General features: G+C 47.2%; 1 protein-coding gene and 1 pseudogene across 3 annotated transcripts; both read right to left on the reverse strand.

The window, feature by feature from the left end:
* Positions 1–2,652: 2,652 nt before the first annotated feature.
* On the reverse strand, positions 2,653–84,371 carry Tgfa (transforming growth factor alpha). Of its 3 annotated transcripts, XM_085840418.1 has the most exons (6): positions 84,035–84,369; positions 49,703–49,756; positions 15,107–15,227; positions 8,438–8,587; positions 7,035–7,144; positions 2,653–6,553 (listed from the first exon to the last, which is right to left on the reverse strand). In XM_085840418.1, exons 1-6 carry the CDS (start codon positions 84,072–84,074, stop codon positions 6,546–6,548), a joined length of 483 nt encoding a protein of 160 aa, XP_085696544.1. In that variant the 5' UTR covers positions 84,075–84,369; the 3' UTR covers positions 2,653–6,545. The 3 variants fall into 3 exon arrangements, with proteins under 3 accessions (XP_085696544.1, XP_085696543.1, XP_085696545.1); XM_085840417.1 differs by lacking the exon at positions 2,653–6,553 and having other exon boundaries at positions 7,024–7,144; positions 84,035–84,371; XM_085840419.1 differs by lacking the exon at positions 2,653–6,553 and having other exon boundaries at positions 7,024–7,144; positions 15,107–15,224; positions 84,035–84,370.
* A 49,231-nt stretch (positions 84,372–133,602) lies between these two features.
* On the reverse strand, positions 133,603–135,968 carry LOC110295682 (protein aurora borealis pseudogene; annotated as a pseudogene).
* Between the last annotated feature and the right edge of the window lie 8,211 nt (positions 135,969–144,179).

Raw genomic sequence — 144,179 nt, forward strand, 5'->3', positions numbered from 1 at the left:
GTGTGCATGTGTGTATCTGTGTGTGTCTATGTATGTGTGTGTATGTGCATGTGTGTATCTGTAAGTATGTGTGTCCATGTATGTATGTGCATTGTGTCTCTGGGTGTGTTCGTGTATGTATGTATATGTATATGTGCACACACGTGAATGTGTATATCTGTAAGTAGTTATGTTCATGTATGTATGTATGTATGTATGTAACATGCATATACATGTATGTTCATGTGTATATCTATAAGTATGTGAGTGAGATTCCAGATATGTAAGCCAGCTTCATGTGGGTTCACAGTATTTGAACTTGTGCTTTCCCCAAGTGTGACAGTGCTTCACCTGCTGAGTCATCTTTCCAGTCCCTTAACCACATTAACATGTGAAATGCTGACACCATCATCTGTTTAATGTGGCTGTACCAGTCCCAGGCTCTCTGGAATTTTCCTGACACTCTTCCACCATGCCTTCTGTCATCCTAAAGGTCACCAGAGGCCAGGAGCTCGAGTGGGACCACATATTCTGGCATTTAGGATCACGTTTAGGTTTTTATTCTAAGAACCAGGCTGTGCACATGGAGACTGTTCTAGCTCTGCTTTCTAAGCTAAACTGGTGGGAAGTGAGCAGATGTGCAAGAACAAGAACAAGCAGCAAGGCCCCCAAGTGGCAAGGTGAGGAGAAGCAGGGCAGGATGCTCACCCAGGACTTGGCCTCTGGGTCCCCTTCTTGACAGGCAGCAGAAGTCCCACACCCAGCCTGGGGGCTGTGCACAATGCAGGGGGAAGGACACTCTATTTCAGTGTTCTGGTGTCTTCCTGAGATGACACCCATGTTCCCACAATCCTGCTCTGCCATGCGCTATGTGCTAGTGGTGCAGGCTCTTAGTGCCCCAGCTTCCCTCTCTCCTAGGGTTTCCTGCAGGACTCAAGACAGAAGACCCAAGTACTTTCAGGGAATCTGCATCCCCGGGTATAAAATGTTCACCAGGCCCAGGGTTCTTGCAAAGAGGCCATATCCTGCTTCCTCCTCAGCACCAAAACTCAATTTATTTTTATGCCCAAGAATAAAATTTCTGTAAAGCTGTCGTCCATTTGTGCATAGCATTGAACACAAACCAGTGGTCTTCCTCGTAGGAGCATCCATTTTTCTTCAAGGTAATCAAGAAAGCAGCATCTGGGACCTACACAGGGATCTCCATCGCTCTGTCTCTCACTGAAAAGTGCTTGAACCAACTCTTTGATTCCTGATCCCTGGCTGTGAGCTACTGAACCCTACATATGATGCCCATGTACTGGAGAGACATAGAGATGGTTTGCTAAAGACTTACAGGGACTGGGTGGACAGTTCTAGAAGCATTCCTTGCAGTTGGAGACCAGCAGTAGGTCCCAAGGGCTGGGGCACATGAGAGACAGGCCTGTGTACCCTTTCTACAAGGCTGTGCGGAGAAGATCCAGAGATGTAGCCTTGACATTTGGGTTGCTATGCATTATAACTCTGCTGGCTAGTTTTAACTTTAACTCAACACAACGTAGAATCACTTGGGAAGAGAGTCCCAGTGAGGACTTGTCTAGATCAGGCTGGCCTGTGGCATGTCTGTAGGGGTCTGTCCTGTTTGTTCCTTGAGACGAGAAGACTCATTCACCCTGAATGTGGGTGCCACCAGGGTTGGGCCCTGAACAGTGGGGGAGTGAAGAAAGGTCTCTGTAGTTTTGGGTATCCTGGAATCCAGAGGCTTGCTATGTAGACCAGGATGGCCTTGAACTCATTAAGTTCTTTCTGCCTCTGCCTCTGAGAGTTGGGATTAGCGATGTGAGCCACTATCACCCGGCTCCTCTCTGCTCTTGACTGTGGACGTGATGTGACACGTTGCTCCAGGTCCTTGCTTTGACATCCCTTAGCAATGGTGGTGACCTGGAAGCTGAGCAAGCCCTTTTCTCCCCTAAGCTGCATTTTTATCAGTTGTGTTTTTTATCACAACAGGATGGAAGCTAGAACAAACCCCACAGGGTAATTGAATGCCATTGCTCTGCAGTACTCTGTAAAGCTTTTCCTAAGAACAGCCTCACACAGAACCTTCCTGGAGTCCAACAGCACAGCCGTTCTCAGCCTGGAGGATGTTAGCAGGGAGCTTCGGAAGGCTGAGCAGCAGGGCAGGACCCCTGGAATTTAGTAGACTGTTTCCCAAGCTCTGCATTCCTAACAGTTCTAAGAAATATTAATATATAGCACACACAGCCATCCACACTGTCTGTCTACCTTCACATCTCATGTTTCTATGAATGCTGTCAGGAAATAACCCAGAGGCATTTTCACATGCTGTTAGGACTCCCAGCAGACTGGATCCTCTCAGCACAGGATGAAATGATAGTTGTCCTCCAGGTCGTAGAAAGAACTTCATTAAGGCAGACAGGGGTCAAGTACAGTCAGTCAGGTTTAAGATCCCCACAAAAATCATCTAGAGTTCAAGGAATGGCTTCATGCTTATGATTGTCTACTGTTCTTTCAAAAGACCTGAGTTAGTTTCCCAGGACTCATGTAAGGCTGCTCACAGCCTCTTGTAACACTAGAGTCAGGGGATCCAATGCCCTTTTCTGGCTATTGACAGTAACTGCACTCAGGCACACAAACTCCCATATATAGACACACATGATTGAATACACATAATTAAGAATAAAAATAAATCTGATAAAAAATTGGCTTTCCCCCCCTCATTCACATTTGCAGAGAAAATTTTGTTCCAGCCACATTAAAGAAAAACTTCAGTCTTGAGATTTAGGAAAAAAAAAAAGAGTTCATTCCTTCATCCTTCCAAACAAGGTACAATACAACTGAGTAACAATACACACTCTGAAAAACACAACAGCATCTTATATTTCTCACTACTCTTTAAGTATAATTCAGATATTAAGGAAGAAAGCTTCTAATCACATTAATACATTACAGAAAACCAAAATTAACTTACCACATAAAATAAATTAAAACTTTACATTAACCTTCAGTGCATCATATACAGAAGTCAGAAAGATGAGCTCTAAAAACAGCGTCAGGCTCCTTATAATAAACGTATTACACTGCGGAGAGGAGTTACTTTCCAGTTGTGTGTGTGTACATGCACACATGTGTGCGTGCAACACTGTGCCTTTGAGATAGATCAATGGCTTCAGGGAATACATCTGACACCAGAACATTAGAAAACAAACATAAGCCAGGTATGGAGGTACACACCTGTACTCCAGTAGGCTGAGGCAGGGGAATCATGGGTTCAAGGTTGGCCTGGGCTATAGAGTAAAACCCTGTGTGAAACATGTGTTGTCTGGGGTGGCCTCCCTTTGGCCTTGGGAGAGAGACAAGTTTATTACTCATTACAGGACTGGGGCCTGTAGGCAGTGTCAGAGTGTTGCTGGTCTATCCAGTGCCTCATAGGCACTAGGAAACCCGGCCTGGGGACTTGACGGGACCAACCTCACCAACTAGGACTCAGGGACATAGTCACTTCCCTCACCAGTGCAGGTGGGTAGGTACCAACCATGCCTCCTTCTCCCCTTTTGGTGGGGGGAGAAAAGGGATGTTGGGATTATTGTTCCCACCTTTTTCTGGGGCACACGGCAAACTGACTCATGGTTTGGTTCTGTGTATGTCCACCTGGAATCTATCTTTCATTTCAGACTGGGTCTCCAATTGTGCTTTTCCGTGGAGAAAACATGTCCCATGGTGTGTTTAAAGTTATAGCTAGAGGTGTAGAGGTCTTTCTAGAATTAATTTTTATTTTAAAAACTTAGACTTTGTGTGTACTCATGTGTGTGTGTGTGTGTGTGTGTGTGTGTGTGTGTACAAGCATGCCCCTGCGTGTGTGCTGTGTATATGTAGAAATCAGAAGACATCCTGGGCAAGCCGGTTCTCTCCTTCCACCAGATGGGGTCCCAGGGGATTGAATTCAGGTTGTTGGGGATTTTGGTAAGTGCCATTGCTAACTGAGCTGTCTCAATGTCTCTAGAATTAATTTCAGCTCATTTAATGGGAATGGTCATAGTCCCCTGAGTCACTGAATCAACTGTACTGCCCTCTGACCTGCCTGGCTGCTAAGAGTGCTCCTGATTCAGTAGCTGTACTAAATATCAAGAGAGGGCCAGTGTGAGCTGACAGGAGGGCGCTGGTACAGCTAACTAGGCCCATCTGTGCTCTGACACGGCACAGGAGAAGGTATACAGCGTTTGTCTGACTGACTTCCAAAATCAAAGTCACCAAAGCAGCAGGGCTGTCATACGTCGGGGCAGGGACAATGTCCAACCGGACTTGTCTCAACCTAGTCTCAGCCTCTGACTCTGCAAAGGGTAGACTGATGGGAAGGCACTTCTGGGAGGTGTTTGAGCCAGCTGCATCTGTGTACAGGCACTGGGATGGTACTGGCTGCTGCGACTGGCTGGACCTGAGAACCGGAACGTTCGGACACTAAAGCTGAGGTCCTCCCGAGATCCTCTGCCTTCACCATCGTGTGCTCGTGCTAAGCTTTTACCACCTCTGCTTAGTCTTGGATGATAATATCTTCAGGATGGGATATTAAGTGAGGAAGTTCCCATTGATATTTTGATATCAGTTAAAACTCTTTAAAAGAAGTCAGACATCCAGGAGCCTCCAGCAGACCAGAAAAGACCTGTTATCAGAAGCTAACAGTGTGAACTAAACTAAAACAAGCCCCACATCTCCTCCATTTGTGTTGCTCCCTTCCCTCCTGTGAGCCAGTACTTCAGGCAGGGTCTACTGAGAGCACTGGGGGCCAATAGAGGGCTGAAGTCCAGTGAGGTTGATTGGTGTCTGAGCAGCAGGCTACACTTGGCCTTGACCCACTTGTATGACCCAAGGAAAGCAAACTTAACCTATTTTCTTTAGTAATTAAAAAGTGCTGGGCGTGGTGGTGCACATCTGTAAGCCCAGCTCCCAGGAGGATCTTAACTTAAAGGTCAACCTGGGCTATACAGCAAGACCTTGTCTCACAAAACAAAATAAAGCATCAAACCAAAATAATAACAAAAATGACAACTTCTGCCTGGAGCTGTGTCAGCTAAGTAGTTAGAGGACAGCATTGAACAGTTTCAGTTTCTCCTTTTGGGGCTTTCAGGCCTTGTGAACAAAGGGTACCAGGGTTAAGACCTGGGCAGATCAATGCCTAGATCATATGAGAGGAGAAAAATTCATAAAGGTGGACTGGAGAAGAACGAGGAACAGGCAGAACCTTCTGATAGAAGCTTCAAACCAACTCGGCATGCCAAATACCCCTTTCCTCATGCCTGACTCCGGAGGCCCTGAAGGGCGGAGCGGGGCAGACTTTTCCCTTCTGAGTTGGAGAATGGTCTCTTTAATATGCAACTGAATGTATTCTGGCTCCTGACAGTCCCAAGCAGCCCAGGAACAAGGGTGGGCTCAATGGGTCAGAGCATCCTTGGGTGCTCAGGGAACACATTTCCTTCCCCAGAGAGGGGTGGAGAGGCTTGGTAGCGATTTTGTTAATAATGCCAACATTATTAAAGGGGAAACAAAACAAAACAGTGGGCTATTTTTCTTAATGCTTGAAAATAAATAGGAAAGGCAAATTTCTCCTTCTAAAAATAAGCAAAAGCCAATAAAGGACTGGTCCCCTTCATGGATTTGGCTCACAGCTCACTGCTGATGCTGGAGCTGGGCTCACGAGGATGCTAATCCACTTAATCAAGGGTTGGGGTGTGCGTCCTTCCTAGGTGCCGACACAGGCTCTTTTGTCCTCTTGTCCCCACAAGGGGGACTCTCTCTGCCACTGGCCTTGCTAAGTTTGCTACAGCATGTATCCAGGAACTTTCTTGCCTGAATGGGCACAGCCTTGGGATAGCAGGTTGGTTCCCAGCAGGATGCACATCTGAATTCTGTCTCTACGGCCCCGGAGGCTCCCCTCCCTGCAGCCTTACTTTATCAAAGTGGCTGGACATTTCTATTTGGTGTAACTTCATGGCCAGCCACTCATGCATCGCTAACATGGACGCCTGACAGTGACATAAAGAGATTACAAATAAAACCACGTTATCCATCTAATAAATAAGACACGCATCCTGACGACAGCCTGAGGAGATGTCAGGATGCATGGGAAGCCATGGTGTCTTCAAAGAACAATAGACGTTTCCCCTTGTCCATTTTGTACACCAACCATGGAGTCTTGGGGGTGGTGGGTAGATGGCCCATAGAGAAGAAACAGTCTGGAAGCCATGGCTGGCAGGGGACACCAGCCCCAGCTCATTCTCAGTGTGGGTTAGCAAGAAGGCCAGCCCTTTGAGGTTCGTGTTCAACTTGTCTTTAAAATGTGGTCTACTGGCCTCTTCTCTAGGTGTACTGAGTGAGCCCAGCAGGCAGCTTTATCACACAGTTTTGAAGACTCTCAAAGGAAAGAAGCCTGCCCAGGCAGTTGTGCACTGAGGGGGAAGGTCTCCCAGCATGTCCCATGGGCCTGGGCACTGCCAGGGGTGTTGTCCCAAGACGCCTTTCCTTGGTTGGGCTGTCATAGGCCGCCTGGCCAAATTCCTCCTCTGGGATCTTCAGACCACTGGCAGACAAGAAAAAAACAGGATAAGTAATGTGGGCCTGAGCCATGCTGGGGAGACAAGCTTGGGACAGAGATCTGAGGCAAGATCATAATGTCACTGGCTTCTCTGAGCCAGTTCCAGGTCAGCTTCATGGGGGTCAGCTTCCGAAACTTTGCTTTCAGTGAGTTACATAGTATGTGTGTGCGTATGTGTGTGCGTGCGTGTGTGTGTGTGTGTGTGTGTGTGTGTGTGTGTGTTTCAGTGGCTGAGAAATATAAGCTATAGTAGAAAGGAGGTTGGGGCGATATTTCTGTCAGGAGGACTGCAGTCCAACCAGATTGGTGGCCAGTTGCCATTTAAGGAGTGGCAGGGAAAACAGTCCCTCATGCCACCCAGCTGCTGTTTTGTCTTAGCACCTCTGTGCCAACTCGGAAAATGGTGGCCATTCTCTCCAGTCAGTAGTCCCTCCCCTGGAAGGAAAGGGTTGAAGCTACCCTGTACCTGTCTCAGAGTGGCAGCAAGCAGTCCTTCCCTTCAGGAGGGCGCTGGGCTTCTCATGTCTGCAGACGAGGGCACGGCACCACTCACAGTGTTTGCGGAGCTGACAGCAGCTGGAAAAAGAAGGAGCAGGCTGAGATACACCTGCCTGGCAGGAGAGCCCAGCTGGTAGCCCTGGGCACTCACTCAGGCTTGCAAAGCATCAGCCACCTCAGGACACTGGTGACCTGGACAGATCCTCACCAGCCACACAGTACCTGTTGGCAGTCAGCGCTATTGTTACAGTTCTGCTCTAGACTCCCCAGGTCACCTGGCTCCAGATCCCCTGGCTAGCTGAGGGGACAAGTCAGTCACATAGCTGCTTGCTGTCTCTATAAAGGGCCAGCTGAGAAGTTCTGCCAGTGTAGCAATGGCCTTACAGCAGACACAAGGACTAGGACAGCTGACCCTGGGGCTGGAGGCTATCATACTTCAGGAGGTGGCCCTTCATCCAGGAGTGTCACTGGGCTTGTGCCTCAGATGTCCCAACAGAAGCAGCTCAGCAGAAAAGTGCCTCTTATTGCTCTGTGTGCAATCTGGTCAGCCTTGAAGAACAAAAACCTGGCGTTGCCTTCACACCCGGCCTCACTGAAACAGCCTTTGTGCGATCTACAGTCCCAGCCTTGAGCAAACTGTGCTCCCAGCCTGCCTTTAACTCACTCAATGTGCTCTGTGCAGATTCAAACTAGGGAAACTCCTCTGAGCCCTTTGACTCAGATTTAACCATCCCCAGGAGTAAGTCTGGCTTGGCATCAGCTGCTGGGAATACAGCATTGTATTTCCAGGCGCTCTGGTTGTACCATGGAGGCCAGCTATGGGCAAGCTAATAGAATATGATACTCCTGTAGTCTCCCTTGACCTGGGGCTCAGCTCAGCTTCCCAGAGGATGTGATCTGGAGGATGAGAGGGTGGTGGGAGGAGAGAGAGGGAGGGCAGTGTGGGGGGCGATGACAGCATCGGCACCTCCATTGTAACTTTAGAATTTGTCAAGTGCTTTCTGCAAGGAGGAAGCACTTTTGCTGTGGTCCCAAGGGGGCTGGCAGCCATTTCTAGCTCTCTTTAGAGTGCCTGCTCAGATCATATGTTTTCAGAAGATTCTGGGTTCGAGGGCAGTAGTGGGACATGCCTTCGATTCGACATGACTTCTAGAAGAGCTCAGAACCACTGCTAACAACCACCCCGTGCTCCAGTATTCACACAGCTTGCCTGACACTGTGTGGGGAGATAGAAAATGTCCTTGCAGCTCAGCTGACACCACTCTCGAGTCACAACGGCAAGCTGATGGCCCTTTAGTGTGGCCATACTTCAGATGCCCCTGGCAGAGCAGGCAGGTGGGGGACATGAACTCGTGGATGACAGATACTCACTGGATCAGCACACAGGTGATAATGAGGACAGCCAGGGCCACAATGGAGACCACCACCAGGGCAGTGATGGCTTGCTTCTTCTGGCTGGCAGCCACCACAGCCAGGAGGTCTGCATGCTCACAGCGAACACCCACGTACCCAGAGTGGCAGCTGTGGGAGAAAGGAGTGTTAGCCCGCCCTTGACCGAGGACTCCTTACCCAAGGCTGAGTTAGAAGGATGTGGGGCATTGGACAAGCCCCAAAAGGCCGAGGCATCCTTTGTGATTGGAGACACAGGTGTGGTGTAGTGAGTCTACTCTCCTACCGAGGTGCTGCTTGCTGAGGGGAGAGGAAGCTGATCCCCTGCTTTGCCAAGGGCACACTTGTGATCACTGTCCTTGTGCTAACCCTCGAGTGCTAATGGCAGCACTGATGACAAGTTATCTTTACTCTGTGTGTGTATGTGTGTATGTGTGCGCGTGCGCTCACACGGGTGCATGGGTGTATGCACATCTGGGAAGGCCAGAAGTCAATGTTGAGTCTCTTTATGTATCACTTTCTGTCTTATTTTGGAGACAATGTTTCTTGCTGTATCTGGAGTTTACCTAAATGGCAAGGCTGGCTGGCCCCAAGCATCCTTCTGCCTCCTCAGTTACGGGGTTATATAGATTGCTACCCACAGGGGAGTCCACCCTCTCAGAGGATAAGGGGAGAAGCAGTAGGGAGAGGAGGGACTGGGTCAAGGGAGAACCGGGAGGAGGGACAGTAATTGGATATAAAGTGATTAAATAAATCAATTAATGGAAGGAAAAAAAAGGGGGCTCCAAAGAACAAAGACCACAAAAAGGATCTGGGCACCTGCCACTGTGACAGGCTGGCTCCACAGCCATTTCAGGTGGAGTCCCCGAGTCCTCTCAGCTCCCAGAGAGGCTCATGAAGCTACAGGAGAAACAGGCTATGTTCTCTCAGATTATGGCATTTGTCCAGGGCTAAGCGTCAGCATTTGTGTGATGCAGGGACAGGTGGTGCAGGGGTTCAAGGTTAGTGGCAACCAGAAGATGCTGAACATTTCTATAGAAGCTACAGATACAAGGGCACACAGCCTCCCTGGACCCATGCAGAGGTGGTTTGTAGTTGAAACTCAGGTACTTGAGTTAGTTTTATTGTTGTTTTGTTTCTGAGACAGGGTCTGGCTATGTAGCCTTGGCTAGCTCAAACTCATGATCCTCCTGCCTCAGCTTCTGAATGTCTGGATGACTGCAGCATACCACCAAGCTTGGCTGCTTGTTCTTTGGTTGGGGTTCTCTGATGTTTGGTGTGTTCTCTCATTTAATCTTGTCATGAAAAAGTCAAGTCACCTGCTGTCCCTACACCCACTCCCTTTGGGACTTGAAGAACATTTGTACTGAGTCCACGTCTGGGATCTGGCTCCCTCACCTTTGCCAGGCTGGTAGGCTTACTATGGTTTAGCCTTTTATCTTGAGAGACTAAAAGAGATGAGAGCTAAAGTTGATCATGGTGTAAATGGCTCATGTCCTTGGGAAATAAGAAAGCCAGGTCGGGAAAACAGGGAAATAAGAGAATGTCTGTCGGTCAGGCCGTCTATACCAACTCTCCTGGCTCAGTGCTGTGGGGGTGCAGACAGGTTCTGTCTAACTAAACAAACAAACCTGAGGGGAAGCAGAGAGGAGACCCAGCTCGCTGGGTAGACACCAGTCTTTCCCCCCGAGGGCAGTTGGGGAATGGCAACAGTACAACAGAACCCAGGGCCGGTTGGGGATCAGCTGTTGGCTTGGGCCACACAGGGTCTGAGTTGTTCATATCTAGACAATTGAGACAGGTTCTCTCAGCTCATCCTCATGTCCTGACTCTGGGCCCAGATGTCCCTACCTCCCAGATGCTACCTGAGTTATGGGTACCCTTTCTGTGACATTTGACATCTCCTCAATGCAGGGTCTTAATCTACTCCTTTAACATCCTGCCAGTTTGAGTGGTCTACATGGTCCCTACTAGCCCTGGGGTAGATGTATGCAAGGGTAGCCACACACAGGTGCTTGGGCATCTCAAGTCTAGCATCTCTCACCTGAAACACAATTCCTTACTCTCCTGACACTACGCCCACAGACCACATTCTCCAAAAACTACATGCATTCTACATTCATCCATACACCAGCCTGTCTACTTTCCCATGGCTCACTCACTCAGTGCCTCCCAGACCCCATCCATCACCGGACATCTGCAGCTCCACCAGTGTCCACCCTCTCTCCTCAGTCTCCTTGCTCCTGGGGGCTAGCCTTGACCTACAAGATGCCCTGCTTCTTATCAGTCCTCATGAGTGGGATGAAGATAAAAAGTGACAGCTTGTCTTCTCTTTAATTCCCAATCTTCTAATATTAGACTTAATTATGCTGATTATTTTAAGCACAAGTCACACAAGGAGGGAGGAGTGTCACCTCACCTGGCCACAGATGAGTCACACCTTCACCCTGATGCCGCTTCTACCTCTGGCAGGCAGGTAAAAGGGAAATGCACGTGTGCGTGTATGCATGCATAATTGTCTAAAATTCATTACATAAATGGAAGAAACTGTAAAACAGTTTAAAAAAGAAACAAACAATAAAAAAAACTGAATTAAAAAAAAAACCCAAATCAACAATCACAGTTTGCTGGACTGAGGATGTAGCTCAGAGCAACAGTGTTGCCTAGCATTCACAAAGCCCCAGGTTCGATTCCTAGCAACACACATAAGAAAAGCAGAAAGCAAAAACCCTCTGCCCACCCACCTTAAATGGAGCACATTGATTTCTGTACCTCAGTGTCCTCAAGCTCTTTCCATCCTAATGGTGCCTGGTGCGCTACGCTAACCAAGGCTGGACAGTATCTCTGTACTCAATGATACTCTGTTTGTATTTCAAATTATATCCTCAGGACAGGAGCTCAAAGGTACACCACTTGGCACAGGCTCTGTAGCTAAATTGGCCTGTGTTCAAAGCCCTTTCTTCACTTCCTGTCTATGTAACTTTGAGCCAGTAACTGCTCTTTACCACATACTCCGCATCTTGAAAATGCGGTGGAAGTAAAAGCCGCCTCACAGTCAAGAGCAAGAAAGGAGTCCTGTGCTTACGAGTAAGCAGTGCTCAACACAAAGGCAGGCTATGTCTCTGTTAAATATGAAATTAGACAGCAGGGGATGGGTTGGGGAGAGGGCTCAGTTGCAAAGGGCTTGCCTTGCAGTATGAGTATCTGAGGCCGAGGACCAGAGTGAAACTGTCTCTGATGACATTTTGTATCAGTTTGTGCTTAACACGCATCACCCCACGGGGCTGGGCTGGGAGCAGACTCCCTGGACCCGTGGAATGAGAACTGAGCTCACCTGAATCAAGAACCAGATTCAGGGCTGGGTGTGGTTCAGTGGCAGAGAGCACTCGTTTAGCCCTGGGTTCCATTCCCAGGTCTGAAATAACAAAAAGAACTGGATCCACCCCATTCTACTATCTTTCCCATGGGGCTGGGAAGCCAGGGCCTCCTCTTAAGCTCAGAGAGAAGGGCCTCTTGGGACATCTTCTAGAGTTTTTCAGTGATGACAACAGAACTCACCCCCTGCCACCTCCGGGTTTTCTGAGCTTAAAATGCCTGAACGTGGACCTGAAGACCAAACCCTATTAATTAAGTCACGTTGCATGTGTCCAGAGGCACAGCAGCAATCCCTTTAGAGTCCTCACTTGATGTACTGGTCCCTTCAGCTGCACACAGAGAAATGAAACTGAGGTTGAATGGGGCCAGGTCACATCTATGGGCCACTCAGGTCTGTCTGACCCCAGATCCCAAGAGACCCCCACTGTACGCTTTGGGTGGAGGTGGGACAGGACAAAACCAAGGTACAATTCTCTCCAGTCCTGCCATGGAGGTAATGTCACACTACACCCACGCTAGCATGACTTCCTTGCTCCCCCACTCGTGTTCTGAGGCTGGTGGAGATTGCCTGTGGGGGTTCCTATGCTGAGAACAAATCCCCCATCTGGCTCTGACCTCTGTGGCTGTAGGGCTGCCTGCCTGTGCCGGAATGGCGCTCACAGTCTGCTCTCTCTAGGTGTCTGGCTGTTCAGACTCCCTGGCATGGATTGTGGCTAAGCCCCCTGGCCAGGGCATCAGAGAATGTTTTCTTTGAGTGACAGAGATGTGTTTCTCTGGGTTGCTGGCAGAGTCTTCAGTCACCAGGAACATTCAAGACAGGTGGGAAACAGTATCCTGTGGTTCCCCATATTGCTCACCTGAGTGGACTCTGCCTCCTTCTGTCAGCAGACCCACCACTTGGCTATGCCACCTTGGTACAAGGGCAACCTCTGACTTTATATCTCTGGAGTTTTCTCTTTCCTGCATCTCTTCCTGCCATGATGTTGAACAACAGCGAGATTTCTACGACGTTCAGATGAACAGTCCTGGGCTTGTCTGAGACAAGCCAATTTTGAGGATAATTTTCGAGATGTCTAACTGGTGTGGTTTTTTTTTTTTTTTTTTTTTTTTTATTCCCTAGTTTTAGAGTATAAAAATGTTGCTTTAGATTTCCTGGGAACCCAATGACCTTATTCTTCTTGGAGTGTGTACTAAGAAGCAGTGCCCGCCTCTGCACCACATTCTCAGCTTGCCGGGGCTTCTTTACGAGTCCCTGGCAGATGGGGCCCTACCTCAGGTATGTCAGTTTTATTGACCAGAATGTTGCCTGTGTCAGCTCCTCCAAGCTGGGAAGTTCTTTAAGTGCAGGGACAGAATGTCCTGGCTTTCCCTGCAGAGACTCGGAGTTTCTGGTCTGGTGGGAATTTGGTAGCTAGAACATTCTTCAGGTTACTATAAATATAAAGAAGGCGTAAGGTGTGGTCCCGTCTCCCAGAGCTGATGCATCAGAAGGGGTAGAGAAGCAAACCTTACCAGGTTCTCCAGGCCAGACAACATGCCTCGTTCAGAGACACTGGCTCTGTGACCCCAGAGTGCAGAGGCGAGGGCCCAGCCCCCACAGCCCGCACAGTCTCTGATGCTAAAAGGGTCCTCTGAGGACTCACTCACAACACTCGGGGGGGTCATATCAATGACGAGAGGGAACCAGTGGGTGACTGTAAGCGGGTAGCAATGCCGTGGACATTCTACTTTGGTGTCAAGCTATTCGGGGAGAAGGTTGGAGTCAGAGAGCTGGCGAGGACAGCCCTGGCTGGATAGTGTGCACGCACGGGGGACAGGCCAGCACTATGTCTTCTGTTGAGCCAAGAGAAACTGAGCACCTGTTGGGAAGTGTGAAGCCCAACTTCCAAGATGCACACAAGGTCTTAGGGTCACCAGAGAAGAACACACAGTGTCATCTGTCACATTAACATGCCTACAGGCTAAATGCTGCCCCTGGGCCCCCAAGATCCAGTAGGGAAACCGAGAGAAGGAGGTGGTTGCTGTTTCCCATGGCCTCTGCTTTCCCAGGTTGGCGGAGTGTTCTATTCTCTGCCCTTGGCCCTACAGAAGGCTTGTGAAGAGTCAGTAGACTGGTCCTGACCTTTCTCTCAGGGAGGGTTCACCCGCCAGAGGAAAATGCCCAAACTATCCTGGGAAACAGGAAGCTTGATGACTTGAGGTGAATTCTATGACAGATCCATTCACATAAGTTCATTTTGTCACAGTCACAACATCTGCAAACATCTCTTTGTGAACTTCCATGGCTCCCATTGCCCAGAGGATAGAGGCTCCCTCTCAGTGGACCCTACTCTCCAGTTGCATCTCCTGCCTACCTGCTGTGGGTTCTGACTTGCCGCAACCCTTGGCATCGGGGACTGGACACCTTTCTGCTTGTCCACTGGGTCAGACCCACATTCGCTTGTGGCTTTCCTTCAGGGCCTTTCTTCTCTACCTCCACTGACCAAGGCAATTACCACTGGCTCTCTTTTTATTTATGTGTTCATGTGTGCATGCAAGTGCGTGTGAGGGTGTGTGCATATGCGTCCATGTGGAGGTCATAGGATGACCTTGAGTGCTGGTCTTGGCCTCTAGCCTGTTTGAGCCAGGTCTTTCTTGTTTGTTGTTGCATACACCAGGCTAGCTGGACACTGAACTTCTGGCAATTCTCCTGTCTCTGACCCCATCTCCTGGTAGAGGTGCACTGGACTACAGACATGTGCCTGACTGCATTGACTATTTATGTGGATCTGAACTCAGGTCATCAGGCTGTGGGGCGAGTGCCTTACCCTCTGAACTATCTTCCCAGCCCTGTGGTTGGCTCGTGTCTCATGTGTTAGGGAGGTTCAGTGCCCTCATGGCACTCACTTGGCAGTGCTTTGTGAGGCACCAGAGAGTTGGAGGCCACCATGGTGTGACATGACCCTTTGCATGTCCTTCCAGCTATTTCTCAGGCTGGATACAAAGTGCCAGGTGCATGGAAACTTCTTTATAGAGGTTCAGGTACCCAGGTCAATGTTTTCCTCTAAGAACTCTAAGTAGAAACCTAAACTCTAGTCAGTTTGCTATTAGAAACAGATCCCAGCTCAAGCGTCCCGGGACTCCTTTTGTACCCTGGACATCTGGTTGACAGTTCTCATCCTTCAACTTGCTCAGCCCTCTGGGTCTCAGATCAGTAGCCAGCCACACAGAAGCAAACACTCTTTTAATCGGGTACCTGACCACCCCCTTCCTCCCCTAAGACGAGGGGATACTTACACACATGCTGGCTTCTCTTCCTGCACCAAAAAACGGCAGGTTCCATGGAAGCAGTACTGAGTGTGGGAATCTGGGCACTTGTTGAAGTGAGACACCACTGCAGCCGCCACGGGTGAGTCTGCTGGGGCAAAGAGACATCATCAGACCTGGCACAGCTCACACCTAGGAGGAATTTCTGCCCTCACCTGATGCCTTCTGCAAAACTCACGTCCTAATGCCCAGCCAGGGCTCAGAGTCTTCATTAAGCAGTCTGTATATTTTTCTAAGATAACAAAATAATTTCTCCAAAGGCTTTGGTATAATTCAAAGATAGCTAGTTAGATTCATTTGCAAAGTGGCACACACCTGAAATCCCAGCACTCGGAAGGTAGAGGCAGAAGGGTCAAGAGTTCGAGGCCAACCTAGTCCATATGTAGAGTTTGAGGTCAGTTGGATCTCATTATCTTCAACCCTCAAAAGAGGCCAAGGAACAGCTCAGTAGGCAAAGCTGTGCAAAGATGAGGACCTGAGCTTGGACTCCAGCACCCGCATAAAGAGACATCACAGTAAGGATTGCAACTCCAGCATTCTAGCTCCTGGGGGACCACTATACTGCTGAAGGCAGAGCTCTATGCCTTGTAACAGAATAAACAAAGATGCTCAATGGATAAACATACTGACACACGTGTAGGATGGACTCAACATTCTGCGTTCAGAGTCTTTGAAGGAGTCATTGTAAGCAAAGGCAGATAACCTCCTCAATGACATCCCAAAGATGCCTGCCAGTGCCCCATCTCTTGTGCCATCACACAGCCCAAAAGCTGGGGTCCACACCATGAAGAAACTCCACGTGACACCCAAAGGTTTGTCTCTCTGTCCCTGGAGCATAGGGTGAGAATGAGAAGCCTGCTACTTCTGGTTCTCTGGTTTCTGAGCCTCAAGTAGTCTAGGCTGGCCTAGAATTCACTGTGTAGCTCAGGCTAGTCTTGAACTCTTGATCCTCCTGCCTCCACCCCCACCAAGTGTTGGGTTATAGGAGTGTGACGCCGCTCCTGGTTTATTCAGTATTGGGACTGAAACCAGGCCAGCACTCTACAACTCTGCCTCATCCCAGCCCACTTCTGGTCCTTCATACAGCCCACTATCTTCCTGCTACTTATAATAAATGCTTCCAGTCCTTTCTGCTGCCCTTCTCTGGGCTAAGAGAAGAAAGGATGAAGGAAGAGGAATGGCAATGCATGCTACAACACCTAAATGGTAGCTAAAAATAAGACAACCCTCTGCTTTAATGACAGTGATACATATTAACGACAGTGATACATATTAACGACAGTGATACATATTAACGACAGTGATACATACACTTTTGAAACTTTACTAGAAGCTTTGTTAAGCTTTTCTGAATTGCAAAGGTCGTTCATTGAAACGACTGACATAGAATAGAATCCACCTTCGAGAATAAAGCACATCTTAATCCTCAACTCATCGAGAGCCATAAAAACACAGCACACACCGATGACATACTTGTGAACTTACATTCCTGTTCTAAAAATCAAGGGTGAATCACATTGCAACCAGGAAACTGCCCTTGCCTGGGACCCAGGGCGCAGCCGTCGAAGCACAGAGCTGGTAAGTTTACGAGGAGACTCCAAGTTCCCCATATCTTCCCCCAAGATTGGACCTTTCAACTTCTTTTTCTCTTTTTATTCTTTTAAATGAAAAGATGTGTGCATTGTGCGTGCGCGTGTGACTGCAAATGCTGCCAAGTGAACTTGGACAAGCATTACTGCATCTAAACTACTGAGTTCTATCTCCAGATCTTTCTCCTCGCTTAAAGGTGTCATTATGTAGCCCAGGCTGCCCCAATTTCATATCAGTTCTCCTACTTTAGCTGAGGGCTCGAATTATAGGTATGTACCATATGTTTGTCCTTTTTCCCTTGCCCCTCCCTTCTCTTTCTAAAAACTCAATAAAATATCAAGAGACATAAGGAAAGCTTAAGGAAATACAGCCAGGTAGAAAAGGTGGGTGAAGGGTAGGGTACTGGGTAACACCTAGAGAAGGGCTGGCCCTTGGAGGGCAGGCCAGGCCCAGTCTCCTGCCCAGGGCCACCTTGTACAGGCAGCATGTCTGATGAGCTGTGGGGCTGATAGGAAAAGCAAATGGTCTGATTAGGGAGCAGTCCGGCACCAGACACTTGTAGGCAGCTGGAGTTTCACAACTGCTCAGTTCCTGTCGTTGTGAAGTTGATGAGAGGCCCCTCCATCCTGGAGACCCGACACCCATCTTGTGGACATCACTGCTCTCTGGGGAAACTATGAAGGAGAGACCACAGACCCACTAATGGGGCCCAGAGCCCAGCCCAGCTCACAGAAAGTGTCTGGAATAGTAATCAGGGGATGAGGAAATCCCTGCTTCAATCCCCGGGTTCGGGTGTGTGTCAGAAGTCTGGGCAGACACCATCTGCAGGGGCTCTGAGAGTTGAGGTTGGGAGCTCCAGGGTTGCAGCAGTCACACCCCTGAGCAGTCTTGAGGAAGAGCCCTAATTGGCCTGTGTGTCTAGCTAGTTGATGGGGGCCTACAAGACGGTGACTCTTCTCTGTTCCCCAGATGTCGTGTTTGCCAGTTGTAAAGCTGACGTCATTTATAGCCCTTCCATCACTTCCGCAAGTAGCTCAAGTAACTTTCCAATAGTTTCAACATGACATCTAGCAGGATTTTCCAGCCATGGGTAGCAGTTCAGAGGCAACAATGGCAGAGCTGACTACAGCCAGGGAGAGGCAGACGCCAGGGCTAGACAAGTATCTCACCATGAGGCCAAGCTGGAGGCCCTAGGGTTGAGGAGGCTGGGTTCAGGATAGCAGGCCTGGTTATAGGGCTGAGAGGGGAATCATCTGACTCTACATATGTGCTGTGGTACCCACTCCCCATACACACCCACATAATAGATAGATGATAGATGACAGATAGATAGATAGATGGATAGATAAAGCAAGCAACCAACCTACCAACCAATTAAACCAATAAATGTAAATGTAAAAGGTAACTGTGCTTCCCACAACAGGACCCCAGGACACAGATGTTCTAGATCTTTCAGCAGTCTTTTCCTGTCCTGACTGATTTCCACCCTGCTTGGATTTGTCATTTCCCATGTAAACCGACTTTGGGGCACCCACCAGGCCCTATCCTCTAATTTAAGAGAAAGGGTTCTTCATTATTCTGCCAAACCTTGCACTACTGTGGATCCTGTGACTAGTCTTTCAGATCCAGGAACTAGACATGCAGACAGCACATGGCTAGAAGGTGCTAGAACTAAATGCTTAGCTTGTTCTTCTCTGACGTTGAGCAGAGGAAGAGCTGTGGGAAGTGAGGGTGCCACCGAAGTCTGAGATGGCAGAAGCTGAGAGGCACATGACTGAGGTCAGTACGTCCTCGGCAGCATCGGGGAAGGGACTGCTTAAGAGACGCAGCTCCTAGCAGAGGTGACACTTTGAGGAGGAATGAGAGGAAGCTCTGCTCTTTGAAAGAGGAGGAACTGAGCATGGCAACTTTTCATTCCCACAGGGAAGCACTGGCCAGAACCATACACAGGAGATTTTAGGCACATGGGCAAAGGCCCACTGAGGAGTAGCTAGGCTGGGCTGCGGGCCCGCCCATGACCTGTGATCTGCCTGCCACTCTGCCCCTGAGCAACATGGCACTCATGCCCAGGAAACCTGGGAGCCTCTAGGTCAGGGCAAGGCTCAGGCAGAGCTGAAATGGTTTCTGCAACTTGAAATTAAATCTCTGGGAGTAACACAGGGAACACAGGGGCCAGTTTGATTTCCTCTGCTCATTTCTTGCTCCAGACAACAACCAAGAGATATGATTGAGCCAGGTTTAAAGATAGGTACCACCTTCTACCCTACAGAGACACCGACTACTGACAGTCCAAAGTTGTGTTAGGAAATCAGACTCTTGGGGAGTCCAGCACCATCACTATCACTGGGGATCCCACAACCCAAGGGGTCCTGCTGTGCCCCCTTTAAAGTCAAAGGCAGAGTCAGCATCAGGTTTGAAGCTTCTCTTTCTCTCAAGAAGACAGTCTGAGTACAGACATGTCTTGCCAGGAACCCACTGCAGCCGAGGGAACTGAGCTTACAGTTTTTATCCAGTTGGATTTTCCGAGGCGTGATGGTGATAGCTAACATTATTAACATGAGCCACCGTTGGACTGTCTGACTGCAGGTGTCACACTCAGCATGATGGGAGGCCGCTGCTGCTCTGTCTGCCGCATGAAGGAACTTAAGCAGAGGGCTGTGACAATGGCTCAAAGCTGCTCACTCAGTAAATGGCAGAGCTGGAACCTAAACTTACAGGTGGCCACTCTGGCCCTTCCTCTGACACCTGACCACCACTTCAGGGTGTGGTCATGTGAGTAGAGGGGCAGGAAATCTCTAATGGGCACTATCACACCCAGATGACTCATTTGGAGAGAAATCTGGGATTATCAAAACATTTCAGGAGCATTTTAGGATGAAAGGAGCTGAGATTCCCAAGGAAAATGGCTTAAATTGGTAAAGAAAATTTAGGAACCTAAAATGTCACTGAGTTAATTTGAAGTTTAGGATGGAATCGACTTCTGTGTCCCACTAGATGTCACAGTATGTAGATTTCAGGGGTCACCTACCTGCACCCAAGTATTGCTGGGGCCCTTACTTCCCTTGGAGCTGGGAAGGCCAGCCCCCTTCTAGCCTGCATTCTCTATTATGAACTCCGGGGATAGAAGAGGGCAGACAGCTGTTATTGCTCCTGAGACCCTGGGTTCAGCCTACGGATTGTTCTTTTTGTCTACACCAAAGCCCTGGTAATTTTAAGGGGGGGAAAAAAAAGGCAGGCTATGGTTTTGCTTTGAAGACAGATGCCAAATGTCCCCCAGCCCAGCATTCAATCATTTGATCTCAAACAGAAGGACCATTGCTTTCATATCTTCAAGCCAGAAAGCCTTTATTCTAATGTCATGTTCTTGGGTGTCAGTCGGCGTTCTGAAAAACGCTTCTCCCCCAATTTTCATTCATGCAGTCAATGAGGGGGATACCTGTACCGAGTTCTCAGAATCAGAATAGAGTGGGCTCTGCGAGCCACAGGTGAGCCCTGCCAGCTGGGGAATTCTGCCCCAGCTTTGTTGAAAGAAGAGTCCCGTTAGAGCCTGGGGCTACCTGCCTTTGCCAGCTCTGTGAGTCTCTATTCTCTTTATAAATAGCAAGATTGTTAGGTAGAGTGGTTGGCAGGAAACCCTCAATCAGCCCTAAGGAAAAAAGGTTCTCCTCTGCTAAGTCTTTGAACCCTAATCCCTTCAAATCTTCTGGATCGAGGATTATAAACACTACAGAGATGGTTGTTTTTCTAGAATATTTTGTGTCCTCAGAACTTTTGGGGATGGTACCCAAGGCCTTGTTCATTTGAAGCAAACGCTCTACCACCGAGCCACACCCTCTGTCCTCAGAACTTCCAACAGACATCTTATTTAGGCAACGTATACACAAAGTCTCCGTGGGTAGATGATGTGCCTAATTCTGAATGGGGGGACTGAGGCTCCCAGAGGTGTGAACTTGAGGTAAACTCAAAAGCCTTAGAAAACACAGGAGTAAGCCATGCAGTGGTGGTGCATGCCTTTAATGCCACCATTCGAGAGGTAGAGGCAGACGGATCTCTGAGTTTGAGGCCATCCTGGTTTACAGAATGAGTTCTAGGACAGCCAGGACTACATGGAGAAACCCTGTCTCAGAAGACATCATCATCATCATCATCATCATCATCATCATCAGTAACAACATCACAGGAGTAGAGGCTGCAGAGATGGCTCAGTGGGTAAAGGTACTTGCTACTAAAACTGATCACCAGTGTTCAATCCCCACAGGTGGAAGGAGACAAGCTGTCCTCTGATCTTCACACACGTCCCATGGCACATGTATACACAGACACAGACATAATATAAATACACTCCTAAAAAAACTATAGGAGGAAGGCCAGGCACAGTGATGCAACTGAGTAACACACTTGAGAGGCTGAGGTGGGGTGGTGCACGGGTTTGAGGCTAGCCTGGGATAAAGCGGAAGTCCCTATCTCCGTCTCTACAAAAATGAAACAGCTGTTGCAGGGGGAGAGCCGTTGGTCTCAGACACATGTGGCCTTTGTCATTTCGAGTGTGCCACGGGTCTGGAGGAGCTGCTTTGACAGCTTTTCTGTCAAGATCCTGTCCCAAGAGGAGATGTCTCAATGTTGGGAGGGCACTGTGGATAATTACTTTTTCTTTTATAGTCTTTGTCTTTTTTAAATTTCACAAGATGATTGCTTTAAGAGTTTGAAACAACACTGAAGCTTCAAACTCTGAGGGCTTGGGGTGCAAACTCTGAGGGTTTGGGGGTACACAGCCCGGCTTTATTTTCACTGTTTTAACCACAAGGCCATAGGGTTACAAGACTGGCATGTAGGTGTCTGGATCTGAGATTGAACAAGCAAAACCATGTAATTCCCTTAGTCTCTGCCGACTGGTACCGCCCCCGTCCTTCAGTTTCAGGAGCCTTGGAGACACTGAAACCCAAGCGTGTGATGCTCAAGCCCCCGATGAACTCTGCAGCAGTCAAATGCAACCTCCAAAGGGCCTCTGGTGTGCTTGGGTTGCTCTCAGAGCACTCACAGCACCCAGTGCAGTGGAAATGAGGCATGACTGACGGTGCTGTACCACACCTGACAGGGCGTAATGACAGGGGGTCTTATGGGCTCAGCGCACCATGGCAGTGGGAGCACTCAGCAGTCTCCTCCGATCATGAAGAATCAGGAAGCAGACAGTGCCCCAGAACCAACCAGGGGCTGCATCAGAGTCTTTAAGGCTCTCTCTAGTGACCTACTTCCTCCTGGGAGACACCTCTCAAAGATTCCACAGCCTCCCAAATTACTGCCACCAGCTGAAGAATAAACACTCAAAGCAAGGGCTCATGAGAGGCCTTTTAGATTTAAACCATAACAAGCCCCAACCTGGGAGTTAGAAGGAAGGTTCAGTGACTGATGCCTCCCTTAACACACATGTATGTCACCTTTGGGTCCCATGAGCCTTCCAAAGTGTCTCCCTATTGCCCCTATTGCTCTTCCTCCTAATATAATTTTTTTTTGGGGGGGGCGTCTCACTATATAGTTCTGGCTGACACAAAACACCTTATGTAGTAGACCAGGCAGCCAGGAACTCTCATCAATCATGCCTGCCTTTGCCTCCACGTGCTCGGATTAAAGGCACACACCTAGCATTTGCTATTCATCTCTGTTTGTGTGCACTGTCATCCTCCTGGGAATAGAATCAGTGTGACAAGGGATCCCCTCCTTCTGAGACTTCTGAGATCTTTGCTCAAGCTGCAGCCACTGTAGTTAGCGACCACTGCAAAGGATGAAGTTATTTCTTCATCTTTCTGTCAGTGTTGCCTATCACTCTTCAGATCCTTTTTGCCAAATTTCTTAATTAAAAAAATTTAAAAATTAAATATTTGTCATGCATATCTGTGTGCACACATGGAGGCCAGACGGAGGGTGTCAGATCCCCAGAGCTGGAGTTGCAGGCAGTTGTAAGATGCCTGATGTGGGTGCTGGGAACCGAGTTGAGATCCTCTGGAAGAGCAGTCCGTGCCCGTAAACAGTGAGTTGTCTCTCCAGCCCCTTGACTGAGTCTGTATGTATGGGAATCTTTGCAGGGTCTCCTCTGGGATTTAGGTTGTAGATTTTTGGCTTCTCCACTTTTGACTTTAATTAGCCAGCTATGCCTTTTGCCTATTTTTCTATGGACACACCCTTTCTTGTTGATTTAATAAGCTCTCTTTAAACTACTAAGGATAACAATTCTGTATCCTGTTATGTATATTACAAATAATTTGTGGTTTGTGTCTTCATTTTGTTTATGCAGAAGACACCTTGACCTTGTAATTAGAGGCCGTCCCTTCCCTGAGATTATATAAATATTTACCTGTGTTTCTACCACTGGGTTGTTTACACAAATGTAAACCATCTGTCATTTATTTTAGTGTTCAAAGTGAGCTTTATTATTTCCTAAGTGATCCTTCAGTTACCCCAGCCACTTGTTGACTAACTCATTGTCTCCTTGCTGACTCAAATGGATACCAGCTACCCATCAGGACTCACTTTCTGGTTCCTCAGTCCAGTTCCACTGAGATTCTGTCTGCTCTGATTCCAAACCACTTGCATTCTAACCTGGTAATACCATCTACCATTGACAGCCCCCCCCCCCCCCCCGCCTCACTCCTTATTTCTAAACATAGTTTGAATATTTTCACCTTTTTATTTTCTTCTACATGAATTTTTATGACCCTCCTCGATTTTCACAGGTTTTTGTTTGTTTGTTTGTTTGTTTTTGTTTGTTTGTTTTTTCTGTGAACTGGAGCAACATATTAGGAACAATGGGCTTATTTACAATTTGGACTTTTCTAGCTAGAGCCACAAAGAGCCTTTCCACTTGGTCAGGGCTCAGTTGTGCATTCACGGCAAGGATGCACCACACGGCTGGAGTTATTACTTCCACGCCATGGCCTTGGTCTTGTTAACTATATGGACAGACTCAGCAGATGCCTTCAACAGTCATGACCACTGCAGGGCTGAGCACCAGAGGTTCGCAGGATGGACCATGACTGCTGGGATAACAACTGAAGACCCGGCCTGGTGATGGCTCTGCCACACTCATCCTCCACAATTTTAGCCAAGTCACAGCTTTCCCTGGGTTTGTTTGTATCTTTGTAAAAAAAAAAAAAAAGAGGTAGTAGGTCTATACAGAGGAAGTTCTTTACAGATTAGAGTTTATCAAAAATGAGCTGGTCTGGTGGTGGCTCATTTGGTAGAGGTTGCACATGAAGCCCTGGGTTCCCTCCCCAGTACAGTGTAAACCTAGTGTGGTAGATTGAAGCAAGGGGATCAGAAGTCCAAAGTCAGCCTCAGCTCTACAGTGACTTTGAACCTGGACCAGAGCTACACAAGACTCTGTTCAAGCCTACTTCTTTGTTGCTATGATGAACACCATGATCGAAAGCAACTTGGGAAAGGAAGTGTTTATTTGGCTTATATATCCCAGGTCTCTATTTACCAAGGGAAGTCAAGGCAGGAACTAAAGCAGAGACCACAGAGGAATGCTGCTTACTGGATGCTTCCTCTAGATTGTTCAGCCTGCTTATACAATCCAGGGGTGCCATCACCCACAATGGGTTGGGCCCTTCCCCCATCAACCAATAATCAAGCCATAGGCCAGTCTGATGGAGGCAGTTTCCTAATAGACACTCCCCTTCCCCACGTGACTCTAGTTTGTATCAAGCTGACAAACAACAACTGACCAGCACAGACCCCGTCACAAAAACAAAGATGGCGGGCAGAGCAGTTCCCTATGGCAAAGGCAAAACCCGTAGGCATGCATGGATTAGTGAATGTCCAGGTGGCTGTACAGGAGGGACTGCTTCAGAGACAGATGGGGGCTGGAATGTGGCTCTTGAGGCACAGAAAATGTGGGCTCAGTCTCCCTCTGTAGCAGTGTGTAGGACTAAGAAGGAGAACCGGGAGGCTAATGAGAGCTGTCGTGACCGAAGAACACAAACCGCAGATGACTTTTGACCAGAGAGTGGCTGTGAGGGAAGGCTGGGTTGGAGTAAGTCTTCATAGCTCCTTCCTTCCTCCCTCCATCCCTCCTTTCCTTTCTTCTGTTCTTTCCTTCTTTTGTTGAGACAGTGTCTTCTTATATATATCCCAGACTGGCCGTGAACTCCCTATATAGCCCCAGGTTGGCCCTGAATTCATTTTTGTATCCTTGGGTGGCTTCAAACTTGTGTAATCCTTTCTGCCACAGCCCCACAGAGTGATGGGGTTGCAGGTGTCCTACTCTACGCTGGTTCCTAGTTTGTCCCTTTTAGCAACATCTTTGGCTGCACTTCAACAGCTTCCGCCCACTCAAAGCAGTGAGGGCCTGATACAGAAAGCCCAGGCCAGTCCTGATGGTTCCTTGGCTCATTAACTCAGGGACCTTGGCCTTGATTTATCTCTCTAGGACTTGAGAGGGCAAGGGAGGCAGAGAGTAGGATGGACTTCCCCATTCCAAGAGACAGACCAAGCATGGGCCCTCTGAAAGGAGCAGGGTGTGGGGGACAGAGGTGGTAACTGCCCCCTTCCTCTGGGCCCAGAGGGGGTACCTGAATGGGCTGTGCACAGATCTATGCCAGGAGGCAGGCATGCCCTGGTGCCCAGCACTGCCTGCCTGACCTCAGGAGATGGGACCTGGCTTCACAGCCTAGGGCAGAACTGCCCCGGCAGGTGAGTGTCTGCTCCCACCAGCTGCTGAGGAGAGGTGGGTGTTGGAATGCGGCTCCTCGCAGTCCTGGCCTCACTCTGCCTGGCATTTCACACACCCCTTCCTTAACCTCATTCTCTGTCTGTTTCATTCCTCTTCCCACGCAGTGTTTACTAAAAATCCCTCCTCCACCACTGGAAGCACGAGACTTGGGTTCCCTGGGCCTCCTGGGAAAGTTCCCACAACCTGGCAACCACCAAGTGCAGAACCACACTGTGTGGCCATTCCATCATATCCCACTGCAGGCCAGAAGGCCCCCGGCTTCCACCTTGGAGGGTGCAGACCTTGTCAGGGACAAGAAAGCCGCCAGGCAATGTCAGAGGAATACTGACTCTCCCTCTGAGGCTTACAAATACCTCTTAGGAAGAGAAAAGCAGGACCCATGCCCTGGTGGCTTTGCTATTTGTTTATAGCTGAGGACAGCTGCCAGGGCACAACAAAGAGCCTGCGAGGTGTCTGATGCTTCATGTCTAGCTATGCACTCTCTTGAACAGTGTGGGTCTTGTAGCTTAGACACTTGTCAGAAGTGCAGACTGTCAGGCTGTCCCCTCAACCCAGAACTACGTCCTAACCACTCTAGAAACAGTGCCACATGTGCCACAGTCAGGGATGTGACACCCCCCCCCCCCCAGCCCACTGCTTCTTAGCCTCAGCTACGGGCAGGTTGGAGACATCGAGTTGGAAAAGTACGGGACCTGTGTCCACCCCCATATCCAGGATAATGACCTAATTGTTCTGAGGTGCAGCCAGGACAATAGCTTGTTCCTTGGGGTGTCTACTGTCTAGAGGAGGTTGAGAGCCAATGGCTTAGGACATGTATAAATAGATTAAAACAAACAAACAAACAACAAGAAAACCATAAAGGAGACGTTCCTCCCCAGACTATAAATGGAAGCCCAGAAAGAGGTGTGAACCATTGCGGCAAACCTCACTGAGAACCAACCGAACACATAACAAAGAGCCCATCTGATAGAACTTTACCATATGGTGTCAGTAAACTTATGAAGAGAAAATGAAAATCACTGAAATCTGTTCTTCAGCGTAGCTCAACGATAACATCACCCCCGCCCCCACCACCGCCCTGCCATCATTTCCTTGTGAATACATTTTGAAAAACAACAACTTTTTCACACAACGATTTTCTGGCGTTGGTGAACCGGACCGCTTCTATGTGTAAGTTTTCTAAGCTTGACTTTATTTTCATGTAGTGGCTTTTAGTCTGATAACATGCGGTGTGCTAGGGTTGCCTGGGCCGAGGCGAAGGTCTAGTGTTCGCTCTCAGAACACAGACTTTCCTTTGACGCACAACCTCCTTTACTGTAGTTGGACATCAATCTTGCTAGCTTAGAAAGGAGGTTTTATTTCTGTGCCAAGGGACAGAACTTACAAAAAACACCGATGCCTTTCAGCATCGTGCAGAGTAAATAATCAAGGGTCTGTGAGTCAGTCATCCTTTCTAACTCCAACTCATCAGTGAGCTGTGGACGGACACCCAGGCAGCCTGTCAGCCTCCATCCGCTGGCTTCCCAGGCCTAGGCTTTCTCTGCTTCTGGGGTTTTCCAACAAAGAGTGCATGGATGCAGATGAGTTAGCACGTTGCCTTTGAATTCAAGCCATTCATGAAGCCCGGAGAAGCAAAAGCACTCCAGTGGTATTGAAGTCTCAGCATTGCTTGCTCTACTTTGGAGGCTATCAACCTTAGACTCCCAAATGAAGCCCTGGAGCCTCCCAGGGCCCCCAGCAGAACCCAGTAAGTTCATGGGAAAGGGGAGAAGGAAAGTAGTGAAAACCCGAATGGCCAGTGTGTGTTCCCAACCCCAGCCACACTTCCCAGAGCGGCACAACCCAGAAGTCACCAACTGTACAGATGCAAAAGCACTCACTCTGTTTAAGGTAGCTCCAGCAGTGCCCACCAGGTCCTTTTGCGTTGTTTGTAGTGTGTGTGTGTGTGTGTGTGTGTGTGTGTGTGTGTGCAAGTGTGAAAGGCAAAAGACAGCCCCACTGCTGTTCCTCAGGGGTCATTCACTTTTCTGTGGGGGTCTGGTACTTTCCAAGTAGGTCAGGCTGACTGGTCAGTGAGCCCCAGGGGCCTTCCTGGCATTGTCTTCCTAGGACCTGGCTTACAAGTGTGGGCCACCATGTCTGAGTTGGGAAATTTAAGTATAAAAAAGTGTTCATAGTAGAAGAGAGGGCACAGAAAGATTGTACAGCTTAAAGAACAGGAAGTTTGCAGGGAGATTTTTGCCTCCTAGAAATGTCAGAGAGGCTACATCTGTGAGGTCTCACCAAGATGTCTTTTTTAAAAACATGACCCGAAGAGGACAAGCCCAACAGACATGCTCACACAGAAGGGGGAAGTCTCATGGGACCCTAACCTTAGGCAAAGAACTACAGGCAACTAAAGAATGCTGAGAGCGGGTGGGGCCCCCAAATGGGTTATCCACTGCAAAGAGGTCAGGTCTGAAATCATATCCATACAAGTAACATTATACGCACCAACAAGGTTGAACTTATACATGGTGTTGAGAAGGAGCACTTAAGACTCAAGGAAGAAGCCTGTGTCTTGGGGGGCTTGTATGTGTCCCTGCCACAAGTTTGGCTCAACGCTGCAAAACAGAAGTGCATAGAAGCTAGCCTCAGTCTGGGGGAGGTTGGTACCCACACTCCTGTTGATGGAGTTTCAAGGCAGGGGAAAACAAAGGGATTGAGAGGAGGAGGGAATGGAACAAGACTAGCGACCCAACACAGGGATCTGGGAAAGAGGGAAAGAGTGAGCTGGTATCACGTTGATTCTAGCCGCTCCGCCATCCTACAGGATGCCTTAACAAGTACTTGAACATGACATTTTCTTCTGCACACCTGGCCCAGGTGGGGCCAAGAAGAGAGGATGGTTGGAATGAATGGGCTCTGTGTTGGAATATGGTCAGTTAAGGATGGCTCTGGCATCTTTGCAGCTGAACAGCATGTCCTCTGAGGTCAGGCGTGGATGGGATGAAGTGTCTGGCTGCCTGCGTCAGGCTGCCCTACTTCTTACCATCACCAGACAAGCAGGTATTATCTTCCCATTTCACAGACCAGGAAATGAAGAGGTTGGGCCACTTGTCTAAGGTCACTTTGCTGGTTGGCATGGGAGCTGGTCAGAGCCCAGGGCCCTAGTGAACGCAAGGCCTGGCTTTCCCCGCCTCTTCTCGTGGCTGCTGCCAGGCTTCATTTCTCTTGCTGTTCCTTTAGAGTATGAACCACTCTCGTAGAAAGTGGGGGGTTTTCACATCCCTAGCTAATTTCACACCCTTTCCGCATGCTGGGCTAACAAGCTATCTGTGCGCCCCCCCCTTACTTGCTTCTCAATCACCGTTTGTGCTACGAGTGTGCTCAAAAGACAAAGGTGTCTTTCACGTTATTCCCTCATTAAAACACTTGGCTTTTGTGTGAACGGTGAAAACCATCAGTCATTTGTTCACAGGGGCTCTAAGACTGATTCAGTCCGTTGTTAAGCAGAGTCCTGATCTTGCAGACACAAACTTGAGAACAGTGTATATATATTTATATTTAACAGATTCAAACTCTAATTGTTATGAATACTAATTATTATGACAATTGTGCCTATGCATCCAGGAAAGGCATAAATATAAAAAATAAATATTTTTCATTTTTTTAAATTGAAATATAATTATAACATATTATTGTAGAAAGCTCCAATGTGTCCATATCATTACCTGGCAATGAGTGAGAACTCTTCTTTGCTCCCGAGTGTTTCCTGTGGGCCAGGAAGGACAAGGAGCAAGCAGGACTCACTCCCTCTTCTAGGCAAATGGCTTTGAGAGACCTGGCATGTCTACCGTTTGGGCCTATGATGATGCTAGAGTTTTGAACTTCCCTTTCAAAATGTTTTATTTCATCATTTTAAATTCTGTGTCTGTGTCTCTCTGTGGGTATGTGAGTTCGAGAGCTGGTGCTGGAGCAGCTAGAGGTGCTGGATGCCCTGGAGCTGAAGTCACAGGCAGTTGTGAGCCACCCCACATGGGGGCTGGGAATGGAGTTCAGGTCCTCTGTAAGAGCAGTATTCTCAGTTAAACACTGAGTTATCTCTCCATCCCCGAATCTCAAACTTTTTTTTTTAATATGAATTTGTCTCCTCCCCCTCCTCTTCCTCCTCTTCCTCCTCCTCCTCTTCTTCCTCCTCCTCTTCTTCCTCCTCCTCTTTAAAGATTTATTTATTATTATACATAAGTACACTATAGCCGATTTCAGATGCACCAGAAGAGTCAGATCTCACTATGGGTGGTTGTGTGCCACCATGTGGTTGCTGGGATTTGAACTCAGGACCTTTGGAAGAGCAGTCAGTGTGCTCTTACCTGCTGAACTATCTCACCAGCCTAAGAAGGCTCTTCTAGGAAACATTTCTAGAAAGATCTAGGACCACCATGTGTGACCTGAAGGATCCACACCCAGGGTCAGGTACACCATGGCCTCCATTTGTTAGGGCTCTGGTGGCTCTTACCTGCTATGTCCACCCTCTTTGCCTGCACAGCACTCACGGAAGGAGGATCCGTGAAATATGTCGGCCAGCTGAGCACACACCCCAAAAAGGAAAATGCCTTCAAGATAAATCAGCTAAGATTTCCTCCTCAGCCTCACCCACGCTTATTAGTGACATAACAGCCAGGCACAGACTGGGGTAAACAGCACCCCAGAGCAAGTGGGGAGCCTGAAGTGTGAAGAGAGAGACCTGAAAGGTGATTCCGTCCATCTGCAATGGCTCTAGTCCCTTAAGCCTCTCACCAGGACCACCTAAGATGCACAGAAGGCTCAAGTTCACATTCAGTCTTTGCTCTCTTCCACACTCTCTTCACATTCAGTCTTTCTCTTTCCTCATTTATTATTGCCACGATGACGAAAATTGCAAATTCAATGACTTGAAAACCGCACAGTGTATTGTCTTACAATCCTGGAAGCCACACGGTGACATGAATGTCAAGAGGCTAGAATCAAGCAGGTGTGAGCCACTGCCCAGCCAACTCATTCCACAGCTTTCAGAAGTTGCCGGAGCTCTTCATCCTGAGATGCAATTCTGCTCCTGTTGCATCTTGCACTGAGCCCTCTGCTCTCTTGCTTGCTTATTTTAAGGGTCCTTGAAAAACTACAATCAGACCATCTACCCGAGATAATCCTGCTTCCAAGGTCCTGCAAAGTCCCTTTGGCCACAGAGGTAGCATAGTAATAGTTTCTAGGGGCTGGAGGTAGGCATCTTTGGGACTCAGTCTGTCACACCATGCAAGAGTCCCCTTCTGCCTGCTGTCTGTAATAAGATAGTCTCTACTGTGATGGCCCTTCATTTAAAGACATACTTACTTATTTTTATGTGTATGTGTGTTTTGCCTGCATGTATGTTTAGGCACCATGTATGGGCTTGGTGCTGCCAAGCTTGGAGGTCAGAAGGGGACTTTGGAAGCCCTAAAACTGGAGTTATAGATGGTTGAGCTGCTATGTGGATGATGGGCCCTGAACTCCAGTCCTCTGCAAGAACATCTAGTGCTCTTTTTTTAAAAAAATTATTTTTATTATATTAATTAATTAATTTTTTACTAAGTCCCCTCTGCAACCTCAAGACAACTCTTCTAAAAGGCAAAGCAACAAAAGAGAGACTCAAGTTTTTGAGTGTGGATGATCACAGTCCACACCCAAAAGAATTCAGAAATTCAAACAAATGACTCTGTCTTTCGGAACCACATAAATCTAAGCTGTAATGGGGGAAATCAGAGGTGAGAAATCTGACCCCAAACTCAAAGTAACTTGAAGGGTAAGAGTCTGAGACGCTTGCATCCAGTCGGAGATAAGTCTCTAAACCGCAGCCCCACACAGGCTTTGGTTCTATTCACACACACACACACACACACACACACACACACACACACACACACACACACCACTGCTCTCAGCCTTCTCCAGGGGCTCCAGCACACAGGTTACCTGTTCATTCTCGCAACCCACAGCTATGCCAATCCTTCATGCTGATGCCAGCAGCAGCTAATCCCCTCAGCACTTTGAATTTCCTTATAAGACTATTACCACAATTATTACTGTTTTTGGTGTGTACAGGGTGCACAGGTGCTACATTGACATGTGGAGGGCAGAGAATACCTTAATGAAGAAAGTCTGTTCTCTCCTTCCACCATGTCAGTTGTTGGGGATTGAACTCAGGTAGGCAGCCTTGGCAGCAAGCACTTTCACCTGCTGAGCCATCTTGTTAGCCCCCCATCCCATCCCCTGGCTAGGTCTCAACATAAATGCACCCAATGCTTCCTTCCTCAGGGTAAGTTCTTACAAGTGTGCCGGCGGGAGGGCGGGGCCTCCCTGCAAACCCTGTGCCTAGTGAGTGCTGACAACCTGTTTTCATACACTGTCAGATCTCACACACCAACACCTGTTTCTGACTCTCCCCACTGTGTGCACCAACACTTCCTCACTGGGGTTTCCATTTCTTTGGAGGCTTCAAGCCTGGACATCTGTTTTGTTATTCTTGTCCTGGGAGCTGTTATTTTACAAGATGCCCATTCGAATAATCTGCTCATTCTCTTAAGATTTCCCTTTGCTCTGAGACAGTATTTTATATATTAAGAATATGAATTCTTTTTAGGATTCACGAATGGAGATATTGACTATGTATTTTTTTTCTGTAGTGGTTTCTTTTGTTGCTCATAAAACTATAATTTTTTATAACTGTTTCCCTATATTATTTGCTCTTTACTGGTCTAGTTATTCTTTTCTTTCTCTTTCTTCTCTTCCCTCCCTCCCTCTTGCTTTTCAGTCATATAAATATTCTTTTTTTTCCTTTCTGGTACTGGAGATAAAACTCAGAGCCTCACAAATGTCAGGCAAATGCCCTATTTCCCAGCTCCTAATATCTAGTATATATAATATGTAGTAAATAAATATAACACAATAAAATAAATGTTTTTGTAACAGGTTTTCACACAACCCAAGGTAACGGAGCCTTGATCTGGCACCCACTGGGTGACCTTGAGCTTCTGACCTTATCGCTTCCACCTCCTGAGTGCTGGGGTTGCAGGCGTGCACCTCCACTCTTTGTTTATACAGTGCTGGAGACTGAACCCAGGGCTCTGTGCATTCTAGGCAAGTACTCTACCAACTGAGCTACATTGCCAGCTTCTCATTTGTATTTTCTTAGAGAATTCTTATGCTTCCATCTTTGAAATATTTCAACCTGCTAATATTTATCTTAAAATGTCGTCTAGCTTCCAGACCTAAGTCTGTTTATCTCAGATGCTTATTGTCCTGTATCAGAGTCTCTGTGGCATGAACTGCTGTCTACCTAGAGATGTAAACCACCCCACCACTGTATCCCACGTCAGCTTGCTATGTGTGACCATGTGTATTGAAGAATACCCAGTGTCAGGATGAAGCTCAGAAGTTGCCTCAAAACCATGGTAACCAATTCAAAACATGTAGGATTGGGGGAGGGTGGGTTTCTACCCATGGCATGAAATTCCATTGTGTAACAGCCTTGATCGGCTGCAAAGCTTTGGGCTTGGAATTCCTGAAACTGCTGGACTGGGGAGGTGGCTCAGTCAGGGGTTAACAGAGTTTGCTGCTCTTTGGCTCCCAGCACTCACATGGGGGCTCACAACCACCCGTGACTCCAGATCCAGGAGATCTGATGCCTTTTCTGTACTCACACACACAATAGCCCCACACCCCCACATACACATAAATAAAATATATATCTTTAAAGATGATAACTCACCATGTTGTGTTGTATACATACAAATTTAAGAGTACAACAACAGTATAGAAATAGCTTTAAAACATCCAGGGAAAGACAGCCTTCAAAGACGTTTGAAATATAGATTATGTAGAACACTTGGGAAGAGTTTTTAAAAGGTGTCTTCAGGATCTATTTGTGGAACGCCACAGGTCTTTCCTTTTAAGGTAATTTATGTAGCAAGAACTGTGCTATAGTAGCATGATGCTATAAAATTGTTCTCATTGGTACATTTGCCTTCAAGGGAGGGAAGACCCAGTTACTCTTTCAAAGCCTTCAGGATAAGAGAGAACTGACTAAATGACACTAGGTTCACCTTTAAAGGTAAGAAATAAGATATTTAAAGACACAATGTTCCTTTAAACGTGGAGAGATTTGTATCATCAGATATTCTAATGGACATAATGAAATAGAAATAATTAAAGCATTTTAACACTGGCACAAAAAAAGTTACATCTGTAAGCCAGCATGGAAGATCCCAGAGCAGATCTCGTCACCCATGCAGCAAAGTGATATGGGATAAAGTGGTGTTTCACATCTTCTGAGTCCAGGCTGGTCATGCCACAGTGACTCTGAGATGAGACATTAAGTCCCTGAGAAGGCTGACCATATGCTAACTATGGCAACATCTCCTGCTACTATCTACTACAGAGTAAGTGGCTTAGAAGCATCCTCTCAGAGCACAACCCAGGTAAAGCCGGCACAGTGGCTCACATCTATGACCCCTGAGCTTCAATAGTGAAATGGGAGGCAGACTGGGAGAATACCCGAGGCTTGTAGGCCAGTTAGCCTGGCATGTGCAGCATCAAGTGAAAAGAGACCCTGTCTCTAACAAGGTAAAAGCAAGGACTGACCAACGTTGTCCCTGACCTCCACATGGGCCCTGTAACACACACACAGAGTTGTTTTTTTAATAGGCATTCTGGAGGTCTGAAATCAGCCCTCATGACTACACTAAGCACTTTAACCTACTGAGCCATCTCCTTAGCCTCTGTTCTTCATATTTGGAGTTGTGGCTGTTCTCCTTATGTGCAATTATTTAATTTGTGAAAATGGTAATTTAGCTCCTTTCCAGCCAGGGTTAAAGCCAGTTCATAGCAAGTTACAAATCCTTTATAAAGGCCATTGCATTTATCCACAGTGAGGAAAATTATTAGGTACAAAAAGAAAAATAATTAAAACCAGCTTATTTTAGCATTCACTTTTAGCTCGGCCAATGCTAGAAAGCTGGTATTTTTTTTCTATTTTTTTTTCTGTTTTAAATAATCAAAACCAACTTTACAGGCCATTTCCAGCTTAAAGGACAGAAGACAGAATGTCACAAGGAGGTGTTGGTCACTGCGTCTGAGAACTAGCCTTCTGTACCACACACTAGGCTGGAAAACATGGCAGGTGGAACCTACAGCTAGGGTCAGTGTACTAGGCACAAGTGTACAGGCACTATGTGTAAGTTTTTATAACCTTGATACAAAGTAGGGCCATGTAGGCAGAGAACCTCAACTTAGGAGTGGCCTCCATCAGATGGGCCAATGGCCTTGTCTGTGAGCCAGGGGGACAAGCCAGTAAGCGGCTTCCTCTGCAGTTCCTGCCGTTGCTTCTGCTTGAATTCCTTCCCTGACTTCCCTCAGGGATAGGCTGTGATGGAGACTTGGAAGCCAAAATAGACCCTTTCCTCCCAGTGGAAGTTTGAATGAAAATGACCCCCACAGGTGCACATATTTGCATGCCTAGTCCCTCATTGATGAACTGTCTGGGGAAGGTTAGGAGGCACAGCTTTGTTGAAGTAGTGCCACTAAGGTTTCAAAAACCCAGCCTAGTCCAGCCTTTCTTTGCCTGCATCTGTGGATCAGGAATGTGAAGCTCCCAGCTCTGCTCCAGCGCCATGCCTGTCTGTTTCCCACCGCGATGATCACAGACTAGACCTCTCAACCTCTAATGAAATGCTTTCTTTTTCTAAGAGTTGCCTTGGTCATACTGCCTCTTCACAGCAAGAGGACAGTAACTAGGATACCCCTTCACCCCCAAATTGCTTTGGTTCATGGTGTTTATCACGGCAGCAGATGAGAAACTAGAACACTATAGGTTCCCCTGCAGATGGAATCACCGGAAAGTTTGTATGGGGCTCCCTAGAGCCAGGTGTATCCGTTGGTGAGTGGGCTGTGGGGAAGCAGCCATATGGGATACCTGTGTCAGGTGAACAGGACTCAGGGAAGAGGCTATAGCTCTAGGCTCAGGGGTTGGAGACAGTCTACAGAGAAGGGAAATCAAGGAGAAAAAAAGAGTGTCCCTGATCTCATGCCAGGTCATTACTAAGAGAAATGGAGGGAGCCCAAAAGAACCCCCAGCTACAGCTGAGGTCTGTGCAATGGTATGGGGGATGTCGTCTGTCCTGCTCTGGCTTTGGGGTTGGAAGGACATTTGCCCCACGCAGATGAGCTTCTACTGTTCACCTGCTAGGGTGTGATGGCTGGTGTGTACTTGGTACTATAGGGAGTAGGTCCTTTCACATTCATTGGGTCCTCATGGCCATTGACAGTATAACTAAGGTGCTGTTTGCATCTGAGTCAGGGCTCCAAGGTCTTCACTCTGCCCCACAGTTCTTACTGTGGCTACAGTCTAGACTCCCATGGCAGGGTTAAGACCACCACACTCGTGTTGGCGAATCCACCCCAGACCTATGAATTAGAGTCTCAGTAGTGAAGTAGATCTGACCTATAGTAATCAAAATAAAGATGGCTACTGGGTATATTTATTCATAAGATACTCATTCTAAACTCACTGACCTATAAAATCCACAATCTGTTGTTTATTGCCAATGCTTGGCTTGGACTAGCCACGTATCAAATGCTCCCCAGTGGTATGTGGCTGTCATATGGGTCAGTGTGATTTTCTACACACTGGCCAGAAGGTTTCAGAGGTGCCTCCTTTTGGGAAAGGCACACATTGCATGTGGCCCAAGCAGCAGGGCAGGGGCTGGGGGGCGGGGTTGGGCTCTTTTATTTAAAAAGATAGCATTTTCTGAGCCAGATTTCCATTCTTTTCTTCTTTGGGACAGTATCACTATATGGCTTTAGCTGGCTTGGAGCTTGCTATATAGACCAGGTTGGCCTCGAACTCTCAGGCCTGTTTTTGCCTCCTGGGTGCCACCATGCCTGGCTGGTGCCAGATTCTAAATGATGTCAGTCTTTAAAAAAGAAGGAGGAGGGAGTGTGTCCTTCGGGGAGGGTGTTGTGGTTCATTTAGTAGTTAAGTGCTTGTCTGGCATGCCCAGGGCCCTAGATTTGGTCCCCAGTGCTACACAGCCACATACCATATTCTAAAATACAAAATTACCATATTCTAAAACACAGCGCTCTTCAAGGTTCACCTCATGTTTCACAACTGTCCTGACATGGCTGCCTCATCAGGAGGTTCTGCCAGGAAGCACCCATGACCAGACCCCTGAAAACACACAGGAAGAGGCCACCACTGTACCTGAGGAAGACCTACAGGTCCTGAGGATGGCCACTCATAAAGCTATGCTACTTAAGATTTTAAAAGGTAACCTAACAGACAGGCTTCCAGACTGAGACTCTAAGCCCAGTGCTCTGCTTAGACATTTTTCGACAAGTCAGAGGGACATGGTGAGAAGGTTTGACTCTCTCTCCTGCTGACCCAGAAACTTCCTGCACTGGGCACCCGAGGTGCCCAGCAGTCAGGACACTGCACACATTAAAGTGGAACCAGGAGGACAGTACTTTTATCCCTGCCAACAGACTTTGCAATCTACAGGGTCACCCACATTCCCCAGGTCTCCAGACATGGTGTCGGGTCTCAACGGGATCTACAAGGAAGTTCTGTCAGGAAGCACTTGTGACCAGACCCCTGCAAATACATGGAAATACATCTAAGAGCAAAATCCACCAGAGGACCTGAGCTGGCCTTGGCTGAATGGCAGGGCAGACATATAACTTTGTGATAAGAAAGAAGGTGAATTATTGCTGACTCACATGCTGTCATGGTATTTCCATGTACACATGCTATATCCATTTACTACATACATTGGTGATTACACATACGGTTCTGCTTCAGATGAGTATTTAATTTTATTTTTATTATATTTTTTAATTCATTTATTGTGTGTGTGTTCATGATGCTATGGGATGCATGTGGAGGTCAGGAGACTTTTGGAAGTCAGTTTCTCCTTTCATCACATGGAACTCAGGATTGAACTTAAGTAGTCAGGCTGGGTAGCAAGCACTTTTACCTCGAGCCATCTTACTGGCCCACACGTCTCATTTTTAATGAAACAGAAGATAAAAACAAACAAACCAACAAACCAACAAACCTCTAAGAGAAGAGTTTCTGATCTGTCCTGCACAAGGAAGAGACTAGGAACCAGTAACTGGGTGTGAGTTGTATGTGAGTCTGCCCTTAAATACCATGTGTTGGGATGAGGTGTGTGTGTGTGTGTGTGTGTGTGTGTGTGTGTGTAAGCAGAAGTTAAAATCACAGTGGTAAGTTACCTAGAACCCTGCAACCCATTATCACCTGGGTTTGAGTTCCACATCTCCCACTTTCTAGTGACCTTGGGGACGTTTTAGAACTCCCCCTGTGCCCAAGTTTTGTCAAGTATAAGATGCAGCTGCAAAAACTGCCTCCTCCTCTGAGTTGCAGGAGTTAAGTGATGCCCAACAGACCAATACCCAGCACATAGTAAATACAGTCAGTTCACATTGGGAGTACGTGACTTTAACATGGCCAACCAATACAAGTCTATTGTGATATGTTGTACTCTCAGAGCAGTTTTGGACATTACATATATTGATTTAATAAGATATAATTAATAAAGACTCAGCTACTATTTGTAGGGCTTATGCTTTTGATATTAACTGAGGCAGGAGGATTGCTACAAATTCAAAATCAGCCTAGGCTACATATGGGCTCCAGGCCACTCTGAGCTTTAGAGTAAAACCATATATATGTGTGTGTGTATGTATATATATATGTGTGTATATGTATATATATATATGTGTGTGTGTGTGTGTATACACATACATATATGCATAGGAAATCTATCTCATACATACATAATCTATCTACCTATCTATCTATCTATCTATCTATCTATCTATCTATCTATCTATCTATCTATGGGAGGGGGGTGCTTATTCCAAAACGGTTGGGAAGTTCTACCCAGTGGCCCCTAGTGTCAGGATTCAGGATTCTGCCTTCTCTGTGCTGGCTTTATTTAAGTAGGTGCCAGTTGCAAAGTGCTGAAAAACTGACTTTAATACAAGTTGCCAGACTTTTATAGAGGCGCGTCACAGCCTCTGTATAGTATCGGGAAGATTCATTGGTGGCAGATTTCAGAGTGAAACACATGGCACCTTCCCTTTCTGAGACCTCAAAAACACATTTCTAGATCTTCCAGGCAAGGTGCTTACCATAGTCCAAGCCCCTCAGAGTAGAGATGAGAAAAGGCTCATGGGGAAGGCCAATGAGTGCCAAGGGGAAGGAGGGGAAGATGTTGCTTCTGGCTCCAGGCTGCCATTGCTGCACAAGGCCTCTGCTCTGCCCCATCTCACTCCTTTCCTCCTAGGCTCACAGATTAGCCAAAGGTCACACAGGGTCAGGTGTGTGAGACATCTGGGAATGGGGCCATGACTTCAAGATAAGACACTAGACCTGCAATTCTCGACCTGTGGGTCGTGACCTCTTTGAGGGTTGAATGACCCTTTCACAGAGGTCACCTAAGACCATCTACCTATCAGATAATTACATTATGGTTCATAACTGTGGCAAGATTACAGTTATGAAGTAGCAATGAAAATAATTTTATGGCTGGGGTCACACAACATAAGGAAAGGGTCACAGCATTAGAACCACTGAGGATGAATCTGTGAACTGTAGGCTCTGAGGCTCCACAGCTTAGAAGCTGCTCACTCTGGCTTGAGACCCCAGGAAACGAAGCCACCATCCTTCCTCAAAGTCACCGTGTACTTCCCGTCATCTCAGAGATGACACCTCAATGGGGAGAGGGGGCTTATTGAGGGCTCTAACTCACTGAAAACTCAGTCCTGCCTCATTCTAGAATCTAGCTGAGGAGAAGAAGGACTCTGGGGTTAGAGGACTGATGTTCTCGCTCAAAGCTGAGAACATCTTAGATTTTAGGGGAAGCGCCACTCAGCCCCTGCTTCCCACCAAGCCCTAACAAAGTGACTAAGACCTCAGACTGCAGCTCCGTGAACCACCACGTGGATGGGAACCTTGGTCGACATTTTTGTTCCATGAGATGACTATCATGGCACTGAAGGGTCAGATCCACTGCCCCAGTGCTCAACTCTCAGGGGTAAAATAGCCTCAAAAAGGCAGTCTTGTTTCAGAGGACCTGCTTTTCTAGCAATGACACAAAGCATGGAGAATAGCAGGGGGCAGCAAGAAAGGAGGCGGTGTGTGTGTGTGTGTGTGTGTGTGTGTAGCTTCCAGTGCACAGGGAGGCTACACCACCCTCCTGACATCTTCTAGTTATCCACTGCTTCACAGATGAGAGATGTGCCTGGCACTAGGGATGCAGAAAAACCTTCTACTTTTGTTAAAGGCAAGGTTTCCAGTGTGCAACTCCCCCCACTTGCAAGAAGGTGAGCACTTGGTGGATGGTCCGTGGGAAATGTAAGTGGATAATGTATTTAGTGCGCTCAGCTGTTGCCTCCCTGAGTTTGCAGGTACTCGGAGCATTTACCTTAGCATACCTCTGAGCAAAACCATCTAACAAAGGACTCACTTCATAATGATATGCTGAGGATCTTGGGGTGGGTGAGATGGCTCAGCTGGGAAGGAGCTTATCAGGTGAAGCCTGAGGGTTGAGGTCAACCCCAGGCTCCCATGTAACGTTTATTGTTGAGAACCAACTGTACCAAGTTGTCTTTGGACTTGCACACATGTGCTGTGGCATGCACATCCCCCAACATCATACACATAATAAGTCAAATTCTTAAGAGGTGCTAAGTACTGTGTGTGATTCATTTACTGCTACTGAGCACAAAGATGCCGTAGAGCAAAAGATTAGCAGCAGAACTGTCACGATTAGGAATGCCTGAATTTAGTTTCTGTAAAGAGGGTTGTGACTTGGGAGCTACAGGGCTGCTAAAGTCCTCCCTCAATGACAGGGGGACACTCAACTGGATACCAAGGCCATAGGGAAGGCTGCTGTACCGGGATCAGGACCTGAGGCCAGGCTATCGGGCACAGTGTACAGGGTCTTGAACAATGCTAGTAGAGGATCTCTGGGCTTGGGCTAGCCTTGGTGACCACAGCAGCTGCCGGACACCAAGACACAGGGCGAGACAGGCTCATCTGCTGTAAATGTGCCTGTGTCTGCCCTTTATCTTTGCATCTCATCATATCAATTGCAAATCTGAGGTTCATCTTTCAATTCCACATGGACATCATGTGTGCTTTCCTTTATTATTGTACATTTTATTTCTTCATCAGTAGACTTTCTAAAAACATGTGTGTATCCTTGGAATTTGGGAGGTGGAGGCAGGAAAATCAGGGGTTTAAGGTCATCCTCAACTATATAGTGAGTTTGAGGCCAGCCTGGGCTCCATGAGCACTTGCCTGAAAACAACCAAGATGCTTTCTTTTTGTGACAGAGTCTTTCTATAGATAGCCCAGGCTGGCTTCAAACTCCTGCCTCAGCTTCCAAGCACCAGAATCACAGGCAGGAAACACTCTGCTTGGCTCATTAACAATTAAAAATTAAAACAAAAAAATTTATGTGGTTTTTTATCCATGTTTTGCCTGCATGTATGTTATGTGCACCACATGCATGCAGTGCCCTCAGAGGCCCTGGAACTGAAGTGCCAGGGGTTTGTGAGCTGCCGTGTGTGCACTGGAACTGAACTCTGGTTCTCTGAGGGGCAGCCAGTGCTCTCAACCAGAGTCAGCTCTCCACTTTCTCAACAACACAGTTTTGAAGGCCACCTAGGAGCCCTCTGCCCACCTGTTCTGGAGCTGCTTCCCCATTTTGGACATTTAAAGACTCCTCTTTTCACTCCCATGGGGGAATAACCTAACTTCTCTCTGTTTTTATAGCACAGATTCCCTAGAAGGGCCAAAGTGGGCCACGTGCTCTGCACAATGTTCAAGTTCTTGTTTAACACGTTAACACTAAGCTGCTCTTAAGGACCAGGCTAGGCTACATAGGAAGACCCTGTCACAGTCTGTCAAATCTCAGAAAGGTCACCCTGGCTTCCACACCCATCAGCCGCCATCCCATGACAAGTACAAGAGATGTCCCAAACTCTAGTGTCATTCTCAACACTATGTCAGGTTAATAGAGTAACATCCATGATGTCTGTCTCCTCATGGAAGTGGAAGGTCTTGAGGAGATGGCTTATTTCATCTTATTCTTCCAGATCTCCATCCATCATTGAGGGAAGTCAGGGCAGGAATGCAAACAGGAACACGAAGCAGAGGCAATGGAGGAGCACTGCTGGCTTGCACAGTGGCTCATGCTAAGTTAGCTTCCTTAGCACGCCTACAGACCAACCTAATAAAGACAATTACCTAACTGGGGTTGTTTTCAGGCAATTCTACATTGGGTCCAATAGAGAGTTAGTTACTACTAGGATAATCAGGACATTGAAGACAGCAAGTTACTCAACAAACATCTGCTATATAGAACGATTCCCAGGTCATTTTGGATTTGGGGTGCTGGGCTCCTCTTTGTCAGGTCTAACTATGGAATCTGCCTTCTTCCTCAGCCTTACTGCCTCTGGTCCTTTGCCACCTTCAGGTTTCCTCTTCTGCTTTTGCCAATTAGATTCGTCACTAAGAATCAGACTTCACTAAGGCAGATGTAGAATGGCTGGCCTAGGATGTTCTCATGGAAGACAGAGTAATGGCCCAGCCTGTGCATGACCCCTGGGTGTCTGCATGTGCCCCAGCTGGCCTGTGTTCCTTGGGCCAGCTGGGGCACCTAGTATTTTCCCAGTAGGACTCTGAGGCCAATTTCTTAAGCAGCCACTTTCTGTGTAGGTGGATGGTGGGAGGATGCTGGGGTTTTGTTGTTGTTTTCCTTTTTGTTTGTTTGTAGAACATGGATTCTGCTTTTGACTGGATTGATACTTAAATAGATGCTCTCCTTGGCCATGCCACAGCTACAGCTTGGGGGAGTGGCCAGTTCGATGGGAAATCTGCTAGGCAGCCAGGTGTAGTGAGGTACGGATCAATAAAATGGATCAAAACTGTCCATTTGGGAGCCAAGGCTAAGAGCACCAAGTCCTCCCAGTGTACAAGCGTGGCTTTCTTGAGAGAAGTCTGTCATGATCTGCTCTGGCTCTCTCAGCATTTGGGATGACACAATCATTGCAATTGGCCAGGCACGTTGGCATCATCCTGAAATCCCAGCACTTGAGAAGCAAACACAGAAAGAATCAGGAGTTCAAGGCTAATGTCATCTATATATGAAGTCAAAGGTCAAGGCCAGTGTGGCCTGCACAGGACCCTGTCTCCAAAGACCAAACCAAACCAGACCAAACCAATCACCATCCCTTTTTTTGGCAGGGCCAACACTTAGTTCTCCTTGGGGCTGGATACAATGAATGCCCTCCAGTCTCTGGCAGAGTGTTCTCAGCAATGTGTATAAAATTAATGTAAAACCCTAAAAACAACAATATAATAAGGTGTCCACAGGCCTAGATTCTAAAATCCTATGGACGTTAGCACTTGCCCAGCTTCCCCCCAAGTTGATGGCTGCTCTCCTATCCTAGCTCCACTAAAACCTGCCCTTAGCACACCCAGTGCTAAGCACCGCCTTCCTCTGCTGGCCTCATTGGATCAAGGCCCTCAGCTTGCATAGGCTTAGGCGGTGGTGTCCATAGTTGACAGCCTATTTCTGTTCTTACCAGTTAGCTCAGATGTTTACCAAGTGGCCACTGGGTTGTGCTCAAACCTGTTTACATGAGTTGTACTCATTATTGTATTTGAGTAATTTAATGATGCATTATGTAAATTAATTCACTATCTGCCTGGAAGGAGAGAGCTACTGTTCGTGTGAGTTGAGGGTGTTGGAAAGCTCCGATGAAGATGAGCACATTAAAGCTGATCTGCTGTCAGGTTCCCACGTAGGGGGAATGAGGGACAAAGACAGGAGAATCCTTGAATGTGCATGGGCCAGTTAGCCTGGCATACAGAGGAAAAAAAAGTATAGAGACCCTTTCTCAGACAAGGTGGTGGTCACAGATGGACAACCAAGTCCTTGCCCTGAACACTGAGTGCCTCTATTCCAAGGGAGTCTGAATGCTTTTGAATGTTGTTCATGTCCCTATAAGAGTCACTCAGTAACTCAGAGTTTGAAAAGCCACCAACTTAATCCCTTTCCTTTATCTCACTGATAGGAAATGGAGATGGAGGAGGCTTTATTTGAAAAGCAACAGACTCAGTACAATTTCCTCTGCAAAGCATAACAGGTCGGGAGGGGCCAGGGGATGGCTCACCTGTCCAGCACTTGCCCTGAAAACCTGAAGGATTGAGTTCCCATCCTCAGCACCCATGCAAAAAGCCAGCTGCAGAGACACAAACCTGTAATCCCAGCCATGGGGAGGCAGAGACAGGAGGATTGCTGGTGCTTGCTGTCCAACCGGCCTGACTGTATCAACAAACTCTTGGTTGAGGGAGAGACTTTGTCTCAAAAAATAAGGTGGATGGCTCAGCAATTAAGAGTGCTTCCAGTCTTGCTAAGACCAGGGTTTAAGTTAGGGGTCAGTTTCCAGTACCCACATGGTGACTTCCCAATCATTTGTAACCCTAGTTCCAGGGGATTCGACCCCTTTTCTGGATTCTGCAAACTCCTATACACACAAAGTAAACAAACGTAGGTAGGCACATATACAGAAATGAAGAGAAAAATCTTAGGACCAAAACTAGAAAAAGAAAATAAGGTGGCCAGCCATTGCAGATGACGCCGTATGTCTGTGAGCCTCTAGTCTCAATGTATATGTACAAATACACAAGCACATATACACCTGTACACACACACAAGCATACAAACATGAACATGCACAGGCATGTATCACACATACACACACACACACACACACACACACACACACACACACACACAGCAGGTAAAATGAGGAAGTGGATGGCGAAGGCATGCACACACCTCGGAAGGCAGGAAGACTCATTCCACCCTGCCGCTCCTCCATGCTAACTAAGCACTATGCAACCTTGCACAGGTGTGTGTGTGTGTGTGTGTGTGTGTGTGTGTGTGTGTGTGTGTGGTTTTATTCCGGGCTGGGGCACAGCAGGCCTCTTGTGCGAGAGACAGAGACAGAGATTTGAAACAGGTTAACCATGTACCTGGGTCAAACAAGTGAGCCTTCTAATTTTAGAATGACTTCAGCTTCACGTGTGGGAAAACTGCAGACAAAGGAATCAGGAAGCAGTTTGAAGTTCTGAAAGGCTTTTGTTGAAGGAGGTGAGCAATGAGGAGAGGCCTGGCTGGCCGGCTGGCTCGTGTTCCCTCTGCTTTGTAAACAAGCAGAACCTTCAAAGGCTTTCCCCTCTAGTCTGACCTGCCCTCCTTTCAGTGGAGCCCAGCCCAGATTCTCATCTGAGCAGATTGGAGTCCACAGTCCCCACTGATGCCTGACCTGGGCCCCACCTCCCCACGAAAGTAAGGATGGTGATAAGCCCTACAAAGAATCACGTGGTGACGTTTCTATGTTCATCATTTCTGAAAAGTCTTCCAGATACTAAATTCAACAAGCCAGTAAACACAGGGAGGCCGTATTCCATAGACAGTGACCAGGGCTAAGCATGAGGAATCAGAGGTGTAGACAGTTAATCTGAGGAGTGTGCAGGCAGGTAGGTGCTTGGCTCCCAGGGGCCCAGAGGGGCCCTCACCACACCTTCTTGGACATTACAGTGAGTCTCATGAGAAAAGAACCAGATGAGCAGCCTGGGAATGTGCCATCCTGCTGAGGGCGAGGCAAGCGGCTGCCCGATGGCTTTGCGACTGGGTGCATTCTGTCCTTTTAAAGGGGGGCATTAGAAGTGCCTTTTCAAGATAGGTCAGAGCTTTTTCCTGGGGAGGGTGTAGCTGGTGTTCTAAGCTGTGGGTGCCAACGCCCTCACCTGCCTCCAGCTGATGTTCTCTTTGACTTTTTATAAACAGACAAGGATAAAAGTTTATGTTCCATTGCATACATTAGAAAGATTTTGCTGAAAGGACCCTGATATAGCTGTCTCTTGTGAGGCTATGCCGGGGCCTAGCAAACACAGAAGTGGATGCTCACAGTCAGCTAGTGGATGGATCACAGGGCCCCCAATGGAGGAGCTAGAGAAAGTACCCAAGGAGCTAAAGGGATCTGCAATCCTATGGGTGGAACAACAATATGAACTAACCAGTACCCCCCTGGAGCTCTTGTCTCTAACTGCATATGAATCAGAAAATGGCCTAGTCGGCCATCAGTGGAAAGAGAGGCCCATTGGTCGTGCAAACTTTATATGCCTCATTACAGGGGAACGACAGGGCCAAGAAGTGGGAGTGGGTGGGTGGGGGAGTGTGTGTGGGACTTTTGGGATAGCATTGGAAATGTAAATGAAATAAATACCCAATTAAAAAAAAAGATGACAAAAATGTTACTGTCAGTACTACAGGTGGCTACTCAAGGTCATGAAATTTTTGTCATGGGGACTTACAACAATAAAGATCTGTACTTCAAAAAAAAAAAAAGTTTATGTTCCAAACTTGAGAACATTGATTTCCACTCCCGTGGCAGTTTATGGTCTAAATGACACACACAGTGAGCATTCAGCGACACTCCCAAGAAAGGTTCACAGGCCGGGTAGTCACCTGCCAGGTTGGCCCCTGGAGGGTCAGGAAGAGATGTCTGATCCTTTGTAGGGTTCTAGCAAGCAGAGGGTTAGGATCTGAAGATACAAGAGCAACCTTGAGGTACAGCACCCCTAGAGAATCAAATGCGTCTGTCCTTCTGTATGAAGCAAGAATCCAACTGAACTGAAACCCATGGATGCTCAAGTCCTTCCAGGACAGGGTGTAGATTAAACATGGACAGTACACTCATGTTCCCACACATTTAGTAATGTGTGTGTGTGTGCACATGTGTGCATGGAGGCCCAAAGTTAATATCCTTGTTCTTCACTGTATTGTTGAGTTTGACTCCCACTGCTTCAGCTCGTCTAACTTAACCAGCTTGCCCTAAGCTGTCTTGCCCCCTGCATCCTGGGATTACAGGGAACCCCCATGCCTGTCCATTTCCTACGTGGGTTCGGAGGATATGAACCCTGCTCTTCACAATTGCGCCAAGCCATCTCCCTAGCCCCTCTGTGCATTTAGAACAGACTCTTCATTACTATATACGCCAGCAGTGCATAGATAGTGGCCATACTGTTGATGTTTTGTAAATACTTTGGGGGAGAAAGTTTATACATATTTGCTATGCGTTCCATTTTCCCAGGTATTTCTGACCCGTTTATCCTTTGGCTTTCAGAGGCAGCATCTGTAGATATGGAGGGCCAACTCTGCAGGGCAGTTAGACCACCACTTTCCTACCTGGCTGTGTGCAGGCATCACCAATTGATCCTTGACAACAGTGATTCCTAAAAAGCGTAAAGGCATCTTCAGGATCTCCCTACCAGGCCTCCAAGGCCTCTCCTTGTCCATCAGGACAGCGTGTGGAGATTCTCAGGCTATTGCTCAGTCCAGTCCCACAGATGAGGGAATCTAAGCAGATAGTTGAGGACTAACATGCTCAGGAACTTGGAAAGTCTGAAAGTAAGTGGGCCCCACCACAGGATCCTGGCCTCCTCCCCAAGGCCCATGTTCTTCACTGTCCCACCCAAAGTAAACGCCTGAGAAGCAGTCAATGATGCAACCCAGTTTCCCATACCTCTGGGTTCCTCCACCCTCCGTATTTGGGGATCTAAGGAAAAGGAACAAAATAAGATCTTACCAAGAAAGTTCCAGAGCAACTGTCTGCTCTAATAGCATGCATGTTTCCTCCAATGCTTATAAAAAGCTCAGGGGACAAACCCTGTGCTCCTCTGAGCCTATGTCCCACCCTTGGTTGGCACAGGGAGCCTACAATTTCCTCTCCACAATGCTCTGTGATGCTGGGCCTCACCCTATGAGTGCCAGAGGCCCTTTGCTGCACAGTTGTCATTTGGGGGATTTATCAAAACTGGAGGTAGACCCATGTGCTTCTAGTTCTGGCCAACAGAGTAGAGAGCCATGCCCATTTGCTACTGTCCAGGAATTCCTCTTCTTAACCCCTAATGGAAGTTTCTGGAATTTAGTATATGAGCCCACCAATACCCAGGACATAGAGGGAGGGGAGCTTAGTCACTGAAGTCACTCAGTATATAAATAAATGGATTTTTCAAAAACAGTGTTCACCTGGAAAGAAGTACACATATTGGGCAACATAAAACAAAACAAAACAAAACACTCCATAATAATCGCAAATTAAAACTGAGGGCTGGGGAGACGATGGCCTAGTCAGCAGAGGGCCTGCTGCTCAAGTGCAGGGATCTGAGTTAGATCCCCAGAACCACCTTAGAGAGAAAGCTGTGGCTGAGTGCTTTCAATCCAAGTGCCCAGAGGCAGAGACTATAGGACCTTGTGGGCCAGCTGGTCTAGTCCATTTAAAGTACTCCAAGCCCTGAGAGACCCTCTCTCAAAACAGATGGACAGTGCTTCTAAGGCTGATGTTCAAAGCTGTTACCCAGCTTCTACATGCATGTGAGCACACGTGTGCCTATGCACCCATGAGCCAAACATGCACAGGGACATGGGAGCTGCCCCCACCTTAGGATTTCAGCTCTATGGGGAAGCAGATCTGGGTAGAACAGACTAAGCAGTCCTATTGGTAAAGTCACTTAAAAGAAGAGAAAGTGTGACAGGCAAGCCCAGCTTAGTCACCCAACCTTTGGAGAGTTCACAGTGACACAGTCACCACTGTTTGAACTTGATTGCTGGCCCCTCCCCCCGAGTCCCAGGACCCAGGTTATAAAGTGTGCAAAACCCAAGAGAACCAGTCCCACATCTAACTCATCCACCCAACTGAGAGCAGCCAGAGGCTGGGCAGGTAGCCACCTTGTTCCCAGAGAAGTGGCTTGGTGGCTTCTGTACAACACACAATGTTGTATGCTGCTCTGCCTGCTAACCTGGGCCTCCATGACAGTTTCAGACAGCAGAGCAGGGGACTGAGCAGACTTGGGGGCCTCTGTGTGAGGGAGGTAAACCCTAAATGCTTGCTGATGCTGGGCACATTCCCCGGGGGGAGGGGGGAGATCCAGAAGGGAAAGAGGGAACTGAGGCTTCTGGCAGGGTAGGCACGGCCCTTTTCCTGGCTGAAGAACCAGGTCTGCCAGGAGAGCCTGCAACACTTTAAAGAGACTCAGCCAGAGCCATTCCAGGGCCCCAAGGGAGCAGACTCAAGTGGGATACCCTCAGACCCTGTTTGCCTCAGGAGTGACTCAGTGGCCAGCAGGTCTCCATTCCACCTGGCTGGCCCACCCCCAAGGCCTGCATGCTTCAGGTGCACAGTTTGGTCTAGAAGGGTGCAAGGCAGAGCAGGGCCACGTACACAGCATCTCAGCTCCCCCCTCACCCCCCGCCACCCCACCACCCCGCCCTCCAAGCGGCCTGCTGAGATTTCCATCAGGTACCAGAACAAGTGGCAGCTCCTGCCTGGCCTCATGTCCAAGTTCCCTCATGCCCAGGCTGTGTTGCTATGGCATCTGGTACTTGCCAGATGGCTCAGTGGGTAAGTGCCTGTCATACAACCATGAGTACCTGAACACATGCACACAGTCCTGTCCCAACACACAGCAACGCAGGAATCAAAATCATTAAGACCACCATTACTATGCACAAACAGAGGCCACTGGCTAGGAGCCCAGGAAACAGAATGGGTTTCCCTGGGACACTGAGAAGGTGGGGGCTTTGTCTCCCAACTCTTAGGAGTACAGAGAGAGAGAGAGAGACAGAGAGAGAGAGAGAGACAGAGACAGAGACAGAGAGAGAAACAGAGAGAGAGAGACAGAGACAGAGAGAGACAGAGACAGAGAGAGACAGAGACAGAGACAGAGACAGAGAGAGACACAGAGAGAGATAGATAGAAATAAACCTAACCAAAGGTGCCACTGGGCAAATCTGGCAGGAGCTGCAGAAATCTAGTCATCATCACATAACCTGGTAAAGTATGGACAGCGTCAAGCTCTTCCTGCAGGCCCCATTTCACTTGCTCACACTGGGTGTCTCAACAGGTGAAGACGGCCCCTGCGGTACATATGTACAGCCCCCTCGGGCCATGAAGGCCTTCCACTAGGCTCTCCTCTGCCTGCTCAGAGGAGACAGATAGGGCTCAAGGTCAGAGACATATCCCTGGGAAGGAGCTTTCTAGATGAGAGGCAGGACCCACACCCATCCATACCCAGGGGAGGATAGACTCACCACTCAGGGGGGACGTGCTGTTCTCCAGAGCCTGGCACACAGCTAACAGGATACCTGTGGGGGAAGCAGAGAGGATGGGTTAGTGTCTCCTCAGAAGTGGACGTCCTTGGAGGCCAGGCCCTTTGAAAGGCAAAGACTTCAGGATTTTATGGAGGGGCCACTAGTTGTGTCTGGCTACCTCCTTTGAGGGGCTTGATACAAAGGAAAGCAGAGGGCCCTTGTGCCAAGACCAGGGGAGATATGCTCTGGGAGGGAGCAGAGGGAACGATTAGTGCCTTTCTCTGCCTGTAGTCTCTCCGCCTTTTGTGGTGGTTTCTGTTTGCTGGGTATGTTGTTGCCACCTTTTGGGTGTGAGGGTACAGGTTGGGTACAGCACTCCCATACTCACACAGGGGCCATGTATGACAGTTAGACTTCCCTCTAGCTGAAGCAATGTACTGAGACATAGCTGGGGTCTAGTGAGGAATCTCTGCTTCCCTGAGACCGGCTGTCCCTAGCCTAGGAGGATGGGGACCGCAGAGCATTGCACTGTCACAAACAGATGTACAAGGAGCCTGGCTGAGGACAGATGGCAAGAACTGTCACTGCACTGTTCCCTGAGAGGTCATGGGGAGGTACTCAGGCATATCCAGGCCCCATTAGGTGCTGAGCATGGCAGGGACAATGACCCATGAATGGAAACCCAGTGGTGGCACTAGGCAGGACCCTGGAAACTAAGGCTCCTATTGGTTTCCCTCATGAGACAGACTCTAATATAGTCATGAGAACTCCAAGACAGCACAGTGTCAAACCTATACACAGAGCCTCTCTATGACCTGTAAAGCCACCTCTGCCAACAGGTGACCCATATGTGTCCTCATGTTACAGTGGTGGAAGTTTCTGGAAACAGAGCAGTAAGTTCACATAAAATAGGAAGCTCTTGTGAGTGTTTGAAGGCAGAGATATGCCTTGAGCAGCCCTGCAGAGGAGGCTGGGCCTCAGGCAGACCGTTCTAGAAGGCTGATTCCCTAAGCCACTGCCGAAATCAAGATAGGTCTCGTCTGTCCCTCTACCACGTGATTGCAGAGGGTGCAACAGTGGGCTCCTGTTTCTCAGGAGAAGCGGTTCCTTCCTACAGCCCACATGTTCATAGGAGTCCCCAGACACGTTTCAAAGGGACATCTGTCATGTGGAACCCAGGGTTCTGTTCCTGCCAGAGCCAGAAAACTTGGGGGTTGCGCACTCAGAGCTGTGGGACAGTCACATCCTGACACTGTGGGCACTGACACAAATCACTGTGGGCTGAAGTCAGCCAGTGACCCATAATCAGCCAAAGCTGACATGGAAGGTGCCCGGCATACCTCAGGACAGAGAGTATGACCAGCCTGTCAGCAGCAACTGTTCCCAAACTACCGAGGGATCCTGATGCCACCTCCCTGCCTGAACCCTTTCTGTCAGGGCGAATTGCACAAACCTGGCACCGATCCTGGCCCCACCAGCTTCTGGAGGAAAGACAGGAGATTGCGTGTGTGCTGGGGCCAGTCCCTTGCCTGGCACAAAACTCTTCCATTCCTCTGCTTCTCTCTCACCTGTCAGCTGCCTATTGCCAGGCTCATGAAGGCATTTCAGGAACTAATTAATGGCTACAGAGAACACATGTTCCTCTGAGGAATGAACAACACTTTGCTTTTATTTATGATTCTAGAAAGGGTGACAATAACAGTTCCCTTCTGTACTTCCAATCCCCGTGATGCACTCGTTCCATTCTAGCTGCTGTGGGCCTTGGGACAGGCAGAATGAGGCCGAGCCTCTCGTTTCAGGTGGGGTTCCACCATTCTGCAACTTGCATGGGTTTCTGTATTCTTGCCTTGTCTGGTTCATGACCCTAGATGTAGGTTCCTCCCAGCCCCTCTGCCCTTGGGGATGCCCAGGAAACAGAGGCTTAGAAACATTCAGAAATCTGTTCAAGGTCCTATATTATGATGAGACTTGAGTCTGCCCACTTGCAGTGTTCACGACTCTGTTAAGTGACTGTGCCCTGGCTGGCCTGACACACCATTAGGTGTGTTCCCACCCAGTATGACTCTCCTGGCTTAACCTGTAAACCTAACAGGCCCAGAGGTCTTCCAGAGGCCACAACCTCGTCTCTTGAGGTATTTTTTTCCTTGCCCTCAGTTTCCCCATACGTCAGGCCCGAGGGCTGCTCCATCTGTATGTGCTGGGGAGCCAGCAGCCTCTGCACGTGGCCTGGTATCTGAAGGCCTTCTAGGAACATGGGCCTTGGCAGACATGAGGCTCTGAGAAGCCAAGGGGCCACCACAGAACTGGCTGTCACCACCAGGGCTCAGAAAGATACAGTCTAGGCTCAGACTCAGCAGCAGGAAGGAGCCATTAGTCCCTCTAGGCTGGATGTCAAAGCCACCTGGCACTGGTCCTGAGGATGGGAAGGCAGGCTGTAGGGCCACCCAGCCAGCTCTCCTCCCTCAAGGACAGGCATCCTTTCAAGGCTCTCCTGCCAGGGTCTCATTCTGATGTCTGTCTAAGTAGCTACAAAGTGGGGAAATCCCAACTGCACACTTCAAAAAGCCAAGGAGGCCAGTGTGTAGTGCTGAGGGAAAAGCCACCCACAACGGAAGTGTATCTTTAGGGAAGTCTGGTCTCTGCTTTCAACACACACTGGGACCCAGGCCTCAAGGCAAGGTGAACTCTCCACACTTATAATTACTGCTATTTGCGGCTCAGAAACTATTGGTAGAAACAAGGTTAACCCATGCATTGTGGGGTTGCAGAAGAGGAGCCACGCCCAAACCTATACATGATGGAATTGCAGGAGTGCCATTTTGTAGGTACTCTTGTTCCCCTGGGTCCTAGAGCAGGGGCATTCATACTTCAGCCCCATGCCTGACTGAGATGGACAGTTCTGGACAGGGACCCATGCTGTTCTTTTAGCCCGGGACAGTACTCTCTGACCTCACTGCCCATCACTTGGCAATCACCTCTTCTGGGACATTCAGCTGTAGTGCCCAGTCCCAAGAGAGGCATCTTCAGGCTCCTGGCTGCCCCAGCAGAGGTGAGTATGTCTACCCTGGCCTCTACTGCAGCCTGTGTTCGCGCCTGGGCTCTAACTTCCTCGACCGAATGGCTCAGTGAGAACCTCGCAAGAGCTCCACATCCCTCTTGTGTTTGGACCTCTATGCTTGGCTTCAGAGGGAAGGGCAAGGTTGGGTGAGGTTCTGGGGTCAAAGGAAGATGGGGAGGTGGATCATGATCACGGCAGGCACCTTTGGGTGAAGATGCTCTGGGCTCAAGAGCAGCATAGGGTGGGGGTGGCCAGGAGCTGTGCTGGAGTGGGACAGAAGGATACATGCGCACTTGAGGGTGGCGAGCCTTTTTTCTTCCTCTGTCTCATTTGAGGAACAGAGGAGGAGCCACAGAAGATGTGAATAGCCACCCAGTGGGGCTCGGTAGCTTAGTACAAGGTCACCCAGGCTGCCAGTGGTACAAGAATTCTTGTGAATGGGTGACCCAGATCCTAGGCCCTGCCAACACAGACCAGTAAGCATCTTGCCTTACAAATTCCTGAGTGGAGAAGAGCCTCCCTGTGTCTCCTGGGAAGAGGTGTCAGTTTACACTTGGCCCTGCTCCCAGAGGTACTGTGCACCAGCTCCTCAGAGGAAGCCAGGCAAGGCTGCAGAGGAACCTTAGAGGAACTGGCCAAACAGGACAGAGAGAACTCTGGGGACAGTGAGGCAAGGTGTTTAGAAAGACAAGGGGCCCAAGAATGAGTCACTTAAACAGATGGCCTCATGGGACAGAGGGCTCTTTCTGTAGTCACCCTACCTCCAGAGCAGTCCTCCAACTCACAGGAGGGACCTTGACATCCAGAGAGAGAGAATCTGGTGGGGAACTCACTGGCAAAGGCCAGTGCTGGGTCAGGACGTGGGTCCTGATACAACATGGAATGGGAGTTACGGATGGCTGTGAGCTGCCATGTGGGTGCTAGGAGTGGAACCTGGGACCTCTGGAGGAGCAACAAAGTGCTCTTAACTGCTGAGTCATCTTTCCAGCCTCTTGTTAGTTTGTAGGGACACAGGGCATTTGCCTGGCCTGGAACTCCAGGGAGCCCCAGGAATCTGCCCATCTCTGCCTCTCTATGCTGGGATTTCAAATGCACAACATTGGTGCCGACTTTTTCCCATGGGTTCTGGGGGTCGAACTCAGCTCCTTAGACTTGCAGGGCAACCACCTTAACGATCCAATAATCTTCCCAGCCCAGTCTTTTTTTAAACGTTTGGAATTTTATTTTGGAATATTTGTATGTAGATGTTGAGATATCTTGGGAACAGGAGCAAAGTCACAAATAGAAAATTAATTTGTTTCATATGCATGTCCTGTGAATAGACTCAGTGTCATTTGGCTCAGTAAACTTTAGGCTGCTGGCCTGGTGACTGTGACCCATTCCAGAAGGTCAGATGTGGAATCTTCCCCTTGAGGCCTCACGTGGGCATTGAAAACCTTTCAGGCTTTGAACCCTCAGGTTTTCAGAATAGGGGTGCACAACTTGTATAACGCTTCTGCTCTGGAGGTAAGACGGTGCCAGCATAGAACCAGGCTGTAGCCTCCATCCCACAAGGTCCATATCTGTCTATGTAAAGCCAGGTGTGGTTGTGCCTTCTGGAACTCCAAACTCAGGAAGTAGAAATGAGAGTATCATAGGTTCAAAGCCATCCTCAGCTACACGGGGAATTCAAGGACAGCTCTGCTACTTGTGTCCTTGCCTCAAAAGAAGAAAACAAAACCACCCCTTGCAGACCCCAATCCTTCTCCTCCCCTTTTGGCTAAGGCAAGAAAGACACGCTCAGTAGAATGGGGGAATGGAGGCAGACAGGAGCCCAGAGCCTAGCTTTGTCTAGGGCTGTGTTTTCTTTAGGAAGTCCTCCTCTCCCTCTCTTCCCTTTCCGTCTTCCTCCTTTTCTGCCAGGTAGTTCAGGCGGATCTTGAATCCACAGCAATCCTCCTATCTCAGCCTCCTGAGAGCTAGGATTGGAAGCAGGTCCACCATGCTTCTTTTGTCTAACCTAGGACTCTGTCTTTAAATGGCAGAGCTGTTGGAGGCTGGCTAAGTCTCCCGATTACAGGAAGCTATGAAGACAGAGGGCTGTCTGTCCACCTTCTCGGCCAGCTAGTGAGGACAACTGACTTTGTTTTGACTCCTTCTGAGTAAGTCCTCTGCCTGGAATTAGAGGTCAGTAACTCTGCACATAGTCTCAGCAAGGGGTGCTTTTATGATAATTTTATCTTCCATTTTTACGTGGAATAATACAAACTATCAGGCTCTGGATCAGATATCAAATCAGGGTACTTTCCACTTCTATATCTCCAGCACAGACTCAATGGCTTACCAGTCTATCTGGAAGTCACAACCCATAAGAGCGAGCTTGGGTCCCTCAGCTCACTGTCCTACCAACCACTGGGGTCCCTTAAGCAGCTAATTTCCTATTGGCAAGTCTAAGGCAATATCTTCTGGCGGGCTTCTGGTGACTGTATATCAATGGTCCTCAGCCATCACTTGAAAGCTCAAAGGAATTTTCCACATCATTCTAGGTCTAGGAGTGACTCTAAAGGACAGAGAGGTGGAGAAGAGGCAAAGGGGTTGGGCATCCCAGGGGTTGGGCATCCCAACCTCTGCCGTTTCTGAATTCTGATTTAGGTATACCTAGAGTTTGCCACAGACCTGGGTTCATGCCCTTATCAGTCAGTAACCAGCTTTGAAATTCTTCTGTCAAACAAGAATAGGATCTCCTCAGAGGCCTACAGCAAAGATGAAGTGAGATGGGTACATCGCTTCCTCAGAGCACTGTATGCCTGCCCACTGGCCCTGGCCACCCCTGAGGTTGCCTCTTCATGCACCAGAACTCCCCAGAATCCAGGGGAGTAGGGGCAGTTATCCACTCTATTGTCCCTCAGGACTCCTAGAAGGGAATGCAACAAAGTGGCCTCTTGAGAGCCAGGGTCACATTGCTGAAGCCCACTGGTATGACAGGACACTGACCTTGCTTTTAGGATTTAATAAACAAAAGTTACTGTCTATTTACACCAATGAAATCAAATACCGAGCCAACATCTACATAGTGAGAAAAAGAGGGTCAGACTGGGAGGAAGATGTAAGGCAGCAAGAAGGAGAGGGGGAAAGAAAGAAAAGGAAAGGATGTGGGTCTGGAGATGGCACAGCAGTTAGAGCAGGAACTGTTGTCACAGGCACTGAGTTTGGGTCCCAACACCCACATCATGTTGCTCACAATCTCCTGTAACTCCAGGGAATCCAGAAGCACCTGGGTACCTGAGCTCAGGTGTGTACCCAGACACACACAGTCACAGACACACACTTAAAAATGAAAATAAGTCTTATTTTAAAAAAAAGCCGGGCATGGTGGCTCATGACTTTAATCCTAGCACTTGGAAGGCAGAGGCAGGCGAATTTCTGAGTCCGAGGCCAGCCTGGTCTACAGAATGAGTTCCAGGACAGCCAGGGCTACACAGAGAAACCCTGTCTCGAAAAACCAAAAAAAAAAAAAGCAAGAAATCTGTGATCTCCTCTCTAAATATTCAAGACACTTGGGGCAGTGGCAGTGTCCCCCAACTAGAAAGTCACCAAGACCATCCTAGATGCCTGTCCTGACTCCCGCCCCAAATACCATCTCTAGCCTCACCCTCCAACAGGGCCTGCTCCCCAAGTTACAAGGTCAAAAATAAACTCATGCCCTCCTCCACCTCCTCCTGTTTCGGGGAGGCCTGATGACCAGGTCAGCCCCTCCCTCTACTTTGCAATCCAAGCCAAGCCCTCCTACACAGCCAGCCCCCACAGGGACACTTTATCCATCCCTGGATCCCGGGGCCTCCCCAGTCTAGGCCTCAGTGCCTCTCAGGGAAGTACAGCAGTTGCCAAACCGGTTCTTCTGAGGCCTTCCTGCCTTTGCGCTGGCTGACAGAGTGAGAGAGAGAGAGAGAGAGAGAGAGAGAGAGAGAGAGAGAGAGAGAGAGAGAGCCAGCATTCTGGACCAGATCCTTGCCCAATTTACAGCCCAGGCTGGAGTCCTGAGGAAGATTTAAAACACATAGCCTGAAAAGTCAGGCACGGTGGGGCTGAACCGCGGTCGCGGTCCAGGTGATTGAAGGAGGAGGGTTATCTTCCTTCAAGGTCATCCACTGCTACATTGTGAGTTTGAGGCCAGCCTCTCCCAAAGGAACAACAATGTTCTCCCCTCAAATATCCAAATACACACACACACACACACACACACACACATACACACACCACGCCCCACATACCACACCCACATGCCCCTGCAGCCTCTCTCTAGTGCTTGGACTCCCACTGCCTACCCCAGCTGCAGCCAGGCATCCCAAGGCCCTCACTTAGCATGCTGCTTGGGGGCCTTGCAACTCTGACCTCTGTGGAACTGTTGGGGCCTATTTTCCTTCATTGTAAAAGGCCACAGAATCCATCTCCTGGACAAAGTCATTGTGACACAGGAATTAGGGGATCTGTGAGAAACCTGCCGCTCCGAATGAGCATTTCTTCCCATTTCTTTTATTTTAGAGACAGGGTTCAATTAATAAAGCCCAGACTGCCCTTCAATGTACTATGTAGTCAAGGATGACCTTGGAGGTCCTGCCTCCATCTCCCTAGTGTGGGATCTCAGGCTTGCCCCATCACACTCGACTGCTCTTATCAATAGTTGTTTAGGGCAATGGATTGCGAATTACCCTGATCTCGGTTGCTGTGTACTTTAGAACATCACATTGTGCTTGGAAATGCATGTGACTTGTGTATGCCCATGGGCAGGTAACTCTGTCTCTAAAGTGTTCTCTCACATCTGGGCCCCTCAGTCCCTGTGGAGATCATACCTGACACTCCAAGGCCAGGTGTTTCACCTATGGGAAACAATCATGCCCTTTTCAGCTCCCCATCTATTCTACCTTGAGATTTGTCCATCTGTACCCAGGATGTGGTTGTTTCCTGTATTCACTAGCCCCGTGCTTGGCCTAACATCTGGTACCCACTTTGGTTTGACCGAGTTTCTCTAAGAGGTCTTCCTATTGGAAAGAGAGTTGGAGGTGATAATGGGGAACCTGAGAGGGGGGATCCCAGAAACCCACCCTTCCCCAGAATTTTCTGTTTAGACTCCTCTCTTTCTACATCTCTGGGTTCTTTTATTCAGATTCCAGGGGATATGGATTATACTTGAATTCTTACCATTCATTCATTCATTCATTCATTCAAGTAGTGACTGAGAATCTATTACCATGGCTGAATAGGTGTTGGAGAGACTGGTGACAAAGAGGCCCATCACTTACAACCCACACAGTCCTCTTCCTGTAAGCCACCCTACCACTTCTTAAAAACCACCACAATGGACATTAGAAATGGTCTCTGAGGAGCTAAGACAGAGTGAGGTGATTGCTCTGCCCCAGTGGAGCCAGAGTGCTCCTGCCCCTGTCACCCCATCCCACTGTGCCATATCCATCCATCTGTGCCTGGCTCTCTGACCATTTGTTTAAGCCTAAAACCTTGGGTTGGAGGCATGAAGCTGGCCTGTTGAATGACTAGGCTAAGCAGCCAGAGATAAGAACCTACACTTGGGTAGAAATTCAAGTAGATGTATCTGTTACCTGGAAGTGATAATTTGTGATATAGAAAATCATGACTCAGGTTCTCCTCGAGGGTGGGTTGTGGAACTGGCCTGCCCAGTGACCCTCAACCTGCCCCAGGAAAGTTTTTGTTTCCTCAGTCTTGGCTCTCTGGGACTGCTCCAAGGAGAGCTGAGTATATTCTATGGAAGCCAGTGCAACCAGTGTGTGCTTGGGCTCTTTAAAAAAGGAGGTACCTCGTAGACCTGCTGTCAAAGCATCAGAGGAGCTCCTGCCAGGTCTACTTCGTATTATTTCTTCCCAGGTCCAGGGAAGAAAGGATCTACCTGGTCCAGGTTGCCTAAATACACAAGCTCAATTGTTCCCCACAATGCTCCACCCCATTGTCTAAGCCCATCTAGGTGCTCCCACTTCTTGCCATGTGCTGTCACTCCTGCAGGCAGGGCCTTTGACTTCCCTGAGCTACCGGATGCTCATTAGTGCCAGGGCCAGTGCTAGATCCCACTTGGCTCCTGCGTACAGACCATCTGGGGTTCCCAGTTTCTCTCTCCCTCTCACAGCCCAGACCCTGTTCTCCATAGTCTCAGATTTATTAAAGCTACTCAGTCTTCCCCTGTGTCAAAGGTCAATCAAATGTTTGCAGTGTGCTTTGAGCTGTTTAGAGTTTAGATCCTAATACATGCCTAAAACTGACATCACAGTCCTGGGGTCGGCAGAGTCAACCTGACTGCAAAAAGAGGTGGTGCATTCTGACCGGCTGGAAACCTCCCAAGGTAAATTAAACAGGGAGACACAGCTAATGAGGAAAGTTGGAGAGGTGCTTGCAGGAGACCCACCAGTCCCACTGAGACGCTTCCATTCCTAAAGACACTTGTAAGCCAAGACATATTGCATGCCACAAAGACCCCTGGTCCTTGTCCTGACCTCTCACCCACTCAGCAGCCCAACTCACTCTGCTGCTTGCTGAGGCTTGCCTGCCGAGTACACACACCACATACAGGCCTGACAACATAGCTCTGGCTCAGTCAGTTATTTGCCAGGATACGGAGCTGTGTGTGTGTCCTGGGGCGAGGAAGGCCCTTGGCAAGGCCTATCTACAAGATCTGTGCCATGCCCTTCCCTGCCAGGAGGGAGCCCATCTCTAGATCTCTTCCGCACAGTCAAGCTTATCAAAGACCTGGGATGGGTCCTGAGTCAGGCTTCCTCTTCCTCGGGGGCCTCTCTAGCCACCCCCATCTGAGTTCCTGGAACTGCAAGGCAGCAGTGCTGGCTGGAGTCCCCAGTTGCTGAGTCACCAACAAGATTTCCTAGGGCCGAGCTGGGAAATGGCAAAGGCACTGTACCAAGATGAGTGCTCCAGAAACCAGTGCCAGCTGACTGTTGGTTCAGGCCTTAAGGTGTCTCCGGAAGAGGTCCTAGAAGGATGAAGAATAGCATGGGGGAGTGGGCCAGACATAAGGTAGGGGCTCAAGTGACCAAAGTTATAGTACCAACCATGTAGCCGAAGGCCTTGGAGCCCGAAACAGGCAGAGAACGAGGCAGGATAGAAAGACAGGAAAAATAATAGGGACCTGTGAAGGGAAAGGAGCCCCTTACTCCAGAGCCAGGAGCTTCCGGCCAGGTGAGAAGCACAATGGCCAACATCTACTGGGAAGGTTTAAAACATAAATAAAGTAATAAGCCAGACTTAAGGCCTGAACATGTATGACTTTGGGCAGGGCCTATTACTCTTCTATTTTCTGGGAATCTCAAAAGAGACATTTATTTACAGTGGCGATGGTCTACCTTCCTATAGCCCTGTGATCTAGACTTTTTCTGGTGATAGCCTACCTTTCTATAACCCTGTGATCTAGACTTCCCTTTCTCAAGTGTGATCTTGTCTTCGGGAACCACTGGTGACCTCACTCTGGTTCCTTCGCCATCCTTTGAAGATAACAACTTCAAAACCACCCAAATCCTTCCTATGACTACTGTAAAAAAACAATGAAGGGGGCTGTCTTTCAGAGAAACCCACACACTCATTCTCTGACGTGTTTTATTTTGTGATATGTCTTAACCATATTGCTTTAAAATCTATATTTTGAAATACCTTTAAAAACATCAGTCCTGCTTCATCCTGCCTCACCCAGAAATTCTTTCCATTGCCAAAGCCAAGGATCTGGCTTTACCTGAATTGAAAAATGAAGGGACTCTTTCGGGCTGCTACTGTGACAGTGAAGTTGTTCTTATGTCCTTGCTACTACAGAGAGAGTCCACTTGCTACCAGCAAATCTGGAAGCCATTGCTAGTCTGTGAGGCCCACAGAGATGGTATGAGTCCTTTCCCCACTTGTGTGACCCGCCAGGACATCTCAATCTTCCTGGCCTATGGTGGTCCAAATCATCCTTGGAGCCTAACACTGACCAACACAGTTAGCCTATTGGTAGCCTCGTGCTAGCTGGGCATATTCCCTTCTTGGTGGCTAGCCCACAAGCAGATATCTCACCTGGCCAGGGGCTTAGAAGTTCTCAGGAGTGTGTAAACAGTCCCTGAACTCTGCTCCATTTCCCAAGTGAGTGGTGACAACTCCCCAAGGCTCAGGACACCCAGGCACCACCCTTCGGAAGGAGTTTCTCAGGCCAACACAGATGCAAGTGTAACTTGGCAGGATTAATGTCTGTGCAGTATTAGCCTGGGTATGAAAGCAACTGGGAGGAAGGGATAAAAGCATGGTCATAGAGAGGAAGAGGCAATGCCTAGAAGGTTACCAGCTAGCTCGGTGGATCCATTTAACACTGCAGATGGACAGGGTCCCAAGTGAGAGGCAGGAGTGACCCAGAGGGAAAAGGAAAAGGGCAGGTGAGAAAAGCCCAGGGCTGGAAGGAAGAAGGGTATGCATGTGTGGGTAAGTGTGTGTGTGTGTGTGTGTGTGTGTGTGTGTGTGTGTGTGTCTTGCTGCCTTTTACCAGGACACCCTAACCAGCAACCCCCTCCCCTTCCTGCCAGGGCTTCTTCCCACTGGCAGTGCACCCTTGCATGGTCATCTCAACCCCACAGGGGTTTCATTACTGTACCAATGACAGAGGCCACTCTTGGTACTCAGTGGGTAGGCCAGGGATACTAAATTTCCAAAATGCATGGGGCTTTCCTCCTCTTAGGATACAGTTGGAGCTTCTAGCTAAGATACTCTAGACCCCAAAGGGGAAAATTCCTTCACCCCAGGCCAGTCAGCCCCCAACTGTGCCTGAGCAGTAGCAGCCAACAGGGAGGGGAAAGGAATTGGGGACAGTCACATAGCTGACGAGCCCTTCATCAGAGACTGGAAAATGGTCTTCCAGAGGCTAGACTGGCACTATGGAAAGCCTGCCCTGGAGGGTGTGGGGTGCTCTTATTCCAGCTAGCTCTGATCCCATCCCATGTCCGTCTATCTGCATTTGTTGGTCTGTTTTTATTTGTTTGTTTGTTTGTTTGTTTTTTCCATGAACCAGAGGCATCTCGGTGGAACAGCACAAAACCTGCCTGGATAGTATGGAGGTTGACCTGCCATGAACAAAGGCCATTCTGAAGTGCCGTCCCTCAGCGTCTTGAGGGACAGAGCATTCTGCTCTCCTGGTCCACAGCTTAGCTTGGGGGGCCCTGATGTATTTTCCTCAGGCTACTTGGGTTGTCATGTCTCCAGGTCTCATTGCTGGACCCTGAAGACACTGGTAGGGAGTCGGTTACGCTGCCCACTCAGCTTGGGGACAGACGACCATGTGATTTTTGTTAATGTCAGTTTAGAATATCAAAAAAAAGAAAGAAAGAAAGAAAGAAAGAAAGAAAGAAAGAAAGAAAGAAAAGAAAAGAAGAAAGAAAGAAAGAAAGAAAGAAAGGAGGAAAGAAAGAAAGGAAGAAACCAGAGCTACAGTTAGAATCCTCATGTTTTTGGAAGACATCATGGAAGATGGGGTGGGAGCACCCTGCCTGCCCTCCATCGTCTCCACAGTCACCCCTTCAGCTTCTGTTGGGAAAGAGCAGAGAGAAGGAGGAAAGGAGAATCGAATATTTGCTGCTGGGCTGATTCCAGTCTCACAACAGCAGGGAGCTCATAGCAGCAAGGAGGGAAGGAGACAGGACTCTATGTTGAAACCCCAGAGGAGGGTGCCATGGGACAAGGGTATTGGATCGTCCCTGTTCAGGGCACTATCAAGTCCAGCCTAATGGCCACACCTCATTTCAAAGAAGCTGATGAGGTGAGGGTACTTCAAAAGCTTGGGTAACCATGTCCTGCTAGGGGCTCAAGCCATATGCTACCCTTGCTGTGTATCAAAGAATGGAAAATGCACCTTCCTCAGAGTGTCTATAGATGCTGTCCGTTAATTGCCCAAACCTAGACACCACTAAGTTGTCCTTCACAGGTAAATGATAAATTGTGTTATGCTTACAGAATGGGAATTATGTAGCAATGAATAGGTCTCATTCATGTATACATGTACACACACACACACACACACACACACACACACACACAAATAGATCATGAAGCTACCAAGAGACAGGGGAGAGTCCAAACATCATAAGGTTCCAGAAGTAAAAGAAGCTGTACTGGAAATGGCTGGGAATTCCCTCTGGGAACTAAAGAAGACACAAGTGTGGCGGTCTGAAAAGCGCCATGGTGCCTAAGAAGTTAGGAAAGGGATGGGCAACAGGAGACAGGGTATTTTGAGATCTTGAGCCCATATTGAATGATGCTCTAATGGCAACTGCAATTGTCATTATAAATCTTTCCCAGCCCCTGTTACATATACCACCATGTATAAACCTTAATGTCACCTAGGGACTTATACCTATATTTAATTGTAGTTAACTTGACAGTGTGGTTGTGGCTAGGTGCCTATTGCTCTATCAGAGGACCCAAGTCTGTTTCTCAGCATCCCCATGAGGCAGCTCTAGGGAAACCAGCGCCCTCTTCAGGCCACTGAGGGCCCTGAAGTTGTGTACACACACAAAACTAAAATAGATCGTTAAAGCAGTTTTAGATGAAGACTACTAACTTAGTAGTGACATATCAGCATTGGCATGTCAACTGTAGCAGATAAATCAGCCAATGAGAGGTCCTGGTAGCAGGAACGACAGAGCATGTGGGAGCTCTGGGATTCTTGATCCATTTCTCTTTAAACTCAAAACTGCTCTAAATAATAACCTATTCAGTTATAAACCAGACCAACAAAAACATCTATTTTGATGAAAGGCATTCCCCTGTCCTAATTGCCTAGTTGCTCTAATGTCCTACCTTCAGGCAAAATGTCCCCTTTCCAAGAAGGTTACATCCTGAACAGTTTGGGTTGGGCTTTTCCATGTGTGCAGAGACTCTACTGAGCTTCAGGGGAGATCCACAGGCATCTTGGACCATTGGCTCCCTGACTATGAAGGTGGAGACAGACTAGCCTGAGCTAGGCCTAGATTCCACTTGGCAACCAACAATGAACAGTGAGCAAGGCTTGGCCACCTCCTGTCGGTCCCAGGCCACTTTGGAGCCTGTGTTCAGCAAACTGCTGTTGTGGGGGATCCTGGGCAACACACAATGGCCAGCTTCAGCTGGTGACTCATCTCCACTGGCAAGACCACCTATCCCCACCCTTGATCTTAATCACAGAACGTGTCCAAAGAGAGGAAGGGAACAGAGGAAAACCCCAATCTCTGGGAACAGAGGACACAGAAAAGGCATCAGAGAGGATGGAGAAATAAGGGCAGATCTGTGTGCAAGGAGTCTTTCAGAGAAACCTTCCAGTGTGGAGACTGACAGGTGCAGCCAGGCATCCTAGCAGCCTTGGACACACCAAGATAATCTAGCATTCTGGTCCAGGGCCACAAGTATTGCTCCTACTGCACAGTGGTAGATGCTAGAGACATTCCTTCTTAGGACTTGGCCAATGCTTTTATATTGGTTGTCATCATATCATGACAGGGAACAGTGGCTAGTTATCCTCTTGGTCTTCCAGGTATATAGGAGAGGGGCTCCTGATTGGGTACTACACACAGCCTTCATCACAATATGAACCATAGCCATGGAGACTTTTGCTACCTTCTCTACCCTCTGAGATCCCCAGGGACACCCAGGCCAAGTTCCCTCTGGAAGAAGATACCAGCCCAAAGGCCTTTTGGAAGCTCACCCAGAGTATCATCCTGCAACCTCAGCACCACCAGGGGTTGGCACCCAAGACTCAGATGGGTGCAAATAAGCTCAATTAGCAGCAAACCCACAGACTCAAAAGACTGCACTCTGCTCTGTGTGTCCCTGTGCTAAAGACACTGGCTCAGAAGCAGCCTCTAGGTCCATGGGGGCCAGTGCAGGTCTCTAGTTCCTTCCATCTCCTGTGACATTTTCATATGGAGAGAACTGGACAGACAGCTGTCCCCACTGATGGATTGTTACACGTCTTCAAAGGAAAGGAGTCCTTCCCTCTAGAAATGGTAGAGCCCAGAGTTCTTTCTGGTAAGAGGTCATCCTCCCTAAGTTTGATTTGGTCAGCATTTAATCACAGCAACCAAGAAATAAACAAGAAACACATGAAAGATAAGAAAGCATAAGTAAGAATACTTCCAGGCTTAGGAAATACATTATTTTTCTCATTCTATGAAAAATGGGTCAACATCTTGAGTAATGATACACATAGGTTACATATGTAGAGATACCTCCCTGCTGGATCCCCAGCAGGCATTACTAATCGAGCACAGAATTCCCATCGAATTCAACTATAGCTCCCAGAGCCTTCTAAGCAGTCACTTCCAAGAGATCATAGTTGGCCTAGAAGATGAAACTGTTTCCTGGGTGTGTTAAGGCAATAAGTATCTGTTGCTGTGCTGGTATGGGAGTCAGAGATGGAAGGGGAAGGAAAGAGGAAGATGGAGAAAGCCTCTGGGGTAAATGCTAGCCAATTGTGCAGGATTACCATAAAAGTTGAGCACAGGAACAGAAGGAAAGTCGCTTGTCCCTCAGACAGACTGGATCACCCAGATACCTGTCAATATAACTGCAAACTGGAAGAGGATTCTTCTAACCCCGCCCTGACACAGGAGCTGCTGGGGCCAAATATCGATAGTGATTCATGCAGATTTCCTCATCTCCCCCAAGCAAAGGTTTTTATAGAACGAGATGTTTCAGGAAACTCTTGACATCTCTGAAAATAGCTCCTCAGGTGACAATCAGCAGAGGTGCAATAGCACCTGAGATATTTGTGCACAGAACTGAGACAGTCACGAGAAAGGAGAGCAGCAGCGGTGCTCTGTGCTTTCAAATGATCTTTTTGGAGTCTAAGCATGCTTTTCCACAAAAAAGCAAACAACCTTATCTTCAAGGCCATTTGTCCACTTTTGGTCTCCTCTCAGCTGAGTCAGAGGTCACCATGGCCCCAGAAAGCATCTTTGGCTAGGCTGTTCCCAGCCTCTGTGTGTGTGTGTGTGTGTGTGTGTGTGTATGTGTGATTGGTAACCCCATAGACGAGTGCCAGTCTGGTCAAGATGGGATGAACCACCATTTAGACACCAGTCCCACTCACAAGCACAAGCCATGTCCTCCTTGTGTGAGGAAGTACACACAAGGGAAGACGCACATCACATCATATATGTGGGAAGAGAAATGAGCCCCCACATGACCGCAGTCCAGTTCTCAAGGCTGAGGGTCAGATAAACACTCTGTCCTTGGAGAGTCCTTCTCTATCCTTGGCCTACAGACTATGTCTGGCTGCAGACTGCTCTCTGGCCTCTTGGTCATTCTCCACAGAGGACAAGAGCCAGCAGGGAAGCTGTGTTCTTGGTCTTTCAAGTATCTCAGCTATGAAGCTGGTGGCTTTCCTCTCTGTTGGAAGTGAGGTTTATTTTGTCCTGCCTTCTTCCTGTCTTAGCATTTGCCAACCTCGTGCTGTTTGGGTTCAAAAGTACAGGCTGAAATGACAGAGGGCTTCAAGTAATGGGAACTGTTCTATTCCCAAGAATCAAGCCCCTTCCTCCCTCCAGGAAGATGTACAGGAAGAAGTGACAGGGGAGTGGGTCGTAGAGAAAGTCATAGACCCTAATAAAGACCACAGATGTTGACAGAGATATGGGGCAAACCTGCAGAGATGGAGGCATGGGGGTGACCCCTGCTCTGTTAGAGCAGCATCTTAGAAGGAGCTATTCTCTGTGTGTACAGCCACCAGAGGCTGGTGTCCTCTCCTGACAATGGCTCCTCTTTCCCCGCTGAACCAGCAGAGTGTCCTCTGTCCACAGCCACCAGCAAACCAACTTCTTACCCCTGCAGTAGACACAGCCTACCTTAAGCAAGTGACTATCTTAAAGAGAGATTGTTCTGGAAAATGACTCTCTGGTAAGGTCCTTTAAATATGATATAGATCTTTCCTTTTATGAGACGGAAGGTCTTACTATGTAACCCCAGGTAAGCCTTAAACTCACAGTGCTCCCATCTTGGCCTCCTCAGAATTATAAAATGTTTAGGATTTGAATCTTAAAGGTTTCTTTACTTATTTATTTAACATGTATATGTATGCATGTATGTACATAATTATTGGCATGTTTTTATTATTTTCCTATAGATAAATCTCCAGAAATGGATTACTAGGCCCAAAGATCAATACTTTAAAAAATTAAATTATTTATTTATTTTTTAAATGATTTTTTTTAAATATTTATTTATTTATTTATTATATGTAAGTACACTGTAGCTGTCTTCAGACACTCCAGAAGAGGGAGTCAGATCTCGTTACGGATGGTTGTGAGCCACCATGTGGTTGCTGGGATTTGAACTCCGGACCTTCGGAAGAGCAGTCGGGTGCTCTTACCCACTGAGCCATCTCACCAGCCCAAATTATTTATTTTTATTATTTTAAAATTTGGTGTGTATGTGTGTGTGTGTGTGCATGTGAGTGCACTGCTTGTGGAAGTCAGAAGAGGGCATCAGATCTCCTGCAGCTGGAGTCACAGGGTATTATAAGCCACCTGCCAGGGGTGCCTAGAAATCTGAATATCCACACCTGCTCTTAACCACTGAGCCATCTCTCCCATCCCAAGAATCAAGTTTCTTAAAACCTCCATTTTTTCCCAGGCACTCAGTCACTCACTGTGAAGAGGTCCATCCTCTTCCTGATTTTCCAACGTGTGCTTAAAAGAAACAAAACAAAAACAAAAACAAAAACAAAAAACCCCCAAAGACAAAAACAAAAATCTCTGAGCAGCTTTAACAAACATTTGTAGGGCAGCATGTACATACACAGCCCTGACCTGGATCAGATCCTGCCTCAGATTCTGCCGGTGTCTGTCTACTCGGATATGTAAGGATGTCAAAAGAAAAGAAAGAAAGGAAAGAAAAGGGCTCCAGCTGGACTAGGCTCCCAGGGAGGCATGAGCAGCCCGTGTTCCTTTGTTCTCATTGCTGCTCAAGTCAACAGCAGGGCCTGTGCTTTCACTGGGCACATGGCATCGCTGGGCTTGGGGGTGAAGGGTCTGAAGGAAAGGCAGCCACTAGCAAAGCTGCTAATACTGGCTCTATCTTTAGTGGGACTGTGAAGAACTGCAAGTGTTCATGTGAAGGTGTTAAAGTCGCTTCTGGCTTCCACTATGGTTGACTAAAGGCGTAGGGGTTGGGCAAGGAGAGGGGTAGGGGGTGGGGGTAGGGTGGTGGCGGCAGATTGTATAAGCCGATGAATCCAAGCAAATGTCTTTTGAAAAATTCAGGGTAGAAAGATGAACAGGATCCTACTAACAAATTTACTCCAAGATTCCTCTGCACAATTCACACTTCAAACGGAAACTCAGGTGAGCATCTGTCATCTGAGCCCGAACTCCACACACAAGGAGGAGAAAGCCCCCGCTGTGCTTGTGGATAGTATTATTCACCTGCCTTGAGCAGCAGCAGCCACCCCCAACGCCAAGCCGATAGCCTTTGTAGCTAGCATGGTGACCCACAGGGATGTTCTGCATGGCTGCAAATGCAGGCAATGGCAGTCGGAAAGTCTGACAACACAGACCAAAGTCAGCCAAACAATGGCCTCCCATGATCAACACCTTACATATGGCCAGGGGGTTGACCCTCCACAGGTCCCATGGCAGCTCCTCAGCCCCTACAGTCTTCAGTGCACTCCAGGACAAAGCCTCAGCCTTCATAGCCTTCAGTGTCTAGCACCTCAGCCTGCCTGGCCCTCTGTAACTTGATGCAGACAATGGGAAACAGTGGGTCGGGGACAGGACAGCACACAATAGCTCTTGATCCACATCCTGGTTCTGGCACTTGCTGGTTACAGTAGCTTGAGAAAATTTCCTATTTTGTGTGTGTGTGTGTACGTGTGTACATGTGTGTGTGTGTACGTGTGTACATGTGTGTGTGTACATGCATGTATTTGTGTGTATGAGTGTGTGTATGTATGCGTGTGTGCATGTGTACGTGTGGATGTGTATGCATGTGTGGGTGTGCATGTGTGTGTGCATGCCTCAGTTTCCTCATCTGCGAAATTGGGAGAATTTCCATGTCTCACAGAACTGCTAGGTGGGGCCAGTGGGTTTTGTATAACAGGTAAAGCACTTTGAGGACTTAATGAATGCCAGCCCCCTTCTAAGGGCAGGTTGTTGTCTCCTCAGTACTCTTACAGCACTCCTCTGGACCCAATTCTATACCATATTTCCCTTTGTAAAAGCCCCTGTATTCATATACACTTTTTTTTTTTTTTGCAAGAATCCTCGTGGCTGGAAGCCAGAGCTAGGTCATCGTTCTCTTTGCAATATCACCGAGCTCAGCCCAATACATAGTTATCTGCCAACTGCCTCCCTTGCTTTATGCTGAACAACTTTATGTTTGTGATCATGCCGCTGGCTCTATAATACACTGTGGCTGAAACAGCTATGTTGGATAAATTAAGAACCAAGTGGCACATCACATTGGGTCACAGAAATCACGGAGTCTGCTTGATCACATAGATGCATCCCACCTGGAGGGGAGCGGAGAGAGCGCGTTGCTCCCCTTTAATCCAAAGTCCAGAAAATCCAATTTAGTTGAAAGGGCTATTTTGTTTATTTCCTCTCATCGCACACTATGAGAAAGAGGCTGTTCACAGGAAACCAGGCTCACGTTACATAATGAGTTGAGGTTGTTTTCCTAAGGGTGCGTCTCTCAGCTTTCAAGTGGCTCACTCGTGCAGAACTGGTCCGTTATCCCACAACCTTAGCCTGAATAGAGCCTCAGTCCAGGAAGCTGGAATAAATCATTTTACCCTCTTTTTTCTTTCTTTTTACACAAAGAACATAAAAATATAATAGAGGAGAAGGAGCTAGACTCACTGCCCCCCGCCCCCAATGTGACCGTGGAGACGTGCATCATGGGTAGGACTCAGCGCGGATAAACCCTGAAACAGCTCCCCAAGCATTCCAAGAATGAAATGTGTGCCTACCAGCAGTGTCAGAGTCTATGTACCAGAACTTAGTGACTGAAAGGAGAAGTGGAAGTCTCTGTGTCAGCTGGACATTATGAAGATCCTAGACCAGAAACCAACAAAGAACGTTGATCTAAAAATATTACCAGTCAGGCTGGAGATGGAGCTCTGTTGACAGAGTGCTTGCCTAACATGGGTGAACCCTTGACTTTGTTCCCAGTTCTGAATAAACCTGTTGTGGTGGTGTACACTGTAATCCCTGCATTTGAGAGGGAGATGGGGGCAGGAGGATCAGAAGTTCAAGTCCAACCCCAGCCACATAACAAAATCAGTGCTAGCCGGGCTACATGAGACATTGTCTCAAAAAAATTTACCATCAATCACTTGCTATAACAAACTTCTGTAGATGATTCTAAAAACAAGGGCCAAATATTTCCCAGACCCACGTGGAGCATCCAGCAGGATGGAGCACAACCTGAGACACTAAATGCAACCACTGGAAAGGAATGGCGATCATACAGTGTATGCTTTTAGATCACAACCCAGTGCAATCAGAAACCAACATAAAGGCAAACGGCTAGGGACTGGAGGGGTGGCTCAGTGGCTAGGAGTGCTTGCTGCTCTTGCAGAGGACCTGAGTTCAGCTCCAATCACCAATAACTTTAGGCCCAGAAGATCCTACACCTCTGGGCTCTGTGGGGGAGTGCACTCGAGTGCATATACTACCCCCCATATACACATAATTTAAAAATGATAAAAGTGTTTGAGAAATAGCTGGAAATCCCCAAAGTCCTAGAGAGTGGACATGTTCCCAAACGAAGCATGGATCAAAGCAGTAACTCTGAGAAGAGCCAAGCACATCTTGAAGCAAGTGAAGATTCGGCTCACGGAAGCTTGTAGGGTGCAGGGAAGCAGTACCCACAGGGAGAACTGTGGTACTGACTGCAGACCCCACACAGGAGCACGAGAGTGGGCCCTACAGGCTTTCATCTCATGAAAGAAAGGATGAGGAGAGGGGACGGGAGGGAGAGACACAAAATCCCAAATGACCAGAAGAATCATAACCTTGTTTTGGTTAGTATTTCCCTCTAGGTGTCTGAAAATTAGTCATTCATGTAGGATGAGATGTCTCCAAAATTTCTGCCAGCACCAAAATTGAAAGAGTTGAAGCCCATGTCTGTCCCTTGAGTCCTGTAACCCCGCTGGTGCTGAAGATGACAATTTTTCTGAAGTCTTGTTTTAACCTAAAAACCAACTTTAGTGTTTTCAGTCTTGTTCTCCTTTCACTGATGCGTCTGAATTTGCTTTAACATAGAAAACAGTGTCATGACTTAAGCTGCTTATGTTCCCTCTGAATGCCTAATTTAATCCATGTTCCAGCGAGATGTACCAGGTTGAGCTAAGGTCCCAAGTATGCCAGGGCAGATGTCACATGCTCTCAGCTGAGGGGCAAATGAAAAGGAAGACAGTTTCAGTTCTCCAGAATGTCCCACAGAGGATGGCAGGTCTGCCACATGGCCCCCAATTCCCAGAAAGCTCAACACTGAGAAAGGCTAACAGGAATGATAATAACCAGGTTCCCTTGGTCTTTCAGGGCAATGAGACCCAGTGTCCACCAGACTCTAGCTAAGCAATTGGGTGAAGGGGTTCTCTTCTCTCCAGGAGAAGTATGGGAAGCACCCCTCCAGCACCATGGAGCTGGCAGGAGACGGAAGTCTCATCACAAGGGCGAGCAGGGAAGGGCATCTTCTGTGGTACACAGTTACCTTCCAGTTCTCAGGCATGCCCCAGTTCTCGGGAGCAATCATACACTCTAGTCCCTACAAGGGTGGCGCATTACAGCCCCAATCCTTAGAACTGTGGGGCAGAACAAACACCACAGACAGACTCACATCTCCTACGAATGAATTGGCAAAATGGAATTTGAAACCAATAAACGCAGAAGAAATTATCCAGCAGCCAACGAAACAGCGGGGGCATTATTTGACAAAAATGAAAAAAATTCGACTTTGACCTCAAACCCAAACACATTTTCCAAAAGAATGGAGATTCAGACCAACAAATGAAAAAGCTCAAGAGAAAAATGACACGTGGAATTGCTGCAGAGAACCCCTTCATACCCTCAGCTCTAGGCTTTACTGTAGCAGAGAGCACCCAGGAATTACGAGCAGATTCCAGACCCTCATAAACCAAAACAAAGATGACGCCATGAATTCATAAGTCTAAGTACAACACAGACATCTAAAAGACAAGACAGAAGAAGTCCTTAATGGACAGTTTAGAAAACTGTTTACAGGTCAGTAAGGAAATAACCAACCCCAACATAGACATAGGAAAATGAGCTCAGCCATGCTGAAATCCCATGAGAGATGAACGGAAACAGTTTGGGCACGTTTCACGAGGCTCAGAAATGACAATAATCACCACAGACAACTCTGCCGAGAAGCAGGCACTCGCACACAGGCAATGGAAAAGCAAATGTGCTCAGCTTTTCTGGGAGCCAGGTTGTCAGATTCCATTCAGAGGGGTGACTGTGAATCCTGGGGGCTGGGGAGAGGACTGAGGAGCTGGGAACACTTTTCTGGACCTGGGTTGGGTTCCAAGTGCCTATCTTAGGTGGTTCACAACTTAACTCCAAGAACTTTCAGGTCTGCATGTCTAAAAGCTTCAAAAACCCCATGTCCATCAATTAGGGGCAGATAATGAAATGATCGATATGACAGAACACCTTATAGCCACTAGATGGACGCTTAACTGTATCTGTATATTTGCAGAAGTAGTGTCCGTATGTACTGTGAACGACAGATTTTAAAATAGAATCTCCCAGGTACCGTTTTTGATGGACAACAGGTAAATTTACAAATATCTATATCCAGGTCCAGAAAAAGGGCAGGGAGTAAAATGCAGTGAGCTGAGGGCGCTGGAGAGTCGCGCTGGAGCGTTTTTAGATTCCCTTGTTTATGGATTCCTGTTTCGGTTTCCTTTTGGAAAAAGACTCAGCAGGACTTAATGAGGATGGCAGAGGAGAGGTCCTGGCCTGCCCACCTGGGCAGTCACAGCCACAGGGACATGAGTATGGCCTGTACCTTAGCTAGCACCAGGGATGCGTGCATTGCGGGGTTTCCTTTAGAGGGCAGGGGAACGGAGGTTGAGGCTGAGATAGGAGTCCAAATCCAGATGGAGTCTTCATCTGGATGATCTAGGCATTGACCTCACATCTCTGAAAAAATGATCAGGCTCCAGGCCAGCTTTCATCCCAATGTAGGGACCCATGACTCATCCTCCTAAACCTTAATTATAGCACCCAGGTCTGCAATGTACCAAAAACATCTGTCATTGTTTAAACCTGCTGCGAGGGGTGAGCATAGCCCACAAACAGGCCTGAGAACACTTTCCCACAGTGCAAAACCAGGTCAGAAACCCGTGCCAGCAAGAAGGGTTCAAACCCCAAGCTTGGTGGCAGGTCAGTGGACAGGTCCTGTTCTGCTATCCCGTGGGCCCAGCTCCGCAGCTCTTTCTTTAAAGCCAACAGAAGTCTCCTAAGTCTGTGAGTCTCTCATCAGCTGTCAAGGCCCCGCCGTGGGAAGGGCGCTGTATACCACGGCCAGCCTCTCACTCCTCATTGGTGGCAGGTCCCGTGTCACAGTGTTCTGAATCCCATGTAGCCAGCTAATCCTCGGAACCTCTCATGGGTACAGTAATGACACAGAAAATGCTTTAGCTTGGGTACAAATGACTAACGGCTGGTGAAGACATGGCTATCCTCTTGGTGCCCAGAGAATTGCTGGGTTACCTCATCAACACTCAAATGAAAGACACTGAAGAACCCAAGCTGAAGACAGGCTCTCACTTCAAGGGCCTAATATTTGTGCCTGGAAGTACTGGATCACAAAAATCAGAGAAATGAAACAAATAAACAAACCTAGCAATAACCTATACCCTACCCCAGGTTGTGCTATGGTGGCATCTAATAGACACAGCAACATTTGGAGTGAATACTAAGCTTTTTAAAGCTTAAGGTAGGACTGAGGAAATGGCTTAGCTGGCAAAGGGATTGCCTTGCAAACGTGAAGACTTGAGTTCAATCCCAAACCCCCATGTCAAAACAGCCAGGCATGGTAATGCACACCTGTAATTTCAGTCACGGGGAGGTAGAAGCAAGGATCCCTGGGGCGTTAGCCAGCCCAGCCTGATCAGTGAGAGAAACCCTGCTTCAAAATACAAAGTGAGGGCTAGAGGGATGGCTCAGTAATGAAGAGGATTCAGTCTTCCAGAGGATCCAGGTTCAGTTTCCAGCATCAAAATGGCAGCTCATACCTATCTGGTAACTCTAGTCCCAGGGGAAGCTGACGCCCCTTTCTGGTCCTGACAGGCACTGAACACACGTGGTGCATATATATAAAGGCAGGTGTACACTCATACACATAAAACAAAATTTAAAATAACTAGAAAGAATTCAAGGTAGGTTGGCTCCTGAGAACACCAAAGGTGACCTCTGGCCTCTACATGTAACAGCACATAGACACACAGGCATAAAGCACACATGTGTTATTTATCAGTCTTTGAGGACATCATCTTGTCAGGCACCCTTCAAATCAGAGGTAGTAGACTGATAACTCCATTAAGTACTTTGTATAAACAAAATGGTTTTCTACCTGGACTTATGGGAACAGCATCAATGATGAAAATGTCCCTTGAATTTTATTTAATGATTTAAAAGACGTTTCCTCCCCCAATATTGTTAAGAGAAACAAATTTTAAAATCTATTTTATTCGGGGGGCCCTGGTGCTCACTTTGTCTTCCTTTGTTAAAGGGCGGTTTCTAAGGAAAACATTAAAATAAAGGATTCTCTGTAAATCCATCCTAAAGTTTTAGAAACTCCAAGTTGAATAGAGTCTAAACAAAAGTCATAATTGTCAAAACTGACTTAAGAAATAGTGTCTTAATGCAAACTTTATATGCCCCAGTACAGGGGAACGCCAGGGCCAAAAAGTAGGAATGGGTGAGTAGGGGAGTGTGGTGGGGGGAGGGTATGGGGGACTTTTGGGATAGCATTGGAAATGTAATTGAGGAAAATATGTAATAAAAAATATATTTTTTTTAAAAAGAAAGAAATAGTGTCTTAGTCAGTGTTCTATTGCTGTGGAGAGGCACCATGACCAAGGCAACTCCTGTAGAAGAAATGGTTTAATTGGAGAATGATGAGAGGATGCTAATACTCACGGTGTTGGAACAGTAGCTGAGAGCTATATCCTGCTCCATGGTGGGGGGGAGAGGGGGAGGAAAGGGAGAGGGAGAGACTGGCATGGGCTTTTGAAGCCTTAAAGCCCACCCCTAATGACACACTTCCTCCCACCATTAAGACCACACCCCCTAATCCTTGTAATCCTTTCAAACAGTTTCACTCCCTGCTGACTAAGCATTCAAATATATGAGCCTATGGTGGCTGTTCTTGTTCTAACTCCCACAAATAAGAACCTGGAAGCAACCACTGAAGAAGGGCCTGGAGCCACATGGATCCACCATTCACTTTTCTCTTCCCTGGGATTGTCTGGTTCTACATCAACCTTCGGCATAAAACATGGGGTCTTTCCAAAGCTGTTTTATAAAGCATACTTAAAGCTAACGCCAAAACCTGAGAGCACCGGCTGCTTAACTGCAGTTCAGTTGTTAACACACACACACACACACACACACACACACACACACACACGGCTAGCTCACAATCACCTGTAACTTACAGGTGTCAAGGTATCTAACGCCTTCTTCTGGTCTCTATGGGTACCCACACATATGTCATATGCGAACACTCATACACATACACATAAAAACACAAACAAATCTTAAAAATCACATGCAGAGTCACTTCACTTTGAGTGGATCAGACCTAGCAAAATTGACAGATAGTAACGTAATGCCATACTCATGACGATGTTTATTTCAAGATTTGAAAGATTGTTTTAACATAATTGAATCACGCATCCTAAAAATCTTTGAACTTCAGCTCAAATTATCTCTGCTTGCTTTGGAAACCAAGAAAAAAAATCTGAGTCTTAGTGAGTTATAAAAACATGTGTTCTACATGGATACCTAAACATATACAAAGCCAAAAACTCATTCCCATACTTAACTGTTAAACACATAAACCTATGAAAAAATACCCAAGAATATCTACTGTTCTTTAAAACAATGTTGTTTTTCGGGGACAGAGAGATGGGTTAATGGGGTATTGGCTATCACACCTGCGAACCTGACTTTGAGTTGTAGGACCCACACAGCGGGAGGAAAACTGACTCCCACAAGTTGTCCTTTAACCTCCACATTCACAGGTGGTGTAACACCTGTAACTTATCTTGTCACTGTGTGTTTGCATATGCTGTATGTATGGGTATCCAGAGAGACCAGTAGAGGGCGTCAGATCCCCTGACACCACATTCACACTGTATCAGGTGAGCATCAATTAATTAATTAAATGTAACTAAACCTTTTAAATCTTGTTCTTTTTATTTTATTTTATTTTATTTTATTTTATTTTATTTTATTTTTTTTGGTTTTTCGAGACAGGGTTTCTCCATGTAGCCCTGGCTGTCCTGGCACTCACTTTGTAGACCAGGCTGGCCTCGAACTCAGAAATCCGCCTGCCTCTGCCTCCCGAGTGCTGGGATTAAAGGCGTGCGCCACCACGCCCGGCTTAAATCTTGTTCTTAAAACCCCAGTTGAGTAAAAAGAAGATAGAAACAACAGATAAGAATTCAGAAAGGCAGTGGCGGGCTTTATCATTCAAGAATACATGACTATCTACTTGAAACACTAAAGAAATCCACCAAAGGCAGTAGGGTTGGCAAAGTCTGTTAGAACATAAACCAGAAGCTCTTATGTGTCACACAGACATCAAGAAGCCCTAAAGAGAACCAGGTGGGGATGAAGAAGAGTCTTGGAATACGTGACTGGTAAAGGCTTGTGGAGGGAAATGATCGCTCGATTCAAAGTCACTATAAAAATGTTAATACCCATATGCCATACACGAAGGCAACAAATAGCCAGTGAGTGAGTGCATGGGCTGGCCCCACTAAACGGCAAATCTGAGAACTTGGCCAAGATATTTTCCTCCAACAAATGTTTAATCAGTGATGTTCTAGAAGACTAAAGAAAGTGAGCCTCTGGGAATGAGGTGGAAGCAAGGCCAGTTTCTGGGAATTTATCTTTAAAAAAAATCAAAGATGAATCCAGTGTTTTCTGTGGAAATATGTCTGTTGTATGGGTTGACTTTCTTGACTTTAATTATTATTTGTTTATGCATATGTGTTCATTTCTGTATGGGCATGTGCACAGAGGCCAGGAGAGGATGTCAGATTCCCTTGAGCTGGGGTTATAGGGCTGGAATTATTGGTGGCTGTGAGCTGTTTGATGTGTGTGCTGGGAACTGAACTTAGGTCCCTTGTAAGAGCAGCAGATGACCTGAACCACTGAGTCATCTCTCTATCTCTGACTTTCTAGACTTCAGACATTACAAATTTAATAAATTTAATATATGCATATTATTAAAAGTCAACCAGTGCCTGAGGATGCACACATGTGGCCCTGAGTCCAATTCTGATACCACAAATTTTTCAAAAGACTATTTTAAACCAAGGCACTGCACAGTATATTCAGCCCAGGACCTCACCTTTCAAGTCTGAGCATATTAGAAAAACCCTCATTAAACAGCTGCCCAGCGAATCACTGCTGTGGCGACAAAGCTCTTAAATAGCTCCTGCATCCCAACAGTTCAGCAAGCAGCATCTTCAAGGCCGTTCTCTCCCTGCTGTTTACAAGCATTTCTGCAGCACAGGCAGAAAAGCAGGGCAGGGTGCACTCTCAAGTTATGCCCCCTTGTAACTGATTTGACACTATGACCACAGTGACTTCCAAAAAGTGTCCTATCATTTGATACTCCCAACACAAAACATACAAATTATTTTTAAAGTGAGCAATAGGGGAGTAAAAAGTCATTAGGTCAATGTCCTTCAAAGCTGGCTACATTACAGTGTGATAATGTGTTTGTGGTGTCTGTGTGTGTGTGTGTGTGTGTGTGTGTGTGTGTGTGACAGAGAGAGAGAGAGAGAGAGAGAGAGAGAGAGAGTCTCTCTCAGCCACTACACATTAGTATATATCACCTGAGAGTCATATCAAAGTGTTTATTATAAACAATCAAGCTAGTAAAACAAATAAAAATATCATGAGCCTATTGGGATTCATACACTCTATTAACACTGACCCATACTCCTGCGGCGGGCTTGAATGCAGTGTTAATTGTGGTTAGATTGTGGTGGTTAGCCAAATACCTTTCATAGTCCTCTTAATTTTCCAAATATTCCAAAGTGGGGAAAAAAAAAACCAGGCTTTTGCGATCACAAAGACATGCCAGAATTTTTTATGAATGTGTAAGTGCACATACACATGTGTGTGTGTGTGTGTGTGTGCATGTGTGTGTGTGTGTCCTTCATGTGGCATCATTATGGAGGTCAGAGGACAATTTTTAGAAGCCTCTCTGGCTCTCCCTTCCATCTTTTGTGAGTTTGGGGAATTGAACTCAGTTCACCACGTTTTCACGGCAATCCCCTTCACCCACTGATTCATCTCAGTGGCCCCATAATCTATTTTCTAAGACAACAGGAAAACAACATCCCAGAGCAGAGTGGCACTAGGGACATGGGAATTTGCATGCAGCCACCCCGCCCTACCCTTGATTATCAAATAAAGAGCTGTCTGGGATGGATGTTGACAACTGGGCTGGTGTTTGGCAACCGTGGTCTATTTGGAGTGTCCTGTGTAGACATTCCATGAGGTCATGCTGACAGGTATGAGAGGAGGAACATGGAGCCTGAGAACAGCAGAGAAGGGAAGAAACACTAGCCAACAGGATCAGAGGCAGCCTGTCAGGCCGAGGCTCCTGCCATTGGTTTCCCAGGCAGAGAAGGTGAACCATGGGAGACTAAAATCCACAGCCAAGCCCCAGCAGGCTAAAGCAGGCCTATCCAGCCCCTTCTTGAGAAAACCTTGACCATCTTTGTGTCATTGAAAGGCCAAAGGCTCAAGTGGTGCAAACAGAAAACCTTTTGTGGTGAGAGATTTCCAAGCAATTGAATGCAAAACTGGCCAAAGTAGCACACAGGAGATGGCCTGTTTCTGGGCTCGACGGAAAGAGCCTGTCTCAATATACACCTCCAAATGCAGTAGAGGACAGAATTAACTAGACTAGGACATGACTCCATGATTTAAAAAGTTGTTTTATTTTCAGGCTTAAAACAAACAAACGAGTATTAAGTAGAGCACAGTTAGGTTCCAATAAATGTCTGGCCTTTTCCAATTCCAGATAACAGATTTTCTTTTCTTTCTTTCTTTCTTTTTCTTTTTCTTTTTTAAAAATACTTTTACTTTTATCAGTTTCTCTGCATATACAAGAGTGTCAGGCCTCCTGGAACTGGAGTTACAGACTATTGTGAGCCACCACCTAGATGCTGGGAGTTGAACCTGGGTTCTATGGAAGAGCAGCCAGCACTCTTAATCACTGAGCTATGTCTCCAGCTCCAGTTTTTATTTCTTAAGTGGTATTTAATACAACACGTTCATAATGCTTCAAAAGAATTAGCCAGGGTAGTGGAGCTTGCCTCTAACCAAGCAGATGTCTGTGAGTTCAAGGCCACCCAAGTCTATATAGTGAGTTCTACCCTAAAGAGAGAGGTGGGGTACCTAGACGTGAGTGTGTGGATGAGGGAGCAGCGTCTGAGTTGCTGCATAGAGGTGACTCTACCAGCCAGATTTCTGGCTTTTCTGATTGTAGGAAAGATTTTTGGATTTGCCATTTGCCATAGGAGACATCATGAGGCTAATCAAGGGTTGGAGAGATGGCTAAGTGGGTAAGAGAGCTCACCGCTCTTACAGAGGACCCGAGTTCAGTTTCCAGTGCCTACAGTGGGTGACTCACAAACACCTGTGACTCCAGCTCCAGGGGATTTGACATCATCTTCTGGCCTCCATGGGTACTGAACTCATGTGTATAAATCTACACATACACACACACACACACACACACTTTTAAAATTTTTATAAAACAAGATAACCCAAACCAAAATCCAATGGAAAAGTCTATCTAGAAAGTCCTTTACTTTACAACAGAATAAAGTTTATATCTTATAACAATATGATCAGAAATATTTGAAAAAGCTATATAGTAAGTCATTTTTGTAATTAACAAGGAAGGTGACATGAGCCACTGACTGCTCTTGCACCCATATGGTGGCTCACACCTCTGTACCTCCAGTTCCAGGGAAGATGACACCCTTGTGGCCTCTTTGGGTCCTGCATGGACATGGTATTCAAGCATACAATGCAAGCAAAACACCCATACACATAAAAATAAATAAAGATGCAGAAATGGAAAGTGTGAGCTGGTTGGTGTTGTAAGCTGAGGTTTACTGGCACAGGTTGAAGGCAAAGCAGAACTGTCAAGTCTCAGTAAGGTTCCAGCTCTGCCCTGGCTGCAGCACAGGCCAGAGCAGCTTTAATGAACACTCCAGAGACAGCAGTCGCACTCACAAGCATGAGGATGGCGTTGAGGCACAGGGCAGTTGGTTAAGGCTGAAGGTCCCCAAAGCACATGAGGAGCAGGGGTTTGAAGAGCCCCTCTAGCCACACAGGTCACACCCAGGAACTTGCTGAGCGTGCAAGCCCCTCCACCTGTGCTCACAAGGCCTCCAGATGGTTCTGACGTAAGCCTATGGAGGCAGAAGGTGTTAGTAAGGTTTTTAGTATGGGATGACCCAATGCCTGCCTGCTTTAGAGGGCAGGCAGTGTGGTGACTAGGGCCTTGTTCCAAACACATATTGCAAAGGTCCTCGGAGATCGGGCCAATGGAAAAGTCATCTGTTTGTCATGTGTTACCATAGTAACAATAGCGCAAAGCATCATTTACTCCTATAAGAAAAGTCTCCCTTGCAAGAGACATTACTTAGAGAAAGATCACCTTGTCCCAAGGAGACCAAGTGTTGGAAGAACAAATAGGGTCAGCATGCTTGCCAACGTCGATCTAGCCCTCGCTCCTGGTGAGCACGCCCTAACTGCCCGTTATGGAAGGCAAGAGTCCTCCTCAGGCGGACATTGGACGTCTGAAAGATGACATTTCCACATAATGAAGAACCCCACTAAAACACCTCAACATGAATCTAAAACAAAGACCGCCTCTCCGGCCATGACAGCCTTCCCCAAGGTCTATAGGCAGTCTGAATCTATGGGAAGTGCTAGCAAAACAAGCCCATCTCTGCCACCAAAATCAATTTTATTTTCAGTATAGCTTTTTTTTCCCCCTTTGCAGTGGTAGGGCTTTGTGCAAGCCAGGTAAATGGCTTTACCTTGGAGCTACACCTTCCCCAGCCTAATTATCTTTATAGTTTGTAAATCTGTTGACCACCTCATCTGATGTCCTAACAGCAGGGAGGTGGTGGCTCTATTATTCCCACTTTAAAGAAGAGAAGACAACTGCTCACTCAGTACTACAGAGCAGGCATCCATGCTTGACATAAAAGACAGTATGTAATGTGCGGAAGAATGCCTAGCGTTGCTTGACTTTGTTGTCTGCCAGGTGACACTGACTAGAAGTCACTCAGGTAGGGTTTCTGGCAGGGACAGGGTGAGGAGCTTGAGGCTCAGCTGGTGATCTGTGGGTCATAGAACCCACAAAACCTGCCGTGACATCTAGAATCCTCTTGAGCTCCGACTACCAACAACAAAGGGAGGGGTGGCATTAAGGCTAATTAAGCTCTGACTACATACCAGACATTAATCTGCAGGTATCAAGTCTATCCAATAGTCCTCTCAACATACCCATTTCACAGACAAGAACAGGGCACAGAAAGGTAATCTAACTCCAGTAATTTAACCTCTCGTTCCTTTGGCACAGAGGAGGTACCAAGCGCCAGAGAACCCCGCCTGGGGTGGCAGCCATCACAGGAACCTGGGTCGTGTTTCCAAAGTTGGCATTTGGGCCATGTTTCCCACACTGTCCCCCAGAACAGGAATAAATGTTGGGATTCAGTCCTAAGCTTCCAGTGACAATATTAACAGCCGGGTCTTGCTTAGACCAGCCTAGGGCTTTTTTAGACTGTGTTTATCAATGTAACACTGGCTGATTTGCCCGGAGCTGTCTAAGAAAAATCAGAGGCAAAGAGCTTCAGAGGAAATACCGCAAATTAAAGACACGTGGGAGGCAGCCGTTTGAGTAAAGGCACACACCTAGCAGCTGTGATTTGTCTTTTAAAGAGAATTGAATAAAACAGAATCCTCGCGGCTGTGAAGTAATCCCCTCCCCCATTTTAAACTACTCTTTCTGGAACAGTACAAGCCAGCTCTTAGAGATTGGTCAATCTTACGGTTCTCTCTCTCTCTTTTTTCCTTTCCCTCAAGGAAGGGAGCAGAGAACAAGCTGGCTGGAGCACTCAGGCAAGGAGAAAATTACAGTGTGACAGCGTGGGGTCTGCTCCACGCGAGCACAGCTGTCAACAGCAGCCCGGAGGAGCCACTTCTGCTCTCATTTTCACTGAATTAAACCACCTTGCCATCAGAGAGCTCAACCACAAGAAATCGAACAGTGAGTTGTAGGGTTTTTTTTTTGTTTGTTTGTTTTTTCACAGTCGGTCCTCCAAGCCACATCCCCTACCCCAGAGATGGGACTAATATGTTGACCACAAGTGAAGTGCCTTCCACATTTGCACTCCTTGGTCTTTAATAAAGCTGGCCCTCCTAGGACAGTGGCTCTTTGCACTGTTCTTTCTTCGTCTGTGAAATGGGAACAAGGATGGCTCCTTCTTCATGAAGTGAGCGTGCAAGCCAAGTGGGTGAACGAACTGGAGCCGCTTGGTCACACCAGACAAGCATCCACGGGGTTCTACTTGGTAATACTATTCTGTGGGGGGAGGGGGGGAGGAGAGGGAAAGAAACATTTGGATGGGGAAATAACCTGCAGGCTTCCCACCAGCTGCGAATTTCACAGCTTTAAATTATGAAGTTTTCGTATATGAAGTGAAAGCCGACGATAGAATACGCCCAAAAGGCAGCTCTTACAAAAAGTGAGGAAATCAGCCCATAACTCACTTCAGGTGAGGGCAAAGCTGGGAACATCTCAACGTGTCCCCTCCTGCTGCAGAAGGAACCTTTTTAATGCAGGATTGCCAGAGAACTGTGAATGCTTCCTCACTGTGACAGGCTGCTGCTCTGGGCACATTTTGGGGAGGGGAGTTATAAACACCCTCTGGGGTCTATTGTCAATAGAGGGGGGGACGATTGCAAGCATCTTACTTTCTAAGGCTTTAATTATTAATAGTTAATTAGAACCAGGTTCTCCGTTTCAAACTCGCTATATGGCTGAGGGTAGTATTATGATTCTATTGTTTCTACCTTCTGAGCGCTGGGGTCACGAGTCACGAGCCTGGCGGGGAATCCTACCCAGGGTTTGGTGCCTGAAATACTCTGGCCACTGACTTACAGCCTCAGCCCTCTTACGGGGTTTTAAATGCTGAAAACATCAGACAGAAAGATTCACAAGGCGGCAGCAGTGACTGGGACACCCGGGTACTTCAGTCCACTCTGTCAAACAGACTCTGCACCAGGTAGCTGAGAGTAGCAACACACACCTGCGAGCTTCGCAGCGGCAGTTCCTCCCACCACCCAGACACCGGGGGATTAGAGGGGGACGATTGTCCCCTCCCCCACTCGCGTTTATGTCCAAGAACCAACTCTGAGGAAACTGGTTACATTCAGGTGTCACCCCGTCTCCTCTGACAGGGACACCAAGGCTCCCATGGAAGCTCAATTACAGAACAATTAATCCGCACCAAAAAAATAAAAAATTAAAAGAAAATAAAATCACAAACCCACTCAACACCTAGGAGAGCTTCAAGTCGAAGGTTAAGGGTACGGATGCGCAACGCGTGCTCCCGCCCCCAGGGATTCGAAAGGGGCTCAGGGCAGGGCCACCTAGGGGTCGCACTGGGACAACCTGCGCTCAGGCGGCTTTGAAGAAGCCCGGCTCCGAGACCGGCAGGTAGGCAGGAGGGCGTGGGCACCGGCGAGCCGACGCCGCGCAGAGTAAAGTTCAGGCCGGATCTCACCTCCCGGCGGCCACCTCGCTAAGACTGTCCCCCACTTCACAGTTCTTGGTGACTCCCGGTGGCTCGCACGCTCCCACCCACTCCAAGCACCCGCCTCTCTTCTGTTCTCCCAAGCGGACTCAAGAGCAACGCAGAGATCAGGCTGGAGCGGGCCCGGGGACATCGGGTGTTGCCTACATACCCAGCGCTAGCAGAGCGAGCTGTCCGGTCGCGGGGACCATCTTCCGAGCGCAGGGTGCTGCAGCCACCGCGCTCCCTGCGGTTGGCGATTAGCCGCGCGCCGCCGCGGTGTGCGCGGGGGGAAAAAGGCGCAGGCGACAGGGCCGGCCCCCCGGCGCGCGGGCGGAGGGACGACCGCGCCTCCCGGTGGCACTGGCCGGCGCGCTGCCCGCGGCGGAAACGGGAAAGAGGTGGAGGTTCCCGCCACCTCTCTGCCTTAGGCGACCGGGGAGAGGCGGACCACCCTCCCGCGATGGGGCGCCCCCGAAGGCGCAGGGGTGGGGACTGGAAGCCGGGGGCGGGGACCTGCGCCCCGATCGCGACAGCCAGTCACCACCCTGGGCCAAGGGCCAGGCAGGAAGCGCCTGGCTTCAGACACCTCCCTGCAGTGCTTGCGCCCAGGGTCGCCGCCCGAGTCCCCTGCGTAGTAGCCTCGTCCAGGCTGTAGGCGGCGGAGCGGAGTCGCTCAGGATCCAGTCACCTGTACTAGGGGCTTCTCCAAGACACGCTTGAGTAGGAGCCTGGAGACCCACGAGCTTGGCCAGTCACCTGGCAAGGCCTGACTCAAGAAAAGCGCTCTCTTCATAGACAGCCAAACACTCATTAAAGTCGAATTTCCACCTGTGTCCCCATCCTTGCTGGCCCCACTCTGAGTCTCCAGATACATTGTGAAGATCAGGGAATCTGTGTCTACCATGAACTTAATCTCGCATCAACCCTACTGTTCCACTGCTTCGGGGAAGCAGAAGCCGGAACAAGAGCTGGCTTTGCTACAATTAAGTGCAGAACTAAGGAGAAGCTGGTGGTGGGGGTCAGCTAGATAGCCCGTTCATGGGTTGTGTCTTTGAGATGGCCCCTGAATATGAACTATGAGAGGAAAACACAAGAAGGGAAGACTTCTTTTGAATAGAGAATGTATGGCCTGTGGGTGTTTGTGTGTGTGTGTGTGTACATCCATAGGGGACAGTAACTCCAGAGAGACCACGACTAGCTATAGCGTAATCAGACTGACCCCTCTCCTGCTTCCTGCTGCCTAGCTGCTCGAGAGAAGACCCATTCTCCTAGCAGGTGGGGCGTTGGTCCGGTGTGTTGGACTTGGGATTCTCTTGCTGTCTCCTTAGCTGGATGCTCAAAGTTTCAGAGTTGAAAATTCCAGTTTATTGTAAGAACAAAGGACCTCGTCGATTCCAAAAGAAGGACCAAGCAATTGGCCCTAATGTGTGGGTACTGTGTTAATTAATCAGCTTTCTGTTGCTGAGACAAAATGCACGCGGTAAGCAACTTAAAAGGAGATTTGGTTTTCTGTTCTAGTTCATGGTCCCTTGGCCAGTCTTATAGCTTTGGGTCTGTGAAGGGGAAGGACACAATAGTGGGGAGCATAGTCTCAGCTCAAAAGCAGGGGAGGGGGTCCCAATATCCCCTCCAAGGGTACACTCCCAGTGTTCTAACTTCCTCCAATAGGGCCCCACCTGCTGAAGTCTCCACCATCTCTCTCTAGCGCCACCCACTGGGGGGGCCCAACCAAGCAGCAAAATGAGCCTTTATGGGAGAAAAAAAAAAAAACCCTCCAAAACCAAAAAAAAAAAAAAAAAAAAAACCAAGCCAAACAACAACAACAAACAACAACAAAATGGCGTTAAGTCCAAGCATCCTTTTGTCTTAATTGATTGATTAATGTTTTTGGAGACAGGATCTCACTATGTAGTCTCATCTGGCTTTGAACTCACAGAAATCTACCTGATTCTACCTCCAGAGTGAAGAGATTTGAGGCCTGTAGAGCCACACCAAGCTCCAAGCACCCTTTTTTTTTTTTTTTGAAAAAAAAAAAGTTTATATTGCTTGTATAAGTTTTTTGATGGTATGTGGTACATGTGTGTCTGGAGTCTGAGCCTCCAGAACTATAAAAGGACCTGCTCCTCTGGCTCCTGACCCCCTGGAGCTGGTAACATATGATTACATACTACCATGTGCTGGGAGCCGCTGCAAGATAACAGGGGCTCTCACCCACCGAGCCATCTCTCCAGTCCCACCATAAGAGGAACAGTTAAGATCTGCACCATAACAGATGGGATGGTCCAATACAAAGCGGTGTGAGTTTATATAGAAAGCCATCCCTTCCCTACGCTGACTAGAAACTATTGTACTTCCTTCTTTATGCTTGTGACTGGTTAGTGAGGGTCCCAGACAGTCATTTCCCCCATAGAGGCATAGAACTTTCCTATGGCCTTCAGCACGAGGGCTCACTTCCTTCAGTTTGACCTGGTCCTGTCCTGGGGCTTGCCTGTTCCCTTGGCTACAAGAGGCAAGGAATCAGGGCTGGGGACTGGAACACGTGCGGAGCAGCGGCTGAGATTGGCTGCCAGCTGTCTGGGAATCAGATGTCCTGGTCCTCTGCCTACTGCCCATACACTGTTGAGGCTGGCAGAACCAAGCAAGTGTGCTGGTCCCCTGAAGGGCTAGAAAATATTTTAATCAGAAGATAATTTGTGGGGCTGTAGAGATGGCTCAGAGGTTAAGAGCAGTTCCTACTTTTGCAGAGGACTAAATATGTACAGTGGGAATTCCAGCACTCAATGTGGTGGTTCAAAACCATCCATAACTCCAGAAAACCCGGTGCCCTCTTCTGACCTCAATGGGCACTAAGCATACTCATGATACACGCACACACATACAGGTAAACACCCACGTATTTTGCCGGCTTGCAAACTAGAACGTACACAACTCCAAGTACATTCTTTCTTTCTGTCTCCACCTCTTCCTCCCCTCTGTCCCTGCCTCACTGCCTCCCCCTCACACCTTCTTCTCTTCCCCTCTGTCTGTCTTTTTTAGGGTGGGTCTTGTTATATAGCTGGGAACTTTCTATTCTCCTGCCCCGGCCTCTTCATTGCTAGGACAACAGAAGTGTGCCACCACACCTGGCTTAGAACATGCCCTAATACTTGAAAATCATTTGTTATTCCCAAAGATTTTCTTGAGCTGGTGCAATACGGTTTTAGAACATTCTAGCTTAAAAAAAACTTTTATGTGCATATGTGTGTCATGCTTATGCGTATATGCATGTTTATATGTATGGGTGTCTGTGCACATTTGTGCACACATGCAGAGGCCAGAGGTTGAATCATCCTCATCTTCTACCTCATTCATTCATTAAGGCAAGGTCTCTCAATCAAACCCAGAGCTCACTGATCAGGCTAGTCTGCTAGCCATCTTCCTCTGTGATCCCCTGTCTTTTCTTCCCAAGGCTGGAATTTCGGGAGAGCTATTACTCCACCCAGTATTTATGTGGATTCTGGGGCTCTGGACTCCAGTTCTCATGCTTGCATGCCAAGTACTGTAACCACTGAGCCGTCTCTCCAGATTCCTTTCAGTTTCTTCTAGCGAATAGATTATCAGGTTTGGGAAGCAAATAGCAAGAGTGATGTTGAAAGCGAAGTTTGTTCCATGATTCCTCTGCTCCACTGCCTCAGGTTCCCACATTTTATTAGAGATAAGACTTAACTAATTGGGACTGCAGGAGAACTAGATGCCAGAGTTTGTCTGCTTGACAGTGTTTCATCTGAACAAAGCTGGCTATTAAAGTTGCCTTGGTGGGCTTGCCTCTCCATTCCATGATCCCCACTCTTCCCTGGCTTAATCATTCCATGTCAATTTCCTTGCTCACGGGTACACATACATGCATGCCCACACCTCCACGCCTACACACATCTGCATGTGCACACATACATACTGATATGTTTCAGCTATACAAAATCCATTGCTGTCTGAGCTGAGTAAGTCCCAGGGGTGTCCTTGAGTCTGCGAGGAGACTCGGTACCCTCCTTCCCCTGCATTCCTGAGACTCCCTGTGTGCACGCAGAGCTCCCCTTATAAGAATATCCCCTGGACCGAGCAAGGGGGATTCACTCTGCAGAGCCAATCATGTGCATCCCTGAGCAAACAAGAGGACACTGGCAGAACTGGGGCAGAGAACACCAGTCTCAGCCCAGGTGACTTTCATCCAAATTCTGAGGGTGTGTTTAGCGGGTTTTTCACTCACTTCCCCAGTCTCTCCTCATTCCTGATTATGGGGTGTCACAGGTCCTAGTGCTTTCATCTGGCATTCAGCCAGCCAAGCTGGCCTTGGGTTAAATAGTCCCAGAAGTTTCTAGAAGGCCTTGAGAGGAAATACAGCCATGGGTGTGAGAGGGAAGATAGCACCCATAAGGCAGTCTTAGAGCCAGTGGCCTGCTGGCTGCAGCACGTACAGGACCTTCACTTAGGAAGCAACACATGGCAAGGGGGAAGAGGGGGATAGAGAGGCACCTGCCAGATGGTAAAGGTTAGAAGTCATTGGTCATGGGGGACCTGTTTGGAAGACTCTGGTAATTGAGTTTTGGCGGAATGAGGAGATTCCCGTGACAAGGGATTTAGGGAGAGAAATGGATGCAGAGGGGGCAGATTGTCTAAGCTTCAACCCCATGTAGGCCCACCTGTCAGTGTGTCCCCTGCTCTAGGGGAGGGCATAGAAGGGCATTATGCTGGGCTTGTTTTGAGTCTTCCTTGCTGTGGGGAGCTCTGCCTTTAGGCACCTGGGTGGCTTTCATTGCCGGTGCTGTTCAGCGCTGATGTGACTCCTGTTTCGAACTAATGCCTGGTATGCTGGCTGACCTCAGATGTGTAGACTGGACATGTGAATTATCCCAAATCCTTCCATCCTAGACTACAATGTCCCCAAAGCCTGGGTGGAAGCTTGGTGTCAATGAACCTGTAGGTGGTACACGCTGGTCAAGGCACTGGTTTCGATGCTCCTGGACCTTGAAACACCACTAGTTGTCACAGCAGGGGCGTTGTCATCTAACTCAGCTTGGGAACTTCTTAGGGGCCTGGATGCAACACAGACAAACCTACTCTGGGCTCAGCACATCATGTGGCAGTCCCCACCCCCCACCCCCACATGTTCAGAGGCAGGAGAGTAGTTCAGCTGGGCATCCAGTTATGGGTCCATTCTCTTTGCTGCTGTGCCCTAGTAGTCTTGAATGCACTGTCACACTTTTCTGGAGAGTAGGAAGATGGCCTCTGGAATTCTTAGCCATTCCTATGGGAAAGTCCCAAAGCTACTACCTGGAAACCCTTAAGCAGGTTCAGCTCATGATGCTGACAGAAACAGCGATGCTCAGAAGTAAGAGGGTGGGATAGTGGAGGGAGGAAGAAGGCAGGGGAGGTGGCTCAGTCATCGGAGCGCTTGCTATGGAAGTTTGAAGACCTAGAATCCATCCCTAGACAATGTACACACACACACACACACACACACACACACACACGCATACACACACATTACAGGCATGCACCTGTAACTCCAGCACAGTGGAGAAAGAGAGCGCTGGGTCCCTGGGACTCTCCAGTGTAGTCTACTTGTCAAGTTCTAAGCCAATGAGAGACTCAGTTAACAAATGAACAGCACCTCAGGAACCAAGGTTGTCCTGTGGTTGCCTCACACAGTTATGTACATGGGCACACACACACACACACACACACACACACACCTAAAGATAAAGGACAGAAAAATCAAGACAAATGGGACTTGCTCATCGCTACCAGATGAACTCAATAAATTCTCCCTAAGGTCAAAGGAAAGGGGAAATGAAAAACAGGACAGATAAGACAGACAACAGTCAAAATATTTTTAACAGGATGCTCAGGAAGACAGCAGAGGGTGACAAAGGTGACTCTGGTCTTCTGTCCCAAACCAGAGAGGTAGCAGGAAGGAGGGAGGAGATATATGTCACATCTCCATGGAGATGGAGACTTCATTCAAAGAGACTGCAAATATCAGGACATATTTATACTGATAGGCAAGTGTGTCCTAACAGCCAACTTTCAAACTGCATGAGGAGCATGTGGGAAGCAAGGACAGAGTGGAGCCTGTGGCACTGACCAAAGCTGCAAGAGGAGAGATCAGACATCAGTGGGGTCAGGTTGGGTGGAGAGAAGGCTTTGCAGCCTTCTAATTGATGATGAGAGGCATACTGCTGGGAGCCCAGGGATGGTCAGAGTCCCTGTGGTAGGAGTCTGTGCAGGCCATGACTCCTTCACTGTGTCCGCTCCTGTTTGTAATACAGCGTTCGATGAGAGCCTGTTGTTTCCCAGGAACCTGACTTTGGGCAAGCCCTTCTGCTCTGTGGGAGACGATGAGGAAAGGAGAGTCAGGGTGCTTCCAAATGAACCTTGTCATATTGATGTTTGTCAGATAATGCCAAAGACCACAAAGCCATTGCCATGGAATTCTGAGAGGAAATGGTTGGGATACAAAACTTGGTTTCTTATCAAGATAGTTCAGATAAGAAACTATAAAAATGTCAACCACCTGTGTACCACCCCGACTGAAAAATATTCCGCAGAAAATACCCCAGCCAAGTCAACAAAACAGACTGAACAAGGTGGAGGAAGCAAGAGCCAGCGTTGACGGATGAAGACAGGCGTGAGCCTGGTGTTGACCCAACTCACATTTTTAACATCGGTAGTGCCCGTTGCTGTTGCCAGTAGCACGGACAGGTTCCTTCCTTTCCCACAACATTGGCAGCAAGCCTGGGTCCACAAGGTGAAACAGGACAGTCCCTTGGTCACTGCTGAGGATTGGCTTAGGGGTGGGCACATGGTCAAGCCTGGCCAGTGAAGTATCAGGGAGTCTTGGGAAGCCTCTGGGGAAGAAATTCTCCCTTTTGATAGAGAGAGTCCTAAGGCCAGTCTTTCCTCCGTCCCTGCCTCTGGATGAGACAGATGGAGTTTCAGCATCCATTTTGTGACCATGAGGAGGAGACTGCCAGATTTGGGATGGAGGATGAGCTCAAGAGGATACTGAGCTGGATTACTGGGGTCTACGGAGTTCACTAGAAGAATTATTAGCACTGTGAACAGCTAGAGAGTCCATAGTAAGGCAGGAGCTATGAGAAGAGTCCAGGCCCTATCACTGAGACAGATAGCATGGTGGGGTCTCTGAGGAAAGAAATCAGAGCCTGTGTAGCAGAAACAGGAGTCTATCGGTACAGCTTCCTGAAGATGGGGACATTTCACAGCCAGGATCTTGGATTCCCAGGCTGGAGGCAGGAAAGAATGGAAAGCAGAACGTGTGGCCTCTGATACCCCTTTGATGTACAATCATCTCCCCAGGTGACAGCTGCTGACCCTGTTAGCTAAGGACTCACAATATCTCAGCAAGTTGCCTGTGAGATGGGAGGGGAGCCTAGGGTTTTCTTGTTGTTGTTTGTTTTTTTCATTTTTACAACAAGGAGACTCTGAGAGCTGTTCATTCCGCACTGGGCATTGGATTACTGCTGAACCATTCCTCTTCTTCTTTTCTTGGCTCTGTCTCTCTGTCTCTGTCTCTCTGTCTGTCTCTCTGTCTCTGTCTCTCTGTCTGTCTCTCTGTGTTTTGATGTGCTTGTGTGGAAGGTACCACACATGTTTGCATATGCGTGGAGGCCACCTAGGTGTCTTCTTCAACCTTTTCTCCCAAGGTCTCCCATTATGCCTGGACCTTACCAATCCCAGTAGACTAACTGGTCAGTGAGCTCCAGGCATCCTCTGTCTCCACCTTCCTAGTGCTGGCATTACGTCAGGCAGACGCCACCGTGCCTGACTTTCTATGGTGCTGGAGCTCAAACACAGGCTTTTCTAGTGAGCATTTTACCCACCGAGCCATCTCCCAGTCTACTCCTGCCATCTTTTCTGTGTGATATGGTTAAGTGCCCTTAATGTCTGAGGCACTGAAGAAAACTCTCAAAAGAAAATCCACGATAAGCCATGTGTAGTGGCACACACCTGTATTCTCCAGGACATGTAATCTCCTATGAGTTTCAGGAGAGCCCAGAGGCTGTGGTGCTGGGATTAAGTCTAGGATCTCATGTATGGTAGGCAAGGACTCTAACAGCTGAGCTACATCCCCAGTCCCTAGGTCTTCTCTAAAATTAATATTATTGTGCTTGTGTGCGCGCATGTGCAGCTGTGGAGGTCAGAGGCCAACTTTGTGGAGCTACCTCTGTCCTTCTACCTTTTCATGGGGCTCAGGGCATCAAGCTCAGGTCCTCAGACTTTTGCACCAAGCACTTCTACTGGCTGAACCGTCTTGCAGGCTCCAGCTCTCTTTTTTAAGGTGAACAATCTGACCAGAGGATTTAAAGAAATATACCTAGTGAAAATAATAACAGGCAAAAGTAGGTATCTCATAAAGTCATCTGGGGGTGGGTATGAGAACTACAAAGAAACATTGCAGCAAACCAGAAAAAACCACCCTCTTTCCTTCATAGTACTGAACTGAATTTCCAGCCCTAGAAAGCAACCCTTGAGCAAGATTGGTTTGGATAAAACTGCTAGAAATAGAAGCACCATAGCGACACCCTATGCCATTCTTCCTGGTGCCTTGTGCCCCGCTAAAGAGCACTTCCTGTTTCCTGTGCCCACCTTAATCTCCTCTCACAGGAAGTTAGGTCTCCCCATGTGACTTTCTTTGAACAGCCATATTAAAGCCGCCATGTTGGACTTTGTCTAGAAGAACATGACAGCATGGGGGTCAGACAAGCCCCCGACTCCTGAACTCAGCCTTCCCATGGAATTGGGTTTCAAGCCTGCCTACCGCAGAGCTGTGAGAAACTGTGAAAATGTCAGTTTCAAAGTCCTAATTCTCAGTGTGGCTTTCACACAGCAGTAAATGAGGGACAGACTCCAGTGCTCCTTACCACCAGTGACCCCACAAAGGGATGAAAATGGTAAAGATACCATGAAGTTCAACAACCCAATTCCACTAATTTAATATATACAGCTCAAACCTTTCTGTTCTATAAACACAAGCACATTTTTTTTTGAAGAAGTGCTCATGATCCATTGAGTAAAGGTGTTTGCTACTAAGTCTGTCTACCTGAGTTTAACCTCTAGGACCCCATGGTGAAAGGAGAATTTTCTGCTGACCTCCCATGTCCACATGCATCTGAACATGTAGTCCACACTCAGAGACAAGCAAACAAATAATCAAATAAAATCCAAACTAAATTTGGATTATTACTAGACAAGTTCCCAGTTAATGGATTTTTATTTTATTAAAACACTAGGAGAGGTTGTGGTAGAGGCCAGTAAGGATGCTGACTTAGCCACTATTACACTATGTTTTCCAAATAATTTGATTTGTTGATGACACCCTTTTGCTGAATCTACCTTCTGCCTTCCTTTCCCTGATGATTCGAAATAATATCTTCATCACAGTCACCTCTCCCTTTATAGTTTATGTTTGCTTTTTTTTCTAATTCACCCTAAACTTCTACTGTTTTATACTGCTTTAACTTTATAATTTGGTTACAGTTATTTTTCCCTACAAAAAAAACTTTTCCCAATTAATATTCCAACAGTGGTCCAGATTCGTAGAAATTATTGATTCTTTGGGTCATGCGCATTGTGGTGATTAGTCTTAATTATCAGCGTGACAGAGGTAGAATTACCTGGAAAGGGAGCCTTAATGAGGGATTGTCTAGATCAGGTTAGCCTCTGGGCTTGTCTGTAGGGGACTGCCTTCATTACATTGAGATGATGACCTGTCCACTTTGGGTGGCACCATTCCCTCGGCAGGGAATCCTGCATTGTTGAAGAGTAGAGAAGTGAGCTGAGCACCAGCATGCATGCATTTGTCGCTCTTTCCTCCTGACTGCAATGTCATGTGACCAGCTGCTCCTGATACCTTGACTTGGTTGCCAAGACAGATTGCCTTGAACTGTGAGTTACAGTGAACTTTCTCTCTTAAGCTACTTTTGTCAGGGTATTTTATCACAGCAGCAGCAGAGACACACATCCTGGAGAATATGAAAAAGACTATGAACTGTTGTCCTTGTTTCCCTAGATCTGCATTTAGATATGTGCCTTAATCTCTATAAAAATACAGATTATTTTATCAGTAATAAAAGGCTCTTTGAAGCTCTTTAAATATGTTTATCCTCATTTGCCCCAGCACCTCTACTTTTCTTGTGGGGGCCAGAGGAAAAGGCTTCACTCTGTGGCTCAGGCTGGCTTTGAACTCACACTGTAGCCCAGGTTGGCCTTGAACTCACATTGTAGCCCAGGCTTGCCTCAAACTCACTGTCCTCTGTCCTCTGTTTCCGAAGTGAGAAGGTTGTATGTGTACATGGCCGTGCCCAACCATAACTTTGCATTTTATCCCCTAATATAAAAGAAATAATCTCAGTGACTATTTATGATACACATATGAAAAATGTATCTTGTGGTCACATTCTGTCGTTCCCCATAAGTGTGTTAATGTATGTACACTGACAAATACAAGGTTATACATATACCAAAAATGTGGACAGATTGAATGTCTGAATTCTTCATTTTGATTTTCCTTGTTTAATTTTCTGTGGTAAGCATCTCTTGCTTTTGCAAGAATTTTTGTTCTAGAAGGAAGGGTGTTGAGGGTCGTGGGTGAGTTTGAGTTTCAAGATGTGGCGGCGGGAGAAGGTTTCTTCTTTTGTAGACTTACAGAGGGTCCTAAGCTCAGGGGCAAGCTAAGCTCGGGAGTCAGCTGTTGGCACTGCTGTCCCAGCAGGGCAGGGATTGAGGCTGTTAAGGCCACCTCACTCCTGCACACAGGCGCCTCAGTGTGAGCCCCAGGCTGAGATGGCCAGTCATGCTAAAAGCTGGAACAAGAGCCCTGTGTCTGCCAGTGTCCGGCACAAAGGACAGAGGTCTCTTGTTTACTTTGGATTAGAAACGTTAAAATGAAAGACAGTAAAAACATTTGAGTTTCCCCTCTTTTTGGTTTCCTACAAAACAAATTGTCGTGAGTCGGGGAAGTTTTTGGCGTCTTGTGCAAATAAAAATCAATCAGACCCGATGGCCAAGGGAGCCGTAGAGAGCCTCCCTTGTTTACCATTTGCTTTAGATTTAAGGCTTAAAGGTTAAGAAGTAAAAAGGACCAAAGAGGCCCCTGAATTGTTCATTCATTTCCCAGGAAGTGGGGCATTCCCAGCCCATTGGTCAGCTGGCCAAGTAACCTTTGACCTTTTGCAAAAGCTCCCTGTAGGCTGAAGCAACACATCATCAAGGTCACCCCTCATGCTCTCTCCCTGTCGCTTCAGGCTCCCCCTCATGGGGATGGATGGGTATTGTCAATCAAATACCTTCTTAGATGATTGGGCCTGCCGTGGGACTAAGTTTCTTCAAAGAACATGAAGGTCAAAATGGTCCTATGTTGAAAGACTGCCTGAGACTTGGGGAAATGAGCCCTTGAAGACCTCTGTAGCATGCATGGTCCAAACCATGGTGGATGGGAGCCTGAAATAAGACCACAGTTCTGCACCAATGGCCAGGAAAACGCTCTGAGCCTTTCCTTTGTCAGTTCACTTACCTGCAAAATGGGGGCCACTGTTCTAAGCAGCATAGAGTCACTATGAAGACTCCGGGAGATGGCAGGAATTAAAAGCTCTAAGTTCTAGCCCGTCACAGGAAACAGTGCATGATGGACAGCTCACTGGCCACCATCTGTCATCTCCATGGAGCGCTTAATTTAGGAAGATGGGCTAGCTCAGTGCACACATAGGCATGGGCTAGCTCAGTGCACACAGAGGCACTGCACTAAGACATCAGGGGCTTCTGTGGCATTAGAAACAGAAGTGTTGGGGCATGGGGATTAGTCCTCCACGTCTGATGACGCCCAGCATCTGACACTCCTACACTGAGGTGTGGCTGCCTGTAATGAGATGGATACCCTCAGCGGGGTCACGGTGTGCTCATCAATGGGCAAGAAAGGGAGAGGTGAGACATTAATTTAGATCCATTTTGTTATTTCTGCCAGCCTCACTGATGCTGACCTCATTGCAGACAATATGTAGAGAGGCAGGTATCTCAGACTGAAAACTAATTTCCAGTGTGCACTTGTCTGGATGAAGGGATGTCCAGAGAGCTGGTGCAATGCTTAGGGCTATCAACAGACAGAGTCTAGAATCGCTTGGAGAGATGGGCTTCTGGGAATGCCTGTGGGGGAATGATCTTGTGTTAAATGAGGTGGGAAGACCCACCCACTGTGGATGGAACCTAGCGGGATTCAGGGCTCTACAGATAGAGAAAGGGTGGGGGAGCAGCAGGTTTTTGCTGCCCTCTGTTTCCTGAGAAGACACGCTGCTTCTGGTTCTTGCTGCCTTGAGGCTCCCTCATGATGGACCGAAACCTGGTGTTGTGAGCTGATTTAAACCTCTCCTTGCTTAGGTTGCTTTTGTCAGAGTATTTTATCAGAACAATATAAAAATAAACTCTAAGGCAGCTGGCAAAGCAGTTGAGGAGCAGCCCGATGCATGTGTAGTGGGAGGGTGTGGTTGAAGAGCATAGCATTGGAATGGCGGAAAGTGAGCTGAGATCAACTTAAGCAGTACAGGTGCAATTAATCCATTTGAGGGTCTGGTTAAAATAAAAATAGGGAAAGAGGCTGGGGACATAGCATAGGACTTGCCTAGTATGCAGGGAGCCTGGGCTTAATCACCAGCACTGCATAAACCAGGTGTGGTGCTGCACACCTGCAACTTTAGCACTTAAGTAGGTAGTGCAAAGGGATTAGAAGTTCCAGGTCATCCTTGATTATTTAGTAAGTTTGAAGCCATCCTGGGCTTCATGAGACTAAAGACAACTCTCTGAAGAGATGGCTCAGAGGTTAAGAGCACTTGCTGCTCTTGCAGAGGACCCAAGCTCATTTCCCAACACTCAAGTAGAGTAGCTCACATCCACCTGTAACTCCCCCTCTAGGGCATTTGAGACCTTCTTCTAGCCTCTGAGGGTACCTCCAGGTATGGGCTCACACGCACACGTGCACACACCCTTAAAACAACAAAAACAGGAACTGGAGAGATGGCTCAGAGGCTAAGAGCATTTGCTCTTCCTGCAGAGGACCTGTGTTTGGTTTTTAGCACCTACGTGGCAGTTCGTGACCATCTATAAGGCTATTATCTAGTGCTGTCTTCTGGCCTCCATGGGCATTGCAAGCACATGGTACACTGACATACATGCAGGAAAAACACTCACGCACATTTTTTTTAAAAGCAAGCAAACAACAAAAGAAAGGATTGCTTCCATGTGAGCTGACATACCCATCTCCTGCCCTTGGTCATTGCTGCACCAGGTTCTCAGGTCTTTCAGCTTGAACAGGGTCCACCCCCTAGTTCCTAAGTCTTTGGCTCAGAGCAGAATTCAAAGCATTTTCTTCAGTGTTTCTTGGGCCTCTCAGTTTCACTAGGACAGCACCACTGGCTTTCCAGGCCTCCAGCTGCAAATGCCCAGACCTGGTACTTCTTAGACTTCATGGTGGTATGTAATTTAATTGGCTATAACTACAGTGACATTTTGCAGACTTCCTCTTCTTCCTTCTCCCCGCCCCCCTCCTCCCCTTCCTCCTCCACCTCCTCCCCTCATCATCTTCTTCCTCCTCTTCTTATATTAAAGGCAGGTTTATTGGGAAGCTGCACTGGGGGGAGGCAGGTTTACTGGCCCCAAGGACCAAGGCCAAGGAAGTTGCCATGGGGAAAGGGAGCAGGGGTAGAGGGAAGAGAGAAAGGTGTGTGAACATGCAGAGATGAGAGAGAGAGAGAGTGAGTCTTCCTCTTCTATGAAAAGAATTTTGTTATTTTTAATTGTGTGTATGTAATGTGTATTTGTATGTGGGTCTGCAGTGCCCAAGGAGGTGAGAAGAGGGTGTCAAAGCCCCTAAAGCTGGAGTTACTGGTGGCTGGGAGCTGCCCAACATGGATGCTGGGTACCAAACTCAGGTCCTAAGGAAGAGCAGAACATGTTCCTAACTGCTGAGCCAGCCCCTTGAGTTCATTCTGTAAGTGTGAGTGTGTTTATGTCAGTGTGAATGTGTTTGTGACATGTGTGTGTGTGTGTGTGTAAGAGAGAGAGAGAGACAGAGACACAGAGAGAGAGAGACAGAGAGACACAGAGACAGACAGAGAGAGAGAGAGAGAGAGAGAGAGAGAGAGAGAGAGAGAGAGAGAGAGAAGTTCAGGCATTAATTTCAGCTGTTACTCAGGAGTTTTCCACCCTGTTTTTCTGGGATAGGCCCTTGAGTCTGGAGCTTGCTAGTTCAGATAGCCTGGCTAGCTGGCAAACTCTAGAGATAGCAGTGTCTCCACCTTCCCAGTGCTGGGGCTACGGACTCAGGTCACTGCACCACCACACCGAGCTCTAGAAGTGGGACCTGAGAATTGATGTGTGGCTTCATGTTTATACAGCCAACATTTTACCCGCTGAACTGGTGACTGTTCTGAAGATATTTTAAACTGCCTTTCATTTCTTGCCTTCAGATGCCTGGACTTTGGGGTCTTTCGGAACTTTTCTCTATGAACAGTTGTACAAACTTGGCTGGGCCTGTTTGCAAACCTAGCCGCGACTACTCAGCATAATCCAAGTTTTGTCATGACACAGCATTCACCAGTGGCCTGGAACTGCACCTGAGAGCTGAGAAAAATGTCTCCACCCAGGCTCCATTTAAATATCACTGGAGATCTGGCAGCTGGGGGTCACAGCCAAGTGACCATGCCAACCTCTATCAGTTAAGCAACCTGTTTCTCCAGTTGGACAGGACAGAATGCTGGAATTCCCCTGGATGGGGACAGTCCCTCAGGATGGCTGCTGGGTCACACGGAGGGAGATAACCCAAATTCCCCTCCCCTGCTTCCAAAGGCTCACTGGCCTCATGTGATTTCACGTCAGCGCAGTGGGAGGAAGCCATTGTGATCCCCATTTTACAGATGTGAACTGAGATCTGAAGCAAATGGATGAGTTTGCTCCACAGCCACTAAGGTCCCATAGCTGGAAAGTGTCCGAGCAAGGTTTGGAAACCTGCCATTACAGGGATTCGTGTAGTGTGGGTTCAGGAAACATCTCGCCGTCATGCCATACTGCCTCAAGCTCACCAAACAGCATCGACTCAGGGGAGGGATCCTCGCCAGGATGAGGAGGAATGGAGACACTGTTCTGTGATGTCTCATCTCAGAGCCTCTTGGGCTCCATGCAGCCCCAAGCCCCTGATGCTGCGGATGAGCCTGATGTATTATTTTCTTTCTCCAAAAGAGAAGATTCCCCATCACTCGCAGAGGCTAGCAGGCAGGAGGCGTGGCCACAGTTTATTGGAATCATCAGGAAACAAGTTAGCCAGGCATGGTGGCTCCTGCCTGTGATGAAGGAGTCAGGGGCAGACAATGGGACTGGCAGAGAGGGAATGGATCTTGGAGCAAGGTGTAAGAGGTGTCGCAGCGAGGGCTGTGAACCATGGAAGGCCCGTTGTACCATTTGCTGGTTAGGTGCTGTACGTTTCCTGTTTTAGAAGAATAGTGTGTGCATGTACATGTGTCCCTGAACATGTGTGCATGTGCTAATATGTGTATACACATATGCTTGTCTGTGTGTTTACATGTGCATGTGTGCATGTGTGTAGCAGGTGTGGAGCCCTTTGTGCTCACAGATAAGCACGAGAGAAGCCTGGAGCATTAAGCACACTGGATGGTTCCTTCAAGGGACGGGATGCCCAACCTGTTAACTACCCAGCATGCTGGCAGAGGACATGCGTATTAGCATGGCGACCTGTGCACTGTCTGCGTGGCCAGAGACTTTTGCTGCACTGAACCTTCCTTGAGACTCTAATCGTAAAGTTGTTTTTCTCAGTATATAGAATCTATCTTTGTGGACTTTACAAAGTTTCAACGTAGTCCCATCTGGCCTGTGTTTAGATTACTTTATTCCCCAAGAAGATTTATGTATGTATTTATTTATTTATATAAGGATTGTGTTTTATTGTACACACAGGATTGAGTTATCATCAGGGAAGTTTTCACCCAACTGTCCTGTGCTTAAATATGCCTAAAATACACTACTCAGGGTTGGGCTCCCCAAGTTTGCACCAACAATCACTGCTAAATCTTGTTGGACTGAAATGCCTTCTTGCCTTGCACACGTCATCTATCTGCAGGACTATGTGTACGTATGTGTATTCACCCATGTATGCACACATGCGTACCTGTTTGTGTTTGTGGGGGCAAGGGCTTAATCTTAGCTGTGGGTCCTCAAGAGCCTTCCTCCTTTGACTCAGGATATTTTCCTGCAACTGGGAGCTCACCAAGTAGGCTGGCTAACTAGCAAGCCCCAGAAATCTACCACCCCCTAACCCCTACCCCCGGTGCTGGGATTTAATGTGTGTCTGGGAATTGAACCCAGGTCCCCCAGAACATGAGGGAAGCATTTTACCAATTTAACTTCTTTCCTGCCCCAAGCTTTCTGTGTGTTTTATATTTTTATTGTGAAAAGAAATCTGGTTTCATCCACAGCTTTTTTGAAAACTTGGAGGAGGGGTGAGAGAAGGAGGAGGAGGAAAGGGAGGAGGAGCAGTGAGAGAAGGGGGAGGAGGGAGGGGAGGAGGTGGACTGAGAGAGTGGACCGGATGGTTTTCCTGTAAACATGATAAGGGGAAAAGGGAAGAGGAGGGCTGGGCAGCACTGGTGACTAAGGGATGAGGAATGGGGAGAATCCTCTGGAAGGTTCAGTGTGTGCTCACCAGGGATGGCAACACTGGGCATGTTCTTGCGCGTTCAGTGTTGATGACTGAATTGAAAGAATTCAATACAGAGGATTCTAGAACATGACTAATGATTTACTCTTGGATTCAGGCTGAACAACAGGGCTCTCCATGGAACTGGTGAGGGTACCCACCCACATCAGGGCTCTCCATGGAACTGGTGCGGGTACCCACCCACATCAGGATGTCTTGTTGGGTCCTTCCAACCTTGCAAGCATCTGAACTATTAGGAAAAGAGTCCCTTGAGGCCATGGGAGTTGTGGGCTTCCTGAGAAGAAGAGAGCTATGACTGAGACCACAGAGAAAGTTGCTCATTCTGGGGTCCCAACTACACATTGCCATCTTTCCTGCAGTGACCCTGTATGGACAGTGGCAGATGGACTGTGGAGTTCAGTGGGGGTGGTGGTGGTGGTGGTGTCACTGTGACTAAGCTTGGATTGAGGGACAGGGGCTCCAGGGCAGGAGCAGGAAGATTCCCCAATGGTAACACAAAGTTCGCAGGCGACTGTGGGTCAGAGGAACAGAACCAGGCAGGGAATGTGCTGCCTCAGTAAAGTTTCGGTTCTACGTGTTAGCTGTTGGCCTACTGTCAGGCACAAAACTGGTCTGCGTTCATGCATGTGCATTCGAAAATGAGATGTAGAAAATTCAACCAGACGTAAAAAACAATTTGACATTCATCATTTTAAAAAAGATTTATTCTTTCTCTCTCTCTCTCTCTCTCTCTCTCTCTCTCTCTCTCTCTCTCCCTCCCTCTCTTCCTTCCCCCCCTCTGTGTTTGTGTGTGTGTGTGTGTGTGTGTTTGTACATGTATGCAGGAGCCCAAAGCAGCCAGAAGAAGGCATCATAGCCCTTGAAGCTGGAGTGACAGGCAGTTGTGAACTGTAGACCACACTGGCCTCAAGTTCAGAGATCCACCTGCCTCTGCCTCCTGAGTGCTGAGATTAAAGGCGTGCGCCACCACCCTGCAAATAAAGATTTTAGAATGAAGTAAAAAATTATATTAGGCTATTAAATACTCAGGAATAAATGCAAGAAAATATGTTGAAAATCCCTACATTGGAAACTAAAATATGATAAGAAAAATATCTAAAGAGCAATATAAGCAGAAACCTAACATACTAGCATGTCATTCTGTCCCAATTCAAATTGCAGTGTTCCTTTACAGTGCAGCTCTGCCTTTGCCTGTCAGCAGGAGTCCTGTGTTTTCCTCTGAATCTCTGTGCGTTAGAGCATTGCAGGCATAACTGGCCATCCAGTGGTAGTTTGACTCTGTAGAGACATGAGGCTTCGAGAAGGCTCAGTTAGCTTATGTGGAGAGAATAGGAACCCTTCAGGGTGCCTAGACTGTCCTTGGTGCTCTGGGTCCACAATGTTCCAGCACCATCCAGCTGTAATTGTCATCCCAGATGCACAAAGCTCTGTCCACAGGCACAGTGAGGTGTGATGAGTGACCACTGGTGATTTAAAGTGCCCTCCACACAGGCACAAGGACCTGAGTTTAGATCCCCAGAAACCATGCAAAGAGCCAGGTATGGTGGTCAGGGCCTGCATTCTCAGCACCAGAGGGGGACATAAGAGGATCCTGAAGTTCGTCAGTCAAGAAGCCAAATCACCAAGTTCCAGATAGATGAGAGACTCTGCCTCAGAAAGTGAAATGAAGAGAGATGGAGGAAGATACTTAAGGTCAAACTTTGCTCCAGACACACATGCACACACACATACACACACAGTGCACAAACACAACACACACACAGACACACATAACACACAAACACATACATACACACAGGCAATACAGACACATCCATATACATGGGCACAGACATAAACACACACATACATACAATATGCATACAACACACAGACACATGCATAAGCACACATGCAACACACAGAGACACATACAGACACACAGAGACACATACAGACATATACACACACACATACACAAACACAACTTTTTAAAAAAGTACCTGTATTCTGAGATAGTTCATTGTACAGCAAGATCAGTTGGAACAGGTCCCTTGGAGTATCCAAAGATTTCTTAGTCAGAACACAAGCAAGGCTGGCCCACAAATATTTAAAAATAATTGGATTGGACTTTGTTAGAATTAAGAGTCCCGGTTTATGAAAAGAAACAATCAAAAGAATAAGTAATGAAATTAGAGAGGATATCCACAAAGCAATCCTGCCAGAGGATTTGGACACAGGAACACCAGAAATACAACTAACAACTCTTTATAGACAGGTAAAGATTGGGGAAGTCATTTCTACTGACCACAAATGGCATCTGTGCCATCTGTAAAGTCAACCATTGCCAGCCAGACATCCTTGTCTTATAAATGGGACATTGGTTGGCAACAAGAAGCAAAGCCTGCTCACCTCCACAGAATGTGGACAGAGGTGTCAATCAGTGGGACAGAGGACAATGGACAGAAGGACAGAGGAGAGTGCAAACCAAAGCACAGGTTTCCATTTACCTCACCCCAAGAGCAGCTGATCTGAGGACAGGAGTCACAATGGTGGTTACTCGGGGTAGGGGCCTGTGTATTAAGGACACTGGCAGCTCTCTGCCTCAGTGGGCATCGGTTCCCTAGAAAACCACACTTGTAACAGCCATTTATTTGCACATTGGGGATGAGTGTCTCTCGATCCACCAGGGTTCATGTCTTCTACCCCAAGTGGACAGGCAAGGAGAATATACAAGGACAGTGAGCACTGTGGCCAGGCTGTCTTGAGAAAAACTGGGCCATACCTGTCCCCTATTTTTAAGGGAAAGGGACAAGAAGGATGTCAGGATGTTTTTAGTGGAAACAAAAATGTAAAGCAAGTTACCTTGAGTTGGGTTTAAAAAAAATAGATGCTGAATAAAGTTGAATCTTATGGAAAAAAAAAGAAGAAGAAATAGAAAGGAACTTTGACTCAGGAAAGAGGCAAATTATTATTGCCAATGGTGAGAGAGGTTATTGATTGACACAGAGAGGTCACTGGCCAATGTCACCAGAGCCAGATCAAAGGGCTAGAGATAAGCAAAGATGTATCAGAAGAAAGTGTTTGAGTTCTACAGGGTAACAGGAGACTCATCTGCCTCTTGCTCCGAATTCATGAACAGAGAGAACCCTTCTCAGGGCAGAGCTGGCTGAGTGTTCAAGGCAACTCCTACTTATTCTCAGGAGCTGTGGGCAGAGCTGTGGGCGGGAGCCAGGACACATCTGCCAGTGTCCCCCGTCTCTTAGGCACCAATCTTCAGTGTTGATGTCGCTTGTGTGGTGAGTGCGCATATGCACGTGCACATGTGTGTTGCGGCCCGACCGGCAGTCTGCAATGTGAACGGTTCAACTGAGGATGGCAGCTTGAGCTGAAAAGAGAGGAAGCTAGACGGGGGGGGGGGGGGGGGGGGGGGGGGGGGGGGGGGGAGAAAGAACAAGGCCAAGACGATTTCGTGTTCAAAGCCCCCCTTTACTAGTTTCGACATTCAGTTATAAAGGAAGGGGGAGGGAACCTGATTTCCCGCCAAGTAACTCGGGGTCCAGTAGCAGGATGAACACGTGTGTGGCTCCAAGCAGCAAAGCGACAGGGTCCAGCAGTGGGCGTGGCAGAACGAATGAGCAGGAAACTCCACCCTTGAGCAAGCAGGTTCCAGGCTGGGGGGAGACCACACATGTGTGTGTGCACTGTGCATGTGCCACAGCACTTCTGTGGAGATCAGAGGACAACTGTGGGCTCCAGGGTTCAAACTCAAGTTGTCGGGTTCGACAGCAAGCATCTCTACTTGCTGAGCCATCTCTATGCTCCTAGTTCTCAATATTGAATTCACACGCAGTCTCCCGGCTATTGTAGTTAAAAAGTCCTTATAACCTCCCAATCAAGCTGGATATTGACATCCAAGGTGAACTTAGAAGCCACAGCAGGTTCCATCTGCCCCGATCCAGGGATGCCTGTGAAGCACAGCCTTTCCCAAGTCCCACTATAAACCAGGACTATCACATTTGGAGCCTTGCTTAGGGAAGGCAAGATGAAGGGAGTACTCATGGACAAGATAGGGAGACTGGAGGCTCAGAACTGCCTCGGATACCCAGCAAAGGTGGACATGAGGTTTTATGATCCTGCCTCTGCTTACATAGCCTGTGTGCAGTGAACATTTGCCACAGAACCCTTAACAGGCGGAAGCACTAAACTGTCAGCAGAGGGAAGGTGGGGAGTTAAAGCATATTCATGGAATCAGCAAACCACAGTGAAAACAAACGGATTAGAGCCACACACAGAAATGTGTGTGGATATTAAAAACCAAATGGAGAGCCAAGGAGGTAAGTCCTATAAGTCTCGGCACATATGGGATTTGCATAGATTGAGTCTGAGTCCATTCCTGAAACATGTGAAGGTTGGGTAAGGCCAAATAAGCTGCATCTCTTCCCACTTAACAGCTGAACCCATTCTTCAAATCGGAAGTAAAAAGCTGTGTGTGGCATTTTCATCAACTATACCTGGATAAACTATGACACTACCACAACCCGAGACACAGATGTGTCAGAGCAAGGAAATACATAAACCAAGCAATAACAACAACAACAACAACAACAACAACAACAAGTTCTAAAAGGAAGGAAAACCCACATACCCTAACTGCAACATAACTGAAGTCTGCCAGGACATTCCTCTGTTACTGTTTAAACTGTCTTCAAACAAGAACAATTGGAATATTGCCCTGTACTTCTCAAAGCTGGCAGAACCCTGAAAGCAAACAAGTCATGATGTACAAGAAACAACCAAACAAAGGCCGCAGGCATTGCAGCCAGCGTAATCCTACGATCCCAGCATTCCAGAGGATCAGAAATTCACGTTTATCTTCTGCTAAAGTTCAAGAACAGCCCAAGCTGTGTGAAACTTTATCACAAAAAAAGCAAATAAACATACATACAAACAAATAGGATCTCAAATTGTTCTATCCTTGATTATAGACATTTAAAAATTATATTAGGTCAAAGCAAAGAAGAATGATAATCTCAGATAGCAAAAGTAATTCCCCAGAAGTCCAATATGCGTGGGGGTGGACCGATAGTAAGTGGCAAAGAAGGCTCTGCTGTTTAGAAAACCAAAGTATAGCATCAGCACTGGGAGGGTCCCAACACCCTGTAACTCCAGTTTCAGGAAACCCAGTGCATTTGTTTAGCCTCTATGGGCACTTGAGTGCTTGTGTACAGACACATACAAACACACATATGCACACACTTATACATTTTTTTAAATAGTTTAAAAAAACCCAAGGTAGATATATGCTTTTGATTAATTTCATAAATGGGGAGTCAGGGCTTCTTTATTTGTATAGTGGACGATATATAAACAAATCAACTGCTAATATTGATTTAACAATGAATCAACTGTTAATATAATTTTTAATGGACTAGAACATCACAGCTCATTCCTTTTACTTCCTGAATATTTTAATTGAAGTAATATTTAGAAAAATAGATGCCTGGGTTGGAGAGGCAGGGAAAAAAATATCAATTTAAAGTGTATAGTCAGCTGGGCCTGGTTGTATACATCTTCTTTAATCCTAGTACTAGGGAGGCAGAGGCAGGCAGACCTCTGTGAGTTTGAGGACAGTCTTGTTTACATAGTGAGTTCTAGGCCAGACAGGACTATATAATGAGGGCCTGCATCAAAAATAAAATAAAATGAAGAAATGAAAAAAAAATGTAATCCAATTTTCTACCTAGACAAGTTTCAGCTGGGTGACAGTAAATGGCTCCTGTATAGACTTTAAAACCCTGATAACAGAATAAAAATCCACTGTCTTAAAAAAAATGTTCCTTTAAAAAATTTATTTCCTTAATATTTTAATTCTTTTTGAGGCAGGGTCTCATGTCACTCAACCTAGCCTGGTTTTGAATCCATAATCCTCCTGCCTCCACTTCTTTTATCCGGAGCCACAGGGGTGAAACCACCCTACTGTGCCTGCTGCCTTTTTACTTAAACAGATGCACCCCTGTAAATAAGTAAGAAGGTAAGTAGACTCAGAGAGTAGGAAGGTCACAGGAACTGACACAATTTAAGTCAAACTGGCCATCTGACTACTGTGAGACTCTGAAGGGACAGGGCTGAAGTGCACCTGTCATTTTATCAAGAGCTAGGCTTGTAGTCACATAGCACCGTATTTTTTATTCATTAATTAATTTACTCACTTTACGTCCCAGTTGAACCTCCATTCTCTCCTCCCAGTCCCCCTCACAAGTCCCTTCCCCTATTACCAGTTGCTCCCCTTTTCCTCAGAGAAGGGGAAGCCACTTTAGGCCCAGCAGGACTAAGCCCTTCCTCTCACCCTGAGGCCAAACCAGTCAGCCCAGCTAGGGGAAGGGGATCCAGGGGCAGCAAGAGTCAGAGACGGCCCCCACTCCAATTGCTAGGGGAACCTCCATGAAGACCAAGCTGCACATCAGCTACAAATGTGTAGGAGGCCTAGGTCCAGCCCCTGCATGCTCTTTGATTGGTGGTTCAGTCTCTGTGAGCCCCCATGGGCCCAGGTGGGTTGACTCTGTAGGGTCTTCTTGTGCTGTCCTTGACCCCTCCAGCCTGCTCGATCCTACTCCCCACTCTTCCATAAGACTCCCAGAACTCTACTTGATGTCTGGCTGTAAGTCTCAGCATCTGCTTCCATCCACTGCTGGATGAAGCCTCTCAGGAGGCAGTTATGCTAAGCTCCTGTCTGCAAGCAAAGCAGACTATCATTAATAGTGTCAGGGGTTGGTGTCTCAAGTTGGGCCATTCCCTCAAGATCTGCTCCGTCTTTATCCCTGCACATCTTGTAGGCAGAACAAATCTTGGGTCCAAGGTTTTGTTCCCTCTCTCTATGTCTCCTAGCTACAGGAGGTAGCCATTTCAATTTCCATATCCCCTAATGCCAGGAGTCTCCACTAGGGTCATCCCCATAGACTACCAGGAGCTTCCTCTGTCCCAGATCTCAGGCTAGTCCCAGGGATGCCCTCACCCTGATTTCTGTTCTCTCTCCAAGCCTATTTCCGACCCCCCCTTCCACAACCTGATCCCCATCCCTATTCTTCTCCTCAACTCCTCTCTGACCCAGTTTCCCCTCTCCATCTATCTCTGATGTCTATTTTATTTCTGCTTCTGGGTAAGATTCACATATCCTCCTTATTACTTAGTTTCTTTGGGTCTGTGGATTGTAGCATGGTTATCCTGTACTTTATGGCTAATGTCCACTTATCCCCGCCCGCTCCCCCAACCCGGGTTATCTTTTTTCCTTTTTTTTTTTTAAGAATTATTTATTTATTTTATGTTTATGTAGCTGTCTTTACACACACAGGAACAGGGCATCAGATCCCATTACAGATGGTTGTGAGCTACCATGTGGTTGCTGGGAATCGAACTCAGGACCTCTGGAAGAGCAGTCAGTGCTCTTAACCACTGAGCCAGCCCTCTTTTTTTTTTTCTTTTTTTTAATTAGATATTTACCTTATTTACATTTCAAATGTTATCCTCTTTCCTAGTTTCCCCTCTGAAAACCCCCTATCTCTCCTCCCTCCCCCTTCTCACTAACCCACCCACTCCTGTTTCCTGGTCCTGGTATTCCCCTATACTGGGGCATAGAACCTTCACAGGACCAAGGGCCTCTCCTCCCATTGATGACCAACTAGGCCATCCTCTGCTACATATGCAGCTAGAGCCATGAGTCCCACCATGTGTTTTCTTTGGTTGGCAGTTTAGTTCCAGGGGGCTCTGGAGATACTGGTTAGTTCATATTGTTGATCCTCCGATGGGGCTGCAAACCCCTTCAGCTCCTTGGGTACTTTCTCTAACTCCTTTCTTGGGGACCCTGTGCTCCGTCCAATGGATGGCTGTGAGCATCCACTTCTGTATTTGTCAGGCACTGGCAGAGCCTCTCAGGAGACAACTATATCAGGCTACTGTTAGCAAGCTCTTGTTGGCATCCACATTAGTGTCTGGTTTTAGTGGTTGTTTATGGGATGGATCCCCAGGTGGGGCAGTCTCTGGATGGTCATTCTTTCAGTCTCTGCTTCACCTTTTGTCTCTGTAACTCCTTCTATGGGTATTTTGTTCCCCCTTCTAAGAAGGATCAAAGTATCCACATTTTGGTCTTCCTTTTTCTTGAGTTTCATGTCCACTTATAAGTGGGTACACACCATGCATGTTTTTCTGGATCTGGCTTACCTCACTCAGGAGGTAATCTTGAAATGGCAATCCATTTGCCTGAAAATTTCGTGATGTCTTTGTTTTTAATAGCTGAATAGTATTCCATTGCCAGGATGTACCATGTTTTCTTTATTATTCTTCAGTTGGTGGATATCTAAGTTGTTTCTATTATACTTTTATTATAAATAAAGTTGCTATGAACATAATTAAGCAAGTAAGTGTCCTTGTGGTGTAGTGTGCCATTTTTGGGTATATGCCTAGGAGTGGTATAGCTGTATCTTGAGGTAGAACTATTCCCAATTCTCCGAGGATGGCCAAATTGATTTCCAAAGTGGTTGTACTTCAATAGAGGAGAGTTCCCCTTGCTCTACATCCTCATCAGCATGTGCTGTCACCTGAGCTTTTGATCTTTGCCATTCTGACAGATGTAAGATGGAATCTCAGAGTCATTTTGATTTGCATTTCTTTGATGACTCGGGATGTTGAACATTTCTTTAAGTGCATCTCTGCTATTAGAGATTCCTCTGTTGAGAATTCTGTTTAGCTCTGTCCCCCATTTTTAAAATTGGGTTATTTGGTTTGTTGGTGTCTAATTTCTTGAGTTCTTTACTACTCCTCAGTTGAATGTAGTATTGGTGAAGACCTTTTCCCCTTCTTGGGCTGTTTTGTCCTATTGACTGTGTCATTAGCCTTGGAGAAGCCTTTATGTTTAATGAGATCCCATTTATTAATTGTTAATCTTAGTGGCTGAGCTATTGACGTTCTGTTCAGGAAGTTGTCTCCTGTGTCAATGTGCTCAAGGCAGATCACCATTTTCTCTTCTGTTAAATTTAGTGTGTCCAGTTTTATCTTAAAGTCTTCGATCCACTTGGACTTGAGTTTTGTTCAAGGTAATAAATATGGATCTACTTGCATTCTTCTACATGCAGGCATTCAATTAGACCAGCATCATTTGTTAAAGATGCTTTCTTTTTTCCATTGCAATGTTTCGACCTCTTTGTCAAAACTCAAGTGAGCACAGGTGTGTAGGTTTATTTCTGGGGTTTTGATTCTATTTCATTGATCAACCTGTGGGTTTTTACGCCAATACCATGAGGTTTTTATTACTATTGCTCTGTAGTACAGATTAAAATCAGTGATAGTGATACCTCCAGACGTTGTTCTATTGTACAGGATTGTTTTAGTTATCCTGGGATTTTTGTCTTTCCATATGAAGTTGAGATTTGCTCTTTCAAGGTCTGTAAAGAATTGTGTTGGAATTTTTATGGTAATTGAATAGAATCTGTAGATTGCTTTTGGTAAGATTGCTATTTTTTTTCTATTTATCCATGAACATCAGAGATCTTTCTATCTTCTGATTTCTTCCTCAATTTCTTTCTTCAGAAACTTGAAGTTCATACAGGTCTTTCACTTGCTGGGTTAGAATTATACCAAGATATTTTATATTATTTATGGACATTGTAAAGGGTGTTGTTTTCTTAATTTCTTTCTCAAACTGTTTATCATTTGCATAAAGGAGGGCAACTATTTTTGTTTGTTTGTTTGTTTAGTTAATTTTGTATCCAGCCACTTTGCTGAAGGTGTTTATCAGCTGCTCTCTGGTAGAACTTATGGGATTTCTTTTATATACTATCATATCATCTGACAAGAGTGATGCTTTGACTTCTTCCTTTCCAATTTGTATCCCCTTGATCTCCTTTAGTTGTCTAATTGTTCTAGCTAAAACTCCAAGTACTATATATTGAATAGATAAGGAGAGAGTGGGCAGCCTTGTCTCTTCCCTGATTTTAGTGGAATTGCTTTAAGTTTCTCTCCATTTAATTTGATGTTGGCTATTGACTTGCTGTATGCTGCCTTTGTTGGGTTTAGGTATGTGCCTTGTATCCCTGATCTCTCCAAGACTTTTAACATGAAAGGGTGTTGGAATTTGTCAAAGGCCTTTTCAGCGTCTAATGAGATGATCATGTGACTTTATTTTTTTAGTTTGTTTATATGGTGGATTATATTGATGGTTTTCTGTATATTGAACCATCCCTGCATCCCTGGGATGAAGTCTACTTGATCATGGTGAATGATGTTTTTTATGTGTTCCTGGATTCGGTTTGTGAGTATTTCATTGAATATTTTTGCATCAATGTTCACAAGAGAAATTGGTCTGAAATTCTTTTTCTTTGTTGAGCCTTTGTGTGGTTTAGCTATCAGGGTGACTGTGACCTCATACAGTGAGTTTGGCAGTGTTTTTTCTGTTTCTATTTTGTAGAACTGTTTGAGGAGTATTGGTAGTAGCTCTTCTTTGAAAGTCTGGTAGAATTCTGTGCTAAAACCACCTGGCTCTGGGCTTTGGGGGGCGGGGCACAGCTGGGAAACTTCTAATGACTGCTTATATTTCCTTAGGGGTGACAGGGCTATTTAAGTTGTTTACCTGGTTTTGATTTAACTTTGGTAAGTGGTATCTATCAAGAAAATCACCCATTTCATTTAGATTTTCCAATTTTGTGGAGAATAGGCTTTTGAAGTAAGGGCTAATGATTCTTTGGATTTCCCCCAGGTCTGTTGTTATGTCATTTCTGATTTTGTTGATTTGAGAAATGTCTCTCTGCCTTTTAGTTAGTTTGGCTAAGGGTTTGTCTATCTTGTTGATTTTCTCAAAGAACCAACTTTTGGTTTCATTGATTCTTTGTATTGTTCTATTTGTTTCTAATTCATTGATTTCAGCCCTGAGTTTTATTATTTCCCACCATCTACTCTAGAACAAAAAGAAACAAGCACACCCAAGAGGAGTAGATGGTAGGAAATAATAAAACTCAGTAGTCTGAGCTAACATTTGTGGTCTCCTAGAGTCCGCAAGACATCTGCCCAGACCTTTCTAGCTTTTAGAGTCTCTGTTGAGAAGTGTACTGGCTATTTTTGTGTCAACTTGACACAGCTGGAGTTATCACAGAGAAAGGAGCTTCAGTTGAGGAAATGCCTCCATGAGATCCAACTGTAAGGCATTTTCTCAATTAGTGATCAAGGGGGAAAGGCCCTTTGTGGGTGGGACCATCCCTGGGCTGGTAGTCTTGGGTTCTATAAGAGAGCAGGCTGAGCAAGCCAGGGGAGGCAAGCCAGTAAAGAACATCCCTCCATGGCCTCTGCATCAGCTTCTGCTTTCTGACCTGCTTGAGTTCCAGTCCTGACTTCCTTTGGTGATGAAATAGCAGTATGGAAGTGTAAGCTGAATAAACCCTTTCCTCCCCAACTTGCTTCTTGGTCATGATGTTTGTGCAGGAATAGAAACCCTGACTAAGACAAGAAGTTAGGTGTAATTCTAATAGGTCTGCATTTATATGCTACTTGGCTGATTAATTTAATTTTTAAGCATGTGTGTATGTGTGTGTGTATGTGTGTGTGCATGTATGTAGTGAGTATGTACACAGAAGTTAGAAGAGGGCATCAATCTCCTGGAGCTGGACTGAGGTCATTGTGAGCTACTTGATGTGGGTGGTCACACACATATACACTGGCAAAAACCAATCAAATGAATATATACATATGTATATACACACCTGTACCCATACGTATATACTTATACCTGTGCACATGGGTTCTCTCTCTCTCTCTCTCTCTCATTCTCTCTCTCTCTCATGCACACCTACAACCTAATCTGGAAACATTAAGTGCAAGGATTTAGTACACTGTCAGAGTCACACTGATACAACTGAAGCTGAACCCACCCCCCCACCCCCTCCCCAAGCTAGCATGTTCTGGTGTCTCTTAAAGACTGTAGCCCTTGCTACAGGATGTCGACTCATCAGAGAAACAAGCTGGGAAAGTTTTTAATAGTATCCACCTATACTAGGATTTTGTTTTGTTTTCCTTTTTAAGAAAAAAAAAGTCACAAGGGCCAAGGGCAGGGCCAGGCCCCTCCCGCAGCCTGTGGTAACAGTGATGGATGTCCATGTGGTGACAGCCTCAGCCTTGAGCTCTCTGGCCTGGAGAGCCTGCAGGAGGAACTAAGGCAGATATTCAGGTTTCCAGAACACAACAGTAGCTTGTAATTTAGAGTGACCCAGATGGCAGCTTGGCAGCCGAGGGGTGGAACGGGCACCTGATACTTAGGAATGCAACCGCTTCCCACATTCCTACGGCTGTTCTATGTGGCCAGCTTTAATTTGCTGAGGGGGGGAGGGGGAGGGAAAACCCCAAAACAAATAACAGGATTAAGAAACAGTGGGGCTGATGATGTCTTCTTTAGGTCGTGTTCCTAACAGGCTTCTCCGGAAGCTTGGGCAGCTCGTTTCGTCCCTGGACTAGGAGTATACCTTGGGTTCCTTTACTCTGCCAGAGCCGAGAGCTTCACTTGGTTCTGCGCTGTTTTGTTTTTGTTTTCTTTTGCTGTTGTTATTGTTTGTTTGTTTTGTTTTGTTTTTAATGAGAATGGGCCTTACTCTATAGTCCAAGCTGGCCTCAAACTTGAACAGTCCTCCTGCCCTCTTTCTCCCAAGTGCTGGGGCTCCCGTCCATCCACTGCCTGGCTGTTCTGCCCTGCTCTGCTCAACTGTCTCTGAGCACCCCCTTCTCATTCTCTCCTGAGCATTTTATTTTGTTGCTGGTAGTGGCTGTCTTCTGGTATGTTCTGAGTGGCCCATTTGGTGTCAATGAAGAAGGCAGCAACCTCGGGACTTCTGGAGGTGACACAAACCTACCAGAAACAAACAACTGCTTTTGAGTTAGTCTGAACATAGCTAATGGCAAGATACCACAAGTGTCTAAGCTGTGGCTATGTGTTTAGCTAGGATGGCTGTGAAAGCAACATGCTTGCTCTCACACCCTCCTAGGACATAGGACAGGCAAGGCCATGCTGCATCTGCCCTGCTGTGCCCAGCAAAACTTACTCCTTTGTTGCAGAAGCATCTATACTAGCTACGGGCTCCTGACACATCAGGGTCTGAGGTGGTACCAGGGAGTAGCCAAGCAATGGATGACACATTTTCTCTTGTTTTGTCTTGTTTTGTTTTGTTCTTGGAGTGCTCGGGAGTGTTGGGCAAAATCTTTCAATAAGCCAAAGCTGTTTGAGACTCAGAAAACATCTTGGACCAGTTTTGACACAATTATTTGTGGAATGACAGTTTCAAATCAGAATCAGACTCCATGAGAGAGGGGTAGGCTAAAGGTGGTAGTGGCTGATGATGGATTTGCTTGGTGACATTGACATGAAGTGTTTGAGTCTGGAAACAAGATGAGCTGGCTGGATTTGTAAAATCCACGTGGCTAACGAGCATGCTACATATGTGTTCTCAGTGTTTAAAGTTCTGTGCTTAAAGATGAACCATGAAATCTGGCCTCGGCTGTTTCTTGTCCCGCTGCCTATCTCCTGTTCCCTTTATTCTTCAAGCCATCTGCCCTGAGGTAGCAACTGGGGTGTGCTGGCCAGGGCATGTACCTCAGCTTCAGAACTCAATCCACAGGCTGAGACCCTGTAGGATTCTTCCTCCTTCCACTGACTCTAAGCCTCCTGGACACAAACGTGGGAAGATTTCCTTAGACTCCAAATACTGCACTATGGCCTTCTGTCTGAGCCACATAGCTCCCTACTGGCTCAGTGTGACCTGGACCTGAGGTCCTACAGATTCATCGAATCATCTCTGATTACAGTGATAGAATGTGAAACAGAGGGTCTGCTAAAACACGCGCACGCGTGCGCACACACACACACACACACACACACAGCCCAAAACTTTCAGCCGTGTTTAAAGATGGACCCTGGGTCCTGTCCTCCTTTGGGCTTGGATGATTCCTGGAAAATTGAGCTGCCACATGTGAGATGCTGTGCTCAAAAGTCTTTTGTAAGGGTGTCAGAGGATGGAGCCCCAGTGCAGTGACTTCTTAGGGTAGGGTAGGGTGGGGTGGCAGTCACCTGGCCTTCAGCCTCATCATCCGTCCATCTTTACATTGGGTGCTTCGAGTTTAGCCATGATGGAAGGGGAGGAACATTGGAACAGTGAAAGCTATGGTCAAAAATGGTCACAAGGGCTGGTGAGACAGTTCAGTCTTGGTGACTCAGAGCAAGAATGAGGACCTGCATACAGTTTCTCAGGATCCTTGTGGGAAAAGGCAAAAATGACAAAGAAGCTCACGGCGAGTGTGAGCAGTAACCCCAGTGCCCGCGAAGCAATGACGTGGGGTCCAGGCTTTGTGAGAGATTCTGCCTCAGAAAACAAAGTGCACTGTGACTGAGGAAGACACCCAGTGTTGACACTGACCACCACCTGAATTCTCATAAATGCATATGTGTGTAACTAACTATACATCTGCCCCTATACCCACATCCAGGTACACCATACCTACAAACACAATCTCTCTCTCTCTCTCTCTCTCTCTCTCTCTCTCTCTCTCTCTCTCTCTCTCTCTCTGTGTGTGTGTGTGTGTGTGTGTGTGTGTGTGTGTGTGTGTGTGTACACCTCTCTCTGTCTCTCTCTGTCTCCTCTCTCTCTCTTGCCTTCTGGTGACAATGGCCCAATAGGAAGCTGCCTACACCCCTTGCCCAGGTTCAAGCTGTGTGATCCACCAGGGACAGCACCCAGCTCTCTGCACTGAGCAGGAGGGAGGCCTCCAGGGGTGTCTCTGCCCATTCCAGTTTCTGCCTTCAGGATGTGTCAAGTCCCTGTGCCCATCTAGAAACCCCGATGGCCCTGCCACATTACAGGATGGGGATGTTTGTGGGACTCTGTGAGAGATCTGCTGATCAAGGGGCCCAAGATCAGGTTCCCAACGGCTCTGGAAGAAGAATAACAGAAACTCAGTGGCAGACTACAATTGCTCCTTCCTGATAACAGTAATTAATGTGCACATAATAACTGTTCGCTGTATTTCCTATCACCTCTTCTGCTCGCAGCCATTTCACAAGGCCAACAGGAAAAAAAATCTAGACACTTCTAGGGTGCAACGTTACAGTGTTGTTTTGAGTTTGTTTAGCATCTATGATGCTGTTTTTAATTATAAGTGTCACATTGCCTGTATGAAACTTAGACAAGGACAAAAGCAATGAAAGATAATACAAATGAAACGTGATCCACATATCAGTGACAGCTATTGCCAGTTGAAAGCGCTATAAGTTGGTTGCTATAAGTCTCTCCAGTCTTTATTTGCAATCAAATTGAAATATATCGCTTTGGAAAAAGACAAAAATTACTTTCGAATCTGGTTCATTTCAATCTGTGCTGTCTTTTTCTTTGCAAATTCTTTATACTAAAGTTGTAATATTTCTCTAAAATATTAAAAGGAAAGAAAAGTATTGATAACCGAATCTGTAATTTAGCAGTGGCCCCTGGTCTTTCTAAGTCACTAAGCATACTTCGAAAATGTGTCTATCACAGTCATGTAGGATGGCAGTGTACAATATGTAGGTGATATGAAATTAACATATTGCCTTAAACAGATTTATATGGTAGTTAATGCATTATACATTAGTGTATATAATTACTATGCTATACATTAATATGCAAATCTATACTAATGAGGTTGATCGCTTCCTATTGTAGATTTAGGTTGTTTCTATTTATTGTTTATTACCTCCTTGGTAATTCTGGGGCTTGAGCCCAGAGCATCATGCTTGCTTGGCGAACACTCTACCACAGACCATACTCCCAGCCCGTAGCTTCTTCTAAGTCTTTCTCCTATTGACAATGGAATTGTTGAGACCAGTGTTTTTAACATACTTTAGACAGAAGTGTCCCACCCTAAATATAAGATTTTATATTATTTTAAAATATATAAAATTTTAAAATATATAAATATTCTTTATTTATAAAATATATAAATATTCTGTTTTAAAATATATAAATATTCTTCTTCTTTTTTAATTTTTTGAGACAGTATCTCACAAGGATACTTTTGTAGTGCAACCCTACAGCTTAGTATGACTCTTAGAATGTCCACACCCAGAAATGTGGTATATGTTATTCTCCACAGGGTACACTTAGAGATGAGAAGACAACTTGGGTTCTCCTTCCACTATGTGGGTCCTAGGCATCAAATTCACATCAGACTTGGTGACAAGTGCCACCTCACCAGCTCCATTGTTCGTTTTTACATGGTAAGATCTTTGGCGTTGATGCTGGTTTGTTATGTGAAGTACAAACTTCGGGTCCCGCCCCAGAAGGGTTATCCTATGAACCAAATATTGAAAGTTTATTGTGTTGGTTGGTTGGTTGGTTTGAGACAAGTAGCCTTGGATGCCTTTGAACTGAATATACAAACCAGGTCGTCCTGCCCCTACCTCCCAAGCACTGAGATTACAGACATGCACCACCACAGCCAGTTTATGATGTACTGGGGATTAAACCAGGGCTTCAATGTACACTAGGTAAGCATTCTACAAATTGAGCTGTCCTCACAGTCTGAAATCTAATTTTTCCTTTAATTAGTTTCAAGGGCTACCTCTATCACTTAGTAAAATCATATGTAAATTTCTATCTGTCCTTAGACTCCTCTTTCTTTTTCCTCAGCCGGTGACCTTGGCTCATGCTGCTCCTGCGTTACCTCAGCTAGCGGCATGCATCACATGCATCCCAATATGTACTATTTTATTAAAATTGTCTTAGTTTGCATCTCTGTGGCTTTGATAAAATACCATGCCGAGAAGCAACTTATGGAAGGAAGAGTTTAGGCTAAGGTTCCAGAGGGTAAGAGACAGCATGGCAGCAGCCGGACATAACCACCAGAGCAGGAGTTGAAAGCTCACCTCGTCATCCACAGCACCACGCAGAAAGAGTGAGCTGCAGTGGGATGAGGCTGCATATTCTCAAAACCCACGCCCAGTGAAGTACATCCTCCAGCGAGGCTGCACCATATGAACCGTGACAAATCATGACGACCTGCTGGGAACCAAGTGCTCAAATGCCTGAGCCTCTGGGGACATCTCTCATTCAAACCACCATGCAGGGTACTGCATCTCATAGAGCAAAGCGGGCCTGTTCAGAGAAGTTTATAAATATGTGTCTATTCCTGAAGCTGTGGTCATTGTAAACCTTTTTTAAAAACCATTTTAAAGAGTTACTTACATGTATTCATGTGTGGATGCATACACATAGGTACCCAAAGGGGTCAGAAGAGGGTGTCTGCTCCCTTGAAATGCAAATTATAGGCAATTGTGAGTTGTGAGTTGGGTTCTGTTGAAACCCAGGTCCTTTGTAGGAGTAAGTGCTGGTAGATGCTGAGCCATTTCTTCAGTCCTAGGAGCTCCGCAGGCACCTGTTAGCATGTGCTCATACCCCAGTACACACAAATAAAACAGGACTCAAAGAAAAAGATTGCTCAACGTCTTTTTGTCATTTTTCTGAAGTACTCTTGTAAAAGTTCTAATTGCCATTCATTGTGAATCTGAGTCACATTCTAGAATAAGACCTCAAAATATGCACTGTGGTGTGTGTGTGTGTGTGTGTGTGTTTTAAACATCACTAAGTGCTTCCTCTTTCTTTCTTACTTGTCTTCCTCCCTCCCTCTGTCCCTCTGTCCCTCTTTCTTTCTTTCTTTCTTTCTTTCTTTCTTTCTTTCTTTCTTTCTTTCTTTCTTTCTTTCTTTCTTTCCCTCCCTTCCTCCCTTCCCTTCTCTCTCTCTCTCTCTCTCTCTCTCTCTCTCTCTCTCTCTCTCTCTCTCTCTCTTTCTTTCTTTCTTCAGATGTCTCAAGTAGCCTAGATGGGCTATGAGCTCACTAGGTAGCCCAGGCTGACCATTAGCCCCTGATCTTCCTGCCTCTACTGCCCAGGTATTGTGAAATTTTTCTATTTTTATGTTCTTTGGGGCGATTTTTATTTTATCTTACTCTTAGCTTATGCACATGTATTTATAAAGAGTGCCACAGCAGCCCTGGGTCTGGAAAAAGCCAGTTGTGCCAGTGGGCACCACTGAGGCTGTTCCAGGGCTGAACAGAGCCTCGGCAGTGGCTCTGGGAGAAGAAACAGTGGAGAGTTCTGCCTGCTGCCCAAGTGGCACCCCACACCCTACAACTTATACCCCACACCTCACATCTCACACTCCACACCCTACACCCCACACCTCACATCCCACACCCCACATCCCCATCCCACACCTCACATCCCACACCTTACATCCCACACCCCACACCTCACATCCCACACCTCACACCTCACATCCCACACCCCACACCTCACATCCCACACCTTACATCCCACACCTCACATCCCACACCTTACATCCCACACCCCACACCTCACATCCCACACCCCACACCTCACATCCCACACCTCATATCCCACACCTCACACCTCACATCCCATATCCCACATCCCACACCTCACATCTCACACTCCACACCCTACACCCCACACCTCACATCCCACACCCCACATCCCCATCCCACACCTCACATCCCCACATCCCCATCCCACACCTCACATCCCACATCCCCATCCCACACCTCACATCCCACATCTCACATCCCACACCTCATACCTCACACCCCACACTTCACATCCCACACCCCACACCTCACATCCCACACCTCACATCCCCACCCCACACCTCACATCCCACACCTTACATGCCCACCCCACACCTCACATCCCACACCTCACATCCCACACCCACACCTCACATCCCACACCTCACATCCCCACCCCACACCTCACATCCCACACCTTACATGCCCACCCCACACCTCACATCCCACACCCACACCTCACATCCCACACCTCACATCCCACACCTCACATCCCACACCCCACACCTCACACCTCACATCCCACACCTCACATCCCACACCCCACACCTCACACCTCACATCCCACACCCCACACCTCACACCTCACATCCCACACCTCACATCCCACACCCCACACCTCACATCCCACACCTTACATCCCACACCCCACACCTCACACCCCACACCCCACATCCCACACCTCACATCCCACACCTCACATCCCACACCCCACACCTCACATCCCACACCCCACACCTCACATCCCACACCTTACATCCCACACCCCACACCTCACACCCCACACCCCACATCCCACACCCCACACCTCACATCCCACACCTTACATCCCACACCCCACACCTCACACCCCACACCTCACATCCCACACCCCACACCTCACATCCCACACCCCACATCCCACACCTTACATCCCACACCCCACACCTCACATCCCACACCCCACATCCCACACCTTACATCCCACACCCCACACCTCACACCCCACACCCCACATCCCACACCCCACACCTCACACCCCACACCCCACATCCCACACCCCATGCCTCATACCTCACACCCCACCCCACACTTCACATCCCACATCCACACCCCACACACACCTCACACCCTATGTGGAGGAAGGAAGTTTTCTTTATCTTTATGGTGCCCTTAAAGGTCTGGGTTTTGGGTTTTTGTTGCCCACTGAATTTGGTTTGATAACTTACCAGTTCTTTGAAAATCAGCTCATCTCACCAAAAGCCTCAAATACAGGAATGCAGATCCTCTCTGTCTCTGTCTTTATGCTTTTTTGTTTTGGTTTGGACCCTGCTTTTGAGACAGGGTCTCAGGGAGCCCAGGCTGCCCTGGAACTTCGTGTGTAGCCAGAATGACAGTGAACAACTTCTCCTCCTGGATCTACTTCCAGAGTGCTGAGATTATAAGAGTACATCCCTATAATCCACTCATGGGGTGCTGGGGATCGAACCAGGGTCTCCTGCACACCAGAGAAGCATTCTAACTGCCTAAGTACAGCCCTAGCTGAGTCTAGACCTTAAGGGGCTATAATCGATCCTACTGTTTTATTTTGTTTATTTATATGAAAAAATTAAATGGCATTATTAATGGTATTTTTTTAAAGAATCAATCAGCTTTTACTTTTATTGGACCAATGCTTCTTGGCGACTTTATCTTACATTTCTTTTATATTTAAAACGTTTCTTTTTGAGATAGATAATTAGCTCATTTCTATTTTTCCATTAAAATCACTCTATATCTCAGAGTGCGATTTTTCTTCTGTGTGGCTCTGTCACCCAGCAGAGGTTTTGAAATCCACGTTGTTATTATTGTTATTTTTGAAATGGCATCTAATCACGGTTCCCACTTCCTTTCTTACCCAAGAATTATACTGAAGGATATTGCCCAACTTCCTGGCATTAAAATTCTACTATTTAATTTTTTTCCTACAGATTCTTTGTGTTGCTGGATGATGGTCAAAGGTAATTTACAATTAAGATTTTGCTGGTATTTTGTTTATGGCTTCATATTTTAAATATATGTTTATAAATGATTCAAAGTCTTTTTTTGTTTTTGTTTTTTGTTTTTTTCCAGACAGGGTCTCACTGTGTAGCTCTCATTGTCTTAGAACTCTCTGTGAAGCCCAGGCCTCAGACTTACTGAGGTCAAGTGCATCTCCCTCCCAAGTGCTGGGATCAATCGTGTGATCCACTATGCTTGGCAGCCCGAGGTCGGTTTGAAGGCTCGTGAGTTACGGGTTCCCTAGGAAGCGGCCGCATGGCTGCTTTGTTTACAATGAGTTCATCCATTTCTTCTTGGATTCTTTTACAACTATTTTTACTTTGTATTATTATTGTGGAGTGTGTGTGTGTGTGTGTGTGTGTGTGTGCTGGTGTGCCTCCCTATATGTGTGTGTGTGCACATGTATATGCCTGCCAACCTCAGGAGGGTTTCTTTGGGTGGGTGCCATTCCTTTTTTCTTTTTGAGACAGGGTCTCTCAATGGAATGTTGCAAACAGACTAAGACAGCTGGCCAGTGAGCCTCAGGGACCTACCTGCCTCCACCTCCCCCGTGCTGGGCTACCACTGTACACCACCAAATCAACTCTTTTGGACATGGTTCTAGAGATCAGATTGAGGTCTGAGTGCTCTTGAGGCAAATGTTTCCCATCTTTAGTCATCTCTCCAACCCTTGTGTCTCTTTTTTAAAGAACTGTTTTGGGATATCACTTTATTTTCTATTTTCTCTATAGGAAGTACCCAGTGAATCTCAAGTGGAAAGGGATTTAGCACAGGATTGTCCTGATGAGCACTGGAGAGGCTGGAAGAGACGGGCCCCTGTTCTGCATTGGAGGGAATGAATCTGCTACCCAAAGTCAGGAAGCCGCTATGACAGCCTCCTGCCCCTCACAGCTGGGCCACATCCTAACACAGAGGCAGATGGTCCTTTCTGTCCAACCTTGTTTTTGTCCCAGCAGGAGGAATGCCCCCACTCATTTCCACTTGCCAAAGGATCCCAAGTGTTACATAGTGCTGTGTTCAACCTTGTGACCTCTGAGGACCTTTCTGTTGCACACTGGGTCACACCCACCACAGTCAGCTGACTTCTCTCCTCCTCTGCTCATGCACGCGTCTGCTTTCTTCCACTGCAATCTATTGGTAGACAGGCCTACTGTTATTTACCATTTTTATAGTTTGTAAGTTTTGTATTCAATTTTATTCTACTATTAATTAACTTAATGGAACATATAATTATATCTAGACTATGTCTGTAGGTAAAATATGAACATTTACAAATTTTCACACACACACTATACACTCACACACTCACATACATCACATACACAGTGTATACACATACACCTCCAACCACAATGCACACTCTGTAAACACACACACACACACACACACTCATCTTTTTCATGAGTAAGCATAAATTTCTGTTTATCAACAAATGCCTTAGATGTCTCGTGCAGGACTCCTGTTGGCCAGTTAAAGTCCTCTGCTAATTTGAGTGAAAGGGGTTTTGGGGGAGGAAGTTTAAAATGGTACACAAGAGAACTGCTGGCAAGTCTGGAAAATCAGGCAGGTATACAGGTAGGTAGGTAGCAGGAAGTGTGATCAAGGTGACACCCAAGACTCCTTCTGAGGCATCAGGGCACAGGCCACTCTCCTCCCCTGGCTGTAGCACTGTCTGAGGCTTCCTTCTACCTGGGCCCTCTGAGCTTGGGAGATTCTGGTACCAGCATTTACACGGCTGACCTTCTCTCCTGAAAGACCAGCCTCTGTCTCACTAAGACTCCCATAGTGGGCTCAGTCCTTGAACTCAGAACACTGTCAATTCTAGAGTCCCCAAGTGAAGTGCCTGTCTCCCAAGTCCTTTTATTGTAAAGATTGTGAGACTGAATCTCTTCTCCCTTGGTCTCATTAACAAATATGAAGCCATCAGCCTCTTCAAGTTAGATGCTGCTATGGGCACAGCAGAGGGAGACTGAAGAGTGGACTCAGGGGAGAGCTGGCCGCACACTCAGGCTGTGTTTGAGGAGGGAGGGAGACACATGCTGGGGCTGAGTGCTTGCAAGGCTGGACTGGAGCTGAGGGCACAGCACTGGTCTCTCGAGCCGGTGTGTGGAAGAAGGATCTCAAGGGCAAAGCGTGTTCCAGGAGCCCAGTAAAGAGACACAGGAAGCATGCATACATGAAGAGCTAGCAGGACCCGAGGGGGAGGGGCTAGGGATGGAGAGGTACTCGGGGCCACCTCAGGCTGAGAAGATCAAGAGAGGTGACTACGGAGAGTCCCAAGTCAGGCCTGATGATTGTCACCCTGAAATCAGAAGTTGAAGATTTCCTAAGCCTGCTGTTGTCTGGAGAAGTAGCAGGGGAGATGGCTGGGTTTGAAGAAGGGATTCCCAAAGAGTAGCTGCCTCCTTGACTCAGGAAAGATAAGAACATGTCCCTCTACCCAGGGGTCACCAGAGAAGGCAGCTAGGTCAAAGTGGTCATCTGGCTCCAAGGTCCCCAAGGGTCTGTGTTTAAATAATATATCCCTTGGCGGGGAGGGGGGCAGGGGGCAGGGGGCAGGGGTGGGGTGTGCCTTGGAGGCCTCACTGACCCAAGACAGGGCATACAGCATTTGGATGTCTTGCCTTCAGAGGCCACTAGGGGACAACTGGTTTAAGCCATGAAGTGGCCACACCTTAAAAATGTGGCCACGGATGGGACCCCTGTCTCTTCAGGCTGGGGCTGAGAATGTGGGGGGGCAAAGGTGGAGGGTGGTCTCGGTCTAGGGATTAGGATCCTGGTGCCAGAAGAAAGACTCAGCCTCCCGGTTCCAGTAACTGGGTCATAGAGGGGCACACTTATGTAGACCTCCTGGCCTTCCCTTCCCTTCCCTTCCCTTCCCTTCCCTTCCCCTTCCCCTTCCCCTTCCCCTTCCCCTTCCCCTTCCCCTTCCCCTTCCCCTTCCCCTTCCCCTTCCCCTTCCCCTTCCCCTTCCCCTTCCCCTTCCCCTTCCCCTTCCCCTTCCCCTTCCCCTTCCCCTTCCCCTTCCCCTTCCCCTTCCCCTTCCCCTTCCCCTTCCCCTTCCCCTTCCCCTTCCCCTTCCCCTTCCCCTTCCCCTTCCCCTTCCTTCCTTCCTTCCTTCCTTCCTTCCTTCCTTCCATCCTTCTTTTCTGGAGACTATAATTCTGGGCAAGGTGGAGACAGATCGAGGCTTCTTCTCTCTCTGGTTTTGGTTAAAATGGTCATTTTTCTCACACTTAGATTGACTCTATAGATAGAGGTGCCGTTTCTCTTGCTAAAGGTGAACATTTGAGCACAGGGCCGGCTATGGCTGGGGACTTCAGGCACGGCATCCCATCTCTCTGCAGGTGTTGGCCTGCTCTGGAGTTTTCAATACTTAAGTGATACAATTCCAACACTTATAAGGAAGTGGAACGTTCCAGAGCCTTGATAAGTTGTCAGCAAGGGAGCTATACTCACGGGAAGCTGGAGTTTGGTCAGGAGAGCTGGAAAGTGGTTATTGGGGGAAAAAAAAAAAAGACATGCTTTCAGTTTAGGGACAGAGGGGATGGCTCAGTCAGTGAAATGCTCACCTAGCAAGCATGAGGGAGGGTCCAGGTTTGATCATCAGAATCCGTGTCAAAGTCATGGTGGTTTGCACTTGTAATCTCGTGCTGGGGAAGAAGAGGTTGGCAGATCCTTGAATTCGCTGGTCAGCTAACTCAGCCTATTCAGTGAGCCCCAGGCCAGCAAGGGACTCTCAGAAAGATAAGAGGGCTAACAATCTAGGTTGCCCTCTGACCTCTGTATACACACACACACACACACACACACACACACACGAACACATGAAATACTTTCTGTTTAAACCCCCAATGAGCTGAGCCTTCTTCTTTTTAAAATTTTTTCCTTTTATTTATTTTACACACATTGGAGTTTTGCTTCTATGTATGTGCACCTTGTGCATGCAGTGTCCAAGAAGTCCAGAAGAGGGCGCTAGGCCCTCTGGGACTAGAGGAACAGAAAAGTAGTAAGACACCATGTGGGTGCCAGAAACTGAATTTCTGTTCTTTTAACCCCTAAGCTATTTCTCCAGCCCTGCGCCGAGCCTTCCTGATGCCATTGACTTTTCTGATAGTCACACAGGAAGGAGTCCTACTCCAGATAGAACAAGGCTTGACGGCACTTCCTACAGCTACTCAAATGCCCACTCTCTTCTAGCACCCCTAGAATGTTCTTGTAAAGCGTCTCTCCTTTCCCTTCCTTCAAGTCAGCTCCGCCCACCAGAACCTGTCTGTCCAGGCCCTGACCTCAGCAGGCTGATTCACACCTGCATCATCACACTGAGGCCAGCTCTGCATCCTGCTTCCGGCCCCAACCCCCTGTTTGCTTCCCCAAGTCTTCTGGGAGGTACTCTGTCTTCCCTCCTTCCTTCTGATTGACAGTCCACAGCCAGAACAAATGTGGCTTCTAGGCTCATAAACATGACCATTCCTGGATGTTCAACTTAGAGCCAGCTTTTCCTGTCCCTCTACACTGCTGTCAGCTGTGCCCTTGAATGAACTGGCAGCGTGGTCCCCAGTTCTGACCACACATGCTGCTGTTGTCCCTCTGCCCCGCCCTCTCTCTAGTGGTGAGTTTGAATTCCAGGAGGTACCCACTCAGCTGTGGGCCTGGCAGGCATTCTGCCGCTGAGCTGCTCTTGCTGGCTCCGTGCCCACGGTAATTACAGGGGCTGGGCCTTGGACACATCTCTCCCTCCTTGACTTCCAGCCTCTGGGATCTACTGCAGAGTTTGGAGCGGATTCCAACCACAGGTTGGACGTGCGTGGTCACAGGTATCTGCAGTTAGACAGGGATTTGGAACGTGCCGTGGCACATCCACTCAGCCTGCCTCTTGGCGAGTTTCCCACTGTCTGTAGGAGCTCTACATCCATCTACACCGGGCGATTCTGCAGGACACCTGTTCCCACCCTGCATGCACACTGTGCTCTTTAGTGTCCTCTAGTTTAACTAATGTAAGGTGCTATTAAAGACTTGGGAGTCACAGCCTGCTTCTTAACACACCAGATTTGACCACCCATCTCAATCAGATAATCTTAAAAGCCAAGTTAAGAATGAAAGCAAAAAGAAAATGAGGGTTTATTGAATGTTGCTACACTGGGAAAATTGGCACGTGCACGGATGGATGCGTGTGTGTGCGTGCAATAAATTGTTATGATCTGGTTCTCAGTATGAGGTGGGCTTAGAGTTCATCCAAGTTACAGACAAACAGGAGGTGATAGGTCCAGGTTGTCACTAGATCTCTGTCTCTCTTTCCCTTGTGCCCTCATGGAAATATTCACGGGACACATACCCCGGTGTGTAAGCACCAAGTAACATGGTCGTTCAATACTTTTTTAAAATTATTTTAATTTTGAAAATTGTTTGAAATCAAACTTCTTTCTGGGTAGCTGAATCTTTTTTCTTCCGTCCCCTGTGCCTCAGCAATACCACTTCTCAACATCAGAGCAAGTCCTGGTGTTGCTGGCATTTGGCTGTTGTGTAAAGCGTGTATGACACTCACTGTGGGTTTGACTTGCCTTGCTTTGACTGTGGCAGTAAACACTTTCTGTGTGCTCACTTGCTAGTGTGCATTCTCTGCAGGGACCCGTTTCTCCATGGCTTTTGCACATTTTCTTCCTATACTCCCCTTCTGTGTGCTACATGCATGTGTGTATACTTGTGTGTGGGCACGCTCACCTGTGTGTGCCCATGCAGAGGTCAGAGGTCAACACTGGGTATCTTCCTCTCTCTCTGCCCACCTTAGTTTGGGTGACTGCCTCTCTTCTGAACCTGGGGTTCACCGTTTCAGTTAGACTGACTAGACAGCAAGCTCACAGGACCCTCCCATGTCTGCCTATACAGTGCTGTGGCTAAGGTACCATGGTTACAGGTGTGGACCACCATGCCTAGCTTCTATGCGAGTGCTGGTGACCCCAACTCTCACGCTTACACATCAGACACACTACTCATCAAGCCACCTCCACAGCCTGGCTGTTGCTGATTTTCTAGTTGAACTGTTTGCTTCTTTGCTTCAGTATTGAAAACGTTTTATTCTAAGCAAGCACAGTCAATCCTTTCCCACACATGTAGTGTGACAATTTCTCTCCTGTTTTGTTTCTAGTCTTTTGATTCCAAGAACAAAGGATTGTTTTCTCTCACTACTTCATAAACTTCAGGGGCTTTTTTCTTCAAATCTTGTCCCCTGAGGAGTGAGAAACATGGCCACCTATTTCCTGGAAGCAGAGGGCAGATGCATCATTAAAAGTGTCACACAGACTACTGACTGTTCCTGCCACACAGAAGTGTCACAAGATTCCAGAAACAATATGGCCAGTGGTTTTGAGCAATCTGATACACTTAAGCATCATTGATGGGAATAAAAAGGCAGAGGGCTAGAAAGGCCACATTCTAGGAAGGAAATCGACAGGAGCAGAAGTCGGTCTTGGGTTTGTCTTATGTACGGCGACTCTCCACTGAAGTGCTTCATGGCTTTGGATTGAACACAGTAAGCATGGCTGGGGATGCAGGAAGGGGTGGGTGGGTGTGATGGGAAGAGCCACAGGTGAGCATTAGAGACGGTAAATGCTAGGTGCCTGGGGAGCTATGTGAAGATGGCTGGGGGATGGCCAGGGATGGCTCTAGGTGTCCCCAACAGATCATGACAGAGAAATGGGGAGATCCTAAGGAGACACTGGCCCCTTGCAAGCAAGGAGAGTTGGAGGCAATTTGTGAATCCAATCCTGAAGAGGTCACCTCAGTGATCCGAGGACCCTGGATTCCCAAGCATCTTCCTTCTGAAAGCTTGGGGAAATTGTCTAGAGACACTGGAGAATGTATGGTCTGGATGCTGAGGAAGACTCAGGGGGCAGAAATAGAGAGCCATAGCATGGGCTGTGTCTTAGGGCTCAGTGCCTAAAGAGAAAGTTAGGCAAGGAGGGTGTGTGTGTGTGCAAGCTCCCATTTGCACTTGTTTGGGGTTTGAGAGACTTTGGTATGCTATGATGGAGGGAAAGAACCTAATGGAAGAGACAGTTTGAAGATATGGAAGGTATAAGAGAGTATAGGAGCTGACTGCAGAGCCATGGTCAGTGTGGATCATAGGGGAGGGACTTCCCCACAAGTGCAGCCTCTTAGTCCTCCAGGCTTGGAGAACTGGTGAAATGAGGGGCAGGGACCCATCTTCAGGTAGGAAGTAGTTCACAAATATATCACAATGGACCACTTTCCATATGAAGTAAGCTCGGAGCTCATCAGAGGACCACAGACGCGCAGGAGGCTGTGTCTTCCTGTCTTTCCTGGCTGGGAGCCAGTGTCTGTTTGTCTCAGTGTTCTCAGGTCATCCTAGGGTTGATAAGTTACAGGCAGTCTGCCGCTGAGTCCTTCTATCAGAAGAAGAGGGGATCTTGAGTCCCAGATGGAGGCGGAGGAATTTGCTGGAGATAAGGAAGATGGAACCTCACTGAAGAGCTCAGACAGTGAGGAATTCAGGGGACGTGGAAACATGACTAGAAACTATAAAAAGCTGTAAACAAACAAACAAAACGCCACAAGGCTCCAGATCAGGGTGCCAACCACTCTTGCCTTTCCCCTACCCTGACTCCCAGCTTTGCGAGGCTATAAAACAAAAATCTTTTGCTTTTGCTAAGTCCCAGTGCTCTTACTATGAAGTGAAGACCAGTGTCTCACATTAGGAAGGTTTTCAGGCCTCTGTTGGCTGGCTACTGGCCTCTGGCCTCTCCTGGGTAGAGCTCAGTGTTGAGTTGAAAAGAAGGGGGTGGGGACCCTGGAGAAAGGCTGATGGTGGGCAAGCTGCAGGGCTGTCAGTTGGGTCTGAGCATCCAGTGGAGCCTGGATCCGTGGACTCTGCAGCTTTCTCCATGGGATTGATTTGTCAGCCTCACCCACGTTCCCACAGGTGACATGGGAGTCAGAATACAGGTCTGCCCTTGGCAAAAGACAGCAAGGAGAGAACATCTTGGGAATGGTGCAGAGGGAATGATTTTAATATGGCACTCATTCTGTGAGCAACTTGTTTGCAAACACCAGTGGCAGGCATACATGGTTTGAGAGCTGTAATTACTGTGGAAAGAAGGGAAGGAATTCCGTGAATTGCCTGTAGTTCACTGCTTGGGCACAAAATCAATTGAGGCCCTGTGACAATAAGCAGTCCCACTAGTAACCTTCCCCAGCAAAACATGGCTCATGTTGCCCGGACAATGTGCCTCTTTGTGTGGCCCGCAGGCCTGGCCCCGCGACTGTAAGAACTTCAGCCAACTCAGCACTTGGCTTGGTGACCCAAGGGTTCTTGGGCCACATCATCAGAGACACACAGTGCTGAGGATACATCTGTTGTTTGCTCCCTACACCACAACCACTGACGATTCCAGCCTGTGGGACCTTCAAGGAGGGCAAGGCTGACGTCAGCCCAGGAGGGGAGAGTCTAGGTCCAGAGAAGACGGGCTGTGTTCAAGACATGACAGTTTCTGTGGTGACAAGATGGATGGCCCACTCACCATTGAGTGGAGTTGAGTCTCGAGGGGAAAGAGAAAGCCAAATCTCAGTCATTTGTTTGTGAGGAGATTGCCAAGAAAGGCTGAGCTCCACAGTGGATCAACATGGCAAGGTCGCCTTGCCCATGTTCCAAGTAGACATCTGAATTGTTGAGCAATAGAGATCTACAAGCCATTTCTAATAGCAGTCCTGAGCTACAGAGAAATGAGGGAATGGAATGGATGGTATATTCAAAGCTGGGGGCTGCAATGTACCACACAGGTCTGTTTCAAAGAAGGCCTGAGCCAGTTTGCGATGGTCAGCTTGGTTGGACTTAGAACCACCACAGAGACAAGCTTCTGGACAGTTCTGTAGGAGAGCTTCTAGACTGGCTTAAGTGAGGAGAGGGAAGCCCACCCTGAGGGTGGATGACATCTTTCTGTGGGTTGAACCTCTGACTGAATGAAAAGGAGATAGTGAGTTGGGGGAGCCAGCATCCATTTCTCTCTGCTTTCTCACTGCAATGGGATCAGCTGCCACCATGATGGTATGCATCCCCTTAACTGTGACCCAAAATGAACCTTCCCTTGTTAAGCTGCTTCTTATTAGGTATTTGGTCACAACAATATGAACAGTTAACTAATTTACTGTTTATCCAGGCAAACCCAGGAGCCCAGCAAGGTCTGAAGGTCCAGGCTGCACAAGAATCGGCTGTTGGTCGATGTCATAAGGACCTGGGCCGGTTCCTTCTTCTGCTAAGGAGGGATCAGGAAGGCTCTCCCTCCTGAGTGCTGGGATCAAATGCATGAGCCACTATGCTTGGTTACCTGAAGTCATTCTAAAGGCAAGTGAATTAGGGGTTCCTTAGGAAGCTGCCATGTGGCTCTTCTGTTTACAGTGGGTTCATTCATTTCTTCTCGGATTCTTTTACAAATATTTTATTTTGTATTATTATTGTGGTGTGTGTGTGCGCTTGCATGTGTGTGTATGCCTGCCTATATGTGTTTACTAGTTTTCTAAGTATTAAATCAACTCCCTAGGATCCTAAGGAATGTTGTTAGTGTTATTTTATTTTACTTTACTTTAATATTATTATGAACTTATAGATTTAAAGCTTCTCTGAGATTTTCTTGGTGTCCTCGAGAGGATCTAGGTCTATTTGAATTACACCATTTTGTTCTTATTCAAAATGGAAGATCTGTTTTTTTTTTATTGCAGATGCATCTGTTTAATACCTCTTTGTTACAAATTCTCACCCTGATAATTCTTTGCCATGAGAAGGCTTGGATTTGAGATCAGAAGAAAAACTCATGGTAGTGAAAATCTGGATGGTTCTTGTAACCTGACTTGCCCCAGGGATGCTTTGTCCCTCACGAGATGTCTTGTGAGGCTTCCTGTAAGATCTTCAACACAGTCATTTCAGCAGGCAGAGGGAAGTCTCAAAACTTGTAGATGGATAGATCACCAAATGAGGGATGCCAGTAGGACTTCTAACTTCTCCAGTCTTCAGTGTCACCTGGGCACCCAGAAGTGTGTCTCCTAAAGTGATTGTCAAACCAGCAAGTTGGCAATTAGGATTCATCATCATGGCGATGGCCAGGATTATGGTGCATGGAAAGCACCCAACTCCTTTGTTCATACATGATATCCAAAACATCTAATTCTAGTTTGAAGATTTGTATTTTTACAATAGTGTCTTTGGGGTTAGGAAGGGATGGAAGACCCTACTAGGGGTCGGGCATTGTGCAATGCCTAGGAAGTGCCCCCAGGAAGAGCAGAGAAAGCAATCAATGTCTTTTAGGATGACAACACACAAATTCATACTGGGGGAGAGAATACATTTAGTGCATCACAGAAACCAATAGGATTCTAAGGTAAAGTGTCCTCCAACCCCCGAGCTCATGTGTGAGACACCTGATTCCCAGAACGTGACGGGGAACCTCTGGGAAGTAGAGACTAGTTAGGAAAAGTAAGTTCCTGGATAGAGGGGATGTTGAAGCTTATAGTAGGGCCTGCTTCCTATCCACACCCTGTCCTGTAGAGAGTTGAGCAAGCAGCTTCATACCTGCTTCCATAGCTGGGGGAGCCTCAAACCTGCTGCCACGGCTAGGGGAACCTCACACACCTGCTGCCACAGCTGGGGGAACCTCACACACCTGCTGCCACAGCTGGGGGAGCCTCTTCTCACCTGCTGCCGTAGCTGGGGGATTGTCATACCTGCTGCCACAGGTTGGAGAACCTCTCCTATCATCATCGTCATTATTTTCCTGCTATGATGGCCTGAGTTCTCCAACTGTAAGTCAAAACAAATTCTACCTCCCTTGAGTGCCTTCTTGTCAGACTTATGTCTGATTATGAGAAAAGTAAGAAACAGAAATTAAAGAATTTGGAACTATTTCTAGTTTGGAGCCATTAAAGGGGAAGGTGAACAGGTGAACAGGAGACACAAATATTTTTTTTTTAAATCCTTTCAGAACTTCTGATCAGTTGGGTGGCTCTTGATGCTGTATGTGATACCATGAACCCACAAACAAAAACCTTAGTCTACCACAAAGAAGATGGCTATTGTTTTGAATTTTCCATCATTGTTAATTTCAATTAGCTGCCCATCTTAATAGAAATCCACAAGTTAGACAGCTTACAGATGTGAATGGCATTGTGTAATCTCCCTAGTTGTGCTCTCAGCACAACCTACAATCACCCGAGAGTCTCAATAAGAATCTGTCTACCTTGGTTCGAGCTGTGGACATATCTATGGAGAATTGTCCTGACTGTTTCTTCATGTAAGAAGTTTAAGCCCACTGTGGGCAGCACCATTCCCTAGGTAGCAGCATTTCCAGAACAGTATAAGAGAGGAGAAAGTTAGCTGAGAGTGAGCACACAAGGATCCATGTTTATTCTCTCTCTGGTCTTGACTATGAATGTGTTGCTTTGAGTTCCTGCCTTGACTGCTCCACAGTAATGGGCAATAACCTAGAACCATAGCTGAATTTCCTCTCCTTGTTGTTTTCTGTCAGGGTGTTTGACAGTGTAACTCTTTTCTGTTGTTGTAATAAAACTGACTAAGGCTTAAATATGAGGAGTGATCTGTCATTGCCTTTATTAAGAGTTCATATTCTTTATGGGTAGAGGACCGAATTGCCTTAGTCTGTTTATGCTGTGATAACAAAATGCCTTTGAGTAGATAATCCATGAACAAGGGATTTACTACTTACAGTTCTTAATGCTGGAAAACTGACTCATGCCCTTAGATTCCTAATTCATTCATAGCTATCATTTGGCTGTGTCTTAATTGGTTGATGGACCCAGTGAGAGAGCCTTGTGCACCCTTCGTGTAAGAACATTAATTCCAGGTGAGAAATGTCTCAGTCAATAAACTATTTGCTGTGCATGCATGACGACTAAGGCTTTGAGTGGTGGCTCATGATTGTAATCCCAGTGCTGAGAAAGCAGAGCCAGGAGGATCTCCAGGGCTCACTGGCCAAACCAATGAGCTTCAGGCCATGTGAGAGACCCTGTCTCAAAAAATAAGGTGGAGACCCATTGAAGAAGACACCTAAGGCTAACCTCGGTCTACACACACACACACACACACACACACACACACCATATGTGAAAGCACCTTCATGGGATTCTACTAATTCCATAGGCCCCAGTTGCCTTGTGGGGAGGGAAGAGCTTTCACATATGAATGTAGGGGCACAAATAAGTGCCCCATTTTTGAACCAGTCTAAGTCATTCCCATGGGAACTCCAGCTTCATCCCATCTATGGAGATAGTGTGTGTGTGTGTGTGTGTGTGGTCTACCTTGCACCTCTAGCCAAGCTGGGAAGCACTCCCAGAGCCTCCACAGCATGCCTACCTGTGTGCCGAGGACCCCAGAAATGGAGTTCACTGGGGCAGCTGCTTTCTGTCCAGCCGACCTCTCCATTAGTGGGGGCCCTGTGATTCAGCTTGTGAAGGGCTGATTACATCTGGGGGTTCTGCTCTGCCATGAGTAAGGAAAAGAAGGAGAGAGCAAGAAGCCAGGAAGCCCTTACACAGAGCCCAGCAGCAGGTCTTGAGTCCTCAGAGGTTGCTGAATTGCCCCTCGTTCAGCCCTCCAGAAGCTGAGGGGCTTCCAGTGAGCACCATCCTGGAGGAGAAACCAGGTGTGAGGGAAATGCAACCACATCCTGGGCTCAGGTGATTCAGAGTCCGTGAAACCACTTCTGGGAATATTCTGCTCACTCAGCAGAGAGGGGTGCTTAGCTTGGTCTCATCCCTGGTGCTTGTCAGAGCTGGACAGGTCAGCCTGATGTCACTCGTGGAAGCCAGGAGGAAAGCCACAAACATTCCAGGAATCTGGTTTGCACTGTAGCTTTTGTGTGGGGCTTGGTGTGGGGGTAGGGTGCACATGGGCTTGGGCCCGGTGTTCTGAGGGGCTTGCCTGACAGCTGGCAGGGAGATTTTTCTAATACCTTCCCTATACGTGAGGTCTGGATTGCTTCATGGGTTTGGCAGAGCAGGAGGCTTGCCTCAGGCACACCAGCAGGGAATACTTGAGGGGTCTCCTAACATCTGGGTACTCTATGGGTTTTCTTCTGTTTTTTTTTTTCCGGGGTGGGGGATGAGAAAAATCTGAAAATATAAAGGGAAGAAAATTACTTTTCCTCCCACATCCATACCCAGCCCAGCCCTGTGACCTCAGACCTGGGTGTCATGGTGATAGAAAGATGAGATTTCCTCTTACCACGGGGGTGACCTGGGGAAGACACAGATCAACAGCTACTGGGGGATGGTGACATGATGATTGAGGGGTGGTGACGTGATCTGGAAGATCATATCTTCTCAAACGGAAATTAGTAAACAAGGAGATGACTGTCTCAAAAAGGACGTCTCAGCATGGCAGGAAGTGCAGGCACTGGGCTTGATGACAGAGGGGCAGACCAGGTGACCAGCAGACTGACCATGGTCTGGGGATCAGAGGGTGACTTGCTTGAGAGACTTGAGGAAGGCTGGTCCTTGCCTTCAGTAAGTCAAGCACTACCAAGACTAAAGCAAACGCGTTTTCAGAGTCTTGGAAAAGGTTTGATGGTGCCCAGTATTTGGATGGGGGGGGGGTGTTAATGAGGTTAATGAATGTTTTTAGAGTGCTTCGAGATGCAGTTATATGGCACACAGCCAAAAGCAAGGCTGGCCTGCAGCCCATTGACCAATCAAAACACAGCCACCAGGGACACAGCAGCAGCCAGGCATTCAATGAATAGTAGTAATTACAGTTTATGGCCCTAACCAACAAGCTGTCAGCAAAGGAGGCTGGGTTGCCCACCTCAGGAAGTCCTGGTGGGCCTGTAGTTATGCTCCCCAAACTGAATGGGGGTAGAAGAAAACTGTCTCTCAAGAGAGCCTCAAGCACAGCTGGGAGGACTTCCAGGAGAGCACAGCTGGGAGGACTTCCAGAAGACGCTGAAGGTGAGGAGTCAGAGATGCTCCCATTTCACACCAAAAACCAAGCTTTCTTCTGAGAGATGAAGAACTGGAGTTCCCAGGAGATTGGTTCATAAAGCCATCCTTCCTAAAATAGCCTAATATAGCTTCCAAATTAAAATCTACAGGAAGAGACAGCAGAGTCTGGCAGGTAGCAGGGCGTTTCTCAGAAGGAAGAGTCAGTTTTTTTCCCAAGAGGAGAGTCACTATTGTTATTTAGGTATTTCCTGGGATGAAGCTCAGAAAGCTGTTTTCCATCATGATCAGTCCAGGGAGAGGGTACAATGACATCTTTAGTAAAAAAAATACTCTTCAATGGCTTTTTGTCTTTTGTCTTTCACGTCTTTATCTATTTGAGACCGACTTAAGTAGGAAGCCTGATGATGAATCTCCTCTGGGTCTATGTCTTGGTTAGGGTTTTACTGCTGTGAACAGACACCATGACCAAGGCAACTCTTATAAGGACAACATTTAATTGGGACTGGCTTACAGGTTCAGAGGTTCAGTCCATTATCAAGGCAGAAACATGTCAGCATCCAGGCAGGTATGGTGCAGGTACAGCTGAGAGTTCTACATCTTCATCTGAAGGCTGCTAGTGGATGACTTCCAGGCAGCTGGGTTAAGGGTCTTAAGCCCACGTCCACAGTGACACACCTACTCCAACAAGGCCACACCTCCTAATAGTGCTACTCCCTGGGCCAAGCACATACAAACCGTCACAGTCTATTTCTACAGGATTTATTACAGCCAACTGATCAATACACCATCTAAATTCCCCTGGTGTTGGTAGTTTTGTGAATGTAAAGACAGAGGACTGGCAAGGGTTTGTTCACGGAGATTAGAATAATCACTAGGACTTTCAAGGCATTTAAAACAGATCCTTCCTAGACGTCCTGGTGTTGTTTGCATTTTTAATTTGCAGACATCTCCCATAGCCCAGGAAGTAAATTTTGGAAGATCAAAGTTGAGCAGGCTCCTTTGGTAACAGCAGAGTCAGTTTCCAGGTGTCTCTTTCTCTCCTCTCCTTCTCAGGCAAGTCTGGAGCCAGGAAACAGAGCACTCCAATTCCAGACAGGAGTCAATTCAGGAGGTACCAAGAAGGCAAGGAAATTAGGTATTTTTGATCTTATCCATGTTACAGATCTGGCCACAGATAACTCTCTTACATTATCCCCAAAGGTTGAATGTTATAAGTTAACCACTGGTTTGTGTATGGTTCTTCACCTTCAGGGACAGGCAGAATAATCTTGGGAAGAAATGGATTAACTTCTCAAGGATTTATTGTCTGTACAGATATAGTTGATAGGGATAGCAAGGAAGAAATAAAAATCATGGCAAATGTGAAAAAGGAGATGCAAATTGAAGCAGGGGATAAAATTGTTCAATTGTCGTTATTTCCTTATATCAAGGGCAATGCTGCTCCCATTGAACGAACAGGGGCCTTTGGGAGCACTGGGAGACATGTGTTCTGGAAAACAATTGGCAATGATCAGAGACCCAAATGAATGGTACAAATGAATGGTGTGGGCATAGAATGGTTGGTAGATACAGGAGCTGATGTTAGTATACTTTCCCAAAAGTCTTGGAATCCAGATTGGCCACCTCAGAAGGTTTAAACACAATTTATAGGAATTGGTAAATTATCACGAATAAGACTAAGTATCTGATGGAATACCTGTGTGGGACCCGAAGAGCAAACGGGGAAGTTGAGGCTGACATACCAATAAGCTTATGGGAAAGCGATCTTACAACAATGGGGCACTCAAATTAGTATCCATGAAATTTTAGGAACAGCAAATAAGGAAATTAGAGGTGATCTGGAAGATACTCCTGTATTATAATTGTTATCATCTAGGATGGAAGATTATTACTGGTTATGATCAGGGATTGATAAAAACTTAAAGTAGTTTTGTTTGAAGTATTGTATATTGATGGAATTTTAAAGTTGTTTTGTTTGAAGTATTGTATATAAGGTTGTTTTCTTAGATTATTTGACTGTATTGTACATCTTCCATTTATTGAAAATGTGATGGTTCTTACAATTATTTCTATTGTATACAGATTGCTAATGACCATCTTAAGGATAATTCTTGGACAGAAAGAGGAATGTGAAGTGGAAACTTCACATTTCTTTGGAAAGTTAGTTATGTCAGATGATGGTTTGCTGGGGCACACAGGTGAAAGGACATCTTGCTAAAGCAAACACATAAAATGACCCAGGATAAAGGAGTATAAATATGACCCCACCGACAGTGAGAGACAGGCACTGAGCATTGGTTTGGTTTGCTCTGTCTCACTCACTATTCTTAGATAATGACACACGCGTATCGGTGCGCCTTACATAGCATTGTTGAGCTCAACATATGATAATGCTGCCATTGAGAGAATCTCACCCAAGGACTGCTTGGGAGGTTCCTGTGGCAGCTTGCTGCTTCCAAGGTCTCACCTCAGGCTGGTTGGAGAGCCTAACAGTTCCTTCAGGATTGAACTACAGCTGCTGGTTTGTGTCTGATGTCTGCCTACCAAAAGGACAGGACTGTAGCTGCTGATTCGTGTGTGGTGTCTGCCTGCCTGGAGAACTGGTCTGCAGCCGCTGAGTCATAGTTGGTGTTTGCTACAGGACTGAACTGCTGCCAAAGAAGATTGAGCTTGCTCCCAAAGAACTATCGTTGAACAGGTCCACTTCTCCCATATCCTAATAACTTTTCTCTTCACTACCGCTGTTGCATGGTTGGCTAGAGGAGTGGTTGAACCCTTATTAAAAGTAGGTTGCAAAAAAATTTCTGCCTACACCGGCCTGTTTGGGTTGGCAGTGCAAAAGTTAAATGCACTTTACTAATTAAGACTCTATTAGTCCAAGTTGCTCAAGAGCTTGTTTTCACCCTTCTCTCCTCTGAGCTAAGTCCCAGCATACCTGGCCGTGAAGCAACAAACCTCCCTTTAATCCAAAGTCAGCCAACAAAGAGATACGCTGCCACGGGTGCTTGCCAGGAAATGCCAGCCCAACAGGTGCCTGTTGGAGAACCGGGATCGCCAGAACCCAGGACAAAGAATTCCCAGTTCTCAGATCAGAGCTCCCTAGAGTCTGGAGCGTTCTTCCCTCAGGAGCCTGGCAGGAGGAGGGCATCATCTGCTGGCCAGGAGACTGCAGGAATAGAGTCTAAAAGACTAAGTAAATCTCAAGAGGTCTGGGGATGACGGTCACTTGGTAGAAGACTTGGCTGTTGTGGGTCCCCAGGTTCAGTCCTTATACTGGGGAGGAGAAGGAGAAACGCATGAAGGAGACCTCTGAGGTCCACCTTCATTTCTTTTGATAATTTGGAAAATTTTAATTATTATTTTATGTGTATGAGTGCATGTAAATACACTCGGGTGTGTGTGTGTGTGTGTGTGTGTGCCTGGTGCCCACAGAAGCTCGAGATGGCATCAGATTCTCTAGACCTGGCGTTACAGGCAGTTGTGTGCTGCCATGGGGTTGCTGAGAATCAAACCTGAGTCCTTTGGGAGAGCAGCAAATGCTCTTATCTACTGAGCCACCTCTCCAGCCCTGATCTCCATTTCTGTAAATGGCCATAGAATGAAATGCCATCATTCTGAGAATATAAATTATACAAATTAAAATTGTTGAAATTTATTGTATGTGTGTGTGCATATGCACATACATGTATGTCTGTGCACCATGACATGTGTGTAAGTGAGAGAATAATTTGTGGGAGCTGAACTCTGGGTTCTGGGGATCTAACTCACATCAGGCTCGGCAGCAAGCCCATTTACCTGCTGGGCTAGCTCATCGGCACAGAACATGCAGCCTGTAGAGGCCTCTGATACACAGTCTCACTGGAATAGTCCAAATCAATCTTCTCTCCCTTAAGTTGCTTTTTAAAAGTATTTTGTCAAGAAAGACAGCTGATCTACAACTCATCCTCATTCGTCAGTGAAGAGGACATGGAGGTGGGCCTCAGGTATCTGTCTGAGTGGATGCACATTAAAGAGTGTGGTGCGGTCTCTCGGGTGCTATTACATGACGAGGGAGAAGCGGGAGGCTGAGGTATGCAAAGCAGTCCAAGCAAAGCCCATCCATCCTGGGACACACAAAGGCAACCCTGTGCCACGCTGGTGCCTGCACATCAACCTGCTTAGCCTGCCCAGCTTGCCCCGCACACAGAAACAAATTACTGTGGTTATAAGTCACGGGAATTTTAGGTCTCTTTGCTGTGTGTTGCTTTTGTGGTGACAGTTGGTAAATACATTAATCGCGTAATCACAGAACTAAACATAGTAGTGAATGCCACCCAACAGGTGAGGCTGGAGGAGGCACATCCTGTACCATTAGTCTCTAGGGCTTTACAGTGATGAGGAGGAGAAGGTAAGGAAGAGGTGTCCAGAGGCCAAATGGAAGATGATGTGTTATGGGAGAGAGAACTGCGTGGGTAAGATGGTTCAGGGAGTAGAGGTGCTTCCACCGAGCCCTAGCTCCATTCCCTGGTCACATATGGTAGAAGGATGAACCAATTCCTCCAAGTCGCTTTTTGATCTCCACACACATGCTGTGGCACATATACACCCCAACATGCACAACCAGTCAATCAAGTGTGTCACCTGCTAGGGACAGAGGATAATAAACAATATTGTTTGTGTGACACTATTGAGATCAAAAGAAAGCATCCTTAATTATGCAAAGACATGGACATAGACTAGGGCTGTCTGGGCAAATGAAGATGTATGACCCACTAAAGTGAGGACTGAGAAATAAGTTCAGACCCAGTGACTCAGGGACCATTGTTCGTCTGCACAGTTCTGTTGAGTCAGAGGGCTGAGTTTATCCAGGTCTGATTGAATTCAAGAAAAATGGGAGGACTATGAACAGACAACTCTCAGTAGCCAAGGAAGATAAGAACGCAACAATTGGTATCTTTTGATTGAATATATTTTATAAATATTAACTAATGTGAATGATCCAGAAAATATGAGAAAGTGACAATAAGGTTTTGGTTGCTGAGCAGTGTCCTGGGGTAGCTGGGTACCAGGATCTGATGGGCAAACAAGGCTGCCAGCCCCTCCTCTGATGGCAGCCACTCATCCCAGCTCAGGGAGAAGGCAGTGTACACAAGGTGGATAGGTGTCTATGGCGGGGATGGTGAAAGGTTCTTTCGATCTGTCAGCTGACAGTGAGCTTGCAGCAGGAGAAGGGGCGTGGTAACCACTGTCCAGGAAGTCGGGAGAGTGATCATTCATGGAGACAGAACAAGATTGGCTGGCATCCTGAATGTAAAGTGGTGTCAGCAGAGGAGATGCCATTTCCACTTACAGAGTGGGGAAATGGGATCCAGGGATGCTACTCAGTTGGTCAAGTGATTGGCTAGCATAGGTGGTACCCTGGGCTCTAACCCCAGCATTAGGAAACCTGGTATGGTGATGCATGTCACTAGGGAGGTAGAGGCTGGAAGATCAGAAGGTCACAGTCATGTACAGTTACTTAGGAAGTTGGAAGTCAGTCTGGGTACCCCAAATCCCTGTCTCAAAGCAAAAACTCAAATCAACAAAACAACAACAAAGAAAGGAGAGAGAGAGAGAGAGAGACCATACCCTAAACGGCTATATACCCACAGCTTTCCTTGCAACAGAGGGTTGACACCACAAGGCAATTAGCTGCCTGAATTCCAAAAAGAGATTTTGTAAGCAGAGCTGGGGCCCAGTAACCATCACCCGTGGCCCAGCAGGGGCACAGAAGCAAAACAGCAGGTGCAAGTGGTTAAGAAGAGACCAGCAAAAGGCATCACCAACTGCCAGCAGCCACTGTGGGCTTGGATCTGGGCAAGCAGGGTCTGACAGCAGAGGCACAGGCACTCACTCACAGGTTTTCCCCACAGGCTCTTAGGAGAGACAGGAAGAAGGGAGAGCTGGAGGAGCGCCCCCTGGTGGTGCAGGCATGGCAAAGGTTATAGGTGAACAGGAAGAACTGGATACGAGAAATATTTTAAGAGATGCAGTTCAAGAGTTCCACAAAAAATAATAATAAAATATAAATTTATATTATAAAAATAATAAAATTATAAAAATAATATATAAAAGCACAGGTCCAAATATTTTAGAACCCCCCCAATGATAAACCACTACCTAAATATGAACAAGTCCAAGAGAAAAAAAAACAAAAAAATTAAATTAAATTAAATTTAAAAAACTCTAGGTACTAGCAGGCCTAACTGATAAAACCAAGATTAAAGAGAAAACCTTGACGGGAGCTGTAAGGGAGGAAGGCGGGGCAGGGTGCAGGACAGCAAAGGGATCAGGAGGCACAGAGGACTCTGAAGCCATGCATGTGGGCAGCAGTGGCTTAGCATCAGTCAATACTGGAAGAAAGTGACTGACTCAGAAGTCAGAAAAAAGCGACTTTGCACAGTGGGGGTGGGGTGGGGAGATAAGGTAAAAGAGTGCAAGACACCTGATTTCCTCCTCTGGCCTCTGGGCACGAGTGCACCCAGGCACACACACACACACACCACTAGGCATCACTCCAAACAGTATAAATAACTAAATATGATTTGTTAAAAAAAATATCAAATGGTCAACTGTGCCATTTCACAAGAAACCTACTTGTTTTATTTTTGAAGAGATTTATTTGTGTGTGTGTGTGTGTGTGTGTGTGTGTGTGTGTGTAGATACAGGTTGTTGTTAGCCACATGATGTGAGTGTTGGGAACTTGGGATCTCTGCAAGAGCAGAGCTGTCATGCCCCAGCTGTAGAACTGACCAACAAAGGTAAGAATCAGAACGATGAAATTCCCGTTGGTGTGTTCTCACGCTTAGAGGCACCTTCCTCAAATATTTTGTGTGGTCAGAGACAAATGGTTGAAATAGGTGGGTTTTGTTTTTGTTATTTTTGCTTTTGTTTTCCCCTTCTGGTGATATACTATGAAGAGTGAGAGAGAATGGGGGAGTTTAAAAAGAAGTTGTAAGATTGGACCTTGGGCTGTACACTGTTATATTTTGACTCGGCGATGTTTCTCGCAGGCTCATACACTTGAACATCTGGGCTTCAGCTGCGGGTGGAGCTGATTTGGAAAGTCAAAGAAACTGTACAAGCCTTGCTGGATGGCCACTGATAGGCGGGCCTTGAGGTCTATAGCCCACTTCTTCCTGTCTCTACTTCCTGCTCCGTCTGATCTCTGCTTTCTATCCTGCAGAGGGGTGGAGGAGAAGTCCAGGCAAGACACAGAGTGAGAGCAGAAGCTGCGGACTGTTGTAGATCAGCGGACTGGTCCTACAGAACTGCTGGGGCTTGGGTCCCGAGGCTAGGTGATTATTTACACAGGCTGGTCAGAACGGGTCCTTGAAATTGGTACTGTTGTTAATGACAAGGTCAAGGGTATGGACCCAGGAATGACTAACCAGGACGTCCACGATCACAGGAAGAGACAAGGTGAAGTCCACAGAGGAAGTGAAGGGCACAGTCTGATGGCATGAGACTATGAATGGGGAGTGAAGGCCAGTCTGAAACCAGTGTCCCGGAGCATGAAGATGCCTAACATGTGAGCTCCACGATGCCAGATGAGAGGAAGCTGTCACAGGGTTCCAGAGGAGAGGAAGCTGTCACAGGGTTCCAGAGGAGAGGAAGCTGTCACAGGGTTCCAGAGGAGAGGAGGCTGTCACAGGGTTCCAGAGGAGAGGAAGCTGTCACAGGGTTCCAGAGGAGAGGAGGCTGTCACAGGGTTCCAGATGAGAGGAGGCTGTCACAGGGTTCTAGATGAGAGGAAGTTGTCACAGGGTTCCAGAGGAGAGGATAGTGTTTAGGGGGTGTGAGGAGTGAGATGTGGCAAGCAGCAGGATTCTTACTCTGTATGTGCTGTGGATGGAGCCAGGCTATGAGTTCAATGTGCCAGGCTGGATGCAGTCTCTCGCCTTTCCACTCGAGATTCAGAAAAATCACAGCCAACATAAACTTGTACCATAGAAGAACTGGGAAAGAAGTCCTTGGTAGGGGAGAAGGTTCAACACATTTCTTTTTGACTTGTTTTATTTTCCCTCGTTTTTATTGTTGTTGTTTTGTTTTTCTTTCTTTTTGTTTTGTTTTGTCGTGTACTCAGGTAAGTCTTGGACTTCTATGAACCTAAAGATATGATCTTGAACTCCTGCTCCCCCTTGCCTCTACCTCCCAAGTGTTGGTATGTCAGATATGTGCTAGCATGCTTGGCTTCAAGATATTTCTCTCCTTTTTTAAAAAAGAATTATTTATTTATTTTATGTATGTGAGTACACTGTCACTATCTTTGGACACACCATAAAAGAGCATTGGACCCCATTACAGGTGGTTATGAGTCACCATGTGGTTGCTGGGAATTGAACTCAGGCCCTCTGGAAGGGCAGTCCCTGCTCTTAACTGCTGAGCTATCTCTTCAGCCCTCAAAATATTTCTTAGAGAGTAAAAGAAAGTGTCAGATATTTGGTGAGTAAGGATTTGGCTCAGTGGGTAAAGTGAAGACTCTAGTTCATATCCTCAGAACCTGGGGCATTATTTTATTATTTTATTCTGGATGAAAGCCAGGTGTGGTAGCATGTGTCCATTACTCAAGTTCTAGAGAGTTGGAGATGGGTGGATGTCAGAAGTTTGCTGGCCTGTCGGACTAGCCAATCAATGAACCTCAGGCTCAGTGAGAGGCCATATCCCCCAAAATAAGATGAAAAGTAAGAGATAGACTTTCAGTGTCAACTTATGGGCTCCACAAGTACATGCATGGGTGAGCATGCATGGGTGAGCATGCATGGGTGAGCATGCATGGGTGAGCATGCATGGGTGAGCAAGCCCCCCACACACACATACACACATGTTAGATGAATAAACAGGGCAAAACAAAATATCCCAGATTATGCAAGAGGAAGCACCAGCAAAGGAAGAAGCCATCACCTCCTCTGCACGACCTCTCATCTCAAGCCCCTGTCACAGTTGGTAGGAGGATGCAGAGCAGGTATAAGAAAGAGTCCAACCAAAGGGATTAATCCAAAGTCCCCTACCCTTTGCAGTGTCACTAGAAACTTGTCTACAGGAAGCCCAGCTGTTCCCTGCACACCAAGGCTCTTCTCATGAGATGTTGAATTTACATCTGAGGCCAAGAGGATTGCCAGAGTGGGAGCCCTTGGGAGGAGAGGT

The sequence above is a fragment of the Mus caroli genome, unplaced genomic scaffold, assembly GCF_978045245.1.
Source record: "Mus caroli unplaced genomic scaffold, Mus_caroli_1 scaffold_7, whole genome shotgun sequence".
Classification (NCBI taxonomy): domain Eukaryota; kingdom Metazoa; phylum Chordata; class Mammalia; order Rodentia; family Muridae; genus Mus; species Mus caroli.

What these genes read in the sequence shown, in the direction of transcription:
- Tgfa (XM_085840417.1), bottom strand. Translation starts at nt 84,074, where the DNA reads ATGGTCCCCGCGACCGGACAGCTCGCTCTGCTAGCGCTGG. An exon ending in GCTCGCTCTGCTAGCGCTGG is followed by an intron (nt 49,757 to 84,034) that starts GTATGTAGGCAA and finishes CTTCCCCCACAG; the next exon opens with GTATCCTGTTAGCTGTGTGC. An exon ending in ATCACCTGTGTGCTGATCCA is followed by an intron (nt 7,145 to 8,437) that starts GTGAGTATCTGT and finishes TTCTTTTTCCAG; the next exon opens with CTGCTGTCAGCTCCGCAAAC.